This window comes from Macaca nemestrina, chromosome Y (genome assembly GCF_043159975.1).
Source record: "Macaca nemestrina isolate mMacNem1 chromosome Y, mMacNem.hap1, whole genome shotgun sequence".
Classification (NCBI taxonomy): Eukaryota; Metazoa; Chordata; class Mammalia; order Primates; family Cercopithecidae; genus Macaca; species Macaca nemestrina.
Window position 1 is genome coordinate 10,007,362 of NC_092146.1, and position 144,179 is coordinate 10,151,540.

The 144,179-nt window shown below is 36.6% G+C and overlaps 1 protein-coding gene and 1 pseudogene across 4 annotated transcripts; one reads left to right on the forward strand and one right to left on the reverse strand.

Annotated features, from left to right (window-relative positions):
- The window catches only part of LOC139360943 (KH domain-containing RNA-binding protein QKI-like), a 12,620-nt pseudogene extending 3,195 nt beyond the window's left edge, over positions 1 to 9,425 (forward strand).
- A 39,301-nt stretch (positions 9,426 to 48,726) lies between these two features.
- On the reverse strand, positions 48,727 to 111,678 carry LOC105490422 (deleted in azoospermia protein 1). 4 transcript variants are annotated; one of them, XM_071089406.1, is made up of 28 exons: positions 111,297 to 111,678; positions 104,846 to 104,992; positions 104,479 to 104,570; positions 103,413 to 103,464; positions 102,910 to 102,973; positions 102,683 to 102,822; positions 95,122 to 95,268; positions 94,762 to 94,853; positions 94,156 to 94,207; positions 93,653 to 93,716; positions 93,426 to 93,565; positions 84,195 to 84,341; positions 83,510 to 83,601; positions 82,904 to 82,955; positions 82,402 to 82,465; positions 82,175 to 82,314; positions 80,729 to 80,800; positions 78,246 to 78,317; positions 77,142 to 77,213; positions 74,732 to 74,803; positions 72,336 to 72,407; positions 69,919 to 69,990; positions 67,508 to 67,579; positions 62,435 to 62,506; positions 60,046 to 60,102; positions 59,260 to 59,294; positions 54,566 to 54,661; positions 48,727 to 50,591 (listed from the first exon to the last, which is right to left on the reverse strand). In XM_071089406.1, exons 1-27 carry the CDS (start codon positions 111,297 to 111,299, stop codon positions 54,598 to 54,600), a joined length of 2,220 nt encoding a protein of 739 aa, XP_070945507.1. In that variant the 5' UTR covers positions 111,300 to 111,678; the 3' UTR covers positions 48,727 to 50,591; positions 54,566 to 54,597. The 4 variants fall into 4 exon arrangements, with proteins under 4 accessions (XP_070945507.1, XP_070945506.1, XP_070945509.1 ...); XM_071089405.1 differs by having other exon boundaries at positions 60,031 to 60,102; XM_071089408.1 differs by lacking the exons at positions 48,727 to 50,591; positions 54,566 to 54,661 and adding an exon at positions 58,331 to 58,716.
- Positions 111,679 to 144,179: the final 32,501 nt, after the last annotated feature.

Genomic DNA, 144,179 nt, shown 5'->3' on the forward strand with positions numbered 1-144,179 from the left:
AAATAAAAGAGGACACAAACAAATAGAAGAACATACCATGCTCATGGATAGGAAGAATCAATATTGTGAAAATGGCCATACTGCTCATGGTAATTTATAGATTCTATGCCATCCCCATTAAGTTATCAATGACTTTCTTCACAGAATTGGAAAAAAAAAACTGCTTTAAAGTTCATATGGAACCAAAAAAGAGACCAGATTGCCAAGAGAATCCTAAGCCAAAAGAACAAAGCTGAAGGCATCACACTTTCGACTTCAAACTATACTACAAGGCTACAGTAACCAAAACATCATGGTACTGGTACCAAAACAGAGATATAGACCAATGAAACAGAACAGAGCCTTCAAGAATAACATCACATATCTACAGCCATCTGATCTTTGACAAACCTGACAAAAACAAGAAATTGAAAAAGGATTCCCTATTTAATTGTTGGTGCTGGGAAAACTGGCCAGCCATAAGTAGAAAACTAAAACTGGATCCTTTCCTTACTCCTTATATGAAAATTAATTCAAGATGGATTAGAGACATAAATGTTATACCTAAAACCATAAAAACCCTAGAAGAAAGCCTAGGGAATACCATTCAGGACATAGGCATGAGCAAGGACTTCATGTCTAAAACACCAAAAACAATGGCAACAAAAGCCAAAATTGACAAATGGGATCTCATTAAACTAAAGAGCTTCTGCACAGCAAAAGAAACTACCATCAGAATGAACAGGCAACCTACAGAAGGAGAGAAAATTTTTGCAATCTACTCATCTGACAAAGGGCTAATATCCATCATCTACAAAGAACCCTAACAAATTTACAAGAAAAAAACAAACATTCCCATCAAGAAGTGGAAAAAGGATATGAACAGACACTTCTCAAAAGAAGACATTCATACAGCCAACAGACACATGAAAAAATGCTCATCATCACTCGTCATCAGAGAAATGCAAATCAAAACCACAATGAGATACCATCTCACATCAATTAGAATGGCAATTATTAAAAAGTCATGAAACAACAGGTTCCGGGGAGGATGTGGAGAAATAGGAACACTTTTACACTGTTGGTGGGACTATAAACTAGTTCAACTATTGTGGAAAACAGTGTGGCGATTCCTCAAGGATATAGAACTAGAAATAGCATTTGACCCGGCCTCCTATTACTGGGTATATACCCAAAGGATTATAAATCATGCTGTTATAAAGACACATGCACTCATATGTTTATTGCGGCACTATTCACAATAGCAAAGACTTGGAATCAACCCAAATGTCCATCAGTGACAGAGTGGATTAAGAAAATGTGGCACATATACACCATGGAATACTATGCAGCCATAAAAAAGGATGAGTTTGTGTCTTTTGTAGGGACATGGATGCAGCTGGAAACCATCATTCTCAGCAAACTAACACAAGAACAGAAAACCAAACACTGCATGTTCTCACTCATAGGTGGGAATTGAACAATGAGATCACTTGGACACAGGAAGGGAATATCACACACCGGGGACTATTGTGGGGAAGGGGGACGGGGCAGGGATAGCATTAGGAGATATACCTAATGTAAATGACAAGTTAATGGGTGCAGCACACCAATGTGGCACACGTATACATATGTAACAAATCTGCTTGTTGTGCACACGTACCCTAGAATAATTAATAATAATAATAATAATAATAATAATAATAATAATAATAAAAGAAAACACTGTTAAGCACTTCACCTGGGAAGCCTAAATGAGAAGTCCTTCATTGTAATGTGTCCTTTCCTCAGCAGGGTCTTTACATGTTATCACAGAAATTACTTCAGAAATGTCATTAACAACAAAATGACACTGTAACTCCCAAACCAATGCTTTGACTAATTTATACCTACAAAAAGACCTTCAGTGATACATGAAATAATTCACAGAGTACACAAACTGCTATTCAGTAGGTGAACCTGCTGCAGTCAAAATACAGAACTCACTTGAGTGCTGATACGAGATGGGCACAGCACCTACAGCAGCACCCACATGAGGCATATCTCCAGAAGAGAACTAATTCGTTTAAAGACGCCTGGGCACATTTCCTGCATCTGCATGAAGCATAAATGGTTTTCCCATGAGTCTTTCCTTAACAATAATAGCAAGACCAAAAAGAGTGGTGCCGTGTGGGTGCAATGGGCTGGAGCATGGGAACTTCAGTCAAAATAACTAGGTGCACTTTTTCTCAAGAGAATGTTGTGAAATTCCAAACATAACCACTTGCCAATGTATTTGCCTGTCAGAGTGTTCTTATATTTAAAATAATTAACTTTGCTTACAAAATTGTATTTCCCAACAGGAAAATTAACTCAGTGACAGTGAAGAATTCAAATGGCTTGTTGATAATCATTTGAATTCTATTAAATTTCAATGATTTAACCCAAATATCTTAATAAATATTCACAAAATTTACTAAGCCCTTCATTTAACTTTTCAAAATACTATACTTCCTGATTTGAAGATGACTTTCATAAGACTAACCAATTGGTTACATACAAATATAAAGATTTCTTAAGCTGGAAAGAATTTTAGAGATGATAGGCTCTACATGCTTATTTTACACTTACAAAGTGACTACAAAGTGAGACAGTCTAAGGCAGGGCCATAGTCAGGGCACCAGTTTCTGGACTCTTAATATTCTTTTATCTCCACCCTTTCACTAAAAGTGAGGTTTTCTAAATTTGAGGAAATCAACAGAATCAGCAAATTTAAAGAAAAATAACATTCTTGTATGCCATATAAAGGAAGAAATACATTTTTAAATCACTTATTTTAAATCTGACAAGTTAATAATGTATTTACGAGCTTAGCTCAAACTCTGAAATTATTAGTCATGATGAAAATTTTAAAAAGTAAAAACACCCAATTATATAAAGCTTCATGATATGAAAATTAGGTGACATAGCTGTACCTGTAGTTTTGTCAAAGAATAAAAATGTTCCAATATGTAACTACTGTTTTTTTGCCTCTTTGGTTTGTTTATTTTTTATACCAATAGATATGTTTCACCAAAACTAAGCTTTCTAGATCCTTAACTTATAAAAACTGGTATTCACATTGGAACTTACATTTAAAAGATTACTTATTATCCTTAAAAGTTAGCTTGTCCACATCTGAAAATTCACTTTTGTCTTGAAGTTCAGTCTGTCTCTGGGAAAGACTACATTGGAAGAATAAAATTCATGAATAGGAAGTTTTAATAATGGAAAACCCAAGAGCATCAGCTGACAAAAAGCCTTGTTACTCAATAAAATGTTCTGAAAAATTCCTTTTCTCTTTGTGTTGTAAAGAATAGCTCTGCCTCACCATAACCACGAGGAATTGTTCGCGGCAAGTAGTACCTGCTTACTCAGTTACTCCTTGTAACTATGTTCTGCTGTGAAGTACGTACTGCAGTTGTTAAAAAAAAAATAATGTTGGAGTCCGAATGCTATTCCTAGGAGTTTAGTTTTTCAATAATGATAAAACATTTCCAAAAATAATTCCACATATTATCAGCATGAACCAGCTCAGGGGGCAATAGTACAAACTTGAGTGAGCAAAGTGCCCTACTCAGCATGTTTATGTGTTATCCTTCCTTTTGGCTTATCACAACTACAAAAAAAAAAAAAAAAAAGCTGGCCACGTGTGGTGGATCATGCCTGTAATCCTAGCACTTTAGGATGCTGACACTGGCAGATAATGAGGTCAGGAGCTTGAGACCATCCTCGCCAACACGGCGAAAACCTGTCTCTACTACAAATACAAAAATTAGCCTAGCATGGTGGTGCATGTGGTGCATATCTGTAGTTCCAGCTATTCAGGAGTCTAAGGCAGGAGAATTGCTTGAACCCAGGAGGCAGAGGCTGCAGTACGGTGAGACTACTCTCCAGCCTGGGCGACAGAGTGAGACTCTGTCTCAAAGAAAGAAAAAGCTTTGGGAACATAACTGGTGTTGTGGGAAATAGGGGACCATAGAGGCTGACATGGGGAAACAGGAGAATTTATTTAGATGCACCAGATCAGCAAACTTATATCCAGAAAGGCTGAGTATTGAAGAATGACTGAGCAGGGTTTTTGTAAGCAAACTTACAGAAGCAGAACTAAAGCAGCTAACTATACAATGAAAGCTTATGCAACTTACAGCATAATTGTTGACTTAGCATAACTTCTTGACTTGCATAGCTGGGTTTTGCAGCTGTGTTGAAAGAAAAACTGGAACCTACAAATTTTAATAAATACAATCATTGGTAAACATAGTCAAAATGAATGCTTCAGAGAAGGAGAGACAGTAAAGCAATTTGCTTTTCTTTCAACTTTCCTCCAGTCAGGGGTATCTGCAACCTCCTCCTTTGGCCTCAACTTTTTAGACAGTGTTGTTTTATAACTGTCCTTGGAGTGAGCTAGCTAAGCAGATAAAAGCTTGTTTTTCTTTCCTTTTTAACCCTTGTCTTGCCACATTTTTTCTCTTTTTTGATACCTTTAAAGGAGAAATTTAATAGAAGTCATTAGGATTATTTTATGCTTTATGGGAAAGCATGTTTCTTCTTTGGGCGAAGGTCGATATTTAGTTAGAGCTATTAACTGAGTAGCAGTGTGGCTGGTTATATTGTTTCAGACTATGTATTATGTGTAGAGGGTGGGCACCATTTTATGGGTGCTTTATTTTTATCATGGTTTAGTGGGGAAATAACAGTAAAGCAATGAATAGCATATTTATATTTAGCATGGTTATAAGAGATTCATACCAAGGGAAGGAGGTTGAGCATAGCGACAGAATAGCAATAAAATTATTAGTATTACAGTGCAAGTTATTAGACTTAAGATTTTTAACTATATTTACTTGCTTGGTGAATTTTAAAGTTTTTGATGTGCATAGACTAGCTATTTTCTGGAGTGTGACTAGAGTAGGGCTTGTCGTCTTCTTATTAATCTTTAGTCTTGCATAGACTGGTCAGTTTTTGGAGTGACAACAGCAGGGCCGTTGTTCTCAGTGACAACTCAGTCTTGTTCCATGATTAGCTGGGTTCATGGTTTGGGTCCTGCTGGCTCATTCACTTGTCTTGTACTGCCAGTTTCAACCCACCATAAAGAATCTAAAGCATGATTCCTGCAATTTTAACAGCAGTGGGTGTGGATAACATTACAGTATGGGGTCCACCGCACATGGGTTCTAGAGAAGTTGGGTTTCATTTTTTAACTCAAATAGAGTCTTTAGTTTTAAAGAAGCATGTCTATTCTCTCAGGCATAAAGGCATTTTTTAATGTACATTAAAAAATGTACATACTTTTTAATGTATATTCATACTCATACCTAAGTATGAATATTTTGTATGGCTATTTTTAAAGACTGCATTTGCTTTTTGATGGATAATTTCTTTAGTTTACAGAAATTACTTTTAATTTGACTTTTGATTGAGTGTGGCTGATTGAACAAAATTTTATAGGGTGAATACTTAGTTTATTTAGTGGGGGTGCACCTGACCTGGATGAGCACCATGGGCAGGATTTGATTCTATCATAATTGAGTTTTTTGATAAGTTTTCAATTAACTGCTTGAGTGTTTGGTTTATGTGTTTTATTTTCTTTTTTTAAAATTTGTGGTTTGTAGGCTGTGTGTAACTTTTATTTTGTTTTACACAACTTTGCTAGATTTTAAATTATTTCAACTATAATTGCTGAACTATTGTTTGACTTAAAGTTAGAGGCAGTTTAAACCTGAGGAGAATGTTTTTTAAACAGTATTTTAATTACTTGTGTTTGCTTTTTCTGTCCTGGTGGGAAAGCCTTAACTTGTTTTAAAAAGGTGTAAATAAGTGCTAGTATATAACAATAAACCCTGTCATGAGACAGTTTGGTGAAGTTTACAAGTAAGTTTTTACAAGGCATAGCTTTTATTTTTTGGATTCCTGGGGGCTGGATAGGACTTGCCTTGGGTTGTTTTAAGCATAAGTTATGCATTGTTCACAAACTATTTGAGTGACAGCAGTGAGTCCTGGTACTTAGAAGTAGCATTTCAGAAATTTTTAGTGCTGTTTTTCTTATATGAGTTTTTTTATAAATTAGCTTTACAAATTTAGGGGCTATGATTTCTGGAATGGCTAATTTTCTATTATAGAATTTTTACCATTTTTTCATAATGTATTTTCTAGTTTTTGGGTAAGCCAGGCCCTCTTATTTGGAGTGTAACTTAGGATCTTCTGGAGTGGAGGTTCTAGGATGAGAAGCATATTTAAGGTTTTTTAAAAACAAAATGCAGCAAAATTATTTTTTCCTGTTTTGCCTTCTTATTAGCTTTCCTGTTTCTTTTGGCTTTTGATGTCCCTGCCTTTTGGTACAACCAATAACGCATTATTGCTGCTTTTTCTGGAGTCTATAGAGCTGTTAACGGCTACAGATTTTTTCTTTGTACTTTATTTATTTGCCTCCAGCTGTTAAGAGATTTTCTTTTTATATACAGTTCTATGAACATGTAGTGTGGTAAAAGTGTATTTAGAGTCTGTATAAATATTGACCTTTTTGTCTTTTGGTAGCAAAAGGGCTCTTGTTAGGGCTATTAATTTTGCCTTTTGTGCTCACACTCCAGTAGGCAGAGATTGAGCTTCTACTAGAGATTTTAATGTTACCACTGCATTTCTGGCTTGTTGGATTCTTTCTAGCACAAAATACTTCCATTTATGAAGTATTTGATATCTGGGTTTTTGAGGGGTTGATTGGTAAGATCTCCCTGTTCAGAAAAATACCTCTCCCACTGTTTAGATACAGCTGTGGAGGGGAGCTTCAGGTGTGACTGGAAGCAGGGTGGTCGGATTTAAGGTGTTTACTGTTTTCTAAGTAATGTAATGGTTTTTGTATCCAAGCCCTTGGTACTGCATTATTCTCAAATTTGAGAAACAGTGGTTCTTTCTTTGGCTCATCAGAGTTTTGACTGAGTGTGGCACCTGGACACTTAACTGTCGTCTCAAAGTCAGTTTGTTAGGCTCTTCCATTAGCAAGGCAGTAGTGGCTAATGCCTTAAGGCAAGGAGGCCATCCTAGTGCCACAGAGTCTGTTTAGATACATATGCCACTGGACAATGCTGTAATTTTATAATTTAAGGACCCTATAGCCATTTCTTTTCATTTATGGATATATAGAAAGAAAGGCTTAGTTACATTTGGCAATTCGAACCCTAGGACTTGAGTGAAGGCTTTATTGATTTGTTTAAATGCTTTTTGCTGTTTAGGTTTCCAGAGGAGGGTTTAATTCTTACCCATTTTGTAATTTTATATAATGGCTTAGGCATCAGTTAAAAATTTGGATTTAGATATGGTGGAATTTTGTTGTTTCTAAGAATATTTCTTGTTTGACAACTAGTGGTTGTGGTTGGCAGTGTACAAACGGCTTGCTTCTGCTTATGGCCAAGCTGGCACTCTACATGACTTACTATGAAACCTACATATTTGAGCAGTTTATGAAAAAAAAAGGGTCATTTGTAACCTGCTTTTCACAGGAGATGAGGAGGTCTGGGTTTTTGATCAAACAGTCATCCTGGGTTGGGGCTGCTAAAGGAAGGTCATCCACGTACTGCATCAAGGCATATTTATGGTTTGGCAAGTTGTAGGGTTTTTTTGTTTTGTTTTGTTTTGTTTTTTTGAGACGGAGTCTGGCTCTGTCACCCAGGCTGGAGTGCAATGTCGGGATCTCGGCTCACTGCAAGCTCCGCCTCCAGGGTTCACGCTATTCTCCTGCCTCCGCCACCCGAGTGGCTGGGACTACAGGCGCCCGCCAACTCGCCTGGCTCGTTTTTTTTTTTTTTTTTTTTTTTTTTTTTTTTTTTTTTAGTAGAGACGGGGTTTCACCGTGTTAGCCAGGATGGTCTCGTTGTAGGTTTTAAGGTTAGTGCTTACCTAAAGATTGTGGGACAGGAGGCCAACTCCGCCTCCAAGTAAGGGAGGAGGGCGGGGGCAGGGGGAGGCAGTCAGAGCGCGGCTGCAGCAGCAGCTACAGAGGCGCCCTGGCAGCTACCAGCCCAGAGAGACCGTCCAGCCTGCGGCACAGGCGACGGCGGCGCTGAGCGGGCGCTACCAGCCGAGCGAGCCGGGGCCGCGGCTCCTCCTCGTCTGGCGCCAGCGGCCAGCGGCCAGCGGCCAGCGGCCGGCGCCCCGCGCACGCACTGGGCCAGCCGAGATCCGCCTTCCGCTCGCTAGCCTGCCTCTTGAGGGAAGCGCCGAGCCAGGCGGCCGAGTGCGGCCGCGGCTGGGAGTGCGTTGGCCCGGACGGAAAGCGCCTGCAGGGGGCGCGCGAGCGCGCGAGCGCGCGAGCTCTTGGTGCCAGCTGCCCGGGGGCCAGGTGCGGGAGCCAGAACGGGAGCCGGCGCGGAGGCGGCCTGCGGCCGGGGCTGGTCCCCGCCCCTCTCTCTTCTTCGGCGGGCGGAGTGAGCTGCGGAGAGGGGAATATGGTCGGAGAAGTGTAAACCAAGGAGAAGCGGAAGCCCTAGAAGGTCATGAGCAGCCTGCCTAACTTCGGGGACATATTCAACTACCTCGAGCGGTTGCTGGACGAAGAAATTAGCAGAGTACGGAAAGACATGTACAATGGCAAATTAAATGGCAGTACAGAGATAAGGAGTGCAGAATTGCCTGATGCTGTGGGACCTATTGTTCATTTACAAGACAAACTTTATGTGCCTGTAAAAGAATACCCAGATTTTTATTTTGTTGGGAGAATCCTTGGACCTAGAGGACTTACGGCCAAACAACTTGAAGCACAAACCGGATGTAAAATCATGGTCGGAGGCAAAGGCTCAATGAGGGATTAAAAAAAGGAGGAGCAAAATAGAGGCAAGCCCAATTGGGAGTATCTAAATGAAGATTTACATGTACTAATCACTGTGGAAGATGCTCAGAACAGAACAGAAATCAAATTGAAGACAGAGTTGAAGAAGTGAAGAAATTATTGGTACCTGCAGCAGAAGGAGAAGACAGCCTGAAGATGATGCAGCTGTGATGGACCTTGTGATTCTGAATGGCACCTACAGAGATGCCAACATTAAATCACGAGCCATTGCGTTTTCTCTTGCAGCAATAGCCCAGGCTGCTCCAAGGATCATTACTGAGCCTGAGTCGGTTCTCCCTCCAGCTGCCCTGCCTACTCCTACTCCAGCTAGCCCTACCATAATGCCTTTGATCAGACAAATACAGACTGCTGTCATGCCAAACGGAACTCCTCACCCAACTGCTGCGATAGTTCCTCCAGGGCCTGAAGCTGGTTTAATCTATACACCCTATGAGTACCCCTACACATTGGCACCAGCTACATCAATCCTTGAGTGTCCTGTTGAACCTAGTGGTGTATTAGGTGCGGTGGCTATCCAACGCGCAATATGCGTGTCCATCCTTACCACAGGATTGTGACCACAGACTGAGCTGCCACCGGCAACTAACTTATGACCTTCTAACCTCTGAACTCTTAGCCTAATGATGACCTGACCATGCCTGCCTGGGATCAGTTAACTGGTAATTGCCTTTGCTTGCCTGTCATCAGTGCAGCGAGCTGAGGCACTTGTTCATTCGTCTTACCATCTAACCAAACAAAAGACAAAGAAATTGTCCTCCAACTCAGCTTTTTTTTTTTTTTTTTTCCTGGTTGGATGAAAGTGATTCTAGAACCTGCACTGAATAGTAGTAAAGCAATAAGGCCCAATTTATCCCACAGCACTGATCATCTTTTAATATCCCATCCTAAGCGAACGGTAAGAAGGCCTCTCTTAAGAAGGGGAGACAGGTGGCCCTTAACTACTCAATGACAGAGGTAGTTACTGTAAGAGACTTCTAGGAATCTTTTTCTTCTCATAGTGAAGTCAAACCTCTCTGAATGTACTGTGTGATGCTGCATCATGCATGAACCTTCGGTCAGGGATATCATTGGTGAAGTGATTTCAAAAGTATTCAAAATTTGATGTGCTGTTTAGTCACTACAGTGCCCTCAGCAGAAGTTGCAGCCTTTTTTATATTGCCTGCCAAAATTTGAAATATTAGAAGAAAGTGTGCCATGAGAAAAAAACGTAAGGAGTTTTGAAAAGTAATGCAAATAACAAAACTGCAACACTGTTTTGAAAAAAGATAAATACCTGAGTTAAAATTACTGAATCTTCATTTTACACCTTCTAAAAAAGTGTGAGAACAAGGTACATGCATTATGTGTCACGTTGCTGGGCAAACTGTTCAAGTATTTTTTTTTAAACCTGCCTGTATGGAAAACAATCATAAAGGATTTAGAAACCATGCTTGCCTATTTGCTGTATATATGTAATGAAATTGTAGATACAGTGTAGTGCATTGAAACAAACGTACAAAAAGTAGATACGGTTACTATGCAAGGGTGCTGGTGCAGAAAAAATATATATATTTTTGGAAATGTAGCATTTTATACTTTCAAGTATTATTAAAAAAAGAACAAGGAAACCCTTTATTTCATTAAATGATTTTTTTTCTGGTGGCTGTCAAGAAACAAAAGACCAGAAGAGCCTTTTTGTCTTTTTATTATTATTATTTTTTAAGTATTGGAATAAGTCTAAAGAAAAGAAAGTGCCTTATTTTCCTTCATGGTCATTTAGTCAAGTGTCTCATAAAGATCAACTCCTCCCTCAGAATACAAGTTAATGCATGTTACTCAATCATCTAGTATGTGAAAAAAGATCTGAGGGAGACAAATGAGTTGATGGTTTGAATTATGTGATTTTTGCCACATTACCTTGATGCAAATTTGCCAAATCTGATACTGTGAAAAGATTTGATAACTTTTCTAATGCCTGACTAGTAAGTTTTAAAACATCATTCTTTAAAAAATAATTTAATACTTTTGGTTATTCCAATATTCAATGTTAAGCCAAAGGATTCTGAGATAAAAATGATGTGTCATCCGAGCTTCAGTTTACAGACAAAATTAGAACTGTGTTTTATTTGGATAAGGGGGATGCATTCATTTGGTTTTGATTTTTATTTTATTTTTAAATAATTTGAGATAATAGGATACCTAGCAAATGTTTTCAGAAAAGTGAATCTTTGTGATTTTCATTCTGGAAAACAATGTTTTAAATCACCCAGATTTAATCACATGTCTTTATATCATACCAGATAACTGGTGTAGTGTATCCTTTTACTGTTTCAGTAACTTCTGCCTCCCTCACCCGTTAACTTTAAAAGAATGTGAAAAACTAACATCATAGTGTATATAAATACTCAACCCCATTTCAGCTTAAACTTCTAATTTCTCAAGAAGCTGAAACAGCTAGTTATATAGTTGAAGCAATTTGTATACAAGGCCTACATCTAAACACTTGAGTGAATAATCATTAACTGCTCAGTACCAGATGTGGCAAATCTCAAGTGACAGTGGACTCCCCCCCAGCTTAGCAACTCATCCCCTCTTCCACACCTTCCCAGCATCACAGTCAGAGGTCAGCAGGAAGTTGAGTCATTACCTTCTTGGTGACCTCCCGTACCATCTTGTCTCACTTGGAAACCGTTGTCAGTTTATTTATATTTTGCAATAGACATTCATTGTTTTGTATCCAGCTAGCTTTGGTTTAATATGCCATTGCTTGTCTTTCTGTTGCAGACACAGTTTTGATTTATTTACAATATATGCTGTGCCATTTTGATTTTTATATTGTTTGGTTGCTTTAATAAGTTTGCAACACTCAAACACTTGAGGTGATAATTTTTAAAAACAATACCAGTATTTGATCCAGTTTCATCTCAAATATGTTATACCTGGACATTTTAGATGTTTATAAAAGGTCTTTTATGTGGAAGAAAGTAAATATATGAAATAATAAATGTGTGACATTTATGGATAATGTTGGCTCTGAACAACCTTTTGAAAACTTGGTTGACAAAATTTTGGATCAACTGAAAAAAGCATGACTTTTGAAATCTCTGAATGCCTTGGTTCTCAGTATTATTCTTTCTTGAATTTATTTCTTATTAAAATATGTAGTTTTTAAGGCTTTTTTTCTGACAGTACTATGTAATTTTTTAGCCTGGGTGGATGGGAGTGTCGCTTGTATGTTATCGTACAGCTGACATGTATTTTTGTCTATTCTTTATTATCTTAGTTTCATGCTATGTATGTACCATAACCAACCTATTGCCTGTGAGAAACATGTAAGATAATGTATTTACAGCCATTGTTACAAGTTTATAATATATTTTTCTATCTTGTTTTATATGTATGTTATATAACATTCAAAAAATTTTTTTCTTGATTTCGAAAAAGATACAAAATGCAAAATCCACAATTTCGATAACTGAAAATTGCCAGTTGTTTTGCATACTTTATTATATTGTACTATATATAGTACAGACTATATATAGTCTTTTGAGGGGCTTTTAGTTAGCTAATGAATGAATACATTAGACACTTTTGAGTTTTAGTTGGGGTTTTACATAGCTTGCATTTTAATTATTTGGTTCTTTGCTGTTTCTATTAACCCACAGCATTATTTTACTAAATGTTATAATACCAATCTAAAAAAAAAAAAAAAGATTGTGGGAGAGTCTTTGAACTTGTGGGAGCCTCGTCTAGGTGAGTTGCATAGCTTTTTTGTTTTGTTGAAATGCAAATATAAGTTGACTAACTTGGGCTAAGCAGATATAAAAGAAGACACTGTTTAAGTTACAACTGTAAATCAGGTAGCACTTGCTGGAATTAGATTTATTAAAGTATAAGCATTTTGTACCACTTGTATCGCTGGTGCCTCCCAGTACTTCCCAGGTGCTGATGCTGGCTTGCATTATCTGGGTCCCAGTTGGGTCCTGCTTCTGGGAACTGGCCCTGAGTATACACCTGAGCATTTTCTGTGTTTCCTGGTGAATTGGCTTCTCGACAGTGAAGAGCTCCCTGTGTTATCCTGTGGCACTCCTCTGTGTTAAACAACATTAGGAGAAGTTGCCTGTAATTTTGCCGGTTTGGACTGTGTGTTATAAAGATGGACTGCATTAGACCTATGAAAGCTTGGGGCTTTTCTGTGTAGGAGGGAGTGTGGTAGTTTAAATTTAGTAGCTTAGTGGTTTAAAAGAGCTGATAGATGAAGGTGTGTTGCCCCCTTCCCCACTTGGATGTGGCACTGGTCATTTTAATAGATGAGTCCTCACATTTCCCTGAAAGGCATTTGCATAGCTTGCGCATGACCAGATTTGAGATGGCCTGGTTGACTATCCTGACTCCCTGGTCTCTCAAGGCTCTGATTCTTCCCTCTGGGGTGAAACTTGGGGTGTGCTAGCAATGGAACCTGACTCTTGGGGGACTGTTGGCCTCAGCAAAGTGGGGTAGGCTATGACATATGGAGGAGAATTTTTTTTCCTTTTGCAGTTTTTGTAAAACTAGTTTTACTTGCTGTCCTTGGGACTTTCTCTTAACTCAGTGTTTGCTGGTGAAGTTGCTTTTATTTTCACTTTTGTCTCAGCCTGTGCTACAAGTGTTTTGCAGTAAGCTGCTAAACAGGGCTGGATTCATGCTGTTCTTGTTTGTATTATATTTAATTATGAGTTAATTTAAGAAAATTGGTCTGTGTGCCCTGACTCTCCTCAGACCCCTGTCATTACCTCAAACACATGACCAATTGTTTCCCTGTGTATAGTGTTTTTGGTCACCTATTTAACACCAAAAGAGGTCCAGTTTACTTTACAGAGAGGTTTTCACCTTTTAGGGGTTAGCTTAATTTTATAGTCCCCTGCAAAGTTTTTCTTAAAGTTTTGTTTAGCATATATTTGAATGGTGTATGCTTTGATGACTCTTTCCATTTCCTTCCAGTTATGATGCAGTCTTGCTGACATTTTACTTTTGTTTGGGACCAGCTATACCTTCTCCTATTGTGGGGGCTTTTAGATATTACTTAGCTTTGGAGAGTCTCTTAATCCCACCACAACTGCTGCAGTTGTGGGGTAGTTTCACTTGTCTTGTTTGGCTGCACACTTGGCTTGGAGCACAGTCTTTGCTAAGAGACTTGTGGTTCCTCACTTTGTTGCTGATTAACCTAGTTAGGCCTCTCCATTCATACACTTTCACACACCACCCCACTCCTAGTTCCCATGTTCCCAGTTGGGGAGGTGAGCCACTTTCACTACCTTCAGTTTTCTTCTGAGCTGACTTAGCCAGCCACTCTCACATGCTGTGTTGGTTGGGGTGTAAATTTCTTCTGAATTAGTGAGCCACTCTCACTGCCTGTACCCCCTCTGGGTTGGATTACCGGTTACACCCTAGGAGGTTATTTGGCTCCCCTTTGGTCCTTATGGAATCGGTCCTGCCTTCAATCCCAATATCTTACTGTGATTTCTGAAGCTGGCTGTTCTGGAGTCATCCTGTAACCCCTTATGTACCATTGCAACGCTGGGTAGGGGCGCCAGGTCACAAAAGGGCTGATCTCTCCTCCAGACTAAAGTTCTCTCAATGGTGCTTCTGGGCTCACAGGACTCCTGAGACCCAGGGCTTAAGACCCTAGAGGCAAAGGAGACAGTAAACTTGTCATCTCCACTCCTGGCTGTCTCACCAATAATGTTGCAGGAAGCAGAGGACCAGAGAGACTGATAGGGGGAAAGAGAAGGATTTATTTAGGTACCCTGGCTCAGCACACTTACATCCAAAAAGGTTGAGCATTGAACAAAGACTGAGTGGAGTATTTATAAGCAAAATTACAAAAGCAGAACTAAAGCAGCTAATTATACTATGACAGGTTACATAATTTATAGTGTAACTGTTGACTTAGCATAACTTGTAGCCTTGCATAACTTGTGACCTTGCTGCTGAATTGAAAGAAAAACAGAAACCTTCAAGTCTTACTAAATACAGGCATTGGGAAACATTGTCATAATTAATGGTTCAGAGAAGGAGAGAGTATAGGTATTCATTTTTCTTTTCAACTTTGCTCCAGTGTTGGATGTTTGGAAACCTATCCTTTGGCCTCGACTTTTCAGGCAGTGTTATCTTGTAACCGTCCTTGGAATGAGCTGGTTAAGCAGAGGAAAACATGTTTTTCTTTCCTGTTTAACCCTTGTCTTGCCACACTGGCACTTGTGGAAGAGAACTATATTAAACATGCAGACACTGAAGCTCCAGCCCAGAAATATGGAGTCAGTTTGGTCTACTTTGGGGACCAGGTATTGGTAGAAGTCTGCTAGTGACTCAAATCACAGCCTGTGTAACCCACTGGTGTGGTTACTTACAACACCCACTCATCACTGTTACAACAATCATGCTCCAGAGCCCACTGCCACATTTGAATTTGCTGCAATCATATGGACGTGAGACCCTTATCCACACAAATCACTGTGGCTTACAGCTGTAATCTCAGCATTTTGAGAGGCAGAGGTGGGCAGATTAACTGAGGTCTGGAGTTTGAGACCGCCTGGCCAACATAGTGAAGTCCATTTCTACTAAATATACAAAAAATTTGCCAGGTGTGGTGACCCATGGCTGTAGTCCAGGCTACTCGGGAGGCTGAGGGAGGAGAAACACTTGAACTTGGGAGGCAGAGGTTGCAGTGAGTGGAGATCATGCCACTACACTCCAGTCTGGGAGACAGAGTAAGACTGCCCTCACTCACCCAAACAAACAAAACAAAACAAAACAAAAAAAACCTGTTTGTATTTCAATACCAAAATATTTTAAAAGATGTGTATGATTGTTCCACCTTTATAAATCATCTCCATTTTTTTGCTTTAACAGATTTTTGTACATTTATTGTTTATCTTAATAAACTGAATCTATTCACAGAACTATAAAGATGCTTATTAATACCATATTGCATGGTCTATATGTCAAGTTTAGCAAATATGAATTATCCATTTATTTGCTAAAAGCCATCCTTTTTTCTCCTCATAATTTAGATGATTCTCAAAGATGACACATTATTTTGCAATCTGATTCTAACTTCTATACTCCCACATGGTCTGCAACATTTATCTTAAAAAGTTTCTAGAGTAAGCCTTTGCAAAGTTGAAACTGCAAAGACTGGCAGAGTAAGTAATATGATTCAGCTGAAGCCAGTCAATCAGAAAGTTGTACTTACCACAGCTTCTGCTGTGGAGGAATGGAGAGTCTGTGCTTTGTCTCAGTGGGTAACTGATGGGGCATTCTGTCAGAACAAGGACTGGGAGAAGCACCATGTGATCTGCCAAGGCCTAAGGTTCAGAAGGAACCAAGGCAAGAATATTACCAATTGCATGAAGATACCAAGAGGTTTCTAAAGAGCTTTGTCAGTTTGAAAATAAATTGTTATCATTGAAAATAGCAAATTGTGATGCATAAGATCCACAAAACTAATGATTCAACCACTTAAGTTAATTGTAGTGGCAATAATAAAATGCATGAAAGCAACAGGCAGCAAAGGAAAGGGAACTGTTAGTATCTAAACATATCTGTGTGTTGAGGAAACATTAGGCCTTGCCAGTCTTTCCTGCTGACGCTCCCAGGAACCCTGTATCATTGGTAGGGGCAGGATAGGGTAGCTACCAAACTGCAGAGCAGCACACAATGCTTTTTCCAGATAGCTAACCTTCCAGATACATTTCACTTTTAAGGCTTCTTTTTTTGCTTTTGGAAAGGGTGTGGAGAAGTGTTGTCTGGAGGAACTGTCCCTGTGTAGCTTCAAGGCTGCACTGCCTGTGAGTGCTTCCAAGACGTCATTTCTTTGTTTTTCAAATGTTTTCACCTGAGGCTTCTCAGAGACAACTGTGTCTTCTGCAAATATATATCTTCCTGGAGAACTGGAAGTAATGTTTTTGAAAGCTTTCAGCAAGTGCAGAGATGGTGAACTCTTTGCTGGTAGTGAGCTTTTGGCAGTGATGTTAATGACTATCAGATGGCAATTTCTGAAAGCCTTATCCAGGTGTCTGGCATCTTGCTTAAGCTCTTTGACCCTTGCTTAGTATTAACTACAAACTCAAGGTCAGAAATGGAAGGACTACCCTCCACACCTCCATTTGATAATTTGGGATCTTTGGTGTAACCATATGTGCTAGAATTCTTTTGTGCTTAAAAGGATTATTTAAGAAATCCTGATGTATAGCACCATTGCAGAGCACCATATTGCCACTTATTAATCCACAGACAGAAGATTGATCAAAGACTGTTTGGATTGCAGTACACTTTATTCTCTAGGGCTGCAGAGTATAAAAAGCCAATTTCAGAAGTGAATGAACAAGGAAAAGAAGAAAATTCATACACTTGAGAGTATTATTTTTTGAAAATTGAAGAGAACAATAATAAGGACAAACTTGCACCTTAAACAGTTTCTGAAGCCATGGTAGTAACAATCAAAAACATTCATTGAAAGTTTATTGTACCAGCAACAGCTTCATATGTATTTTGTAACACGGTATAATTTCAGAATCCATCATGAACAATTTTCATACCCCAAAAGCTCTGAAAACCAAAAATGTATTCATAATTTAGTTTCAAAGCCTAGCCAGACTTGAACTCATTTGGTTAAAAAGTTTGACCTGAAAAGTTGTGAACCCATTTATTATCTGTATTTATACCAGGATGACTATTCATACAGTTGACTGCAAAATAATTAATGCATTTCACTGCAGCAGGTGCCTCAGAACTCGCATGCTGTGGATTGTGTGTGCTATGAAATCCACAATATACGGCCTGAGTTTCAGGCAAGGAAGTAAGAACCTGCATTCACAACATATCTGTGGTCAAGGAACTCTCACAGCTCCCATTTTATAGATGGGGAACTAAAGCTTACTGAGCCTGGGTCACACAATTAGCAGGTCCAAGAGCTACTGTTCTTTCTTAAGGCAAAGCCAGGGCATGTGTCCCACTCTCCAGCAATGCCTTCCTATGATGCGATGAGAAAGAAGCTTGCCCTCAGCAATGCATGCATGTGCAAAAAGTTCTGTCCCGTTCAACTATTTGTATTAACATGAGACTATGGTTTCAGCCATGAGAAGTTTCACAAACATAACTGAAAAAAAAAGAAGAACAGAAATAAGTAGAAATGAGTAAAGAGATAACAATAAATCATTGCTGGTAGAAGAGAGCAACAAACTGATGAAGAAAGAGTGCAAATGGGAAGAAGCAGGGCTCAGAACAAGTGTGAAAAAGCAGTTGAACTGGTAACACATACACACTTTCTTTGAGCTTGAAAAAAACTGAAAAATACACATCTCAGCTTCAATATCCTTCTTATGAAGTAGGAAGGGGCAAAGATGTATCCACAGTGAAGACACTGTAATAAAATCATACCAATCACCATTTACTGAGTGTTTTTTATGTCCCAGGCACTGGACTGAAACCCACCTCATTTCATCTTTTTCATCATGGCTCAATAGGTGTTATTTTCCCCATTACAAATGAGGAAACTGAGGTCCACGGAAATTAAGGTAACTTGTCCAAGATCAAACAACTAACTTCAAAACTGGGGTCAAAAAGAAGAACAGTTCTCTGATTCTGAGGGCAACGTTCTCTTTACTAAATCACCCTGCTCCTCCTGCGCATGCATAAGGAATCTGTGAAACTACTGAACTGGTGTTAACATTGGGATAACAAATAGAAAAGAAAATCCCAAGATCAACATGGAGACTTCTATGTCACCATCACATTTAGTCCATTTACATTTAAGGTTAATATTGTTATGTGTGAACTTGATCCTGCCATTATGATATTAACTGGTTATTTTCTCATTAGTTGATGCAGTTTCTTCCTAGCCTCGATGGTCTTTACATTTTGGCATGTTTTTGCAATGGCTGGTACCGGTTGTTCCTTTCCATGTTTAGTGCTTCCTTCAGGGTCTCTTGTAAGGCAGGCCTGGTGGTGACAAAATCTCTAAGCATTTGCTTATCTGTAAAGGATTTTATTTCTCCTTCACTTATGAAACTTAGTTTGGCTGGATATGAAATTCTGGGTTTAAAATTCTTTTAAGAATGTTGAATATTGGCCCCCACTCTCTTCTGGTTTGTAGAGTTTCTGCTGAGAGATCTACTGTTAGTCTGATGGGCTTCCCTTTGTGTGAAACCCTACCTTTCTCTCTGGCTGCCCTTAACAGTTTTTCCTTCATTTGAACTTTGGTAAACCTGACAATTAAGTGTCTTGGAGTTGCTCTTCTCAAGAAGTATCTTTGTGGTGTTCTCTGTATTTCCTGAATTTGAATGTTGGCCTGCCTTACTAGCTTGGGGAAGTTCTCCTGGATGATATCCTGAAGAGTGTTTTCCAACTTGGTTCCATTTCCCCCCTCACTTTCAGGCACCCCAATCATATGTAGATTTGGTCTTTTCACATAATCCCATACTTCTTAAAGGCTTTGTTCATTTCTTTTTCCTCTTTTTTCTTTAGACTTCTCTTCTTGCTTCATTTCATTCATTTGATCCTCAATCACTGATACTCTTTCTTCCAGTTGATCGAGTTGGTTACTGACGCTTGTGCATTTGTCACGTATTTCTCGTGTCATAGTTTTTATCTCTGTCAGTTCGTTTATGGCCTTCTCTGCATTGATTATTCTAGTTATTCATTCTTCCATTCTTTTTTCAAGACTTTTAGTTTCTTTGTGCTGGGTATGTAATTCCTCCTTTAGCTCTGAGAAGTTTGAGGGACTGAAGCCTTCTCTCAACTCGTCAAAGTCATTCTCCGTCCAGCTTTGATCCATTGCTGGTGATGAGCTGTGTTCCTTTGGAGGGGGAGAGGTGCTCTTATTTTTTAAATTTCCAGCTTTTCTGCCCTGCTTTCCCCCCATCTTTGTGGTTCTATCTGCCTCTGGTCTTTGATGATGGTGACATACTGATGGGGTTTTGGTGTGGGTGTCCTTCCTGTTTGTTAGTTTCCCTTCTAACAGTCAGGACCCTCAGCTGTAGGTCTGTTGAAGATTGCTTGAGGTCCACTCCAGATGCTCTTTGCCTGGGTATCAGCAGCAGAGGCTGCAGAAGATAGAATATTGCTGAACAGCGAGTGTACCTGTCTGATTCTTGCTTTGGAATCTTCGTCTCAGAGGTGTACCCTGTGATGTGAGGTGTGGGGTGTCGGCCTGCATCTAGTGGGGATGTCTCCTAGTTAGGCTACTCAGGAGTCAGGGACCCCCTTGAGCAGGCAGTCTGTCCATTCTCAGATCTCAACCTCCATCTTGGGAGTTCCACTGCTCTGTTCAAAGCTGTCAGACAAGGTCGTTTGCGTCTGCAGAGGTTTCTGCTGCCTTTTTTTTTTTTTTTTTTTTTTTTCAGTTTTGCCCTATCCCCAGAGGTAGAGTCTACAGAGTTAGGCAGGCCTCCTTGAGCTGCTGTGAGCTGCACCCAGTTCAAGCTTCCCAGTGGCTTTGTTTATCTACTTAAGCCTCAGCAATGGCGGGTGCCCCTTCCCCAGCCTGGCTGCTGCCTTGCAGTTAGATCACAGACTGCTGTGCTAGCAATGAGGGAGGCTCCGTGGGCGTGGGGCCCTCCTGGCCAGGTGTGGGATATAATTTCCTCACGTGCCATTTGCTAACACCCTTGGTAAAGCACAATATTGGGGTGGGAGTTACTCGATTTTCCAGCTGTTGTGTGCCTCAATTTCCTTCAGCTAAGAAAAGGAATTCCCTTCCCCCTTGCAGTTCCCAGGTGAGGCAATGCTTCGCCCTGCTTCAGCTCTCACTGGTTGGGCTGCAACAGCTGACCAGCACAGATTATCCGGCACTCCCTAGTGAGATGAACGTGGTACCTCTGTTGAAAATGCAGAAATCAACCCTCTTCTGTATCGCTGGCACTGGGAGTTGGAGACTGGAGCTGATCCTATTTGGCCGTCTTGCTCTGCCCCCTCTGAGTAGTTAACTTTTTTATGGAACCTGCATAATCTAGTATCTGGGCCTTCAGCCATGCGGAATGCTCAATCTGAAATGATTCAAAATAGGAAAAGAAATTATTGTAAAACAAATCACAGCCTGCTTCCAAAGGAAAAGTTTTTTGTTTTTGTTTTTTTAATCCTGTTTGTACTCTTTTAGTTGAGAAGATTTATGCCAGTAAATGACAGGGTCCTTAGTTTAAAAATTACAAACAGAAGACAAACAAGTTATATTTCACAGATTTCACCATCTTTTTCATTCATATCAAAAAATTCTGGGGCATGTGGGCAGAAGACACAGTGATTGATTGTAATCCTCAAGATAAGAATCAAAAGGTAAGAGTGGATAAAACCAGATACTCCAAAACTTTTACATTTAGGTGTGTTTGTTTTCTTCTCCATGTTATTACTATTATGAATATAATATCATATTATTACTAGAGAATTTTTTCAAATTACAAAGAATACCTTTATTGTATTTGGGGGTATAATGTTGGATGTTGAAATCAATCTGATTTACACAGATGTGACTTGGGTCAAGTTTACATATTAACGAAGTGTACTGGTATGGAAGTGTAACTGGCAAGAAGCAATACTCACTTCATCTTGCAGTTGTTTTGCAGAGCTGGCCTGTGATTTTCAAACTCCTCACACTCAGCTACCATAGCATTTCCTGCTTTCTGCAGTTCTTTCTGAAATACCACAATTTCACAAGCCAGCTAAACTAGACCTAAGAAGATCAAAAGAAATCCTAGTTATTATCAAGCTTAAGTTTTCTTATTCTTTTAACAAAAACATTTAAAGTGGTTTTACATTGTTTCTTTTCGTGGTACTCATGCAATAAATATAATGTTAAATCTAACAAGCTCAGAGTAATTCTGACACTCAAATTTCAGGACATAGTAATTTAGTGCATTTTAGTGCAAACGTTATTACTCTTGGAGTCATATGTCAAGTAAAAGAACTCTTTCAAATCCTCAAATTAACCTAAAAGGCGGTTTCCCTCCTCTACCACTCAAGAAGGAGCTTTCTATCTGGTCTACCTGTTAATGATGTCCCCAAGATCCAAAATAATCTGTACATCTGTCAACAGCAATTGGGATCCAGGTAGAAAGCAGATGGCTCCCACAGCCAAAGTCATCTAGGAGTTCTTTAATAAAGGGTGACTTATGCAGCATGCCCACAAATGATTGTGAAATTCCATGAGGTAGTAACAGGGCCACTCTATTAGCTCTCCTTGTGCCTGGAGAATCAGAGAAGGGAGAAATTCTCAGCACTGGAGAGGGAGAGGCATCACAGAGCACTGGCAAGAGGTCATCAAAGGCACTATGACCTCTCTTGGCTGTGAAGTACAATGGTCAGTCTTGGGCCAGTATATGTGGTGACTGGTATTGTCACTAGTCAAACCCAATCAGCAAGCAGAGGTTAAGGGATGCCTTGATAACACCTAGAGGTATCAACCATCAATTTTTATAAATCTTTGAAATACAAAGCATAGTTATATATTACTGCCTTGATATAAATTACTAAAACATGCAAATCAGGAAAAAAGATATATGGTTTAGGAGATGCAAGTTTTCATTTCTACTCTCTTCCAGTTGTCATGTAAGTAATTTATTTTGTGTCAGAATCTCCAGTTTCTCTTCTTTAAGTAGTGAATAATCACTCATCTCTTTACTCTTTTCATTCAACATAAAGTTTCATTTTGTTATTGGAAAGACTGGGCTTTGACACACTCTAACTCAAACTGAAATTTAAAAAGACATATTTACAATTGAATAATGACCTTACAGTGCTGCAAAACTAAAATCTGGTACCCTCCTTTAGGCATAGTGTCACAATTTAATTAAGGTCACTAAAGAGATGTCTGAATCTCTGCAATAGGTCCCTAGCTAGACTAACAAAAATTATCTTCTGCCCTGGACTTGAGGCAGAGAAAGCTTATAAGCCATATCCCATGAAGCAAGTCTTTCTATGATTGTCACCACATTTTCCAGAGACAACCAAGAACCCAATAAGAATCACACATTATAGCAATATATATATTTTAAATATGAAAAGGTAAGGTAAAAATAGCCAGGCATGGTAGCCAACACCTGTAATCCCAGTGATTTCAGGGTCTGACATGGGAGAATTGGCTGAGCTCAGGAGTTCGAGATAAGCCTGGACAACATGGCACAGTCCCATCTCTACTAAAAAGGTAGCTGGGCATGGTCTCTCATGCCTGTAATTCCTGCTTTTAGGGAGGCTGAGGCAGGCGGATCACTTGAGGTCAGAAATTCAAGAGCATCCTGAACAACATGATGAAATACTATCTGTACTAAAAATACAAAAATTGGTTAGGCATGGTCCTTGGCATCTGTGATCTCAGCTACTTGGGAGGCTGAATCAGGAGAATCACTTAAAACCAAAAGGCAGAGTTTGCAGTGAGCTGAGAGCATATCATTACACTCCAGCCTGGGTGACAAAATGAGACTTCATCTCCGAGGGGTGGGACAGGGGGATACAAAAATTACCCGGTGTGGTGACACAGGATTGTAATCCAAGCTACTTGAGAGAATGAGACACAAGAATTGCTTGAACCCAGGATGTGGAGATTGCATTGAGCTGAGATCACACCAACCTGGGTGAAAGAATAACACTCTACCATGTAAGAGAGAAAAAAAATAAAATCTGAACACGGGAGGTGCCTCCATTTTTCCAATATACTGTATCTCATATTTGAGTTTGAAAGCCTACAAAGTTCTCACACAAGTCAAAGTTCCCAAAATAAGTTTTATATACAATATATGTTGTAAGTACCTAAAGTTCTAGCTTGCAATGAATGAAGAGCACACAACTGAAAAGAAGCAATGGCATGTGAAAAAATGTCCCTCATTGTTTTAATCAGTAAGACAAAAATGTGACAACAGAATTTTTACCTGCTGCTGATGGAAAGAGTGAACAACCTGATGTAGCAAATAATAGTGTTGGCCACCTGCTATGAACTAGGCATGTCAGTTACCTCACTGAATTCCCTCAACAACCCTATAACGTGGAAAACCTAGAATTTTCAGCCCAGGAATATGCAGTTACAGAATCTGCCCAAGGCGCACAAGCAATTAGACACACAGATAGGTTTGAAGCAGGACTTCAGGACCCAGAGCACTGTCTTCATTTTTCTATGTGACATTGATTGAAAATAAATATTACTAAATTAACTTCAGCCGTCATCATCTTAGTCATACAAGCAGAAATCCAAACGTCTCTAGGGGATGACTTAGGATAAATTATTTATCACTAAAATTTCATATATTGCTTAAAATCTATTTTGAAAAACAATAATTATTCTTTCACTTTCAATTAGTCGATTAGTACTAATGATGTAGTCATCCTTCAGTTCAAGTTGTCACCTAAGAATCAGGATGAGTTTCTCAGTTATCTTTCTAGAAAGCCCAGTATCAATGCAGGAGCTTATGTATGGCACAGGTGTACCTGAGGGCACTTAACCCAACATTGTGTAAACTTCAAAGTCCCTCAGTATTACAGCCATGGATAAAAAGTCCAGTAAAAACCTCCCACAATCCTATAAAGCTGAATTACACAAAATGAAGGTTCGTGTTGTCACAAGGTTACTGAACTAATCCAACATTCATTTTTATAGCTGGAGCAAGTCCAATTCCCAAGAATGCTACAAAAAATTGTAGAGGGTGTGCCCTTAGCATTAAACAACTAAATCTCACTGAGAAGCCCGAAGCTAGACATGATGCTAGGGCGAAGCCTTGCCACTTTTAACATCTGGCAGCAGCAGTGCTTGATGGAGGCCAAAAATACTGCTGTAAATCCAGTGTGATCTAAGACATATCCTTAGAAACAGATATGGTATCTTAAAAAAATAGTCCAGTTACTGTGTAACTATTTCCTGCAGCTATTAGTAGGTTGGCTCAAGATCCAGGACTGAGATGATACAAGTGAGGTAACAAGGCCCCAGAAGAACAATAGAAACTGGGGTCAACTGTACAAAGGAAAAGAAGGGTGGGCCTTGAAATGTACAGTTGACCCCAGTTTCTATTGTTCTTCTGGGGCCTTGTTACCTCACTTGTATCATCTCAGTCCTGGATCTTGAGCCAACCTACTAATAGCTGCAGGAAATAGTTACACAGTAAAATATTTGTACATACCACCTCTTGGTGCTTTGTTCTTTTGAATTCTCTCAAGGGTACTCTGTTTTTCAAAAGATTATGGCTTCAGACTCTGAATGACAAGCCTTCTCAAAAATTGTTCCAGAACACAGCTGATTTCTTCTCATATTTTATTTTTGCATTCATTTCATTTTTTTTCTATCTCAGCATCTTTACAAAACTTCAACTGCAAATTGATCACAAAAGTTTAAAAATGTTAAGTATTATTCTATAAGAAGAGCAACAAATACTCTCTCCACATCTAGGTTCAACATTAATGTTCTGTTCAAATATATTATTTTATTTCATCTTTAGTTTTATCTCACTCACTATATTTGTAGGACTCACTCAAAAGGCATAAGCAAATGTCAACAGAAATAAAAATAATGTGCACAATGGTACAGTATTCCATTCTTTATGAAAAGTTCTAGATTTTTTTGATATACCTAAGATTAAGACTATAGAAGACAAACAAAAATGTTACTCTTGTTAACAGTAACAAGGTAAAGCTTACCTTTTGATACATTTCTGCCTGAACTTGCTCTTTTATTTCTCTCTCATATTCATTTAGCTTTATTTCTAAAGACTCCTCAGCTATTAAAAAACATAACATGTCAAATGAGGACACAGAAGCATGGTCAGCTGTGTTAGAGTCCAGGCCTCTTTTTAAAAAGTAAAGAGTATACGTAAGGGAAAGTACGGGTGTCTGCACTTTCCTTTGAAACACACACAAAAAAGTAAGATGGATGTGTGGATAAACGTATAAAAGCAATGAAGCATATATAATGCAACTGCAATAGTGGAATCTAGGTGGAAGGTTTATAAGTGTTAGAATTGATTCAACTTTTCTATATGTTTCAAAAGGTTCATCATAAAATATTGAGGGAATAGAAATCCAAGAGTACAGTTTAAGTCAGAAAATACTGGTGTCTCTTACTACTCTCTAAGTGCTAAGGAAGAGAGCTCTTTATAGGACTTTCGTTAAAGCTGACTTCAGATTCAAAATAATAACTTTAAAACAATAAAAGATCATGTACTTCAATGTCCCCACTTTGCAGATAAAGAACAAATACCAATATAGCTGAATAAGTGACTACATAACAGCATACCTAGGACTAAAATGAGCCCTACTGCCTCTTTCTTCCATTAGTCAAGTGGGCCTCACACCAACTATGGATCAAAAGGGACCACACAGCAGAGTGCAAATCTGATCCCAGGGTACAATCTTGACCACGTGTAATAGCCACCAAAAAAGTACACCCAAAGGGAAAAAGGCTGGTAGAAGTAGACCATAACATTGATAGTGTTTGTCCCTGGTAGGCATGACTTTAGACACGTTCTTCCATCTACTTTTCTGTATTTTTCAAATGCTATCCAATACAGGACTCTCCAGCCCATGGGGGTATTGACACTGGAAATGTGACCACTGTGAACTGAGATGTGCCTTAAATGTAAAAAACACATGTTATTTCAAAACTTAGTGCAAAAGAAGTGAAATATCTCATTCATATTTTTATATTGAACATGTGTGGAAATAATATTTTGGATATATTGGATTAAATATATTATTAAAGCTAATTTTACCTATTTCTTTATACTGTTTCCAATGTGGCTACTAGAAAACTGAATGTTATGTATGTGGCTCCTCTATTGGACAGCATGTCTTGATAATTATCAAGTAATGTTTCTAATGGAATTAAACCCACACTTAATTAAAGATATATAATACAAATTATGAATTTATCTAACATGTTACTGTTACAACTTAAGAATAAGGGAGGCCAAGACATCCATTAAGCACATCATTTTAAACAGTTGACTCCCATCTCTACTCAGCACAAAACTGAAGGGCAGGATGGTATTGTCTACCAGCTGTATAGCACAAAAATCTCTAGATCATGGATGGGAGAATTTGGACTTCACTAACTGCTCTGAGGCAAACTGAATATTTTCACTTTGCTCTCCTGAAGATCTCGATTTCTTCAACTATAAAATGAGGTGACAGTCAATGACTTCTCTAGTTCTTTGCAAAACAAATAGTCTATAATCTTCTACTTTGGTGGCTGTAAAGTTAAGGCAAGACACAAAGAAGGACCTCCTATTAAGAGAGGTAAAACTCAACAAAGAGGGAAGATTATGGGCTTTTGAATCCCTGCATGCTTTGGCCATTGTAGCCTTGGCATGCAGAGGTCAGAAAATGACACTGAAGAGCACTAACTGGGTAGAATAACCACCTAGAAAATCTCTGATAAATGTCAAAATTCTCTGCGTTTTCATGTTAAAGCTCTTTTTAACTTGATGATATTCTGTCATATCTTTTAATAAATGTATATGAAAACCTAAAAAATACAATGAATACAGTTTTTTTTTTCAGAGCTTTCAGCCACTGCTCACTGCTTACACAATCTTAGTTTTATGACAATATCATTTTATACATCATGTATTTTTCTTTTTTGTGGAGACAGAGACTTCTTCAGTCACAGATGCTGGAATGCAGCAGTGTTATTATGGCTCACTAATGCCTTGACCTCCTGGGCTTACACAATCCTCTCACTTCAGCCTCCCAAGTAGCTGGGATTAGAGGTACCTACCACCACCCACAACGTGAAGATAATTTTAATTTTTGTAGAGACAGGGTCTTCCTATGTTGTAAGGCTGGTCCCAAACTCATGACGTCAAGTGATCCTACTTCCAGGGCCTAACAAACTGCTGAGATCACAAACATAAGCCATTATGCCCAGTCACAACTTCTAAGAATAAATCTGAGGAAAGGACTTCCCAAGCATGCTAAAAACTTGACAAGAATAAAGATACTTGTTTATCAAATTAGCTACATAAAAATAGAAAATTTACATATGATATAAAATAAAAAATAATAGACTGCAATAATATGGAGTCATAAGTGTTATGGGAGTTATTAAGAAATTACTTTGGGGCAGAGCCAAGATGGCCGAATAGAAAAAATTCCAGCCTCCAGCTCTAAGCATGAGTGACACAGAAAATGAGTGATTTCTGCATTTTAAACTAAGGTACTGGGTTCATCTCACTGGAGCATGTCAGACAGTTGGCACTGATCTGCACGTGCAGCTCGACCAGCGAGAGCTGAAGCAGGATGAGGCATCACCTCACCTGGGAACTGCAAAGGTGAAGGGAATTCCTTTTCTTAGCTGAAGGAAATTGAGGCACACAACAGCTGGAAAATCGAGTAATTCCCACCCCAATATTGTGCTTTACCAAGGGTGTTAGCAAATGGCACATGAGGAAATTATATCTCACACCTGGCCGGGAGGGTCCCACACCCACGGAGCCTCCCTCATTGCTAGCACAGCAGTCTGTGATCTAACTGCAAGGCAGCAGCCAGGCTGGGGAAGGGGCACCCGCCATTGCTGAGGCTTAAGTAGGTAAACAAAGCCGCTGGGAAGCTTGAACTAGGTGGAGCTCACAGCAGCTCAAGGAGGCCTGTCTGCCTCTGTAGACTCCACCTCTGGGGACAGGGCATAGCTAAACAAAAAGCAGCAGAAACCTCAGTATAGGTAAATGTCCCTGTCTGACAGCTTTGAAGAGGGCAGTGGATCTTCCAGCATGGAGGTTGAGCTCTGAGAATGGACAGACTGCCTGTTCAAGTGGGTCCCTGAACCCTGAGTAGCCTAACTGGGACACATACCCCACTAGGTGCAGAACAACACCTCACATCTCACAAGGCTGGGTACTCCACTGAGACGAAGCTTCCAAAGCAAGAATCAGACAGCCACACTCGCTGTTCAGCAACATTCTATCTTCTGCAGTCTCCACTGCTGATAACCAGGCAAACAGGGTCTGGAGTGGAACTCAAGGAAACTCCAACAGACCTGCAGCTGAGGGTCCTGACTGTTAGAAGGAAAAGTGACAAACAGAAATGACAACCACACCAAGACCTCATCAGTACGTCACCATCATCAAAGACCAAAGGCAGATGTAACCTCAAAGATGGGGAAAAAGTAGTGCAAAAAAATTGGAAATTCAAAAAATCAGAGCACATCTCCCACTTCAAAGGAACACAGCTCATCACCAGCAATGGAACAAAGCTGGATGGAGAATGACTTTAATGAGTTGAGAGAAGACCACTTCAGTCGATCAAACTTCTCAGAGATAAAGGAGGAACTACATAACCAGCGCAAGAAACTGAAAACCTTGAAAAATATTTGATGAATGGCTAACTAGAATAACCAACATAGAGAAGTCCTTAAAAGGACTGATAGAGATGAAAACCATAACATGAGAACTAAGTGAAAAATGAACAAACTTCAGTAACTGACTGGATCAACTGGAAGAAAGAGTATCAGTGATCGAAGATTAATGAATGAAATGACGTGAGAGTGTAGAGAAAAAAGAGCAAAAAGACAAGAACAAAGCCTCCAAGAAATATGGGATTATGTGAAAAGACCAAATACACATATGATTGGTGTGCCTGAAAGTAACGGGGAGAATAGAACCAAGTTGGAAAACACTCTGCAGGATATCATCCAGGAGAACATCCCCAAACTAGTAAGGCAGGCCAACATTCAAGTTCAGGAAATACAGAGAACACCACAAAGATACTCCTCGAGAAGAAGAACTCCAAGACACATAATTGTCAGATTCACCAAAGTTCAAATTGAGGAAAATATGTTAAAGGCAGCCAGACAGAAAGGTCGAGTTATACACAAAGGGACGTCCATCAGACTAACAGCAGATCTCTCTGCAGAAACTCTGGAAGCCAGAAGAGAGTGGGGCCAATATTCAACATTCTTGAAGAAAAGAATTTTCAACCCGGAATTTCATATCCAGCCAAACTAAGTTTCATAAGTGAAGGAGAAATAAAATCCTTTAAAGACAAGCAAATCCTTAGAGATTTTGTAACCACCAGGCCTGCTCTACAAGACATCCTGAAGGAAGCACTGAACATGAAAAGGAACAACCAGTACCAGCCATTGCATAAACATGCCAAAATGTAAAGTCCATTGATGCTAGGAAGAAACTGCATCAACTAACGAGCAAACTAACCAGCTAATATCATAATGATAGGATCAAGTTCACACATAACAATATTAACCTTAAATGTAAATTTACTAAATGGTCCAATTAAAAGATACAGACTGGCAAATTGGATAGGCTCAAGACCCAACAGTTTCCTGTATTCAGGAGACCACTCTCACATGCAAAGACACACATAGGCTCAAAATTAAAGGATGCAGAATGATCTACCAAGCAAATGGGGGAAAAAAGAAAAAGCAGCAGTTGCAATCCTAGTCTCTGATAAAACAGACTTTAAACCGTCAAAGATCAAAAGAGACAAAGAAGGCCAATACATAATAGTAAAGGGATCATTCATCAGGAAGAGCTAACGATCCTAACTATATATGCACCCAATACAAGAGCACCCAGATTCATAAAACATGTCCTTAGAGACTTACAAAGAGACTTAAACTCCAACACAATAATAGTGGGAGACTTTAACACCCACTGTGAACATTAGACAGATCAATCAGATAGAAAGTTAACAAGGATATCCAGGAATTGAAGTCAACTCGCACCAAGTGGACCTAATACACATCTACAGAACTCTCCACCACAAATCAACAGAATTTACACACTTCTCAGCAACACATGGCACTTATTCCAAAATCGACCATATAGTTGGAAGTCAAGCACTCCTCAGCAAATGTATAAGAACAGAAATTATAACAAACTGTCTCCCAGACCACAGTGCAATCAAACTAGAACTCAGGACTAAGAAACTCAATCAAAACTGATCAACTACATGGAAACTGAACAACCTGCTCCTGAATGACTACTGGGTACATAATGAAATGAAGGCAGAAATAAAGATGTTCTTTGAAACCAATGACAACAAAGATACACCATATCAGAATCTCTGGGACACATTTAAAGCAGTATGTAGAGGGAAATTTATAGCACTAAATGCCCACAAGAGAAAGCTGGAAAGATCTAAAATTGACACTCTAACATCACAATTAAAAGAACTAGACAAGCAAGAGCAAACACATTCGAAAGCTAGCAGAAGGCAAGAAATAGCTAAGATCAGAGCAGAACTGAAGGAGATAGAGACACAAAAAACCCTCCAAAAAGTCAATGAGTCCAGGAGCTGGGTTTTTGAAAAGATCAACAATATTGATAGACCGCTAGCAAAATCAATAAAGAAAAAAAGAAAGAAGAATCAAATAGATGCAATAAAAAATGATAAAGGGGATATCACCACCAACCCCACAGAAATACAAACTACCATCAGAGAATACTATAAATGCCTCTATGCAAACAAACTAGAAAACCTAGAAGAAATGGATAATTTCCTGGACACTTACACTCTCCTAAGACTAAACCAGGAAGAAGTTGAATCCCTGAATAGACCAATAGCAGGCTCTGAAACTGAGGCAATAATTAATAACCTACCAACCAAAAAAGTCCAGGAACAGATATATTCACAGCCGAATTCTACCAGAAGTACAAGGAGGAGTTGGTACCATTCCTTCTGAAACTATTCCTATCAATAGAAAAAGAGGAATCCTCCCTAACTCATTTTACAAGGCCAACGTCATCCTAATAACAAAGTCTGACAGAGGCACACACACACAAAAAAGAGAATTTTACACCAATATCCCTGATGACCATTGATGCAAAAATCCTCAATAAAATACTGGCAAACCAAATCTAGCAGCACATCAAAAACCTTATCCACATTGATCAAGTTGGCTTCATCCCTGGGATGCAAGTCTGGTTCAACATATGAAAATCAATAAACGCAATCTCGCATATAAACAGAATCAAAGACAAAAACCACATGATTATCTCAATACATGCAGAAAAGGCCTTGGACAAAATTCAAAAGCTCTTCATGAGAAAAACTCTCAATAAATTCAGTATTGATAGAACATATCTCAAAATAATAAGAGCTATTTATGACAAACCTACAGCCAATATCACACTGAATGGGCAAAAACTGGAAGCATTCCCTCTGAAAATGGACACAAGACAAGGATAGCCTCTCTCACCACTCCTATTCAATATAGTGTTGGAAATTTTGGCTACAGCAATCAGGCTAGGGAAAGAAATCAAGCATATTCAGTTATGAAAAGAAGAAGTCAAACTGTCCCTGTTTGCAGATGATATGATTTTATATTTAGAAAACCCCATCGTCTCACTCCAAAATCTCCTTAAGCTGATAAGCAACTTCAGCAAAGTCTCAGGATACAAAATAAATGTGCAAAAATCACAAGCATTCTTGTACACCAGTAACAGATAAACAGAGAGCAAAATCATGAATGAACTCCCATTCACAATTGCTTCAAAGAGAATAAAATACGTAAGAATCCAACTTACAAGGTATGTAAAGGAGCTCTTCAAGGAGAACTATAAACCACTGCTCAGTGAAATAAAAGAGGACACAAACAAATGGAAGAACATACCATGCTCATGGATAGGAAGAATCAATATTGTGAAAATGACCTATTGCTCAAGGTAATTTATAGATTCAATGCCATCCCCATTAAGCTACCAATGACTTTCTTCATAGAACTGGGAAAAATTGCTTTACAGTTCATATGGAACCAAAAAACAGTCTGCATTGCCAAGAGAATTCTAAGCCAAAAGAACAAAGTTGGAGGCATCACGCTACCTGACTTGAATCGATACTACGGCTACAGTAACCAAAACAGCACAGTACTGGTACCAAAACAGAGATATAGGCCAATAGAACAGAACAGAGCCCTCAGAAATAAGACCACACATCTACAGCCATCTGATCTTTGACAAACCTCAGAAAAACAAGAAATGGGGAAAGGATTCCCTATTTAATAATTGGTGCTGGAAAAATTGGCTAGCCATAAGTAGAAAGCTGAAACTGGATCCTTTCTTTACTCCTTATATGAAAATTAATTCAAGATTGATTAAAGACCTAAATGTTAGACCTAAATGTTAGACCAAAGTAACCCTAGAAGAAAACCTAGGTAATACCATTCAGGACATAGGCATGGGCAAGGACTTCATGTCTAAAACACCAAAAACAATGGCAACGAAAGCTAAAATTGATAAATGGGCTCTAATTAAACTAAAGAGCTTCTGCACAGCAAAAGAAACTACCATCAGAGAAAACAGGCAACCTATAGAATGGGAGAAAATTTTTGCAATCTACTCATCTGACAAAGTGCTAATATCTGGATCCTATAAAGAACTCAAACAAATTTACAAGAAAAAAAAACAAAACAAAACTACCGCATCAAAAAGTAGGTAAAGGATGTGAACAGACACTTCTCAGAAGAAGACATTCATACAGCCAACAGACACATGAAAAAATGCTCATCATCACTCGTCATCAGAAAAATGCAAATCAAAACCACAATGAGATACTACCTCACACCAGTTAGAGTGGCAATCATTAAAAAATCAGGAAACAACAGGTGCTGGAGAGGATGTGGAGAAATAGGAACAATTTTACACTGTTGGTGGGACCCTAAACTAGTTCAACCACTGTGGAAAACAATGTAGCGATTCCTCAAGGATCTAGAACTAGAAGTACCATTTGACCCAGCCATCCCATTACTGGGTATATACCCAAAGGATTATAAGCCATGCTGCTATAAAGACACATACACACGTATGTTTATTGCAGCACTATTTACAATAGCAAAGACTTAGAATCAACCCAAATGTCCATCAGTGGCAGACTGGATTAAGAAAATGTGGCACATATACACCATGGAATACTATGCAGCCATAAAAAAGATGAGTTTGTGTCCTTTGTAGGGACATGGATGCAGCTGGAAACCATCATTCTCAGCAAACTATCGCAAGAACAGAAAACCAAATACAGCATGTTCTCACTCATAGGTGGGAACTGAACATTGAGATCACTTGGACACAGGAAGGGGAACAGCACACACTAGGTCTTATTGTGGGGACAGGGTACAGGGGAGGGATAGCATTAGGAGATATACCTAATATAAATGACGAGTTAATGGGTGCAGCACACCAACATGGCACATGTATACAAACTGTAACAAACCTGCACGTTGTGCATATGTGCCCTAGAACTTAAAGTATAATAATAATAAAGAAAAGAAATGATTTTAAGCAGATAGAGAAAAACCGGGGTCCTTGGAACGTTTTTGTGTCATTTAAAGCAGTTCCAAAAATGTTTCTTGTGTAGCAAGAAAGCCCTGGCTCTTAAAGTCTGGGAGGCAAACCTTGATATGAAAATTCCTGCCATTAGAAACTGGGTTCACCCAAACATGGCTTCCTGTCCTCTTCTCCTTGACCTTGCCCCTACATGTGCCTGGCCCCATGACCACCCCGACATATCCCCACATGTGCAGAACATCATGGCACCCTGCATCTGCATTAAAAGTCTAGGGTAGTAGGGACAGTTATTTAGGGGCTACATGAGTGACATGCCTTGTCAAACCAATCCCCTGAGCCTAAGTGAATCTGGCACCATCTCCTCCAGCCTCCTCATGTAACTGGCTGATTTCCACCTCAGGGGTTTCCTCTTTTGGTTTTGGAACTTTGCCCCACCCCACCCCCCACCCCTGGCCCCATATTTCCCTCTCTTTTTGTAGAGAAAAGCTTCTTCCTTCTTCTTTCTTTCTTGCCTGTTAAACTCTCTGCTCCTTAAAACCACTCCACATGTGTCTGTGTTATTCCACCCAATTAGCAGGATACAGAAGACCTAGTGTTTTTCCACTCATCAGAGCTGAATATTTTGGTCCATTGACCAGGAATCCAAGGTACAGTCTTCATCAGAAGCTAGCAAGCTTAAAACGTGTTCTATCATTCCGAGTTTCTCTTTGCCTCTATATTAAAATAAATCCAATAAATCACTGGGAATCCATCAGTTTAGTACAGACAATTAGCATTGGCTGCTGTAATAAAAACTTGGGTGTGAGGCTTGCTGGGGAGAACATGGAGAATGCCACATTACACAAGGGTTTGAGGTTTTGGCCAGGGCACACCCTGGCATCATTCAGAGGCCTATGGTCTGCCTCCAGCAGCCCATTCAGGGTGTTTGCAGAAAATCCTGGACTTTCTTCTGCAAAACTCTTCTTCTCCATGTCCAGCATCTTACTCTTTCTCTGCATGAAATGTGCAGGGATTGTCACAGTCTAGGAACAGAGTTTTCCCCTTTCCCTCTGTGGTGAGTTTACTTCTACCATGTCTCTGGTGAGCACATAGCATTTCTAAGCTAAGACCGCCACTACTGGAAATAGAAATCCTCTATGAGGCACACTTTGTTGCTCTTCAGTAAACTCCAAATGTTTCTTTTACACTGTAAGAAATCAGGCTGTAGGCCTCGTCTGTGATGGACAGTTTCTGCCTTTAGCAATTTGGAGTAAGATGTTTTCTGTAAGAAAAATTTTAGTCTCTATAGTGTCCTACTGGCAGGAAACTAATCTGCCATTTGGTTCCTACGTTCCTTTAAAGCATCTATTCTCTCTCCTATTAAGACAGTTCATAATTAATAAGAGGATTTTAAGTCTAGAAGTTAATGGGAACCATTTCACTATGGGTAAATGCTTTAGCAATCTAGCAGACACTTCCCTTAACGGGGTCTTGCCTAATTGCATGATTTTTCCTGAAATCCATTTTGTAAGAAAGGCATACAGGAAACACAAGTCTAATAAATAAAAAGGAAACTAAAGACAGAGGAATAAGACTGCTTGTTGAAGGCATAACTAAGTCTCAAAAGTTTAGTTTCTCTGGTCCCGTGGCTTAAAGTGTCATGATTGTAGTGATGGGTTTCACAATTAATTGGGTGCAGAAATTCAGGAGCAAAGAAAAAAATACAGTTACAGAACAACTCCTTCTGTGCTAGTCTCCATTCGCAGAATGGAGATCACATACTGAAAGAAAGGAGGCTCAAAAGATGCTTTTGCTTTTATTTTTACCTTTTTTTTCTATACATATATTTAGTGTGTGTGAGAGAGATATGGAGTCTTACTCTGTCGCCCAGGCTGGAGTACATTGGTAAGATCTCGGCTCACTGGAAACTCCACCTCTTGTGGTCAAGTGATTCTTGTGCCTCAGCCTCATGAGAAGATAGAACTACTGGAACATGCCATCACACCTGGCTAGCTTTAGTATTTTTAGTAGCGATGGGGTTTCACCACATTGGTCAGTCTAGACTCAAACTCCTGACCTCAATCTGCATGCCACAGCCTCCCAAAGTGCTGGGATTATAGAAGTGAACCTCAGCACCCGGCTGAGCGTATTTTAAAGCACTTGGACTCCTTCAACCCTGAAACTTTGATGAAAAAGTTTCTTTTTTACTTTTGCACAATGGCATGGCCTTCTTACTACACCTTTGTAAGTGTTGCAAAATAACCCAGCCCATTTAGCAATCATAAATGGCAGACTGGAAGAAAAAAATTCCCCAAAATTAGAGAAGCAAGTTTCAGGGAACCATCTGAGGATGACCTTGTTTGGGATCTCTTCAAGTTCTCATCTCACTGGAGAAACTTTGAAAAGTAAAGTGAGGCTTATATCAAGTTTCCGATTATCCTGATAGGCATATAGAAGCTTTCCAAAATTTAACTTAGGTATTTTAGCTTTTACAAAGGAATGCTTTTCTGCTCCTAAGCCAAACCCTAACTTCAGCTGAAACAAGCAGCTCTGCAAGCAAAAGAAAATTGTAGAGATGAGCAATATGTCTTCTATAGTACGCTAAAAGGGAAAAGAGAAAATAGGGTAGGCAAAGAAATAGGGGAAATACCATTCCCAGTAGGAAAGGGGGCAATACCTATTGAAAGCCCTAACTGGAACTCCTTTCATAGTGTTTTTCCTTTTTTCATGATTTAAAATGACTTCTATCATTTTTATAACATTCGTCAAACCTGGGAAACGTCAATTTTCCAAAACTTAAAATGGTTGGCTTAGAGTTGAGCTAGAAGAAAGGAAATTTAGAAGCCTGATATGCTGGAAAAAGGGTAAAAATTTCTTATCAGTTGGGCTCTTGGCTTCTGTCTCCTTGTGCAAACCGGTAGAAAAGAAAATAAGGTATTGTTTATATTCAATGTACATTTATAAATAAGGAAAAAAGAATTTTGAGGTCTGTCTTAAGTTGTAATGTGTGTGCTTTGCATGCCCTTCTGTATGGTTCTGTCAACAAAAGGGTATCTTAAGTCAGGGTGAAGGCCCAGGACCCCATAAGCCTGCTGTTCAAGCCAGACCAACTAAATGGTCAGTAACAAACTGGGCTACAGTCCTACATCTTGTTCCAAGTCCTCAGGTACATATTCTGTAACCATGTGTCAATACTTTTGTTTTAGTCTCTGCCATTTTACAAATATGGCTGTCTTCTTCTGCTAAGTCGGTTCATGGGTGAGGGCCACAAAATCTGATAAACCAGTTTTGCAATCTGCGTGGTCCCAGCTGATCCATCAAAAGCAGGGTTTACAAAATATCTTAAGCACTGACTTTGAGAGCAGTTTAGGGAAGGTCAAAATCTTGTAGCCTCCAGCTACCTGACACCTAATTCGTGGTCCCTAACCTTGTGGCTAGCTTCTTGTTCTGGTTTCCAGGCAAGAGGAAAGTATATTGTGTGAAGCAGCTGTTATCCTCATTTTAGACTGTAGACTGTAAATCAGGCTCCTCCTAAAGTTGGTTCAGCCTAAGCCCAGCAATGGGCAAAGGGGTGGGAAATGAAATAGATTTGTTTAGGTCAATTCTCTTTCACTGTCTCTATCACATTTTTGCAATGAAATATTCAAAACCGGACTATCATTGTTCTGAAAATACCTTGGACACTCGTGGTTAAGTCATAAACTAGGTTGGTTTTCTCTGTGAGGTTACATTTTGTAAAGTTCAAAAGCCAAAAGTCTTAACTGCTTGGCATAGCTAAAGTCAAGTAATATGAAATTTTAAAATAATTTTCTTAAAATGTGTTCAGCCTAATTAAAAGTATATATTCAAGTTACTGATATATTTTTAAATGTCGCTCGGGAAAAAAAGGCTCTCTTCTTCTCAGTCGACTGAATTATTTTTGTCCATTTTTTGTCTTACCAATCTTAATGCATACCTGAGAGGTCCTAAGGTAACTTTGAATAGCATGGGACTCCTGGGGAAAAACAGAGTAGGTGCCAAAGTCCCTGTATGGGGAAGCATACACACATACACAAAACAAAACACCCGTGTTTTCCTTGTGAAAGCCCCCAACTTGAAAGCAAATAGTTCCCTTTCAAAGCTAAAGACTCTGTACTCTTATGTATTATATACCCTTGTGAGTCTTGGGGATATCAAGTTCCTTCACATTATAAGAGAGCTTTGATGTGTAATAACTAGGTAGAAAATTCACTGTATGAAATGGCTAATAGTAGATATAAATCAGAGAAGCATGCCCTTGTCTACCTAAAACATAGAGAAACATCCTCACCACTCCTGCCACTAGAAACAAGACTCCCCAGGGGGCTAATTGCTTTCAACTGTGTCTGCTTATTAGACCCTAAAAATGAATACTAATAACCTGTTCCTCCAAGGGCTACAACCTGAAGCCAGTAATCCAATTAAAAAGCTGGCAAATAAAAAAACTCTGAATCTTCTGTTTGAGTTGCTATATATGTGATGTGTGTAATATCTATAAAAACAAGCTCTAATTGTCTTAAAGAAAAGAAAGCATTTAAACATTTTTTAGTCCATGTGAGTTTAAGAAATGTAGACTTAAGGATTACTGGTAAAATGTAAGTGTCGTCAAAATGAAAATAGGTCGTCTACATCATACAACTTAAACACTAGGTTTGCTGAATGTTCCAAGGTTGTTTCCTGCCTTCTTTTCAGGTTGGTAAAACCTGGGATATATGACTATAGATGCTGAAAACTCACACTTTATCTGCACTTCTGTCTGGGCTCTAGAATCCACCCCTTGTATATAAGTAAAATCATGTATTAACTAGGGATTTCACCAAAAATGAAAGTTGCTAAACGTGAACATTAACTAAACTCAATGTTATTGTATGGTCTTTTTATAACTTAAGAATTGAAATAAAAGCACTCCAATGAGTTCTTAAGAAACTAATCTGCCCTGTAGTAAAAGAGTGTTAAAAGGTTTGTAAATATTTCACTCCATGGTCAAATTGGTTGAGATTAAGTGAAATGACCTACAAAGTTTCATTTAAACAAATTGGGGTTAACATTAACAAACTAATACAAGGGTTAAATGTGGCTTTGAAGAGATTGGCGTAGCCAAATGACATGTCATGTCATGTCATGTCATGTCATAATAAAAACTAATGAATGGTTTTTGCCTTTTGAGCCATCATTTTGGCAAAACAAGTAATTTATGGCAACCTGGATTTCTATTTCATAAAATCCAGCGTTCTAAACCTCTAACATTTAACAGCCATCCTAAAAGCATAACTCAAGTTTCAAAATTGTCCTTCCTAATGCCTGGCTTTCTGGGTGGTTTAGAGGGCTTCTGAAACATTCAGAAAAAACACATATACAGGACATATTTAGTAATAAGGGATAGGTAAAATGATGTCCAATTTTCTTTAAGTTATATTTTGGTGAATAATACTTATAGATGTTCCAAAATCGTAGAGGATTTCTAAAACTCTAATGTCTAAGTATATGCTATCAATCATAATTAAGGGTAAAGTTATTGTAAACCACAGAGAAAAATAAACTTACTTGTCAGTCATGTTTTTAGCTGTAACTATCCTGGAAATTTTGTCATTTGCAGACAATTGTCTTGCTTTTTTTCTTCTGAAAAGATGGTTTGTAATCATGCTATATTAAGGACTTTAATGGGTGTTCTCAAATGCAGGTTTTTTAAAGCTTTGACGATTGTAACGTTGGGATAAAGAATGTACTGAACTGATAAAGAACTGACATGTTCACAGATTTCAAGCAAAAGAATGTCTTGTGTTAATATTTGAATTTGTATACTCAAAACTATAACTCAAATTCTAAAATAATGTTGGAGTCCGAATGCTATTCCTAGGAGTTTAGTTTTTCAATAATGATAAAACATTTCCAAAAATAATTCCACATATCATCAGCATGAACCAGCTCAGGGGGCAATAGTACAAACTTTTCCCTCAGACCTTTTGCAATGGCCGTCCCCACTGTCTGCAATGCTCTTCCCCAAGGTATCAGTATGATTTCCTACTTGACCTCTTTTAAGTCTTTGCTTATTTATAACTTTCTGAGTAAGGCCTGCTGTGACCATTCTATTTAAAATGGAAATCCCACTCTGCTGAAGCCATCCGGATCTCCCTTGCCACCTTGCTCTAGTACTACTTCCTAACCTTCCATATGTGTCACTCCTTATTCTCCTTATCGTCTTTTTCCTTGACTAGAACACAAGCACTACAAGGGCAAACATTTTTGTATGCTTTGTTTCCTGATGCTTCTGTCTTAAACAATGTCTAGTGTAGTAGATGCCAAACAAATGCTTGTTGAATTAATTGGACAGAGTTGAACAGAGAATGGAAGGTGGGAAGACTCCCTCGTCACACAACTCTGGTGGCACCCTTCACATAGTAGTTCATGTGATGGCATCTCCTGGAATTGTGTAACTGCACAGGCTTCACAGCTGTGTGGCAACCCCAACAGCAACTATGGAAGTACTTTTTCAAAGAGTATGAATTATTAAACAAAAATATTTTTTTCTAGTAATGAAAAATATATTAAAAAAGGAAAACAATCATCTCAAATTCTCCAACCTAGTAATAATACCTTCATTAATATTTGCTGAACATCCTTTTAGACACTTCTGTACTGATATGTACACATACCAATCTTCATTTTTCATGTGACATCATACCATAAATGCCATATTAATATCTGCTTTTGTTTTTACCCAATAGTATATTACAATTGGCTCTCTGTGTCAGTAAATACAAATCTGTATCATCTCTGTATAACAGGGGTCTGCGAATTAAGGCTCATATGCTAAATTCACCTGGGTTTGTATTTTTTTGTAAATAAAAAATTTTGTAAACAATAAGATTTTTTTGTAAATAAAATTTTATTGGAAGACTACCATGCTGATTCCTTTATGTACTATGTATGGCCATTTCTGTGCTACAGTAGCAGAATTGATTATTTCTTACAGAAACCATATGGCCCACGAATCTACAATACTTACTATTCTTTTCCAGAAAAAGTCTGCCAGCCCTGCTTCATAGCTGAGTATTAAATGGTATCAAAATACTCTATTTGAATTATTCCTCTATTAGAAAATATTTAGCTTGTTCCAATTTTTGTAGATGAATGCGTGGTATACACATCTTTCTACTCATGTCCAGTATATCACCTTAAGATAACTTCCTAGGAGTGGATTGGCAGGGCCAGACATGAACTCTATAAAGATTATTGATGCACGTGATTAAAACGCCCACAACATGGAACCTTCATCTATCTCTGTGCTTTTGTATTTTCTTTGTGTATTTCAGTTTTGTTTAGTTGGCTCGAGTAAAATTACTTCCTTTTGGAAAAGTTCAGCTTGTATGAACTCAACTAAGGGTATCAGGAATTTCCACCCACAATCCAGCTAGGAGTTTGCTAGAGGCCAGGAGAGCTCCTGTCCAGGCAGCTCCAAAGAGGCCAGGGGTCTGGTGAGGAACGGAGAAGAGCAAGGTTGAAAACTTACAAGAGAGCAGCCAGGGACTGATGCAGGATCTTTTGACCCTGCCAAAATAACTGAACTCTGGCCCACTTCTGTCCTTTTGACCCCCATCAAGTTACTGAGAGTTTAGCCATCCATGCTCCACACAACTGTAGTTTTTCTTCTTCTGTGCACCTGCAGCTCTGTCTCATTAGATTGCTCTGAATTTTGTTATTTATTATCTAGGAAAGAAACACAACCAACTTTTTGCCTATTTCCCAATTGTTATGGCTGGTAGAAATAATCAGCATAAAATAAAACTGACAACAGATGCATACCACATATGGCAACATTGCTATTAATTAAAAATGGAAAGAAGGCTTGCATCCTTTTAATAAAATTTGTTCAAATTTTATTTTTTGTTTTTATTTTTTATTTCAATAGCTTTAGGGGTATACGTGGTTTTCTGTTATATGGATGAATTGTATAGTGGTGAAGTCTGAAGTTTTAGTGCACCCATCACCTGAGTGGTGTATATTGTGCACAATATGTAGATTTTTAGCTCTCATGCCTCATGCACCTTCTCCTCGTCTTGATTCTCTGATGTCCATTGTATAACTCTGAATGCCTTTGTGTTCTTATAGGTTAGCTCTCACTTATAACTGAGAACACATGGTTTTTGGATCTCCATTCTTAAGTTACTTCATTTAGAATAATGGCATCCAGTTCTATCCAAGTTGCTGCAAAAGACATTTTCTTGGCAACATTTAGACTTGCAAAATTTGATGTCAGGGAGTTTTGGATTTGGAAAACAAAAGTAAAAATTGCAGTGGCTGAAACTAAATAGAGAAAATTTAATGTGACACAAAAAACTGATCTATGAATATAATTTGTGTAAAAATAATGAAAATAAGGACAGAATGGCAGTGAAAAGAAATTTCAACGAAATAAAAATAATAATAGTAAACATGGAAACTGGCTTTGCTGCATGGCACAGAATACAATCAAGGGATTAAATCGGCTTGATACTGTGTTGGAAAATATTTTCTTGACGAAAAGTTACCTATGTTGGGGATGAAAGGTCTTTAAACCAAGAGCTAGACAAATAACTTTCTACTCATTATTGGACTTTTCTTATTAGTCAATTTTTCACAAGAATGTTGGGGTCTCTGAAATCACTAAAGCCCCAGTAGAAAGGAAAATGGAATCTCCTATCAGTTGCTGTATGCAGAACCTTTTTTGTAAGCAAGTGGTAGCCAATATTAACACTTCTCACACTGACCTTACCAGTTCTTAGGATATTAAAAAAATTCTGCACAGAAATTAAGTATTATGTACTTATTTCTAACAATTCCAAGGAGGTAAACATTATTGTACAATTTCAAAGTCTTTTTATAGTGTATGTTTAATAGCAAATAAGAGAATATTTTACAATTTGATTACATAATTTTACATACGAGTTTTGTTGGATTTGTAGGCAATATTACTTTTTACTCATCTACTATACTTCTTTAATAGGCTTCTGGTGAGGATTTTATAATGTTACACTGGTTTGTCTTATTTTTATTAGAATATGCTTTTTATTGAAGATTTCCTATATCAAAGAAACAAAGGAGAAAAATAAAATACAAAAATTAGAAATCAGCCTCAGCCTCTATCGAGTGCAGTCACCAATGTGCCAATTCCAGAGGCAAAGTTTTTTTATTTTTATTTTTATGACTCATGTGGTGACTTCATTTAAAGACACTGTTCCCAAAGCTGAATTATGTATGAAAGCAAATACAGGAGACAGGAAGCAGGGAAGGAAAAGAGTAAAATCAAGCAAGCAACATCTCAAATACCATGAATGATCCTGTTATTTTTTCCCCCTCATCAGGACTGACTCAAGGCCAGGGCTGCAAAATACAGAGAAAGACCAATTAAAAACTAAACTATCTGAAATGACTGTGGTCACACAGGTGAAACTTTGTTTTCTTAAGAGCAAAAAGAAACTTGTCAGCTTCTTGAGGGCAGAAATATTGTTATAGCATCTCTATATTGCCAACACTTATTCCCACTCATATATGGGAGCCAAAATAGTTGACCTCATGGAGGTAAAGTGTAGAACAGTAGTTAACAGAGGCTATAGAGAGTGAATGTTGGGGTTGGGGAATGGGAATTAAGGGAGGTTGTTTACTGGATACAAAAATATAGTTAGAAGGCATAAGTTCTAGTGTTTGACAGCACAGAAGGGTGACTATAGTTAACAATAATTTATTGTGTCATTCCAAATAGGTAGAAAATTAGGAATGCTCCTGCCACAAACAAATGGTAAGTGTTTGAGGTAATGGATGTCCCAATTACCCTGTTTTGATCACTACACATTGTATGGAAGTATCAAATTGTCACACATATCCCATAAATATGTATAATTATTATGTATTAGTAAAAATAATTCTGTATTTTGATTTGGAAAGTCTGCTATCTATGAGATAATATAAAAAGCAATAGCCCAGATGTAAAGTCTCAGTTTCTTATTTATCTGAATCCCAGGGTGTATAAATTTAACAAAACCACACCTAAAACCTAGACATGTCTAGCACTTCAAAGGAGTTGATGAAGACCAAATGAAATTATCTATGTGAAGTAGCTCTGAAAACCCTAAAATCCTATACAAATATTAGGGAGTATGCATGTGATGAGAAGAATGGGATGTGAAATCCTGCCTTGCCACTTCCAGCATTTTATGAACGAAAAACAGATATTGTGCTTAGGGAATGCTGGCCTATGTACAATTATTTCACTCATTTATTGTTCTACTCATTCAAAGTTCAAAAAAAGGGAACTATTCTAGAAAATATCCCAAAGAGCCTAGCATAATGGGCTGCTTCCTACTACCAAAGAAGGCATGTAAAAGACTGCATTTCAGGATGTAGTCATTCACCAAACCATGGCTGCTCTGTAAACAGACAACATATGAAGTTCTATTTACTGAAATGTAAAGGCTAGAGAAAACTTTGGTGGGTTTGAGTGGGAGGCAGGTGGGTAGATTGGTAGATGGGAAGCTAACTGTATTGACGTGATGCCCAATTTAATGTCATACTAACATTGTAAAGTAGATATTAGTATCATTGTTTTACAAAGGAGGAAACTGAGGCTCAGTGAGAAGCTCATCTAGGCTTACTCAGGAAGAATTTGGGGTTGGAATTTAAGGTTCACTCTTTTTTATGACATTCTAGTACCAAAGTGTTCGGAGGCATTTAAGAATGTTCATAGTAGCATAGTTTGTAACAGCAATTAACCAACCAACACAATTTAAACAATTAAAATTTAAAAAAAAATCCAATTGTCCCCCAGCAAGGGAAATAATAAACCACAAAATATTCAACTGATACAACTAAAAAGCAGTGAAAATAAACGCAATCTCCCAGTCAACACAGATGAGTCTAGCAATGTGCCAAAAAAAAAAAAGTTTCAGTGTCATGTTCTCTTAAAGTTCAAAATCATGTGAAAAGAAATCTTTTAAACAGCAGATAATTAAACCAAAATTCAATTTAGTGGTTTCTTCTTGGGGAGGAAGAGGTTGTGATCAGGGAGCGAACATTTTTTAATTAATGAAACGTCCTATTTCTCAAGCTAACTTGGGTATTTATTATTCTTTAAATAATTATTTTTATACTTTTGAGTGAATTAAATGTGAAATTTTAAAACGCAAACACACATACAAAAAAGAATATGGATATCAAATGCCTAAGGCTGTCTCTGTAACTTGATCTCAACATGTTTTTTGATATTGATTTGTTATTATCATTCTTGCTTAACGATGTAAGAGGTATTAGTTAATTCCACAGCAGGGAAAGGAACAATGACAGACCAAACTTTTCTAAAACCCAGGGATAATACTATTTGTAAAGTTTGTCAAGTGGGTCAAAGACATAGTTCTTCACTCCAGGAGGCAAGCACAACGTCTCTGTCTCCACCATATCCACTCTGCCCCTTCCCGCTCGAGCCTAGTCCCTCACCCTTGACTTCCCTGCTCTTGGCCCTGGAATCCAGCTTTGCCTCTGTAGTCACTCCCTCCTGTCACTGATTTCTGGCCACAAGTCTTGGTTTTCAAACCTTTTATGCAACCTATTTCAGCCCATTCATGAGTCACCCTTGCCCGTGGAAAGCTGACATTCCCAGGCACAGGCTTGACAGGGAAAGATGAATTTGGTGAATTAAGCCAATGAAATCCTTTATGAAAGTCGTAATGGACCTGACAGGGCTGTTTCTACCCTAAATCCAGGGGTATCTTGAGATGATATAATGAGAGCTCCCCAACTGAGGCCATATTTCTCAGAGTATGTGTTACAATCATCAGAATCACCTGGGGCACATGTTAAAAATACAGATTACTGGATCCATCCAGGGCATTAGAATAGGAGCATCTGCGAATGGGGCCTAGGATTTGGTCTCTCTGTAACACACTCCTGATGATAGTTCTGATGCTCTTTGATTTCCCTGTAAAATTGGTATCAGTGAAGTAACCTGCCCTATCAAGTATTGGGTTGATCTAATCATGGACACAACATTGGATGGTGAGCATATGGGTTTGTCAATGGAAGACACATCACCAACAAGAATGATGAGCAGCAACCCAGTCATGTTTGGGGGGGGGTTCAGGGGGTGGGAAGTGCAGGTCACGCTTTTCTTGTATAGCAGGTTTACTGCTTAAACACTGTTGAGATTTTACTCACACAGTGATGCTGTTCCAACAGTAGGTAGGGTATCAGCATAGAGAGACCAAAACAAAGAGAAAATGTCCTCTGTCTTTTAAATTACCTCTCTCTATTCTTATTGGCCCAGTCAGACTTATGGAGTGTGTGGAGGAGGTGGGAAGACTCATAACAAAATTTTTAAACAAATGTAGAAGGGCAGAGGGGACATGTCCACTTCAACATTGGGCCTGGCTGTATCAGTATCAACTACCTTTCTTCTATAGTAAAGTTTCATTTAAGATTGAGCCAGAATGAAGTGTCTCTATCCATTTTATTTTGGGCAAAGATAATAGATGTGATTAGAACCTTATTTTTGCTAGCTCTCTGTATAGAAAGCTAATTAAGGATTATAAAACCTCCAACTTTCCAAAGTGCTTAAAATGTTACTTTTGCTTCAAATTTATAAAGAGCATTCATGACCTCAATATCCCAGTCATGCAAGCATTTGTTCTATTGTTAAAGACCCAGTGAACTGGTATCTGGAAATTTTATGTGGATAAATGCACATTCCTGGCGTGCAGCATTAACAAAGGTGCACATAAGATAAAAAGCCTTGTCTTGGGAAAATGAACTGCAGACTTAACTAGAAAACTGTTTCAGACCAGTTAAAAATGTAAAATATAGCTACCGTAGAGTTTAATTGTACAGCGGTAGTTTCAATTTCTGTATTGAGACAATTTTTTTTTTTTTTTTTTTTTTTTTTTTTTTTTTTTTTTTTTGCATTTTCTTGGGATTGGACCACAGCTACAGCCATATTGGACAGATGTTTTTAACTATAAATGCAATGTTGAATTACCTATTATTTCTTTGCTATGCAGATTGGATATTTTGCATGAGCATTTAAAAACACCTGTTTATAGTTTCAACTACTTATGTCTATTGTTTTCTACTACAAAATGTACTGCCTACAGATGGAAAATTCTGTCTTTGATGACTGGTAAGGAACTGCTCACAACAATCAGTTACATACAGAGACATACTACACATATTGGGAAGGAACAGATTAGTTATCAAAACAAGTACAGGAACAATCCTCATCTAGGGATTCCAAATGATCATACTCAACAGCTGGCCCATTCGCAAGACTTGGTCAATGGAAAATACTGCTCCTTTTCTCTCCCGTATGTTTCCCCACATTCTGTATTGCCATCTTTGTGAAAGCAGAATGGTATGCTGCCTTATCGTTGCTGCTCCTTTTTAACCTCAACTGACAGCAATGAAAGCAGGCAAGGCGATTAAGCAATGTGGCAGCCCATTTTTATCAGTTTACTTTTAAAGCCAAGAACATTTTAGTGAAGGATTAGAGGTGCTTTATAACGAGAGGGAAGTGCTGTGGAGTATTTAAGAGTCAATTACTTCCTTACAAGACAGGTACTATCAATTTTGAAGTTGTTTCCAATTAAAGGTAATCTGATTTTAGAAAAACAAAAAAACAATATGCAGAATACACTTACGGAGGTGACCAACATTTTTAGAGTTCTTTGATTTTGCCATAACTTGAGCTTTTTACAAAAAAGTGCAGAACTGTATATTTCAATTCCAAAGATTTGATTTTGTGTTGATAATACAAAACTACAAACATGCTTGAAGTAACAAGCTGGTATACAAAGCAAGTATCTATATGTAGTTTAGTTTTGGGATCTGAAAATGCTATATGCAGCTTGATCAGCTAGAACCAAATATTCTGGATAATGGTTAGTATACATGTACCCACAGATATATGCATATGCAGACACACATATGTATACACATATTCACATAAAAGAATTACTAATTTTTAGCCTACTATTGGACACTAAACATCACAATTTAATCTTTGGTGATGCAGAAAGCACTGTTTGGTATCCTGTAGATCCTTGGAGTCAACTTTATAGTTATGAATCAGTAAGCTTACTAACTAATGAAATACAAGAGTGTCAGGAATTTCCTCTCCACTGGACTCAAGCTTATACAACTGAGTACTAGAGCTAGTACTAGAGCTGAGTACTAGAGCTAGAAGAGGTGGTATTGATTTTTTTGATTGTATCCACAGGAAGTACATGCAATATAAAAAATTTAAGCTCTATTAGGCAACTACAATACCCCAAAATAAATGATCTAGAGACTAGGCCCAAAGTGTACAATAGACAAAATGTTTCATAGCGTCCAAAATGTGAGGTACCTTAGCCGTGAGATAGCAGAGTCAGATGTGTTCACCAGCATTGACTCCACACTGCTGTTGATGCTCCTCTTAAATTTCTCTGTACCTACATTTTCTTGTATGGGTTAACTCTTGCCACATTAGTAAAATGAACTTTATACTTCTGCATTTTAAGAATCTAAACCTTGTTACACGAATCTAAACCCTGTTACACAGTTCCCACCCAACTCCCAACCATTTTAGATTACATCAGAAAGCCAAACACACTTTTGAAGAAAAAAAGTTTTTATTCATTTATGTAAAGATAATATCAGCAAAAGGTAGTAGAAACAGATTTCTAAGTTTAGAATTTTCCATTTTGAAAGGTTCAGGACTGTATCTCTTTTACGTTACTATTTTAAATACTTCAACAAAGACAAAAATTTATTCTCTTACTTCTTAAGGACATATCGGAATAATTAGAAATAGTTCTTTAGAATACAGGTATCATTTATAGAAATCTGGAGATTTAATCACAGAATGATGTGTCAGAATCTTAAAGCACTAAAATAACTACAGATAATTTTTTAACAGACAAATTCCTGGTGCTTTCAGTTTCTGAGGTGTAATAAAGCCCTCTTGGGAATTCTAAAGTTAAAAGACTTTTTCCTTCAGATTCAGAACAAAAATTCTGAGAAATCATAGACCCCAGTGGGCATTAGTAATGTCGCCCTTAGTAATTACATTAAGTTAAGAGTCTCCACATTTTAGGGAAGAAGCCACTGAAAGAAGGGCCAGAAAGCCACTTTCAATTCATGTTCATGGCAGATCAAATTATACTGATTCAAATGTTTTCCTTAGAAAGGCATTATATATAACATTGCTACCATTCCAGGGCTTGGCCCTTGAACTGCTCTTACACCTACTTCCATTCTTTACATCATCAATTCTAAGAGCAAACCTCCTGAAAGACTAGTAAAAGAGGCTAGGAAAGACTGTGCATATAGCAAAAGAACTCTGGTGCTCTAGTTGTGTGTCACAATGTACAATGAGGACACCAGCTAATCTAGAAACGACGTTAACTTTAACTCTAGCAGATTCTTAAGATAAACTTACTAAACAACTTTAGTGGATTAGAAATATCAGAACTACCTATTTTGACTCTTCTGGACGTGTTTTATTTTACAAAAGGAAATATAACCGGCTAAAAAACAAAAATAAAGATCTACTTATAGTAAGTTAACTAATACTTCAATGTTTTTATATAAACAATTCCTTTCAGACACTCTGATTAACCTTTGAGTGACATAAAAAACGCTGCAGCATTAATACCAGTATTTTGCACAATTTGACACACAGCCATTAAGTTTGGCATTTTAAGAAAAATGAATAGTATTACAAAAAAGAATGGTAACTCATTGAGAAGGTTATGTACCTAGTAAAGTTTAGTCTGTCTTCTATTCTTTAAAAAATTAGGCCCAGAATTTTAGTTACCCTAATTACCATCCCAATCAAATTTGATATGTATGTGTGGACTCTAGATAAAAGATAAAATATTTTGAATAAACGTATGACTCACTGATTGGACTGTTTGCTTAAAATCTGCTTTACTGGGTTTAGATAAGAAGACTGTAATAATGCTAACTATATATTGAGTTCCACTGATTAAAAATGTAGTTTTAAAAATTCTGCTTTTGTGGTAAATTTCTAGATAAATTATAAATGCAAAACTCAATATTGTAAACACTGTACTGTTCACAGGTACTTTTGGAGAAGTGAAATGTTTGTGTTCAGACTACCAAAATTCTTACCCTTCAAATTAGGTTTTAAAAACTTTTTTTGAAAATCAGTACTTGCTTTTAAAAACTCTTAAAATGCAAGTTTCAATTTTTAAAAAATACTTGCAGATACATCTTAATGTTCTTTCAATCTCAATTATTTTTTACTTTCAATCATATTAAACACAGAACCAGGTTCTGAATAAACATCCAATGAAGAATAGTTTCAATGTAAAATAAAACTAGAGAGTCTACAACTTATGCAGAAAGTTTCAGTGTGATTTACCAAAATTCCGAATTTCGGTAACTGTGGAAAACTTTTAGCTTAATATTCAAAACCAGCAACTTCGCATGAAACTAGATAGCTGGGAGGATCAAAAAGATTTAAATACTGCCCAACTTCTTCTGAAGTGATGCACTCTTTTATCCTGGAAAAGACGGAAATAGTCCTTTTATTTTACCGAAAATTTCTGATGACTACTATGGATCTGAAAGTTGTCAAAATTTAAACTACTTGTTTAAGATTTGTTTAGGATTTAAACGTTATAAATAATCAGAAAAAAAGATGATTCTTTTCAAGGGGCATATTTGAACACTAGGATAACAAATGTACCAAGATGGCTAGTTTTATTACATAGTTTAGTTGAAAAAGAAATCGATAATAAAAAAATAATCCCAGTAAACTCATAAATAACAGGACTTAAACTCAGTATCATTTCATGTATTTCTTAGTTAATAATTTTGCAGGAATGTCCCAAAGACAGCTGGTAGAAAATGTAATTGTAAAAAATACTGTTTACACTAACTGAACTGCACTTAATAGGAACCACAGCTTGTGAACAGCTCTCCAAACTGAAATGTCATGCTTTTAGGTTAAAATATGTAAGGTTTGGCATTTAAAGACATACCATTAACCTGTGAAGATATATCATTCTTGAGAAAGGAAGGTAAAAATGTAAAATACATGCAAAACTTTCTTTTCACTCTTATCTTGCCTACAGATGTGCAGAGAGAAGTGAGAGGCCTTAGAAGGAGGAATGGGAAAGAGTGAATGAGTAATAACATAATATTATTTCCTTTTCTACAAAGCTAACTATGCCCTTTTTTAAGAACTTCAGTTTCATTTTCATATAAATAAAAGTGGCTTCTGAAAGTTAACTCATCTGTCAAAAGAGTGATATCCTATTTAGGTTAAAATCTAGAAAACTGGTCACTGACATGTATCTTCACAGGTCATGTAGGAAACAAGATTGTGAAGGGGCTAGAGAATTAAGACAATGAAGAATGAAATTAGCTATGGAAACTGTAAATACATTCAAAAATACCTCAGGCATTCTAATTCAATGTAACAACATACAGTCAACCAGAATAGGTCTAGATGTCAGATAACTGCAGGATGCCAACTTTTGATTCCTCTCCCAAATGAGCAGAAAACTCTCTAAGTTTTAAAGGGAGTCTTTTGTCTAACACCAGGTTAGAACTCAAGTTTAAAAAAATATTTTCTGGGCTGCACACGGTGGCTCACGCCTGTAATCCTAGCACTTAGGGAGGTTGAGGCAGGGAGATCACTTGAGTCCAGGAGTTCAAGACAAGCCAGAATAATATAGTAAGATTCTTAAAAAAAAACAAAAATTCTTTTGACTGGGCACAGTGGCTCATGCCTGTAATCCCAGCACTTTGGGAGGCCAAGGAGGGCAGATCACAAGGTCAGAAGATCGAGACCATCTGGCTAACACGAAGAAATCCTGTCTTTACTAAAAATACAAAAAGTTAACCAAAAAGCATGGTGGCGGGTGCCTGTAGTCCCAGCTACTTGGGAGGATGAGGCAGAGGAATGGCATGAACCTGAGAAGTGGAGCTGGCACTAAGCGGAGATCACCTCACCACACTCCAGCCTGGGTGAGAGAGCAAGACTGTGTCTCAAAAAAAAAAAAAAAAAAAAAAAAAAAATCTTTTTAACTAGTCAAGTGTGGTAGTGCATGTCTGTAGTCCTAACTATTTGGGAGGCTGAGGTAGAAGGATCCCTTGAATGCAGGAGTTTTAGGCTGTAGTAAGCTGTGATTGTGACACTGCACTTCAGGCTAGATGACCAAATGAGGTCACCTCAAAAAAAAAAACAAAAAACAAAAAAACACACACACACGACTATCTTCTGCTTTGAAAATCATTTAAGTACTACTGCAGACACCAATGTAAACATCAGGACTTTGGGTAAGATAAGCTGATGTACAATTCCAGTTCTTTCTTTTCTAAATTACACTATGTAGAACGAATCAACAAGAGAACAAATGTCAATTTTAAATATGTTTACTCTCTGTTGCAAAGATGTTAAGAACTTAATTCTGCTATTTGGCTCTACTCTTCTATATTATACAGGAGATCCATAATATAACCCTGTAAAAAGGCTTAGGCTTCATCTTATATACATTCACAGATGAAAAAACAAAGCTAGTTCTAAGACACAGAGTGATGGTTAAACATTTCCTTTTGAATGTAAAGTGTGTAGCCAGTTTTTACAAATCTGGAAGTTCCACTAAAAGTTAAATATGACTTAGCAATTCCATTCCCAAGTATATGCACTAGAGAAATAAGAACATGTCCACACAATAACTTGTACATGAACGTTCACAGCATTATTTAAACAGCTAAAAAAAGGAAATAATCCAAATGTCTTTAGCAGATGAATGGATAAACAGAATGAGGTAATATCTATAAATAAAAAGAAATGAAGTTCTGATACGTGCTAGAAAATTGATGAACCTTAAAAGCATTATGCTGAGTGAAAAAATCCAGTCACTAAAGGCCACATTATATGATTCCATATACATGAAATGTCCAGGACAGGAAAATCCTTAGAAAAAGAAAGTAAATTACTGGTTGCCTAGGGATACACAAGTTCCAAGAAAACAGCAGGTGACTGCTAAGGTAGGGGAGTGATTTAAATATTCTAAAATTGTGGACATGGTTGCAAAACTGAATATATGAAAAGTTGCAAAACTGAATATATGAAAAAACAGTGAAGTGCACACTTTAAATACATAAATTGTATTACTAGTATTATTTCAATAAAACTATCATTTAAAAAACGCCTTCCCTTTATTAACCATACTATTTCTCTCCCATTGGACTGTTAGTTCTTTTTCATATTTATAGACAAGTTCTTTTTCATATTTATAGACTTAGAACTACAGGGACCCAGAAACCTTTAGTCCTGTACCTTCTCATTTTACACTTGTAAAAACTGAAGCCTTAAGATTTATCTATCCAACATGGATAGAAAGTGGGATAAGAAATCAGATCTTTCTGGAATTCAACTAATCACATTCTCTTCCACTTCACCAACTCTGAATCAACCTTTCTTTCTACTCAACTTTTTACTGCTTCACTTTACCCCTTTTCTCCCTTCACACTGTTCAGGTGTATCATCTGAATAAACCATTTCTTTTCTTCTCTTTAGTCCAATATGCATGTATTAAGTTCTACTTTTTTTTCTCTTTTTTTTCAGACAAGGTCTCCCACTGTTGCTCAGGCTGGCGTACAATAGCATGATCGTGGCTCAGAGCAGTCTAACTTCCCAGGCTCAAGTGATCCTCCTACTTTAGCCTCCTCTGGAGTAGCTGGGACTACAAACAGAAATGATCACAACTGGCTGATTTTTGTAGAGATATGGTTTTGCCACGTTACCCAGGGTGGTCTTGAACTCCTGAGCTGAAGCAATCCACCCACCTCAGCCCCCAAGTGTTGGAATTACAGGCATGAGCCACAGCACCTGGCCAAGATCTGCTTTCTGTATCTAAAATTTTCTTTTACTATTTGGTCAAGGTAGTCAACTAACACTCTTCTCTGGTAAACCCTTTCACAAATTTCTGCTGCAGGATCCTTCCCTAAATGTAACTACATTATATATCAAGGTTCGGCAGCAGAAAATATACTGCCAGGTAAAACCTATTCTGGTTTACTGGGTTACAATCATATGCCAACCATTCAATTAAATGCTCGAGACTGGGCGCAGTGGCTCACGCCTGTAATCCCAGCACTTTGGGAGGCAGAGGCGGGTGGATCACGAGGTCACGAGATCGAGACCATCCTGGCTAACACAGTGAAACCCCATCTCTACTAAAAATACAAAAAAATTAGCTGGGCATGGTGTCAGGCACCTGTAGTCCCAGCTACTCAGGTGGCTGAGGTAGGAGAATGGCATTAAGTAAACATAGGAGGTGGAGCTTGCAGTAAGCCTAGATGGCACCACTGCACTCCAGCCTGGGCAACAAGAGCGAGACTCTGGGTCTCAAAAAAATAAAAAATGCTCTAAGAAATCTCAAAATGCATATACCACAAGGAAAACACCTAACTTGAAAACTAAGAAATGTGCTTTTTAATTATGATAGTGTTCCTTTCATACCTTGTAGTCATGTTGAGTAACAACAGAATTTCTCAGTCTGTTTTCTGGGTTAAACAGACAAGATACCACTGTTTGCATGCTTCGGTCCACAGATTTCTGAAACATAGAAGTGTTCAGTAATGTAAAGAGAATTCTTTCACTCACTTTTAATATGGGTGTTTTTTTTTTTTTTTTATTGTTTAGTGAACATATTAGTTTACTTCTAAAGAAATGCAAAAGAGCCTGGGAGCGGTGGCTCACACCTGTAATCCCAGCACTTTGGGAGGCCGAGGTGGGCGGATCACCTGAGATCAGCAGTTCAAGACCATCTTGGCCAACATGATGAAATTCCTTCTCTGCTAAAAAATACAAAAATTAGCTGGGTGTGGTGGCGGGAGCCTGTAATCCCACCTACTCAGGAGGCTGAGGCAGGGAGAACTGCCTGAACCTAGGAGACGGAAGCTGTAGTGAGCCGAGATCACACCACTGCACTTCCAACCTAGGTGACACCGTTAAGACCCCGACTCAAAAAAAAAAAAAAAAAAAAAATCATAAAAATGCGATTCGTAATTCTTACCACGTATCACTCAGTAAGTTTTCTGACAAATCAAATTATTTTAGAACCTTAGTGACAGACTACTGGTTTAAAAAGCTGAATTTGTTAAATCTCTAAGTGAACTCCAATATTTCAAGAAAAAATACTCAGACAAAACCTGACAGTTATATTGTAAGATTATGTTTTAATATTTGCATTTTAAAATCGGGTATCAAATAAAGGAATTTACACTCCAATGAGACCTCTTTGGTATTATACATATTACCAGCACATCAACTACTTCCACACACCCACCTATTTAACAGAACATATGTGACATAAAAATGACAATATTATTATAGAAATTTGCATTAACGATAAAAAGAAACAACCCTATCTGTTTCAGTATCTGAATAATTACTACTGACTTCACCACTGTTGGGAACTTCTGCCACATACAATGTTATGGAGAAGGCCATAAACAATATTTTTCACTGCTTAAGACTGAAGCTATTGTAAAAGAAAAGAGACATATAATTCATACTAATTCTTCTTTTGAGGAGGATTCTAGAGGAAACCCTCCCCATAGCATTCTGCCAAATCATATTAATACAGTATTTATTAAAGAATGTTTTTTTAAAATTAGTGGAACAGAAATACAGAAAAGGATGGCTGAATTAGAAACTTTATGTATATATTGAAAATTGGTGGTATCTGAAATTTCAACAACGGTTACATTGAGTATCAGTTCATTATTTAAGCTCTGTGATTTATGGCTAACATTTAAATTTGGGCAAAAATATTTGCTTCTCAAAAAATCATTATTAAAACTAGAAAAAAATATGAAATACATATTAAGAAAAAAGGAAAAAAAACTAGATGTTTGCCTTTTGTGGGCAATTTCCAGAGGGTGGGGCAACTCCATGAACTGAGCATTCATTTGGCACATCACCTCCTGTATCAACTTCACTACAGTGGTAGTTAAGAGCTGAATAAGCCTATATTTAAAATAATGAAAGTGTAATTAAACAGATACACACATATGTTTAAAAGCCACTTATTTATTCCTCAAAAAAGGAGGTATTGAAAGTTTCAACATAGGTTGTACTGAAATTCAATTGTATTACTTCAGAAAGTTTGTTTTAAACGAAAAGTTGAAATACATTAAGGCAGTCTTTTGTTTTAAAATGTCTTCCAGGCATCAATATAACCAGAAGTAGAAGGACTTTAAGAAACGAACGTAGTAAGGGAGTGTTTGAGAATTTTAACACTTACATCTTTCAAAAATCCAGTGTGATGCAAGACAGCAGCTCTGGTGTATCAGACGCAATACTCTTGGTTTTATTCCTATTCTTATTTAAGAGTAACAGTAAAACATTTCTGTTTCTCTTCAATAAATGTTTTTATGGCTGGTAAAGCCAGAGGTATTCTAGGAAGATACATTCTAATTCTAAAATCACGTTAATACTACCCCATTCCTGGATTAGATCATTTATCAACAAGTAACTGAACACTTATCATTATGTGGACCAGCCACTGTTTCAGCACACAAAAACCTGAGAGACAAAAAGGCACTGCGGCTTCCATGGGAGTTTGTAACTGAGTTAAAAATAAAGTAACAAAATGTAAAACATTAATATAAAGACCATTTAAAAATATCTACAGACATATACGGCATAGAAAAAAGTCAAGAAAAATGAAAGTATATGTAAAGCTAATTCACTTTATCCCATAACCCCTTTTGCTCCCCAACAGGCCACTGTGGTGGCATCTTAAAAAAAAAAAAAAAAGAAAACCAAAACTATTAAAATATTCCCACACATTTTCAAAAACACATGAGATATACAATATTGAAGCACTTATCATGCTGGCTCCTTTGTTATTAAAATGAAAGCAGAAGAGTAGAAAAAAGAAGCACTTTACGTTTCTAACCCCTGACGTTCTTGTTACTTCTATATATAAAAACCTCATCGTTTTCCCAATTTTCTGGAGTTGGAATTGCGGAAATCTCAAAGATACTAGTGACGTTTTTGTTACTTCTATATATAAAACCTCACCATTTTCCCAATTTTCTAGAGTTGGCATTGTGGAAATCTCAAAGATAACAGTACTTACAATTTATTATTTATTATCAAAGATATGATTATGGGTTATAGATACAGTCATATTTATGAAAAGAGGCTGAGAAAACTACTATCATGAAGCAGCAAACTAAAATAAAAATATAATTGGAATTCTGTGTTCTAAGAATGGGATACTTTTATTTCACTCTATCTCCCTTAAAAAAAGATGAAAGTCAGTCTGGATGTTTCAGCTATTTGACAGCAAAGATGAAAAAAATACATGCTGAAATATAAAAGGGGACAACAAACCTCAGAAAATGGTTCTACAGAAAAGTTATTGCTAAGTATATTCCTGTCAAAATGTTAATCCATTACTTCTAAATAATACAGAGGGCTTCATTCTAGACCAACTGTGTTTTCTTAAATTTCAGGTACATTTCATTAGTTTAAAATGACTATTCAGGCTATTTGTATAAACAAGTTAAAGGCCTCAATAATATCTGAAAATAAATCATTTTACTCCCCCTTCAATTGCCTGGTAATTATATACAGGCAACTGATACCCAGTGGTGACCTGACCTGGTGAATTTGGATAAGTAGGATATGTCTGAAAGTAAGTTTACAGAAAGAATGAATGAATACGGTAAAACATTTTCTTAAATTAGAAAGAAACATTATTCCCAATATAAAAATATGAAAATCTTTAAAATATTTATTACTTTTCTATATACAATAAATGCAGAGTTCTAAATGAATGAAGGAAGGAAGAAAGAAATATTATCTGCCAAGTGCTAAGCCCCTTTGGGGAGGGCGGGGAAATAGACGAATGACAAAGTAGTGACTATTTCACCAAAGTTTCCCTTACTTAAACTGTGTACTTACTCCCACCCAGAAGTTATTTCTTACACTGCTGATAAAGCTCCATTAAGACTGATTTCAATGTAAGTTAATACATTTTCTATTTCTTTGTCGATATATTTCCAGACAGTTTTGTGTTTGAAAATAATAGGGCAATATGTAGTTCTTCTACAGATGTTAAGATTTTTTCTGTATTTTATTTCAATAAACTAAGGGCAGTATATAATCCAATACTGGAGGACAGTACATGTCTTGTATGTTTCAATAAATCCTTCTGTTTGAAACATATAGGAAGCAGAATACATGAATACACCCAGATTCAGTAACAGCTTACAGCAAATGTTAGAAACACGTAGGGCTTTTTTTCTAGCCATTGTCCAGAGGAGGAAAAATAAGAAGAGGTATACTCTACACATTTCAAGTACATGGAAAATGTCAATAAATGAGAGACACTGAAAAACGATTTCACTACTATTTTGTTACTTTATTTTCCATCGAATAAAATGTCTTTTAAACTAAGACATTAAATAAAATGGACTATCACCAGTAAGTGACACAGTATGTCAAATCCTGCTTTAAATACCAAAGTAACCAAGATCAGAGAAATTAGATGCCAGAAATTCATAGGATTTTTAGGTATAGTAAAACACATCAGAAAGCTACCCATTCCAGAAACAGAATATATCCAGAAGTCAGCAGTTTATATGAGGAGTCATCTGGAAATCATTGCAAGTAAAGAAGAGCAAGATTAATTGCTAACCTTAGAGAAGAAAAAACTAGGCAGAAACATAAGAACAGTTGTTTTCAAATATTTTCAGAACTAGTTGTAAGGGAGGGAAAGAAGCTCAGGTGTTTTAGAGGTAATACACCTTTTTATTCTTATTTTTATTTAAGAGTTATTAACAGCAATACATTTCTGTTTCTCTTCAAAAAAAATTTTGTGGCTGGTAAAGCCAGAGGCAGACTCTAGGCAGATACATGCTAATTCTAAATTAACATTAATACTACCTTTCTTAGATTACACAGTCTATCAACAAGGAACTGAACACTTATTATGTGGATCAGCCACTAAGAGAGAAAAAGGCACTGTTGTGCCCATGGGAGATTATAATTGGGTTAAAAATAAAGTAACAAAATGTAACACATTAATATAAAAAACCATTTAAAAATATTTACAGGCATATATGATATGGAAAATAACCCAGAAAGAACAGAGAAGACATGGTAGGTTAATTCACTTTACCCGAGGTACAACCTACCTCCTTTGCTCCCCAACAGGCCACTGCAGTGGCATCTTAAAAAAAAAAAAAAGAAAAAAAAAAGGAAACCAAAATTATTCAAATACTTCTAAACATTTTTAAAAACACATAAGATATATAATATTGAAGTACTTATGCTGACTCCTTTGTTATAATAATAAAACAATGGATAAAACTACTTCATAGTTCCAATCCCTGACATTCTTATGGTTACTTCCACAGATAAAACCTCACGTTTTCCCCAATTTTTTGGATTTGGCATTGTGGAAATCTCAAAGATGTTACTTCTTTGAATTTATTATGATAGATATGATTATTGGTCATAGATACAGTCATATCTATGAAGAGAGAACCAGAGAACAACTCCTGTGAAGCTGCTTGCTATAATGAAAATTTAAATTCTGTGCTCTAAGAATTGGGTAATTATTTTACTCACACTATATCCCTAAACAATTCATGAAAGTCACTCTGGATGTTTCATTTAGCTATTTGACAGCAAAGATGAAAACTACACCCTGAAATATAGAAGGGCCAAATCTCAGAAAACTGTTCTACAGAAAAGTTATTGCCAAGTATATTCCAATCAAATTATTATTCCATTACTTCTAAGTAATACAGACGTCTTCATTCTAGACTAATCCTAAGTGTTTTCTTAAATTGTAGGTAGAATTCACTAGTTTAAAATGACCAACTATTCACACAACTTGTACACAAAAGTTAAAGGCCTCGATAATATGTGAAAGCAAATCATTTTACTCCTTTTTACGTTACCAGATAATTACATACAGGCAACTGATAGCCAGTAGTGACCTGAACTGGTGAATTTGGATAAACAGGAAATGCCTGAAAATAAAGGATACAGAAAAAAAGAAAATGGTAAACCATTTTTTAAAATTAGAAAGAAATATCATTCCCAACTAACAAAAATATAAAAAACTTTTAAATACTGTTTTTCTATATAAAACAATGCAGAATTCTAAATGAATGACTGTTATGAAGAAAGAAATATTCTCTGTCAAGTGCTACATTTTGGGTGTGAGGGGGGAACAAATGACAAAATAATTGACTATTTCACCAAAGTTTACCTTCCTTATACTGTGTACTTATTCACACTCAGAAGTTATTTCTTACATAACTTTCTTACATAAGGTTCCATTAACACAGATTTCACTGTAAGTTAAATTAATACATTTGCTATCTCTCTGTGAAAATACTTCTAGACTGTTTTTTATTAGACAATATTATAGGGTAATATGTAGTTGTACAGATGTTATGGCTTCTTCTGTGATGTTATGGCTTTTTCTGTACTTCATTCTGAAAAACTAAGTGCAGTATATAATCCAATATTGGAGAAGAGAAAGTATAATGTCTTATATGTTTCAATAAATACCTACTGTCTCAAAACATACAGGTAGCAGCATACACGAATACCTCCAGATTCAGTAATGGCTCACATTACTAAATCAGTAAATGACTCACAGTAATGTCAGAAACAAGTGGGCTTTTTTTCCTAGCCATTGTACAGAGAAGGAAAAAGAAGAGGTATACCCTTCATGTTTCAAGTACATAGAAAACGTCAACAAATGAGACACACTGAAGAACTATATCATTACTATTTTGTTACTTTATTTTCCATCAAAGAAAATGTCTTTTAAACTGAGACATAAATAAAATGAACTAAGAAGAATATAGACGTTTTTTATCACCAATAAGTGATAGAGTATGTCAAATCCTAATTTAAATATCAATGTAACCCGGATCAGAGATGTTAGATGCAAGTTAAATGAGGAGGCATCTGGAAATCACTGCAAATAAAGAATAGCTAGATGAACTGCTAAACTTAGAGAATAATAAAGTAGACAGATACATAGAGCTGCTTTCATTCTCTTTAGCAAGTTGCTATATGGTGAGGGGGGCGGAAAGCAGCTTGGGTGTTTTAGAGGCAATACCCTTTCTTCTTCCTGTTCTTATTTAAGAGTAATTAACAGCAAAACATTTCTGTTTCTCTTCAACAAATTTTCTATTGCTGGTAAAGCCAGATGCAGATTCTAGGCAGATACATGCTAATTCTAAAGCCACACTAACTACCTTTCTTTAATTATATAGTCTATCATTATGTGGACCAGCCATTGCTTAAGCACACAAATACCTGAGAAAAAAAGGCACTGTTGCTCCCACTGGAGTTTATTATTGGGTTAACAAGAAAGTAAAAAAAAAAAAAAAAAAAAAAAAAAAAAAAAAAAAAAAAAAACTATATAAAGAACCATTTAAAAACATTTATAGGCATAATAACTTGGGGGAAAAAAAAAAACGAACAGGAAGTATATGTTAGGCTAATTTACTTAACCTCAAGTACGGCATAACCCCTTTGTTCCCCAATGGTCCACTATGGTGGCATCTTCAAAAAAAAAAAAACAAAAAAAAAAAAAAACAAAAAGAAAAAACGAAACCAAAACTATTAAAATATTCCTCCACATTTTCAAAAACACACAAGAAACACAATATTGAAGTACTTATCCTGCTGTGTCCTTTTTTACTATATTAAAAGTAACAGAATCGAAAACGTAACTACTTTATGTTTCTAGTCTCAGATGTTATCCTAACTTTTATAATATAAAACTTCACCTTTTTTCACATTTTCTGGATTTGGCATTGTGCAAATCTCAAAGTTACTATCTCTTTCAGTTTATTACCATAGATATAATTATGGGTCACAGATGTCACATATATGAAAAGGGATCCAGAGAACTACTATCATGAAACAGCCAGCTAAAATAAAAATATAATTGGAATTCTGTGCTCTAAAAAGTGGGTAATAATTTGATTTCACTCTACCTCCCTAAAAAAATTATGAAAATCAGTGTGGATGTTTCTTTCAGCTATTTGACAGCAAAGATAAAAACTACATCCTGAAATACAGAAGGGAATACTAAATCTCAGAAAACTGTTCTACAGAAATGTTATTGCCAAGTATATTGCTGTCAAAATATTACTCCATTACTTCTAAGTAATACAGAGGTCTTCATTCTAGACTAATTCTAAATGTTTTCCTAAATTTTAGGTACACTTCACTAGTTTAAAATGATCAACTATTCGGGCAATTTGTATAAACACGTTAAAGGTCTCGATAATATGTGAAAGCAAAAGTAAATCATTTTACTCCTTCTTACATTACCTGATAATTACATACAGGCAACTGATATCCAGTAGAGACCCGAACTGGTGAATTTGGATAAACAGGAAATGCCTGAAAATAAAGCATACAGAGAAAAAGAAAATGGTAAACCATTTTTTTTAAATTAGAAAGAAATATCATTCCCAATATAACAAAAATGTAAAAACCTTTTAAATATTGTTTTTCTATATAAAATAATGCAGAATTCTAAATGAATGACTTTAAGAAGAAAGAAATATTCTCTGTCAAGTGCTACATTTTGGGTGTGAATGGGGAACAAATGACAAAATAATTGACTATTTCACCAGGAAAAGCTTACCTTACTTTCACTGCGTACTTACTCACACCCAAAAGTTATTTCCTACACTGCTGATAAGGCTCCATTAACACAGATTTCACTGTAAGTTAAATTAACACATTTGCTATTTCTTCGTAAAAATCCTTCTAGACCGTTTTGTATTAGACAATATTATAGGGTAATATGTAGTTGTACAGATGTTATGGCTTCTTCTGTACTTCATTCTGAAAATCTAAGTGCAGTATATAATCCAATACTGGAGAAGAGAAAATACAATGTCTTATATGTTTCAATAACTACTTATTGTTTGAAAACATATAGGTAGCAGCATTCATGAATACACTCAGATTCAGTAATGGCTCACAGTAATTGTTAGAACCAAGTAGGACTTTTTTCTAGCCATTGTTCAGAAAGGAAAAAGAAGAGGTATACCTACACGTTTCAAGTACATGGAAAAATGTCAACAAAGGAGAGCCACTGAAGAAATATTTCATCACTATTTTGTTACTTTATTTTCCATCAAAGAAAATATCTTTTAAACTAAGACATAAATTGAACTAAGAAGAATATAGACGTTATTTATCACCAATAAGTGATAGAGTGTGTCAAATCCTACTTTAAATATCAAAGTAACCGGGATGAGACATTAGATGTCAGAAACTCACAGGATTTATATATATATAGTGAAACACACCAGAAATCTACCCATTCCAGAACCAGAATACATCCAGAAGTCAGCAAGTTATATGAGGAGGCATCTGGAAATCATTGCAAATAAAGAATAGCTAGATGAATTGCTAAACTTAGAGAAGAATAAAGTAGACAGACACATAAGGAGAGCTGCTTTCATTCTCTTTAGCAACTGGTTATATGAGGAAGGGGGTAGAAAGCAGCTTGGGTTTTTTACAGGCAATACTCTTTCTTCTTCCTATTCTTATTTAAGAGTAATTAACAGCAAAACATTTCTGTTTCTCTTCAACAAATTTTCTATTGCTGGTAAAGCCAGATGCAGATTGTAGGCAGATACACGCTAATTCTAAAGCCACACTAACACTATCTTTCTTTGATTATATAGTCTATCATTAGGTGGACCAGCCATTGCTTAACTACACAAAAAACTGAGAGAGAAAAAGGTACTACTGCTCCCATTGGAGTTTATAATTGGGTTAACAAGAAAGTAAAAAAAAAATTAAATAAAATATTAATATTAAGAACCATTTAAAAATATCTATAGGGATATATGACTTGGAAAAATATCAAGAATGAACAGGAAGTATATGTGTGGCTATTTCACTTAACCTGAAGGACAACATAATCCCTTTGTTCCCCAACAGGCCACTATGGTGGCATCTTCGGAAAAAAAAAAAAAAAAAAAAAAACACACGAATATTCCTACACATTTTCAAAAACACATAAGAAACACAAAATTAAAGTACTTACTCTGCTGTGTCCTTTTTTATTATAATAAAAATAACAGAATCAAAAATGTAACTATGTTTCTAGTCTCAGATGTTGTCGTAACTTTTATATACAAAACTTCATCTTTTACCAAATTTTCTGGAGTTGGCATTGTGCAAATCTCAAAGTTACTATCTCTTTCAGTTTATTACCATAGATATAACTATGGGTCACAGATATAGTCATATGTATGAAAAGGGATCCAGAGAACTACTATCGTGAAACAGCCAACTAAAATAAAAACATAATTGGAATTCTGTGCTCTAAAAAGTGGATAATAATTTGATTTCACTCTACCTCCCTAAATAAATTTATGAAAATCAGTGTGGATGTTTCTTTCAGCTATTTGACAGCAAAGATGAAAAGTACATTCTGAAATACAGAAGGTGACACCAAATCTCAGAAAACTGTTCTACAGAAATGTTATTGCCAAGTATATTGCTGTCAAAATATTACTCCATTACTTCTAATACAGAGGTCTTCATTCTAGACTGATTCTAAGTGTTTTCTTAAATTTTAGGTACACTTCACTAGTTTAAAATGACCAACTATTCGGGCAATTTGTATAAACAAGTTAAAGGTCTCCATAATATGTGAAAGCAAAGGCAAATTATTTCATTCATTCTTACTAGGGGTGTAAAGGACCTCTTCAAGGAGAACTACAAACCACTGCTCAGTGAATTAAAAGAGGACACAAACAAATAGAAGAACACACCATGCTCATGGATAGGAAGAATCAATATCGTGAAAATGGCCATACTGCCCAAGGTAATTTGTAGATTCAATGCCATCCCCATCAACCTACCAATGAATTTCTTCACAGAATTTGAAAAAAACTGCTTTAAAGTACTTATGGAACCAAAAAAGAGCCCGCATTGCCAAGACAATACTAAGTCAAAAGACAAAGCTGGAGGCATCGCACTACCTGACTTTAAACTATACTACAAGGCTACAGAAACCAAAACAGCATGGTACAGGTACCAAAACAGAGATACAGACCAACGGAACAGAACAGAGTCCTCAGAAATAATACCACACATCTACAGCCATCTGATCTTTGACAAATCTCAGAAAAACAAAAAATGGGGAAAGGATTCCCTATTTAATAAATGGTGCTGGGAAAATTGGCTAGCCATAAGTAGAAAGCTGAAACTGGATCCTTTCCTTATTCCTTATACGAAAATTAATTCAAGATGGATCAGAGACTTAAATGTTAGACCTAATACCATAAAAACCCTAGAAGAATATCTAGGTAATACCATTCAGAACATAGGCATGGGCAAGGACTTCATGTCTAAATCACCAAAAGCAACAGCAACAAAAGCCAAAATTGACAAATGGGATCTAATTAAACTAAAGAGCTTCTGCACAGCAAAAGAAACTACCATCAGAGTGAACAGGCAACCTACTGAATGGGAGAAAATTTTTGCAATCTACTCAACTGACAAAGGGCTAATATCCAGAACCTACAAAGAACTCAAACAAATTTACAAGGAAAAAACAAACAACCCCATCGAAAAGTGGGCAAATTGTATAAACAAGTTAAAGGTCTCTATAATATGTGAAAGCAAAGTCAAATTATTTCATTCCTTCTTACTAGGGATGTAAAGGACCTCTTCAAGGAGAACTACAAACCATTGCTCAGTGAATTAAAAGAGGACACAAACAAATGGAAGAACACGCCATGCTCATGAGAACACAGACAGTTCTCAAAAGAAGACATTCATACAGCCAACAGACACATGAAAAAATGTTCATCATCACTGGCCATCAGAGAAATGCAAATCAAAACCACAATGAGATACCATCTCACACCAGTTAGAATGGCGATCATTCAAAAGTCAGGAAACAACAGGTGCTGGAGAGGATGTGGAGAAATAGGAACACTTTTACACTGTTGGTGGGATTGTAAACTAGTTCAACCATTATGGAAAACAGTATGGCGATTCCTCAAGGATCTAGAACTAGATGTACCATATGACCCAGCCATCCCATTACTGGGGATATACCCAAAGGATTATAAATTATGCTGTTATAAAGACACATGCACACGTATGTTTATTGCAGCACTATTCACAATAGCAAAGACTTGGAATCAACCCAAATGTCCATCAGTGACAGATTGGATTAAGAAAATGTGGCACATATACACCATGGAATACTATGCAGCCATCAAAAAGGATGAGTTTGCGTCCTTTGTAGGGACATGGATGCAGCTGGAAACCATCATTCTTAGCAAACTATCACAAGAACAGAAAACCAAACACCTCATGTTCTCACTCATAGGTGGGAACTGAACAATAAGATCACTTGGACTCAGGAAGGGGAACATCACACACAGGGGCCTATCATGGGGAGGGGGGAGTGGGGAGGGATTGCATTGGGAGTTATACCTGATGTAAATGATGAGTTGATGGGTGCAGCACACCAACATGGCACAAGTATACATATGTAACAAACCTGCACGTTATGCACATGTACCCTACAACTTAAAGTATAATAATAATAAATAAATTAAAAAAAAAAAATGCTCATCATCACTGGCCATCAGAGAAATGCAAATCAAAACCACCATGAGATACTATCTCACACCAATTAGAATGGCAATCATTAAAAACTCAGGAAACAACAGGTGCTGGAGAGGATGTGGAGAAATAGGAACACTTTTACACTGTTGGTGGGATTGTAAACTAGTTCAACCATTATAGAAAACAGTATGGCGATTCCTCAAGGATCTAGAACTAGAAGTACCATTTGACCCAGCCATCCCATTACTGGGGATATACCCAAAGGATTATAAATCATGCTGCCATAAAGACACATGCACACGTATGTTTATTGCGGCACTATTCACAATAGCAAAGACTTGGAATCAACCCAAATGGCCATCAGTGACAGACTGGATTAAGAAAATGTGGCACATATATACCACGGAATACTATGCAGCCATAAAAAAGGATGAGTTTGTGTCCTTGGTAGGGACATGGATGCAGCTGGAAACCATCATTCTCAGCAAACTATCGCAAGAACAGAAAACCAAACACTACATGTTCTCACTCATAGGTGGGAACTGAAAAATGAGATCACTTGGACTCGGGAAGGGGAACATCATACACTGGGGCCTATTACGGGGAGCGGGAAGTGGGGAGGGATTGCATTGGGAGTTATAACTGATGTAAATGATGAGATGATGGGTGCAGCACGCCAACACGGCACAAGTATACATATGTAACAAACCTGCACGTTATCCACACGTACCTTAGAATTTAAAGTATAATAAATAAATAAATAAATAAATAAATAAATGAATACATTACCTGATAATTATATATCGGCAACTGATATCCAGTAGTGACCTGAACTGGTAAATTTGGATAAACAGGAAATGTCTGAAAATAAAGGGTACAGAAAAAAAGAAAATGTTAAACTATTTTTTAAAATTAGAAAGAAATATCATTCTCAATATAACAAAAATGTAAAAACCTTTTAAATATTGTTTTTCCATATAAAACAATGCAGAATTCTAAATGAATGACTGACTTTATGAAGAAAGAAATATTCTGTCAAGTGCTACATTTTGGGTGTGAAGGGGGAACAAATGACAAAAGAATTGACTATTTCACCAGGCAAAGCTTACCTTTCTTACACCGTGTGCTTATTCACACTCGGAAGTTATTTCCTAAGCTGCTGATTTCACTGTAAGTTAAATTAACACATTTGCTATTTCCTCGTAAAAATACTTCTAGACTGTTTTGTATTAGACAGTATTATAGTGTAATATGTAGTTGTACAGATGTTATGGCTTCTTCTATGATGTAATGGCTTTTTCTGTACTTCATTCTGAAAATCTAAGTGCAGTATATAATCCAATACTGGAGAAGAGAAAATACAATGTCCTATATGTTTCAATAACTACTTACTGTTTGAAAACATATAGGTAGCAGCATACATGAATACACCCAGATTCAGTAATGGCTCACAGTAAATGTTAGAACCAAGTAGGGCTTTTTTTCTAGCATTGTTCAGAGAAGGAAAAACAAGAAGAGGTATACCCTACACGACGTTTCAAGTACACGGAAATATGTCAACAAAGGAGAGCCACTAAAGAAATATTTCATTGCTATTTTGTTACTTTATTTTCCATCAAAGAAAGTATCTTTTAAACTAAGACCTCAATAAAATGAACTAAGAAGAATATAGACGTTATTCATCACCAATAAGTGATACAATATTCAAATCCTACTTTAAATTTCAATGTAAACGGGATGAGAGACATTAGATGTCAGAAACTCGTGGGATTTATATACATATAGTAAAACACATCAGGTATCCACCCATTCCAGAACCAGAATACTTCCAGAAGTCAGCAAGTTATATGGGGAGGAATCTGGAAATCATTGCAAATAAAGAATAGCTAGACGAAATGATAAACTTAGAAAAAAATAAAGTAGACAGACACATAAGGAGAGCTGCTTTCATTCTCTTTAGCAACTTGTTATATGAGGATGGGGGCGGAAAGCAGCTCGGGTGTTTCAGAGGCAATACTCTTTCTTCTTCCTGTTCTTATTTAAGAGAAATTAACAACAAAACATTTCTGTATCTCTTCAACAAATTTTCTATTGCTGGTAAATCCAGAAGCAGATTCTAGAAAGATATATGCTAATTCTAAAGCCACACTAACATTACCTTTCTTTGACTATATAGTCTATCATTATGTGGACCAGCCATTACTTAAGAACACAAAAAAATGAGAGAGAAAAAGGCACTGTTGTTCTCATTGGAGTTTACAATTGGGTTAACGAGAAAGTAAAAAAAAAAAAAAAAAAATTAATATAAAGAACCACTTAAAAATATTTATGGGCATATATGACTTGGAAAAAAAATCAAGAATGAACAGCAAGTATATGTGTGGCTATTTCACTTAACCTGAAGGACAACATAACCCCTTTGTTCCTCAACAGGACACTATGGTGGCATCTTAAAAAAAAGAAACAAGAAACCAAAACTATTCAAATATTCCTACACACTTTCAAAAACACATGAGAAACAAAATATTAAAGTACTTATCCTGCTATGTCCTTTTGTATTATAATAAAAGTAACAGAATGGAAAACGTAAGTACTTTATGTTTCTAGTCTCAGATGTTGTCATAATTTTTATGTATAAACCTTCGCCTTTTTCCAAATTTTCTGGAGTTGGCATCGTGGAAATCTCAAAGATACTATCTCTTTCAGTTTATTACCATAGATATAACTATAGGTCACAGATATAGTCATATATATGAAAAGGGATCCAGAGAACTACTATCGTGAAACAGCCAGCTAAAATAAAAATATAATTGGAATTCTGTGCTCTAAAAAGTGGATAATAATTTGATTTCACTCTACCTCCCTAAATAAATTTATGAAAATCAATGTGGATGTTTCTTTCAGCTATTTGACAGCAAAGATGAAAACTGCATTCTGAAATACAGAAGGGGACACCAAATCTCAGAAAACTGTTCTACAGAAATATTATTGCCAAGTATATTGCCGTCAAAATATTACTCCATTACTTCTAAATAATACAGAGGTCTTCATTCTAGACTGATTCTAAGTGTTTTCTTAAATTTTAGGTACACTTCACTAGTTTAAAATGATCAACTATTCGGGCAATTTGTATAAACAAGTTAAAGGTCTCGATAATATGTGAAAGCAAAGCCAAAGCATTTCATTCCTTCTTACATTACCTGATAATTACATACAGGCAACTGATATCCAGTAGTGACCTGAACTGGTGAATTTGGATAAACAGGAAATGCCTGAAAATAAAGGGTACAGAAAAAAAGAAAATGGTAAACCATTTTTTAAAATTAGAAACAAACATCATTCTCAATATAACAAAAATGTAAAAACCTTTTAAATACTGTTTTTCTATATAAAAAATGCAGAATTCTAATTGAATGACTGACTTTATGAAGAAAGAAATATTCTCTGTCAAACGCTACATTTTGGGTGTGAATGTGGGAACAAATGACAAAAGAATTGACTATTTCACCAGGCAAAGCTTACCTTACTTACACTGTGTGCTTATTCACACCCGGAAGTTATTTCCTACACTGCTGATAAGGCTCCATTAACACAGATTTCACTGTAAGTTAAATTAACACATTTGCTATTTCACTGTAAAAATCATTCTAGCCTGTTTTGTATTAGACAATATTATAGGGTAATATGTAGCTGTACAGATGTATGGCTTCTTCTGTGATGTTATGGCTTTTCCTTTACTTCCTTCTGAAAAACTAAGTGCAGTATATAATCCAATAGTGGAAAAGAGAAAATACAATGTCTTACATGTTTCAATAACTACTTATTGTTTGAAAACATAAACATATTCATGAATACACCCAGATTCAGAAACGGCTCACAATAAATGTTAGAACCAAGTAGGGCTTTTTTTTAAGCCATTGTTCAGAGAAAGTAAAAGAAGTAAAGGTATATCTACATGTTTCAAGTACATGGAAAAATGTAAACAAAGCAGAGCCACTGAAGAAACATTTCATGACTATTTTGTTACTTTATTTTCCATCAAAGAAAATATCTTTTAAACTAATATACAAATAAAATGAACTAAGAAGAATGCAGATGTTATTTATCACCAGTAAGTGACAGAGTGTGTCCAACCCTACTTTAAATATCAATGTAACCGAGATGAGAGACATTAGACGTCAGAAATTCACAGGATTTATATACATATAGTAAAATACATTAGAAATCTACCAATTCCAGAACCAGAATACATCCAGAAGTCACCATGTTATATGAGGAGGCATCTGGAAATCAATGCAAATAAAGAATAGCTAGATGAACTGCTAAACTTAGAGAAGAATAAAGTAGATAGACACATAAGGAAAGCTGCTTTCATTCTCTTTAGCAACTGGTTATATGGGGAGGGGGGCGGAAAGTAGCTTCGGTGTTTTACAGGCAATACTCTTTCTTCTTCCTATTCTTATTTAAGAGTAATTAACAGCAAAACATGTCTGTTACTCTTCAACAAATTTTCTGTTGCTGGTAAATCCAGATGCAGATTGTAGTCAGATACATGCTAATTCTAAAGCCACACTAACATTACCTTTCTTTGATTATATAGTCTATCATTATGTGAATCAGCCATTACTTAAGAACACAAAAAAATGAGAGAGAAAAAGGCACTGTTGCTCCCATTAGAGTTTACAACTGGGTTAACAACAAAGTAAAAAAAAAAGAAAAGAAAATACTAATATAGAACCATTTGAAAATATTTATGTGCATATATGACTGTGAAAAAAATTCAAGAATGAACAGCAAGTATATGTGTGGCTATTTCACTTAACCTGAAAGACAACATAACCCCTTTGTTCCCCAACAGGCCACTATGGTGGCATCTTAAAAAAAAAAACAGGAAACCAAAACTAATAAAATATTCCCACACATTTTCAAAAACACATGAGAAACACAATATTAAAGTACTTATCCTGCTATGTCCTTTTGTATTATAATAAAGGTAACAGAATAGAAAACGTACGTACTTTATGTTTCTAGTCTCAGACGTTGTCGTAACTTTTATGTATAAACCTTCACCTTTTTCCAAATTTTCTGGAGTTAGCATCGTGGAAATCTCAAAGATACTATCTCTTTCAGTTTATTACCATAGATTTAACTATGGGTCACAGATATAGTCATATGTATGAAAAGGGATCCAGAGAACTACTATCGTGAAACAGCCAGCTAAAATAAAAACATAATTGGAATTGTGTGCTCTAAAAAGTAGGTAATAATTTGATTTCACTCTACCTCCTTAAATAAATTTATGAAAATCAGTGTGGATGTTTCTTTCAGCTATTTGACAACAAAGATAAAAACTACATTCTGAAATACAGAAGGTGACACCAAATCTCAGAAAACCATTCTACAGAAATGTTATTGCCAAGTATATTGCTGTCAAAATATTACTCCATTACTTCTAAATAATAGAGGTCTTCATTCTAGACTAATTCTAAGTGTTTTCTTAAATTTTAGGTACACTTCACTGGTTTAAAATGACCAACTATTCGGGCAATTAATGTAAACAAGTTTAAAGGTCTCGATAATATGTGAAAGCAAATCATTTTACTCCTTCTTACATTACCTGATAATTATATACAGGCAACTGATATCCAGTAGTGACCTGAACTGGTGAATTTGGATAAACAGGAAATGCCTGAAAATAAAGAGCACAGAAAAAAAGAAAATGGTAAACCATTTTTTAAAATTAGAAAGAAATATCATTCCCAATATAACAAAAATATAAAAACATTTTAAATATTTTTTCTATATAAAGCAATGCAGAATTTTAAATGAATGGCTGACTTTATGAAGAAAGAAATAATCTCTGTCAAATGCTACATTTGGGGTGTGAAGGGGGAACAAAAGACAAAAGAATTGACTATTTCACCAGGCAAAGTTTACTTTACTTATACTGTGCACTTATTCACACCCGGAAGTTATTTCCTACACTGCTGATAAGGCTCCACTAACACAGATTTCACTCTAAGTTAAATGAATACATTTGCTATTTCCTCGTAAAAATCATTCTGGCCTGTTTTGTATTAGACAATATTATAGGATAATATGTAGCTGTACAGATGTTATGGCTTCCTCTGTGATGTTATGGCTTTTCCTGTACTTCCTTCTGAAAAACTAAGTGCAGTATATAATCAAATACTGGAGAAGAGAAAATACAATGTCTTATATGTTTCAATAACTACTTATTGTTTGAAAACATATAGATAGCAGCATATCTGAATACACCCAGATTCAGAAATGGCTCACAGTAAATGTCACCAAGTAGGGCTTTTTTTACAGCCATTGTTCAGAGAAGGAAAAAGAAGAAGAGGTATACCCTACACATTTCAAGTACAGGGAAATATGTCAACAAAGGAGAGCCACTGAAGAAATATTTCATCGCTATTTTGTTACTTTATTTTCCATCAAAGAAAGTATCTTTTAAACTAAGACATCAATAAAATGAACTAAGAAGAATATAGACGTTATTCATCACCAATAAGTGATACAGTATTCAAATCTTAAATTTCAATGTAACCATGATCAGAGAGGATAGATGTCAGAAACTCATGGGATTTATGTACATACAGTAAAACACCTCAGAAATCTACCTATTCCAGAACCAGAATACATCCAAAAGTCAGCATGTTATAAGAGAAGGCATGTGGAAATCACTGCAAATAAAGAATATCTAGATAAACTGCTAAACTGAAAGAATAAAGTAGACACATAAAGAGAGCTGCTTTCTTTCTCTTTAGCAATTGGTTATATGGGGAGGAGGGTGGAAAGCAGCTTGGGTGTGTTAGAGGCAACACTCTTTCTTCTTCCTATTCTTATTTAAGAGTAATTAACAGTAAAACATTTCTGTTTCTCTTCAACAAATTTTCTATTGCTGGTAAAGCCAGATGCAGATTGTAGTCAGATACACGCTAATTCTAAAGCCACACTAACATTACCTTTCTTTGATTATACAGTCTATCATTATGTGGACCAGCCATTATTTAAGAACACAAAAAAGCTGAGAGAGAAAAAGGCATTATTGCTCCCATTGCAGTTTATAATTGGGTTAACAAGAAAGTAAAAAAAGTAAATAAAATATTAATATAAAGAACCATTTAAAAATATTTAAAGGCATATATGACTTGGAAAAATATCAAGAATGAACAGGAAGTATATGTGTGGCTATTTCACTTAACCTGAAGGACAACATAGCCCTTTGTTCCCTAACAGGACACTATAGTGGCATCTTAAAAAAACAGGAAACCAAAACTAATAAAATATTCCTACACATTTTCAAAAACACACGAGAAACACAATATTAAAGTATATATCCTGCTGTGTCCTTTTGTATTATAATAAAATAGAATGGAAAACGTAAGTACTTTATGTTTCTAGTCTCAGATGTTGTTGTAAATTTTATGTATAAACCTTCACCTTTTTCCAAATTTTCTGGAGTTGGCATCGTGGAAATCTCAAAGATACTATCTCTTTCAGTTTATTACCATAGATATAACTATAGGTCACTGATATAGTCATATATATGAAAAGGGATCCAGAGAACTACTATCGTGAAACAGCCAGCTAAAATAAAAATATAATTGGAATTCTGTACTCTAAAATGTGGGTAATAATTTGATTTCACTCTACCTCCCTAATAAATTTATGAAAATCAATGTGGTGTTTCTTTGAGCTATTTGACAGCAAAGATGAAAACTACATCCTGAAATACAGAAGGTGACACCAAACCTCAGAAAACTGTTCTACAGAAATGTTACTGCCAAGTATATTGCTGTCAAAATATTACTCCATTACTTCTAAATAATACAGAGGTCTTCATTCTAGACTGATTCTAAGTGTTTTCTTAAATTTTAGGTACACTTCACTAGTTTAAAATGACCAACTATTCGGGCAATTAGTGTAAACAAGTTAAAGGCCTCGATAATATGTGAAAGCAAATCATTTTACGCCTTCTTACATTACCTGATAATTATATACAGGCAACTGATATCCAGTAGTGACCTGAACTGGTGAATTTGGATAAACAGGAAATGCCTGAAAATAAAGAGCACAGAAAAAAAGAAAATGGTAAACCATTTTTTTAAATTAGAAAGAAATATCATTCCCAATATAACAAAAATATAAAAACATTTTAAATATTATTTTTCTATATAAAACAATGCAGAATTCTAAATGAATGACTGACTTTATGAAGAGAGAAATATTCTCTGTCAAATGCTACATTTGAGGTGTGAAGGGGGAACAAATGACAAAAGAATTGACTATTTCACCAGGCAAAGTTTACCTTACTTATACTGTGCACTTATTCACACCCAGAAGTTATTTCCTACACTGCTGATAAGGCTCCACTAACACAGATTTCACTGTAAGTTAAATGAATACATTTGCTATTTCCTCGTAAAAATCCTTTAGACCGTTTTGTATTAGACAATATTATAGGGTAATATATAGTTGTACAGATGTTATGGCTTCTTCTTTGATGTTATGGCTTTTTCTGTACTTCATTCTGAAAAACTAAGTGCAGTATATAATCCAATACTAGAGAAGAGAAAGTATAATGTGTTATATGTTTCAATAAGTAGCTATTGTTTGAAAACGTATAGGTAGCAGCATACACGAATATACCCAGATTCAGTAATGGCCCACAGTAAATATTAGAACCAAGTAGGGCATTTTTTTCTAGCCATTGTTCAGAAAGGAAAAACAAGAAGAAGTATACCCTACAGATTTCAAGTACATGGAAATATGTCAATAAAGGAGAAATACTGAAGAACTATTTCACTACAATTTTGTTACTTTATTTTCCATCAAAGAAAATATCTTTTAAACTAAGACATCAATAAAATGAACTAAGAAGAATATAGATTTTTTATCACCAATAAGTTATAGAGTATGTCAAATCCTACTTTTAGTATCAATGTAACCCTTATCAGAGACGTTAGATGCCAGAAACTCAGGGGATAGTAAAACACATCAGAAATCTACTTATTCCAGAACCAGAATACATCCAGAAGTCAGCAAGTTACATGAGGATGCATCTGGAAATCATTGCAAATAAAGAATAGCTAGACGAACTGCTAAACTTAGAGAAGAATAAATAGACAGACACATAAGCAGAGCTTTCATTCTCTTTAGCAACTGGTAATAGGGGGGCGGGGTGAAGAAGCTTGGGTGTTTTAGAGGCAATACTCTTTCTTCTTCCTATTCTTATTTAAGGGTAATTAACAGCATAACATTTGTTTCTCTTCAACAAATTTTCTATTGCTGGTAAAGCCAGATGCAGATTGTAGTCAGATACACGCTAATTCTAAAGCCACACTAACACTACCTTTCTTTGATTATATAGTCTATCATTATGTGGACCGGCCATTGCTTAAGCACACAAATACCTGAGGAAAAAAAGGCACTGTTGCTCCCACTGGAGTTTATAATTGGGTTAACAAGAAAGTAAAAAAAAAAAAAAAGTAACAAAACATTAATATAAGAACCATTTAAAAATATTTAAAGGCATATATGAGTTCAAAAAAAATCAAGAATGAACAGGAAGCATATGTTTGCCTATTTCACTTAACCTGAATGACAACATAACACCATTGTTCCCCTACAGGTCACTATGGTGGCATCTCAAAAAAAAAAAAAAAAAAAAGGAAACCAAAACTATTAAAATATTCCTAGACATTTTCAAAAATACATGAGAAATACAATATTGAAGTACTTATCCTGTTGTGTCCTTTTTTATTATCATAAAAATAACAGAATGGAAAACGTAAGTACTTGATGTTTCCAGTCTCCGATGTTATCATTATTTTATATATAAAACTTCATCTTTTTCCAAATTTTCTAGAGTTGGCACTGTGGAAATCTCAAAGATACTAGCTCTTAGAATTTATTACCATACATATAATTATAGGTCATTGATACAGTCCTGTCTATGAAAAGATATCCAGAGAACTACTATCATGAAACAGTCAGCTAAAATAAAAATATAATTGGAATTCTGTACTCTAAAAACTGGGTAATAATTTGATTTCATTCTATCTCCCTAAAAAATTTATGAAAGTCAGTGTGGATGTTTCTTTCAGCTATTTGACAGCAAAGATGAAAACTACATCCTGAAATACAGAAGGTGACACCAAACCTCAGAAAACTGTTCTACAGAAATGTTACTGCCAAGTATATTGCTGTCAAAATATTACTCCGTTACTTCTAAATAATACAGAGGTCTTCATTTTAGACTGATTCTAAGTGTTTTCTTAAATTTTAGGTACACTTCACTGGTTTAAAATGACCAACTATTCGGGCAATTAGTGTAAACACATTAAAGGCCTTGATAATATGTGAAAGTAAATCATTTTACACCTTCTTACATTACCTGATAATTATATACAGGCAACTGATATCCAGTAGTGACCTGAACTGGTGAATTTGGATAAACAGGAAATGCCTGAAAATAAAGAGCACAGAAAAAAAGAAAATGGTAAACCATTTTTTTAAATTAGAAAGAAATATCATTCCCAATATAACAAAAATATAAAAACATTTTAAATATTATTTTTCTATATAAAACAATGCAGAATTCTAAATGAATGACTGACTTTATGAAGAGAGAAATATTCTCTGTCAAATGCTACATTTGAGGTGTGAAGGGGGAACAAAAGACAAAAGAATTGACTATTTCACCAGGCAAAGTTTACCTTACTTATACTGTGCACTTATTCACACCCAGAAGTTATTTCCTACACTGCTGATAAGGCTCCATTAACACAGATTTCACTGTAAGTTAAATGAATACATTTGCTATTTCCTCGTAAAAATCCTTTAGACCGTTTTGTATTAGACAATATTATAGGGTAATATGTAGTTGTACAGATGTTATGGCTTCTTCTGTGATGTTATGGCTTTTCCTGTACTTCCTTCTGAAAAGCTAAGTGCAGTATATAATCCAATACTAAAGAAGAGAAAGTATAATGTCTTATATGTTTCAGTAAGTAGCTATTGTTTGAAAACGTGTAGGTAGCAGCATACATGAATATACCCAGATTCAGAAATGGCCCACAGTAAATGTTAGAATCAAGTAGGATATTTTCTTCTAGCCATTGTTCAGAAAGGAAAAAGAAGAAGAGGTATATCCTACACATTTCAAGTACATGGGAATATGTCAATAAAGGAGAAATACTGAAGAACTATTTCACTACTATTTTGTTACTTTATTTTCCATCAAAGAAAATATCTTTTAAACTAAGACATCAATAAAATGAACTAAGAAGAATATAGACATTTTTTATCACCAATAAAAGTACTCCATTACTTCTAAATAATACAGAGATCTTCATTCTAGACTAATTCTAAGTGTTTTCTTAAATTTTAGGTACACTTCACTAGCTTGAAATGACCAACTATTCAGGCAATTTGTATAAACAGTTTAAAGGCCTCGATAATACGTGAAAGCAAATCATTTTAGTCATTCTTACATTACCTGATAATTATGTACAGGCAACTGATATCCAGTAGTGACCTGAACTGTTGAATTTGGATAAATAGGAAATGCCTGAAAATAAAGGGTACAGAAAAAAGGAAAATGATAATCCAATTTTTAATATTAGAAAGAAATATCATTCCCAATATAAAAAAAATAAAAACTTTTAAATATTGCTTTTCTATATAAAACTGCAGATTTCTAAATGAATGACTGACGTTATGAAGAAAGAATTATTCTCTGTCAAGTGCTACATTTTGGGTATGAAGGGGGAACAAACGACAAAAGAATTGACTATTTCACCAGGCAAATTTTACCTTACTTATATTGTGTACTTAGGCCCACCCAGATGTTATGTCTTACACTGGTGATAAGGCTGCATTAAGACAGATTTCAATGTAAGTTAAATTAATACATTTGCTATTTCCCTGTAGAAACACTTCTAGACTGATTTGTATTTGACAATAAGGTAATATGGTAGTTTTACAGATGTTATGGATTTTTCTGTACTTCACATTGGAATAACTAATACAGTATATAATGCACAACTGGAAAAGCGACAGTATAATGACTGTTATGTTTCAATAAATACTTATTCTTTGAAAACATATAGATAGCAGCACACATGAACACACCCAGATTGAAGTCATGGCTCACAGTAAATGCTAGTTAACAAGTCAGGATTTTTTCTAGCTATTCCCCAGAGAAGGAAAAAAAGAAGACAGGTATACCTTACATGTTTCAAGTACATGGAAAATGTCAACAAATGAGAGGCACTGAAGAACTATTTCACTACTATTTTGTTACTTTATTTTCCATTCAAGAAAAATGTGTCTTTTAAACACATAAATAGAACGAATGAAGAAGAAAATAAACATTATTTATCACCAATAAGTGAAGAGTATGTCAAATCCGACTTTAAATATCAAAGCAACCAGCATCAGAGAAATTACATGCCAGAAACTCACAAGATTTATAGGTAGAGTAAAACAGATCAGAAATCTACCCATTTCAGAACCAGAAAATATCCAGAAGTTAGCAATTTATACGAGGAGGTAACTGGAAATCATTTCAAATAAAGAATAGTTAGATAAATTGCTAAACTCACAGAAGAATAAAGTAGGCAGACACATAAGGAGAGCTCTTTTCACATATTTTAGGAACTAGTTAAATGGGGGAAAGCAGCTCAGGGGTTATAGTGGTAATACTCTTTTTAATCCTATTCTTATTTAAGAGCAATTAAGAGCAAAACATTTCTGTTTCTCTTTGTCAAATATTTTATGGCTGGTAAATCCAGATGCAGAGTCTAATCCGATACATGTTATTCTAAAGCAAAATTAATACTACCTTTCTTAGATAAAGCCACATTAGGATGATCTTTCTCAGATTAAATAGTCTATTAACAAGTAACTGAACACTTATCATTATGTGGATAAGCAATTGCTTAAGCATACAAAAACCTGAGAGACAATAAGGCACTGTTGCTCCCATGGGAGATTATAATTGGCTTAAAAAGAAAGTAACAAAATGTAACATAGTAATACAAAGAACCTTCTAAATTTTTTATAGGCTATATGACATGTCAAAATCAAGAAAGAAGAGGAAGTATATGTTTCCCTAATTCGCTTTACCAGTGGTACAACATAACTCCTTTGCTCCCCAAAAGGCCAGTGTAGTGGAATCTTTAAAAAAAAAAAAAAAAAAAAAAAAAAAAGGTAACCAAAATTACTCAAATATTCCAACGCATTTTCAAAAACAAGAGATGCGTAATACTGAAGTATTTATCATGATGGTTCCTTTGTTATAATAAAATAAACAGAATAAACAGAATAAAATAAAATAAACAGAATAAAATAAACAGAATAAATAAAATAAACAGAATAGAAAAAAGACGTACTTTAGACGTACTTCCCTGAAGTTCTTGTTGTTACTTCTATACATATAACCTCATTTTTTTCCAAATTTTCTGGAGATGGCATTGTGGAACTCTCAGTGTTCCTTGAATTTATTACCAAAGATATGATTATGAGTCACAGATACAGTCATATAGTTGAAAAAAGACCCAGAGAACTACTACTGTGAAGTAGGCAAATTAAATAAAATTATAATTGGAATTCTGTGCTACAAGAATTAGCTAATAATTTTATTTTACTCTATCTCCCTTAAAAACTGGAGAAAGTCACGATGAATATTTAAGCTCTTTAACAGCAAAGATAAAAAATACATGCTGAAACAAAGAAGGGAACACCAAATCTCAGAAAACTATTCAACAGGAAAGTTATTCCTAATTATATTGCTGTAAAAATATTATTTCATCACTTCTAAGTAATACAGAGGTCTTCATTACACTAATTTAAGTGTTTTCTTAAATTTTGGGTACATTTTACTAGTTTAAAATGAAAATTATTCAGGCAATTTGTATAAACAAGTTGAAGGCCTCAACAGTATCTGAAAGTAAATCATTTGACTTCCTAGTCAATTACCTGATAATTATATACAGCCAACTGATTCCCAGTGATGACTGCACCTGGTGGATTTGGACAAGTAGGATATGCCTGAAAATAAAGTTTACAGAAATAATGGATTAATATGGTAAAACATTTTTTAAATTAGAATTATCATTCCCAATATAACAAAAATATGAAAAACTTTAAAATATTATTTTTCTATACACAGCAATACAGAATTCTAAATGAAGAACTGACTTTATTAAGAAAGAAATATTCTCTGTCAAGTGCCACCATTTAGGTGGCAAGGGGGAACAGACAAATGACAAAAGAAGTGATTATTTCACCAGGCAAAGTTTACCTTATTTATACTGTGTACATATGCCCACCCAGAAATTATTTCTTATACTGCTGCTAAGGCTCTATTAAGATAGATTTCAACCTAAGTTAAATTAATACATTTACTATTTATTTGGCAAAATACTTTGACTGATTTGTAATTGCATAATATTATAGGGTAATATTGTAGTTCTTCTATAGATGTTATGGCTATCTCTGTACTTCATTTCCAAAAACTAAGGGCAGTATATAATCCACAATTGGAAAAGAGACAGTATAAAGTCTTCAATGTTTCAATAAATACTTACCAATTGAAAACATACAAGCAGCAGCATGCATGAATACACCCAGATTCAGTAATGGCTCACAATAAATGTCAGAAACAAGTAGACCTTTTTTTCCAGCCATTGTTCAGCGAAGGAAAAAGAAGAGGTATAACTCACACGTTTAAAATACATGGAAAATAAGAAACTGAAGAACTATTTCACTATTATTTGGTTACCTTATTTTCCATCAAAGAAAATGTCTTTTAACTAAGACATGAAAAAAAATGGACTAAGAAGAAAATAAACATTATTGATCACCAAAAAGTGACATAGTATGTCAAATCCTATGGTAAATATCAAAGCAACCAGCATCAGAGATATTACATGCCAGAAATTCACAAGATTTACAGATAGGCTAAAACAGATCAGAAATCTACCCCATTTCAGAACCAGAATATATCCAGAAGTCACCAATTTATATGAGAAGGCATCTGGAAATCACTGCAACTAAACAGTAGCTAGATTAACTGCTAAGCTTAGAGAAAAACAAACTAGGCAGACAAGGAAAGAGAGCTGTCTCCAAATACTTTAGGAAAAAGCTATATGGGGTGAAAACGGAAGACATAAAAAGAGATTTGTTCATATATCTACAGAGGTCATTTCTAAGAGAAAGACTTACAAAGTATATTAAAGATTTTTAGCTCATATAACGAACGCTAAGAATAAGAAATTTCTAACAAGAGTAGTAAATTTCCTATCACCCAGAGTACTCAAACAGGGATTCTATTGCCACTTACTAGGGAAAGTGTAGATACAATTCCACAGAGGGTACAATGACTACGATAAACAAGAGAACAGGAACGTAAGCAGTTCTCACCTGAACATACTGAGTTACAGGATTCAGCGTTATTGGGGGCTGCTGGTAATTTTCAGCGTTTGGATTACTCCAGACATTCTGAAACTGTGGTGGAGGAGGAGGATTAAATACCAAAGGACGTGGCTGCACATGACGAGCACCTTATAAAAAGCAAGAATAAAAAGCATAGTTTTAGTTATTTGAAAAGCTACATGTGTCAAAAAATAACAATTTCTTTTCCTACTCACTTAATTTTTGTTTCCTGATTGCAGGGCCCAGCTTCAGCTTTTTACCATGGAAATGTATCTGTGACTGAAAATAAAACAGTAACAAAATGAGAATCAATTTTCAAGTCTTATTTCCAAGACCTGGGTAAATACCTAAAGCCTTCTAAAGTTCCTATTAACAGAGAAGATCAGTGACAACTACACACCAAATTAAAGTTGGTCACCCTGAAGCTACCTTATTTACCCTTACTACTCTAATCAGTATCAAGAAGCACTAAGTGAAAGTCGATCAGAAACTTTTCATCACTCTATCTCCAACCCTTCCTGTCTGTAGTTCATGAACCTAGGTGACCAGTCAAAAATAAACAGGATCTAACAAGTTATGTGAGGTTACTCTAAGTTTCGGTTTTGAATAGAAAGTGTATCATATCATTCTCCAAATTTTACACAACACTGAGTATATCACTAAGTCTAAATGTTGTATCAATAAAATAAACAAGAGATTTTTTATTAGATTACTCACTTCTATAATCTTCTGGATGTCCACGTCATTAAAAAAGGAAACAAATCCATAGCTATAAAGGCAGAGAAAAGGTGAAGTATAAAATAACTAGCATACAGTATATGGTCCAGAACTTCTACTATTCTATATACAGAAGGAATTATGACAAAAGATGAGTAATACACCATGATAAGTATTTGTTAAGATGTACATGACAGATCCTCTAGAAATACTACCTTTTCTTAAGCGGAACTATGTTAAAGCGTGCTAAGATTAGGGCAGTGTGAAAACTCTACTGATTAACAAAAAATTCATTATCTGTGAACCTGAATTTCACTTACTATCTAAGATAAGGTGGTTAAAATTTAAGATATTGTGCAGCGTATGAAGAAAACAATTATTTGAGAAAAATGATTATTTGTACAAAATTAAAATTGGGGATATTTAAAAACAAACATTAGAAAAATGATGAAATAAAAGAGCTGGCAATAACATGTTATCTCCTACATGAAAGAAATCAACAACGTAAAAAATTTCATTTACACCAGTGTCAGAATATCAGTTTTGAAGTCGTCTCTGATACCTATAGGTGACTAGAGTTCAGATATTTTTGATAAAATTACTCACCCTTTGGACACACCAGTTCGATCTGTGATTATCTTCACTTCTTTCACTGAACCGTATCTACCAAAGTAGCTTCTAATCTCAGTTTCATCCATCTATGGAAAAGAATTGAACTTCAAGAGTAAGAAGAGCATTCAAAAATTTCTACTTCACCACAACTTTACTACCATAAGGTGAAAATTTCTCCCCACATTTATCCCCAAACGATGAGTGGTTCTTTGTCAAAGATATTTTTAGGGCCAGGCACAGTGGTTCAAGCCTGTAATCCCAGCACTTTGGGAGGCCAAGACGGGTGGATCACGAGGTCAGGAGATCGAGACCATCCTGGCTAACCCGGTGAAACCCCATCTCTATTTAAAAAAAAACAAAAAGCTAGTCGGGCAAGGTGGCGGGCACCTGTAGTCCCAACTACTCGGGAGGCTGCGGGAGAAGAATGGCATAAACCCGGGAGGCGGAGCTTGCAGTGAACTGAGATCCGGCCACTGCACTCCAGCCTAGGAGACAGAGCAAGACTGCATCTCAAAAAAAAAAAAAAAAGAAAAGATATTTTTAGTATCTATGGGTCAAATGTAAAACCAATTCTAAACCTCCATGAAATAAAAAAAAAAAAAAAATTACATCAGTAACAAGGCCCAAATCCCATTGTTCATAATGTATTTTAAGATAAAAATGAATATGAATACAATACCCTATCATCAATTCCACCAACAAAAACAGTGTTTGGCATGATTTTGCCTTCTGGTAAAACATGGCCGTGGCTAGCTGCAGCTGATGCAGACTGGGTGCTGGTCTCTCTGGAGATGGTTGAGTTTGGAGTCTCAGGATTTGCAGCAGACTGTAATGTGGAAAGTAGACATCATAATTACATACACAGGCAAAACCCAAACATGATGTGAAATACAATTTTTGTATTTTAAGTATAAAATATTTCATATAAATTACTTTCACTGTAAATTAGTCACCAGTGCCGTTTAGTTCAGGCTCCGGATTTAAACTAATCAGAGTACATCAGCATGGAATTTTAACCAAAGCACATAGCACTTTCTTAAACCCAGTGCCGCTCATCACCGAGTTTTGTACAATGCTGTGGAAGAATACTCATTTGGTATTTGTGAAAATACTATGTGAATTAGTTAAAATAACTAGAAAGTTCAGATTTTTAAAACTTAGTTACTAAAATCATCCTGTTCTGTAAACATAAACTACTTTCTACTTTACTGACTAGACTAAGGATAAATCTGAAAACAAAAAAGCCACACCGAAAAGAAAGTAAGCCTCAAAGTTTTACAACAATTTGTCTTGCTTTGCCTTTTTCACCAAAATTAACATGAGTTTTTATAATGTTAACACTCCGTGTATTCGTATGCCTGCTTTACTTTGGAAATGGATCACAGAAACATTACTTGCTCAGATGTCACAGCTCCTTCTAAAAAAAGGGTTATAATCCTCCTCCCTAACGCTAGGGTGTTCAAAGCACCTTTGAAATCACATTTTTCTTCCTAAGTAACACCAAATTGTCCCATGATAATTCTAATTTTCACAATGGACTGACGGATATAAATGATACCATCTTTATTTTCAGATTAAAAAACCACATACATATAACTCATTAATTTTCTAGGTTCTGATCAGAGCTGTCTTTATACTTTCCACAGCAGACTCTAAGGTCAATGAAAAATTTTCTGAAGTAGTATTCATAAGTACTATACATGTTGGAGAAACAATATGGCATAGTGAAACAAAAATTAACTTAGCCAGGAGATCTAAGTTTATGTCCCTTACAGGTAAGTGGTTATAAGCCGCTGACTTGCCAGCTGTGTATCTCTGGGAAAACTGCTTTGAGAATGAAACGAGGTAACTTCTGTAAATTCATTTTGTACATATAAAGTGGTAAAAGTGGTATGTCAGTGTAGGTTAGTGTCCTGTTATTTGAATTTATTTTCAGTAGATTATTTTTCAAGTTTCTTTTTAGGCTTTACTATTTTAGCTGACTTATTTTGAAGAAATTTTAAGTAAGAACTAATGGAAACATCAGGAAATTGTGACACATCATTAATTTAAAATCATTGGTGAAGTGCCTGTTGACTATAAAAAGTACAAAAGGCTGTAAAGAGTAAGTTATTACACATATACCTGTTTGAAAGAAAACAAAAGAAACTGTGTATCCTTTTAAAAAGCACAGTGATGTTACAGAAGTTAATAAGAAAGTAAGAGTTCCTGCTTTGTTAATTAGATGCTAGAAGTTACTGATTCTACGCAACTTTACTAGTGATGAAATCTAAGTTGTCAAATCAACGAAAGCCGAGTTTACTGCTTTTCTCTATTCTTTTGTGCTTGTACTTGCTATTTAGGGTTTGTAACTAATTCCTTATTCTTTCCTTTAATAGGGCCATTTCATGACAATGATGTGGAAGAAAAATTTAAAAAACGATTTCTAAAAATCTTCCTTTTCTAAAAACGTCTTACCTTATTGTTTTTCTAAACGGTATTAAGCTGCATTATCTTGGACTGCTGGGAACCTGATTAGATTTCCCTTCCCTACAATTTACCAATCTCTTCTCAGTTCATTCAGAAATCCCAAACAGAATAAAAAAAAAAAAAGAAATTCTGAAGTTCTTGTAGTTTCTTTTTCTCCTTTTCAATTCCCCCTTGATTTGTGGATGAACTTTGGATATGTTTGCCTTTGATAAACAAGCTATAGTACAGTATTGTCTCTGCACCATAGTGTCTGGATGTATTTTAATTGAGAAGTGTAATATCTGGCACAAAACTGTGTCAGATTATGAGAGGATATGGAAATGTACTGATTCTCAACTGGGGAAGATTTTTGAGTCCCAGGGGCAATTAGCGATGTTTAGAGATTGGCTGTCACAACTGAGATGTATTCCTGGAATCTGCTGGGCTGAAGGGCCAGGGATACTACTGCACATCCTATAACGTAAGGACAGCCTCCTACAATAAGGAATTATTTGGTCCAAAATTTGAAAAGGGTGTGGTTAAGAGACCTTGTGACAGTGCCACAGGAATTGTAGAGGAAAATTGTTGTTTGGGAAGGACCTGATTTCCACTGTTCAGTAAAGTAAATCTTTTCATGACCTAAGTTTCAGCTTCCTTGCTTGAAAATGAACGGTTGGGAAAAGATCTGGGGTCTCTTCTGATTCTCATACTCTACACAATTGTAAAATGGATACTGGAAACAACAGTGGTTTGGTAAAGAGGAAAAAGGGCATTTGATATTGTAAGAAATTTGACTTTAGCTTGGATCTTGCAAACTGGCTGCCTGCTTAACTGGAATCCTACACACAAAATTCACCGAATCACTTTAAAAGCACCATAACATTTTAAATCAAGGAAGTTACCATCATGTCCTAGTACTCAGCCAGCAGGCTGCACTCAAAGCTAGCAAAGTAAGCAATGTACTTTAATTTTTGCAATGTACTTCATTTTTACCATGGCTTGATTAGCATGAACTGTTCAATTCCTACTGTGCGTGTATTAATACATACTTACATAATATACAATAAAAAATCTAAAATCAATAGACTAGCTTTGGTTAGTTTTAAACTATGATCAAAAATATAAATGAATGCTTAGGAAAAGCAAAAGTTTCATTTTAAAGACAGTATTATCGCAACCGTCAATAGCATCCTGAAAACAAACTGCATTAAAGAAATAATTCTCTTAATCGTATCTTCAAGTGAGTTGGCAAATTTTGAAATGAGAAATGTTGGATTAGTAAACGGCGTGAGCTTCAAGACTATCATATACAGAACTCTCATTGCTCTTCGAGCAAATATATTCCTTGTTATATGTGGACAACAAAGTGACAAAACGGCTAAAAGCTGGAAAAAAATTATCATTTAAACTCCTAGGATGTCAGCTCCTTTGCCAGTATTACCTAATTCAATTACTATGTGAACATGGAAGCGAACTGATATTTAGACAAACTGACCAGGAAAAAGTCTGTCATTAGTAGTCATCAAAGTTACACTCACAGCAACAGGAAGAGGAGCAAATAAAGAGAATGCTAAAGTTAAGAAAACATGATGTGAAAATCAGAATCAAAACTTTCTGTAAATCCAAAAGCAGATTCTCGGGGAGCAGGGGTGTGGAGGATGAAATTCAAGCAATAAACAATCCTGGCAAAACTAAGCAAGAAAAAGTAAGAAAGCAAAAGTATATACGAGACCTGCAAAATGAGTTGTGGCCACAGATAACAAAAGAATACTATGCATGAACTCTATATTCAAAGAGGAAAAAAGTATTTCTCAACACATTTTACAAAGCTAAAAGCACATAAGTAACAAAGCCTCATCCAGATGATCCATCTCTGTCCTCAACACAAATGCAAATTTCCAGCAGCACATAAAGAGTTTAAGTTTATATTGGGAATGCAAGAATACTCCATTCGCAGGATACGTTACTTTATCACTGAGTATCATCTGATAAAATACAGCATTCATTTTTAAATTTTTTAAAAACCCAAGTGAAACAGAAATAGAGGAATCTTATTTTCTAGCAATCTAATTCTACCGTATCATGAAACTTGCAAGTGAAATAGTTGAGTCAACTCAACTGAAATTAGGAATAAGATAAGGGTACCAGGGTACCTCCTTATTACTATTACATATTTGTTCCACTATGTATGACAAAAGTCAATACTAATACAAAGCTTTTATCAATAAAAACAAAATTAAAAAGGTGATTTAAAAAGCTAACAATCAATGGTCAACTTCACTGATGATTTTAAAAAGTGCACATCAACATAATGTAATATTTTCCAGCCATTAGGCTGACAATTTAATAAATCCTAATAACTTTCACTGGAATGGGTGTGGAAAAGACAGCACTCTAAACACCATCAGTGAGAAAATACTACTACATGATTTACCAAGAGTTCCATGGAAAAGGTATATTATAATTTGATAGGCAGGGATACTCACCAGTATAATAATGAGCAGAATTTGTTATAAAGTTGTCATAAAAGGGCAAAGTGCTTTCACCGAGCAATTCCACTCATAGCAATTAATCTCAAGTAATTCATAGGACAAGGGTGCCAACATATTTACACAAAGATATTCATAGCATTTGTTATTTTTTTTTGAGACTGAGTCTCCCTTTGTTGCCTAGGCTGGAGTGCAGTGGCAGGATCTCAGCTCATGGCAATCTGCTTCCCAGGATCAAGTGATTCTGCTGCCTCAGCCCCGAGTAGCTGGAATTACAAGTGTCGCCACCACGCACCACCCCACTTGGCTAAGTACTGTAGCTTTCAGTAGACACAGAAAACACAAATCATTCAACTATTGCTTCACGTTTGAAAAAACACATGAGACACACAGTATTTCTGAAGTACATACGCTGGCTCCTTTCATTTGTTATTACAATAAAAGAAACAGAACAGGAAAAAGAAGTACTTTAGGTTTCCAATCCCTAACGTTCTTGTTACTTCTACATGCAAAACCTCACCTCTTACCCAATTTTCTGGGGTTGGTATCGTGGAATCTCCAAGATATTTGTTATTTGAATTTATTACCATAGATATGATTATGGGTCATATATACAGTCGTACCTATAAAAACAGACCCAGAGAACTACTATCATGAAGCAGCCGGCTAAAATAAAAATGTAATTCAAATTCTGTGCTCTAAAAATCAGGTAGTAATTTTATTTCACTCCGTCTCTCTAAAAAATTGATAAAAGTCAGTCTGGATGTTTTAGCTATTTGACAGCAAAGATGAAAATATACCATGCTACAATATAGAAGGGGACACCAAGTCTCAAAAAAACTATTCTATAGTAAAGTTATTGCTAAGTGCATTCCTGTCAAAATATTAGTCAATTACTTCTAAGTAATACAGAGGTCTTCATTCTAGACTAATTCTAAGTGTTTTCTTAAATTTTAGGTACCTTTCACTAGTTTAAAATAGCAAACTATTCAAGCAATTTGTATAAACAAAGGCCTCAATAATACCTGAAAGTAAATCATTTTACTCCCTCTTAAACTACCTGATAATTATATACAGGTAAATGATATCTACTGATGACCTGAACTGCTGAATGTGGATAAGGAGGATATGCCTAAAAATAAAAGTTTTCCAGTAAGAACAAATGAATACAGTAAAATATTTTGTTAATTAGAAATACCATTCCCAAAATAAAAAAATATGAAAAACTTTAAAACATTGTTTTCTATATACAGCATTGCAGAATTCTAAATGAGTGACTGATTTTATGAAGAAAGAAATATTCTGTGAATTGCTACCCTTTGGGTGGGGAGGGGGAACAGACAAATGACAAAAGAGACTATTTCACCAGACAAGTTGTCCTTATTTATCCTGTGTACTTTTATGCCCACCCAGAAGTTATTTCTTATGCTGGTGATGAGCCTCTATTTAAGACAAATTTCAATGTAAGTCAAATTAACACATTTGCTATCTCTTGGTTAAAATATTTGTAAGGAGTTTTGTATTTGACAATACTATAGGGTAATATGAAGTTCTCTTACAAATATTATTATTTTTTCTGTACTTCACTTCGAAAAACTAAGGGGAGAATATACCTCAAAACTGGAAAAGAGACAGTATAATGTCTTCTATCTTTCAATAAATACTTACTGATTGAAAACGTATAGGCAGCAGCACACATGAACACATCCAGATTAAGTAATGGCTCACAGTAAATGTTAGAAACAAGGAAGGCTTTTTTTCTAGCCATCGTTCAGAGAAAAAAAAGAAGCAGAGATATACCCTACATGTTAAAAGTACACGGAAAATGTCAACAAATGGGAGACACTGAAGAACTATTTCATTACTATTTTGTGACTTCATTTTCCATTGAAGAAAGTGTCTTTTAAACTAAGACATAAATAAAACAAGCTAAAAAGAAAATAAACATTACTTATCACTAATAAGTGACAAGAGTATGTCAAATCCTACTTTACATATCAAAGTGACCAGGATCAGAGAAATTAGAGGCCAGGAACTCACAGGATTTATAAATACAGTAAAACACATCAGAAATCTACCCATTCCACAACCAGAATATATCCAGAAGTCAGCAATCTATATGAGGAAGCATCTGGAAATCACTGCAAGAACAGAACAGCTGGATGTACTGCTAACCTTAGAGAAGAATAAACTAGACAGACACATGAAGACAGCTGCTTTCAAATATTTTCAGAACTAGTTCCTATGGGGGGAAAGCAGCTCAGGTGTTTTAGAAGTAATACATTTTTCTTCCTGTCCTTATTTAAGAGTAATTAACAGAAAAACATTTCTGTTTCTCTTCAACAATTTTTTTTTTTTTTTTTTTTTTTTTTTTTTTTTTTACGGATGGTAAACCCAGAGACAGATTCCAGGAAGATACATGCTCATTTTAAGGTCATATTAATACCACCTTTCATGGCTTATATAGTCTATCAAGTAACTGAACTCTTATCACTATGTGGAACAGCCATTGCTTAAGCATGCAAAATCCTAAGAGAGAAAAAGGCACTGTTGCTCCCACAGGAGTTTATCATTGGGTGAAAACGAAAGTAACAGAACATACCACACTAATATAAAGAACGATTAAAAAATATTTATAGGCATATGTGACATAGAAAAAAATCCAGAAAAAACAGGGAGTGTATGTTTGGCACATTCACTTTACTGGAGGTATAGCGTAACTCCTTTGCTCCCCAACAGGCCACTGTGGAAGCATCTTGAAAAAACAAAAAGGAAACCAAAATTATTCAGGTATTAGTTTTCAATATCTACACATTTTCAAAAACACATGAGATAGACAATATTGAAGTACTTCTCATGATGGCTCTTTGGTTAATAAAAAAAAAATATGTAAGAAAAAAGTGTACTTTAGGTTTCTCATCACTGAAATTCTTGTTGTTATTTCTACATATAAAACTTCATCTCTTCCCTGAGTTTCTGCAGATGGCATTGTGGAACTCGCAAAGATATTAATTCTTTAATTTGTTACCAGAGATATGATTGTGGGCCATAGATACAGTCGTATCATTGGAAAGAGACCCAGAGAACTACTATCATGAAGCAGCAAGCTAAAATAAAAATACGATCGGAATTGTGTGCTCCAAGAATTGGGTAATGGTTTTAGTTCACTCCCTGTCTCTACAAAATTCATGAAAGTCAGTCTGGATGTTTCAGCTCTTTGACAGCAAAGATAAAAAAAAAAAAAAAAATACATGCTGAAAGAAAGAGGGGAACACCAAATCTCAGAAAACTGTTCTAGAGAAAAGTTAATGCTAAGTATATTGTTGTAAAAATATTTATTTCATCACTTCTAAATAATACAGTGGACTTCATTACACTAATTCTAAGTGTTTTCTTAAATTTTAGGTACATTTCACTAGCTTAAAATGACGAATCATTCAAGCAATTTGTATAAGCAAGTTGAAGGCCTCAATAGTATCTGACAGTAAATCATTTTCCTCCCTCTTCAATTGCCCGATAATTTTACACAGGCAACTGATATCCAGTGATGACCGCACCTGGTGAATTTGGGTAAGTAGGCTATGCCTGAAAATAAAGTTGACAGAAAGAATGGGTTAATATGGTAAAACTTTTTAAAATTAGAAATAAATATCATTCCCAACATAACAAAAATATGAAAAGCTTTATCATTTTTCTAGGTAGAGCAATGCAGAATTCTAAATCAAGGACTGACTTTACGCAGGAAAAAATATTCTCGGTCAAATGCTACCCTTTGGGTCGGGAAGGAGAACAGACAAATGACAAAAGAAGTGACTATTTCACCAGGCAAAGTTTACCTTATTTATACTGTGTACTTATGCCCACACAGAAGTTATTTCTTACACTGGTGATTAGGTTCCATTAGGATAGATTTCAACTTAAGCTGAATTAATACATTTGCTATTTCTTTGGCAAAACATTTCTAGATCTTGTGTATTTGACAATAGTATAGGATAATATTGCAGTTCTTCTACAGATATTATGGCTTTCTCTGTACTTTATTACCAAACACTAATGGCAGCAGATAATCCACAACTGGAAAAGACACAGTATAATGTCTTCTATTTTTCAATAAACACTTACTAATTGAAAACATACAGATAACAGCACACATGATTACACCCAGATTCAATAATGGCTCATAGTACATGTTAGAAACAAGTAGAGCTTTTTTTCTAGTCACTGTTCAGAGAAGGAAAAAGAAGAAGTGGTATACCCTACACGTTTCAAGTACATGGAAAATTTTCAACAAATGAGAGACTCCGAAAAACTATTTCACTACTATTTTGTTACCTTATTTTCCATCAATGAAAATATCTTTTAAACTAACGCATAAACAGAATGAAAGAAGAAGAAAATAAACGTTACTGATCACCAATGAGTGATAGAGTATGTCAAATCCTACTTTACATATCAAAGCAACCAGCATCAGAAAAATTACATGCCAGAAACTCATGAGATTTACAGAGAGAGTAAAATAGGTCAGAAATCTAACCATTTCAAAACCAGAATATATCCAGAGTCACCAATTTATATGAGAAGGCATCTGGAAATCACTGTAAGTACAGACTAGCTAGATTAATTGCTAAACTTAGAGAACAATAAACTATGTAGACATATAAGGAGAGCTGCTTCCAAATTCTACTTTAGGTTTAGTTATATGGGGTGAAAAAGGAAGACATAAAAAGAGATTTGTTCATGTGTCTACAGAGGTCATTTCTAAGAGAACGACTTACATAGCATATTGAAGGTTTTTAGCTCATATAACAAACACTAAGAATAAGAAATTTCTAACAACAGTAGTAAATTTCCCATCACCCAGAGTACTCAAACAGGGATTCTATTGCCACTTACTAGGGAAAGTGTAGATACAATTCCACAGAGGGTACAATGACTACGATAAACAAGAGAACAGGAACGTAAGCAGTTCTCACCTGAACATACTGAGTTACAGGATTCAGCGTTATTGGGGGCTGCAGGTAATTTTCAGCGTTTGGATTACTCCAGACATTCTGAAACTGTGGTGGAGGAGGAGGATTAAATACCAAAGGACGTCGCTGCACATGACGAGCACCTTATAAAAAGCAAGAATAAAAAGCCTAGTTTCAGTTATTTGAAAAGCTACACGTGTCAAAAAATAACAATTTCTTTTCCTACTCACATAATTTTTGTTTCCTGATTGCAGGGCCCAGCTTCAGCTTTTTACCATGGAAATGTATCTGTGACTGAAAATAAAACAGTAACAAAATGAGAATCAATTTTCAAGTCTTGACTTCCGAGACTTGGGTAAATACCTAAAGCCTTCCAAAGTTCCTATTATCAAAGAAGATCAGTGACAATTACACACCAAATTAAAGTTGGTCACCCTGAAGCTACCTTACTTACCCTTACTACTCTAATCAGTATCAACACGCATCAAGTGAAAGTCGATCAGAAACTTTTCATCACCCTATCTCCAACCCTTCCTGTCTGTAGTTCATGAACCTAGGTGACCAGTCAAAAATAAACAGGATCTAACAAGTTATGTGAGGTTACTCTAAGTTTCGGTTTTGAACAGAGAGTGTATCATATTGTTCTCCAATTTTACACAACACTGAGTATATCACTAAGACTGAATGTCCTATCAGTAAAATAAAAAAGAGATTTTCCTATTAGATTACTTACTTCTACTATCTTCTGGACATCCACGTCATTAAAAAAGGAAACAAATCCATAGCTATAAAGGCAAAGAAAAGGTGAAGTATAAATACACCATCATACAGTACATGATCCAGAACTTCTACTATTCCATATACATAAGGGATCATAACAAAAGATGAGTAATATACCACGATAAGTATTTGTTAAGATGTACATGACAGATCCTCTATAAATATTACTTTTTCTTAATTGGAACTATGTCAAAGTGTGCTAAGATTAGGGCAGTGTGAAAACTTCATTGATTAACAAAAAATTTATCATCTTTGAACATGAATTTCACTATCTAAGACAACGTGGTTAAAATTTAAGATACTGTGTAGCGTATGATGAAAACAATTATTTGAAAAAACTTATTATACACTTGTATGAAATAAAAATTGGAGACATTTAAAAACAAAAAATAGAAAAATGACAAAATAAAAGAGCTGGTAATAACATTTTATCCCCTACATGAAAGAAATTAACGAGGCAAAAAATTTCACTTACACAAGTTTCAGAATATCAGTTTTGAAGTATTCTCTGATACCTGTAGGTGACTAGACTTCAGATATTTTTGATAAAATTACTCACCCTTTGGACACACCAGTTCGATCCGTGATTATCTTCACTTTTTTCACTGAACCGTATCTACCAAAGTAGCTTCTAATCTCAGTTTCATCCATCTATGGAAAAGAATTGAACTTTAAGAGTAAAAATAGAGCATTCAAAAATTTCACTTTCACCATAACTTCAATACCATAAGGCAAAAATTTCTCCGCACATTTATCCCCAAATGAGTGGCTCTTTTTCAAAGATATTTTTAGTACCTATGGCTCAAACATAAAACCAATTCTAAACCATGAAATACAAAAAACATTAAATCAATAACAGGGCTCAAATCCCATTGTTCATAATGTATTTTAAGATAAAAATGAAGTATGAATACAATACCCTCTCATCAATTCCACCAACAAAAACAGTGTTTGGCATGATTTTGCCTTCTGGTAAAACATGGCCGTGGCTAGCTGCAGCTGATGCAGACTGGGTGCTGGTCTCTCTGGAGATGGTTGAGTTTGGAGTCTCAGGATTTGCAGCAGACTGTAATGTGGAAAGTAGACATCATAATTACATACACAGGCAAAACCCAAACATGATGTGAAATACAATTTTTGTATTTTAAGTATAAAATATTTCATATAAATTACTTTCACTGTAAATTAGTCACCAGTGCCGTTTAGTTCAGGCTCCGGATTTAAACTAATCAGAGTACATCAGCATGGAATTTTAACCAAAGCACATAGCACTTTCTTAAACCCAGTGCCGCTCATCACCGAGTTTTGTACAATGCTGTGGAAGAATACTCATTTGGTATTTGTGAAAATACTATGTGAATTAGTTAAAATAACTAGAAAGTTCAGATTTTTAAAACTTAGTTACTAAAATCATCCTGTTCTGTAAACATAAACTACTTTCTACTTTACTGACTAGACTAAGGATAAATCTGAAAACAAAAAAGCCACACCGAAAAGAAAGTAAGCCTCAAAGTTTTACAACAATTTGTCTTGCTTTGCCTTTTTCACCAAAATTAACATGAGTTTTTATAATGTTAACACTCCGTGTATTCGTATGCCTGCTTTACTTTGGAAATGGATCACAGAAACATTACTTGCTCAGATGTCACAGCTCCTTCTAAAAAAAGGGTTATAATCCTCCTCCCTAACGCTAGGGTGTTCAAAGCACCTTTGAAATCACATTTTTCTTCCTAAGTAACACCAAATTGTCCCATGATAATTCTAATTTTCACAATGGACTGACGGATATAAATGATACCATCTTTATTTTCAGATTAAAAAACCACATACATATAACTCATTAATTTTCTAGGTTCTGATCAGAGCTGTCTTTATACTTTCCACAGCAGACTCTAAGGTCAATGAAAAATTTTCTGAAGTAGTATTCATAAGTACTATACATGTTGGAGAAACAATATGGCATAGTGAAACAAAAATTAACTTAGCCAGGAGATCTAAGTTTATGTCCCTTACAGGTAAGTGGTTATAAGCCGCTGACTTGCCAGCTGTGTATCTCTGGGAAAACTGCTTTGAGAATGAAACGAGGTAACTTCTGTAAATTCATTTTGTACATATAAAGTGGTAAAAGTGGTATGTCAGTGTAGGTTAGTGTCCTGTTATTTGAATTTATTTTCAGTAGATTATTTTTCAAGTTTCTTTTTAGGCTTTACTATTTTAGCTGACTTATTTTGAAGAAATTTTAAGTAAGAACTAATGGAAACATCAGGAAATTGTGACACATCATTAATTTAAAATCATTGGTGAAGTGCCTGTTGACTATAAAAAGTACAAAAGGCTGTAAAGAGTAAGTTATTACACATATACCTGTTTGAAAGAAAACAAAAGAAACCGTGTATCCTTTTAAAAAGCACAGTGATGTTACAGAAGTTAATAAGAAAGTAAGAGTTCCTGCTTTGTTAATTAGATGCTAGAAGTTACTGATTCTACGCAGCTTTACTAGTGATGAAATCTAAGTTGTCAAATCAACGAAAGCCGAGTTTACTGCTTTTCTCTATTCTTTTGTGCTTGTACTTGCTATTTAGGGTTTGTAACTAATTCCTTATTCTTTCCTTTAATAGGGCCATTTCATGACAATGATGTGGAAGAAAAATTTAAAAAACGATTTCTAAAAATCTTCCTTTTCTAAAAACGTCTTACCTTATTGTTTTTCTAAACGGTATTAAGCTGCATTATCTTGGACTGCTGGGAACCTGATTAGATTTCCCTTCCCTACAATTTACCAATCTCTTCTCAGTTCATTCAGAAATCCCAAACAGAATAAAAAAAAAAAAGAAATTCTGAAGTTCTTGTAGTTTCTTTTTCTCCTTTTCAATTCCCCCTTGATTTGTGGATGAACTTTGGATATGTTTGCCTTTGATAAACAAGCTATAGTACAGTATTGTCTCTGCACCATAGTGTCTGGATGTATTTTAATTGAGAAGTGTAATATCTGGCACAAAACTGTGTCAGATTATGAGAGGATATGGAAATGTACTGATTCTCAACTGGGGAAGATTTTTGAGTCCCAGGGGCAATTAGCGATGTTTAGAGATTGGCTGTCACAACTGAGATGTACTCCTGGAATCTGCTGGGCTGAAGGGCCATCACGTCCTAGTACTCAGCCAGCAGGCTGCACTCAAAGCTAGCAAAGTAAGCAATGTACTTTAATTTTTGCAATGTACTTCATTTTTACCATGGCTTGATTAGCATGAACTGTTCAATTCCCACTGTGCGTGTATTAATACATACTTACATAATATACAATAAAAAATCTACAATCAATAGACTAGCTTTGGTTAGTTTTAAACTACTGCACATCCTATAACATAAGGACAGCCTCCTACAATAAGGAATTATTTGGTCCAAAATTTGAAAAGGGTGTGGTTAAGAGACCTTGTGACCGGTCCACAGGAATTGAAGAGGAAAATTGTTGTTTGGGAAGGACCTGATTTCCACTGTTCAGTAAAGTAAATCTTTTCATGACCTAAGTTTCATTTTCATTTCTTGAAAATGAACGGTTGGGAAAAGATCTGGGGTCTCTTCTGATTCTCATACTCTACACAATTGTAAAATGGATACTGGAAACAACAGTGGTTTGGTAAAGAGGAAAAAGGGCATTTGATATTGTAAGAAATTTGACTTTAGCTTGGATCTTGCAAACTGGCTGCCTGCTTAACTGGAATCCTACACACAAAATTCACCGAATCACTTTAAAAGCACCATAACATTTTAAATCAAGGAAGTTACCATCATGTCCTAGTACTCAGCCAGCAGGCTGCACTCAAAGCTAGCAAAGTAAGCAATGTACTTTAATTTTTGCAATGTACTTCATTTTTACCATGGCTTGATTAGCATGAACTGTTCAATTCCTACTGTGCGTGTATTAATACATACTTACATAATATACAATAAAAAATCTAAAATCAATAGACTAGCTTTGGTTAGTTTTAAACTATGATCAAAAATATAAATGAATGCTTAGGAAAAGCAAAAGTTTCATTTTAAAGACAGTATTATCGCAACCGTCAATAGCATCCTGAAAACAAACTGCATTAAAGAAATAATTCTCTTAATCGTATCTTCAAGTGAGTTGGCAAATTTTGAAATGAGAAATGTTGGATTAGTAAACGGCGTGAGCTTCAAGACTATCATATACAGAACTCTCATTGCTCTTCGAGCAAATATATTCCTTGTTATATGTGGACAACAAAGTGACAAAACGGCTAAAAGCTGGAAAAAAATTATCATTTAAACTCCTAGGATGTCAGCTCCTTTGCCAGTATTACCTAATTCAATTACTATGTGAACATGGAAGCGAACTGATATTTAGACAAACTGACCAGGAAAAAGTCTGTCATTAGTAGTCATCAAAGTTACACTCACAGCAACAGGAAGAGGAGCAAATAAAGAGAATGCTAAAGTTAAGAAAACATGATGTGAAAATCAGAATCAAAACTTTCTGTAAATCCAAAAGCAGATTCTCGGGGAGCAGGGGTGTGGAGGATGAAATTCAAGCAATAAACAATCCTGGCAAAACTAAGCAAGAAAAAGTAAGAAAGCAAAAGTATATACGAGACCTGCAAAATGGGTTGTGGCCACAGATAACAAAAGAATACTATGCATGAACTCTATATTCAAAGAGGAAAAAAGTATTTCTCAACACATTTTACAAAGCTAAAAGCACATAAGTAACAAAGCCTCATCCAGATGATCCATCTCTGTCCTCAACACAAATGCAAATTTCCAGCAGCACATAAAGAGTTTAAGTTTATATTGGGAATGCAAGAATACTCCATTCGCAGGATACGTTACTTTATCACTGAGTATCATCTGATAAAATACAGCATTCATTTTTAAATTTTTTAAAAACCCAAGTGAAACAGAAATAGAGGAATCTTATTTTCTAGCAATCTAATTCTACCGTATCATGAAACTTGCAAGTGAAATAGTTGAGTCAACTCAACTGAAATTAGGAATAAGATAAAGGTACCAGGGTACCTCCTTATTACTACTATATATTTGTTCCACCATGTAGGACAAAAGTGAATACTAATACAAAGCTTTTATCAATCAATAAGAAAAATAAAATTTAAAAGGTAATTAAAAAAGCTAACAATCAATGGTCAACTTCACTGATGATTTTAAAAAGTGCACATCGGCCGGGCGCGGTGGCTCAAGCCTGTAATCCCAGCACTTTGGGAGGCCGAGATGGGCGGATCACGAGGTCAGGAGATCGAGACCATCCTGGCTAACACAATGAAACCCCGTCTCCACTAAAAATACAAAAAAAACTAGCCGGGCGTGGTGGCGGCGCCTGTAGTCCCAGCTACTCGGGAGGCTGAGGCAGGAGAATGGCGGGAACCCGGGAGGCGGAGCTTGCAGTGAGCCGAGATCGTGCCACTGCACTCCAGCCTGGGCGACAGAGCGAGACTCCGCCTCAAAAAAAAAAAAAAAAAAAGTGCACATCAACATAATGTAGTATTTTACAGCTATTAGGCTGAGAATTTAATAAATCCTAATAACTTTCACTGGAATGAGTGTGGAAAAGACAGCACTCTAAACACCATCAGTGAGAAAATACTACTACATGATTTACCAGTTCCATGGAAAAGGTGCATTATAATTCGACAGGCGGGGATACTCACCAGTAAAATAACGAGCAGAATTCGTTATAAAATTGTTATAAAAGGGGCAAAGTGTTTTCACCTAGCAATTCCACTCATAGCAATTAATCTCAAGTAATTCATAGGACAAGGGTGCCAACATATTTACACAAAGATATTCACAGCATTTGCTTTTTTTTTTTTGAGACTGAGTCTCCCTTTGTTGCCTAGGCTGGAGTGCAGTGGCAGGATCTCAGCTCATGGCAATCTGCTTCCGAGGATCAAGTGACTCTGCTGCCTCAGCCCCCCGAGTAGTTGGGATTACAAGTGTGCACCACCCCACGTGGCTAAGTATTATAGTTTTTAGTAGACACAGAAAACAAAAATCATTCAAATACTCCTTCACGTTTTAAAAAACACATGAGATACACAATATTTCTGAAGTACATATTCTGGTTCCTTTCATTTGTTATTATAACAAAAGAAACAGAACAGGAAAAAAAACTACTTTAGGTGTCCAATTCCTGACGTTCTTGTTACTTCGATATGAAAAACCACACCTCTTCTCCAGTTTTCTGGGGTTGGCATTGGGAAAATCTCAAAGATATTTGTTATTTGAATTTATTACCATAGATACGATTATGGGTCATATATACAGTCATACTTATGAAAACAGACACAGAGAACTACTATCATGAAGCAGCAAGCTAAAATAAAAATATATTTGGAACTGTGTGCTCCAAGAATTGGGTTAACGGTTTTATTTCACTCTGTCTCTACAAAATTCCTGAAAGTCAGTCTGGATGTTTCAGCTCTTTGACAGCAAAGATAAAAAAAAAAAATACATGCTGAAACAAAGAAGGGAACACCAAATCTCAGAAAACTGTTCTAGAGAAAAGTTAATGCTAGGTATATTGTTGTAAAAATGTAATTTCATCACTTCTAAACAATACAGAGGTCTTCATTACACTAATTCTAAGTGTTTTCTGAAATTTTAGGTACATTTCACTAGCTTAAAATGACGAATCATTCAAGCAATTTGTATAAGCAAGTTGAAGGCCTCAATAGTATCTGACAGTAAATCATTTTCCTCCCTTTTCAACTGCCCGATAATTATACACAGGCAACTGATATCCAGTGATGACCGCGCCTGGTGAAATTAGATAAGTAGGATATGCCTGAAAATAAAGTTGACAGAAAGAATGGGTTAATGTGGTAAAACATTTTTTTAAATTAGAAAGAAACCTCATTCCCAACAGAACAAAAATATGAAAAACTTTAAACTATTATTTTTCTATATACAGCAATGCAGAATTCTAAATGGACTGACGTCAGTATGAAGAAAGAAATATTCTCGGTCAAATGCTACCCTTTGAGTCATGAGGTAGAACAGACAAATGACAAAAGAAGTGATTATTTCACCAGGCAAAGTTTACCTTATTTATACCGTGTGCATATGCCCACCCAGAAGTTATTTCTTACACTGTCAATAAGGCTCCCTTAGGATAGATTTCAACTTAAGCTAAATTAATACATTTGCTATTTCTTTGGCAAAATACTTGTAGATGTTGTGTATTTGATAATAGTATAGGGTAACACTGCAGTTCTTCTACAGATATTATGGCTTTCTCTGTACTTCATTACCAAAAACTAATGGCAGTAGATAATCCACAACTGGAAAAGAGACAGTAAAATGTCTTCTATTTTTCAATAAACATTTACTAATTGAAAACATACAGGTAGCAGCAATAGTGAATACACCCAGATTCAGTGATGGCTCACAGTACATGTTAGAAACAAGTAGAGCTTTTTTTCTAGCCATTGTTCAGAGAAGGAAAAAGAAGTGGTATGCCCTACACATTTCAAGTACATGGAAAATTTTCAACAAATGAGAGACTCCGAAAAACTATTTCACTACTATTTTGTTACCATATTTTCCATCAATGAAAATGTAATCCCAGCACTTTGGGAGGCCGAGATGGGCTGATCACGAGGTCAAGAGATCGAGACCATGCTGGCTAACATTGTGAAACCCCGTCTCTACTAAAAAATACAAAAAAAAAAAAAAAATTAGCCGGGCGAGGTGGCGGGTGCCTGTAGTCCCAGTTACTCGGAGGCTGAGGCAGGAGAATGGCGTGAACCCAGGAGGCGGAGCTTGCAGCTCCAGCCTGGGCGACAGAGTGAGACTCCATCTCAAAAAAAAAAAAAAAAAGAAAAGAAAATGTCTTTTAAACTAACGCATAAATAGAATGAAGAAGAAAATAAACGTTACTGATCACCAATGAGTGATAGAGTATGTCAAATCCTACTTTACATATCAAAGCAACCAGCATCAGAAAAATTACATGCCAGAAACTCATGAGATTTACAGAGAGAGTAAAATAGGTCAGAAATCTAACCATTTCAAAACCAGAATATATCCAGAGTCACCAATTTATATGAGAAGGCATCTGGAAATCACTGTAAGTACAGACTAGCTAGATTAATTGCTAAACTTAGAGAACAATAAACTATGTAGACATATAAGGAGAGCTGCTTCCAAATTCTACTTTAGGTTTAGTTGTATGGGGTGAAAAAGGAAGACATAAAAAGAGATTTGTTCATGTGTCTACAGAGGTCATTTCTAAGAGAACGACTTACATAGCATATTGAAGGTTTTTAGCTCATATAACAAACACTAAGAATAAGAAATTTCTAACAACAGTAGTAAATTTCCCATCACCCAGAGTACTCAAACAGGGATTCTATTGCCACTTACTAGGGAAAGTGTAGATACAATTCCACAGAGGGTACAATGACTACGATAAACAAGAGAACAGGAACGTAAGCAGTTCTCACCTGAACATACTGAGTTACAGGATTCAGCGTTATTGGGGGCTGCAGGTAATTTTCAGCGTTTGGATTACTCCAGACATTCTGAAACTGTGGTGGAGGAGGAGGATTAAATACCAAAGGACGTCGCTGCACATGACGAGCACCTTATAAAAAGCAAGAATAAAAAGCCTAGTTTCAGTTATTTGAAAAGCTACACGTGTCAAAAAATAACAATTTCTTTTCCTACTCACATAATTTTTGTTTCCTGATTGCAGGGCCCAGCTTCAGCTTTTTACCATGGAAATGTATCTGTGACTGAAAATAAAACAGTAACAAAATGAGAATCAATTTTCAAGTCTTGACTTCCGAGACTTGGGTAAATACCTAAAGCCTTCCAAAGTTCCTATTATCAAAGAAGATCAGTGACAATTACACACCAAATTAAAGTTGGTCACCCTGAAGCTACCTTACTTACCCTTACTACTCTAATCAGTATCAACACGCATCAAGTGAAAGTCGATCAGAAACTTTTCATCACCCTATCTCCAACCCTTCCTGTCTGTAGTTCATGAACCTAGGTGACCAGTCAAAAATAAACAGGATCTAACAAGTTATGTGAGGTTACTCTAAGTTTCGGTTTTGAACAGAGAGTGTATCATATTGTTCTCCAATTTTACACAACACTGAGTATATCACTAAGACTGAATGTCCTATCAGTAAAATAAAAAAGAGATTTTCCTATTAGATTACTTACTTCTACTATCTTCTGGACATCCACGTCATTAAAAAAGGAAACAAATCCATAGCTATAAAGGCAGAAGACAGATGAAGTATAAAATCACCATCATACAGCACATAGTCCAGAACTTCTACTATTCTATATACAGAAGGGATCATGACAAAAGATGAGTAATATACCATGATAGTGTTTGTTAAGATGTACATGACAAATCCTCCACAAATGTTACTTTTCCTTAAGCGGAACTATGTCAAAGTGTGCTAAGATTAGGGCAGTGTGAAAACTTGATTAACAAAAAATTCATTATCTGTGAACCTGAATTTCACTTACTATCTAAGACAAGGTTGCTAAAATTTGAGATACTGTGCAGCGTATGAAGAAAACAATTATTTGGAAAACTGATTAACTCATTTATATGAAATAAAAATTGGAGACATTTAAAAACAAACATTAGAAAAATGATGAAATAAAAAGAGCTGGCAATAACATTTCATCCCCTATATGAATGAAATCAACAATGCAAAAAATTTCATTTCCACAAGTGTCAGAATATCAGTTAAAAGACATTTAAAAGCAAACATTAGAAAAATGATGAAATAGGCTGGGCACAGTGGCTCACACGTGTAATTCCAGCACTCTGGGAACTGCAGGCGGGCGGATCATGATGTCAGGAGATTGAGACCATTGTGGCTAACACGGTGATAACCCATGCCTACTAAAAATACAAAAATTTAGCAAAAGCATGGTGGCTGGTGTTTCTAGTCCCAGCTACTTGGGAGGCTAAGGCAGAAGAATGGGGTGAACCCATGAGGAGGAGCTTGAAGTAAGCCGAAATGGCGTCACTGCAGTCCAGCCTGGGCAACAGAGGGGGATTCTGTCTCAAAAAAAAAAAAAAAAAAAAAAAAAAATGGAAAAGAAAAATGATGAAAGAAAAGAGTTGGCAATATCCTTTTATCCCCTACATGAAAGAAATCAACAATGCAAAAAATTTCATTTATACGAATGTAGAATATCAGTTTTCAAGTCGTCTCTGATACCTATAGGTGACTAAAGTTCAGATATTTGTGATAAAATTACTCACCCTTTGGACACACCAGTTCTATCCATGATTATCTTCACTTCTTTCACTGAACCATATTTACCAAAGCAGCTTCGAACCTCAGTTTCATCCATCTATGGAAAAGAAATGAACTCCAAGAGTAAAAATGCAGCATTCAAAAATTTCATATTTACCACAACTTTACTACCATAAGGTGAAATTTCTCCCCCCACTCATCCCCAAATGACCAGTAGCTCTTCATCAAAGATATTTTTAGTACCTATGGGTCAAACATAAAACCAACTGTAAACCTCTGTGAAATACAAAAAAAATATTAAGTTTGTAACAGGGTCCAAATCCCTTTGTTTTTAATGTATTTTAAGGTAAAAATGAGGTATCAATACAATACCCTATCATTAATTCCACCAACAAAAACAGTGTTTGGCATGATTTTGCCTTCTGGTAAAACACAGCCTTGGCTAGCTGCAGCTGATGCAGACTCGGTGCTGGCCTCCCTGGAGATGGTTGAGTTTGGAGTCTCAGGATTTGCAGCAGACTGTAATTTGGAAAGCAGACATCATAATTACATATACAGGCAAAACCCATACATCAGGTGTAACATAATTTTTGCATTTTAAGTATAAAATATTTTATATAAATTACTTTCATTGTCAATTAGTCAACAGTGAGGCTAAGTTCAGGTTCAGGATTTAAACTAATCAGAGTACATCGGCATGGAATTTTAACCAAAGCATATAGTACTTTCTTAAACCCAGTGCCGCTCATCACCAAGCCTTGTACAAAGATGTGGAAGAATACTCATTTGGTATTTGTGAAAATACCATGTGAATTAGTTAAAAAAAAAAACAAACTAGGAAGTTCAGATTTTTAAAAATAAAATTTATTAAAATCATCCTGTTTTGTACTCATAAACAACCTTTAACTTTACAGAGTAGACTAAGGATAAATTTTTAAAAAAGAAAAAAAAAAAAAGCTGCACCAAAAAGAAAATAAACCTCAAAGTTTTAAAGCAATGTCTTGCTTTGCCTTTTTCACCAAAATTAACATGAGTTTTTTACAACGTTAACACTCCCTGTATTTGTATGCCTGTTTTACTTTGGAAATGGATCATGGATATCCTACTTGCTCACACGTCACAGCTCCTTCTAAAAAAAGGGTTATAATCCTTTTCCCTAACGCTAGTGTGTTCAAAGCATCTTTGAAATCACGTTTTTCTTCCTAATACCAAATCAGTCCAACTGATAATTCTAATTTTCACAATGGGCTGATAAATATAAATGATACCATCCTTATATTCAGATAAAAAAACCACATATATACAACTTATTAATTTTCTAGGTTCTGATCAGAACTGTCTTTATACTTTCCACAGTAGATTCTAGGGTTAACATAAAATTTTCTGAAGTAGTATTCACAAGTAATATATATATTGGAGAAACACAGCATAGTGAAACAAAAATTAATTTAGTCAGGAGATCTAAGTTTATGTCCCTTACAGGTAAGTGGTTATAACCCACTGACTTGCCAGCTGTGTATCTCTGGGGAAACTGCTTTGAGGATGAAATTAGATAACATCTGTGTTGTCATTCATTTTGTACATACGAAGTGGTAAAAGTGATATGCCAATGTAAGTTAGTGTTGTGTTATTTGAGTTTATTTTCAGTAGACTTTTTCAAGTTTCTTTTTAGGCTTTACTATTTTAGCTGACTTATTTTAAAGAAATTTTAATTAAGAAGTAATTGAAACATCAGGAAACTATGACACATCATTAATTTAAAAATCATTGGTGAAATGCCTGTTGATTATAAAAGGTAAGTACAAGAGGCTGAAAAAGAGAAAGCTATTACACCTGTTTGAAAGAAAACAAAAGACAAAAGAAATTGTGTATCTTTTTGAAAAACACAGTGATGTTACAGAAGTTAATAAGAAAATAGAGTTCCTGTTTTATTAATTAGATGCTAGAAGTTACTGATTCTACACAGCTTTTCTAGAGATGAAATTTAAATTGTCAAATCAATGAAAGCCGAGTTTACTGCTTTTCTCTATTCTTTTGTGCTTGTACTTGTTATTTTGGGGTTGTAACTAATTCCTAATTCTTTCCTTTAATAGGAAAGAATGACAATGATGTGTAAGAAACATTTTAAAAAACTATTTCTGAAGTTCTTCCTTTCTAAAAATGTCTTACCTTATTTTTTTCTAAATGACATTAAGCTGCATTATGTTGAACTGTTGGGAACCTGAGTGGATTTCCCTTCCCTACAGACAATTTACCAATCTCTTTTCAGTTCATTCAGAAATCCCAAACAGAATAATATTGGAAAATAAGCTGAAATTCTGAGGTTCTTGTAGTTTCTTTTTCTCCTTTTCAATTCCCCCTTGATTGGGGGATGAACTTTGGAAATGTTTGTCTTTGATAAACAAGCTATATTACAGTATTGTATTTGCACCATAGTGTTTGGTTGTATGTTAATTTAGAAGTGTAACATCTGGCAGAAAACTGTGTCAGATTATGAGAGGTTACAGAAATGCACTGATTCCGTATTTTAGGGATTTAGGGTTGTTTAGATGACTGTCACAACTGAGATGTATTCCTGGAACCTGATGGGCTGAAGACCAGGGATACTACTGCACATCCTACAATGTCAAGACAGGCTCCTACAATAAGGAATCACTTGGTCCAAAATTTGAAAAGCGTGTGGTTAAGAAACCTTGTAACCGTGCCACAAGAATTGAAGAGGAAAATTATTGTTTTGGAAGAACCTGATTTCCATTGCTCAGTAAAGTAAATCTTTTCATGACCTCACTTTCAGTTTCCTTGCTTGAATATGAATGATAGGAAAAGATCTCTGGGTCTCTTCCGATTCTCACACTCTATACAATTGTAAAATGGATACTGGAAACAACAGTAGTTGGGTAAAGAAGAAAAAGGGCATTTGATATTGTCAGAAGTTTGACTTTAGCTTGAATCTTGCCAATTGGCTGCCTGCTTAACTGGAATCCTACATACAAACTTCACCGAATCACTTTAATAGCGCCATAACGTTTTAAATTAAGGAAGTCATCATCATGTCCTAGTACTCAGCCAGCAGGTGGCGCTCAAAGCCAACAAAGCAGGCAATGTACTTCACTTTTTGCAATGTACTTCATTCTTACCATGGTTTGATTAGCTGGAATTGTTCAATTTCTACTGTGTGTGTATTTATACATACTTATGTAATGTACATATAAAAATCCACAATCAATAGACAACCTTGGGTTAGTTTCAAACTATGACCAAAAATATAAATGAGTGCTCAGGATAAGCAAAAGTTTAATTTTAAAGAAAGTACCATCATAACCATCAATAGCATTCTGCAAACAAACTGCATTAAAGAAGTAACTTTCTCAATCACACCTTCAAGTGAGTTGGTGAATTTTGAAATGAGAAATGAAGACCTTCATATACAAAACTCTCATTGCTACTTATAGCAAATATATTCTTTGTTATATGCAGACAACCAAGTGACAAATACAGCTAAAAGCTCGAAAAAATATTATTTAAACTCCTGGTATGTCAGCTCCTTTTCTAGTACTGTCTAATTCCATTACTATGTGAACATGTAAGCAAACTGATATTCAGAAAAACCGACCAGGAAAAAGCCAGTCATCTGCAGTCATCAAAGTTACATTCACAGTAGCAGGAAGAGGAACAAAAAAAGATAATGCTAAAATTAAGAAAACATGATGTGAAAATCAGAATCAAAACTTTAAGTAAATCCAAGAGCAGATTATCGGGGAGTGGTGGTTGTGGAGGATGAAATTCAAGCAATACATCATCCTGGCAAAACTAAGCAAGAAAAAGCGAAGAAAGAAAAAGTATTTATAAGACCTGAAAAATGGGTTGTGGCCAGAGGTCATAAAAAAATGTCATGCACAAACTCTACAGGAATAAATTTGGAAATCCAGTACATGGTAAACTTGTAGAGAAATTTTTATTTTTACTAAACAATCTTGAAAAAGAACACCGAACGATATCTGACTCAGTTTCCCTGGGATTTGTTTCAACTTGAAAAGAAACAGGTGACTTGAGTGTATGTGTTGTGTTACACAGAAGTGCACACACATACCAGAAACCTGAAATAAAGTTAGAATACGCAAAGGATTAAGATATTTAAACACTTTTCTTCAATTTTCAAAGAGGAAAAAAGTACTTTTCAATACATTTTACAAAGTTAAAAAGCATATAAGCAACAAAGCCTCAAGATCCCCTCAACACAAATGCAAAATTCCAGCAGTAAAGAATCTAGTTTATACTGGCAATGAAAGGATACTCCATTCGCAGGATATGCTACTTTAATTCACCACTGAAGAAGTGTTTAATAAAATACAGCATTCATTTTTAAATTTTTAAAAAATCTAAGTAAAATAGAAATAGAGGAACCTTATTTTCTATCCATCTAATGCTACCCTATCATTAAGCTTAAAGTGAAATACTAGAGTCATCTCCATTGAAAATAGGAATAAGGTAATGGCACTAGGGCACCTCATCATTACTACTATATATATTTTTCCTCTATTAATGTTCACAAATGTGAACACTAATACAGAGTTTTTACAAGCGAATAAGAAAAATAAAATTAAAAAGGAAATTTAAAAAGTTAATGATCAATGATCAACTTCACTGATGATTTTAAAAAGTGCACATCAACATAGTGTAACATTGTCCAGCTATTAATTTGACAATTTAAAAAATCCTACTACCTTTCATTAGAAAGGGTATGAAACAGAGATCACTCTACACACCATCAGTGGGAAAATACTGATACATGCTTTACCAAGAGTACCTTGGAAAAGGAGTATCATAATTTGATAGGTGAGGATACTCACCACCACACTAATGAGGAGAATTAGTTATAAAATTGCTATAAAAAGGCAAAGCGCTTTTACCCAGCAATACCACTTACGGCAATTTATCTCAAGGAATAGTACAAGCATGCTAAGATATTTACACAAGGATATTCACAGCACTTTTTCTTTTGAGACTGAGTCTCCCTTTGCTGCCTAGGCTGGAGTCCAGTGGCACCATCTCAGCTCACTGCAATCTGCTTCCCAGGTTCATGTGTTTCTCCTGCCTCAGCCTCCCAAGTAACTGGGATTACAAGTGCACACCACCATGCCTGGCTAATTTTTTGTATTTTTAGTAAAGATGAGGTTTCACCATGTTAACCATGCTGTTCTCAAACTCCTGACCTCAAGTAATCCGCCTGCCTCAGTCTCCCAAAGTGTTGGGATTTCAAGCATGAGCCACTGAGCCCAGCCGTGATAGTTTTAATACTGAAAAAGTATTCATAATAAAGGAATTTAGTAAAATAATAGTATAATTTTTAACATGATATACTGAAAACTAAAGTTATGTTCAGAATAATGCCCACATTAATTGAAAGCTGCAAGCTGTAAAATATTAAGTAGTACAATGTAACTTTTGTGAAAGTTGGCCTATCTATACGCAATTGCAACTGCATAAAAATAAGCTGGAAGGGCATTCATGTATCAAAATTTAACTGTGGTTATGTGTGTTGGTATTAAGATGGATCGCTTTTTACTGTGATTGTTTTCAAATGAGTAAATATACTACTTTTTTAATCAGAAAAAAACCTAATGAAACTATTAGCATTACTTCCCTTTACCTCTAAAAATGAAAAGTATTATTGCAAATAATTATTACTTACAACTCAAAGTGATTTTTATATTAGCATGGATAACTACATGTTATACACTTTACACATAATAGTTGCTCAATTATATATATTTTAATGTTTGTACATGGTCATATAAACTGTGTATAAATCTCCTTTTACTTCTAAAAATTTAAAGACTGAGAATTATCAATGCAGAAACACACATCATGTAACACGCATGTTTGTGACTCAGTGTTTGGTTGAGTATTCAGAGCCACATGTGTTGTTGCTCTCAATCAACGCTGGGCATTTACCAAACTCACAGAAACGCACACCCAACATTATCTACCAAAGAGACAGTTTGTCAAAGATTCCTGGTTTATCTAGAGGGGAAAAACGGTGCCTGGCGTTCAAAAATTCTAAAATTCTCCATGGCAACTACTGAAGCCGACCTCATGCCACAAAAATGGCGTCAGGCGAGCTTTTGGGCCTGTCGCCGCAGCATGAGGGAGCTGCCATCAGCTAGTTCCCAGCAGCTGGCAGGCGCGAAAAGGCCAGAGGCACTTCCTGCCCAGCCCCCTCAGCTAGCAGGCCATGCCTTCAGGGCTCCCCCACACACCACATTCAGGCCCCCACAAACCCCACCCGGTACATGGACCAGAAGGGAACCACTTCCGGAAGAAGTTCCGGCCCTCCCAGTCCTAGGAGACAAGTCCCTCAGCCGGCCTGCCGCCATCTTGCGGAGCCACCTAGAGAGCGTCAGAAGTGAAGTTGGCGGGGTGGGGATGCTTGGGCAAGGGGAAGGGGGAAACAAAAAAGGGTGCCTCGGACTAGGGGGTGTGTAGCGGGGAGTGGTGGAACCCGCACCCCAAACCGCTACCAGGAGAGAACCCAGGGCAGGAAATGGGTGCCGCAGCAAGGCTGTGGCCCTTGCAAGTGGCCTATGAGGCAGTGCTTCTCCGGGGCCCACCATCACGCCACGCTCGGTGTCCCGCCACTTCCGTGCCGGCCTCTCTGTAGGCCGCACCACTGCGAGGCTGCCTCTTCCCACCCTGCCGGCCACGACTCATAGTGCGTCTAGGCGGGTGTCCCCAAAATGGGAAATCTGTGAGGCGGGGCCTGGTTTCGCCCACCGGTGAAGACCCCACAGGCGTTGGCCCTCAGGCCTCTCCCTCAACTCACCATGATGGCGGCAGGCAGCAGTTCCTGACAGGCTCAAGGAGGAACAGACGCTTGCTTCACCCACCACTTCTGGGTCTGCTGGTGAAGTCCGCGGGAACTGGCTGCGGGGCTTCGAGCAGTCAAAGGAGCCAAAGGCGAAGGTGTAAGTTAAATCAAGGGCAGGCGACAAAGCTAAAGAGCCTCTAAAAGCCGACCCGCCAGGCTGAGGAGCGCAGGCGGACTGAGGCGTGGGCCGCGGGATTCTGGGAGGTGCCTCCAGTGCCGGGTATCGGGGCGCGTGGTATCGGCCTCAGCCAATGGGTGGCAGCGCCCCCGCCCCCTGCTGGCGTTAGGTGGGGGCCTGCGGGGGACGACGGCGTCCCACACGCTGTGGTTGTGTACGATACGCAGGGTACGCCGTGCCTGGGTGCAGGGCCAGTGCCTGGGGTCCCAGGGAGGCACCGCCCTCACATGGACCGAGAGACACACACATCACCTCCAAAACTTCCTTGAAATAAGTATGCATACTGAAATATGTGGTATAGTTTTGATAATCTAATGGGACTAGGCAGTAGTTTCAAAATGACTTCTGGAATGCACAGGGTTAGCACAATCACTGTTAGCTTCACACCCACCCCAAAATCTTTTTAAATGCCTACGGAAATAAATAGAAGCAAGTCTGGAAAATGGAAGGAGACAGACGGGCCAGAAGCTTGGACTACTTTCTGTCAAGTTTGAGATAGAAGGGGTTGGATGGAAGAATATGCCAGTTTTGACATTCAGGATGTTTATTCTTTTTTTTTTTTTTTTTTTTTTGAGACGGAGTCTCGCTCTGTCGCCCAGGCTGGAGTGCAGTGGCCGGATCTCAGCTCACTGCAAGCTCCGCCTCCCGGGTTCCCGCCATTCTCCTGCCTCAGCCTCCCGAGTAGCTGGGACTACAGGCGCCACCACCTCGCCCTGCTAGTTTTTTGTATTTTTTAGTAGAGACGGGGTGTCACTGGGTTAGCCAGGATGGTCTCTATCTCCTGACCTCCTGATCCGCCCGTCTCGGCCTCCCAAAGTGCTGGGATTACAGGCTTGAGCCACCGTGCCCGGCCAGGATGTTTATTCTTTCAAGAAACAGTTACTGAGTGCCTGTGATTACAAGGTACTGCAGATGCAGGCGTGAACAGAATAAAAGAATCTCTCTTTGCTCAGGTTTTTTACATTTTAAAATCTAGGCCTTACAGGAAGATGCTAGGCCTTCCTAGAGAATTCTGAAACATTCTCAAGGTTGGCGCGAGGGCCTAGAGCAGCATCAAGCTGTGGGGCAGTTGGTGGAGCCAATCACATAACTTTGGGGACCACTGCAGCACCTTGTTATACACACAGGGCTAAGTGGCTGTCACCTTTATCCTCAGACTTCACTTCTGTACTGACTGAAAGCATTAAAATGTTACTTTTTGAACTGGCAAAATGGTGGAGTTCTATAACGTGAGAAGTGTCTCATACTATCACCTACTAATGCGGGATAAAAAAAAGTTTTTATTCAATAGGCAGCTAAACCCATAAAAAAAGAAGGGAAATTCCAAGTACCAAAAATAAACTGAAAACAAGAACAATGACCTGTTCAACTGATTTTTCTTCCACCCTGGATATCGGGGCTGGGTTGTAGGGCAACCAGTCATGCTAGTTTGCCCAGAACTTACAGGTTTTAGCACTGAGAAATTACAACGTCCCTAAGGAAACCAGGAAGATTGGTCCCCCCAGATGTGGGCAAAATGTAGTTACTCTCTCTAACTTGAGGTGTGGATGTTTAGGAGCAGGAGGTAAGGGCTCGAGGTGGCAACTGGAAATGAGTACTCTGCAAAAAGCCATTGTCCCTAAAATCCTTAGGAAAAGGATGGAGTAGGAAAAATGCAAATCACCCATGAACGAGCATATGAGGAAGCTTGTCCCATCTCTGGATGAAGAAAATACGTATTTAACTCTGATTAAATTCTGAAACCCTAGACCTGCATGTCATCAAAGTTCATGGTTTAAATCTATAACAAATTATTGGGATCCGCAAGCCAAGAAATTGATCCTCCTACACCATCACCCTGTCTCCTGCCTGAAGAGATCCTAGACATGGGGCATCAAGAATTCCTGGCAGAAGAAAACATAAAACCAACTTGGATGAATGCTTCTACAACCTAGGCTGAAAGCGATTCTCACGAGAAAATGATTCTTTAAGGATACGCTCACAATAAGAAATTATACACACTACTTACCTTGAATAAGAATGGCATACAAAAAAATAAAGTTAAAACTTACAGAAGAAGCTTCTCAGTAGCAATAGAAACTAGAAGATAGTGGTAATATGCTCAGAATAAGACTTAGAGAAGAAGCTTCTTTTGGATTGTGTGTGTGTATGTTTTTTTTGTGTGTGTGTTATTTTTCCCACTATTTGGAGTAATGCACTCTAAGCGCATTTAAGTGTTTGTTTTAATATTTTAAAATGTAAACTTAAAATATAAAGCTCATAATACAAAGGCCTTTAGGATGTTTTAGCTCTACATACCCTCCCTTCTCTCAGTTTATAAGTTATTCACTACTTTAGCTCTATCCTGTTTTCATCATATAAAGTAGACATCGTTTTTTAAACCCACCCACAAATGTAATAATATTTTGCTTACCATTTCTCTGCATATCCTCAGATCTTCTTTCTGAATCATTTTCCTTGTTCCTGTAGCAAATTACTTATGATTTGTGTGACAGTGTGATGTGGTACTCTTGGTTTTTTTCCCACCTGAAATATTTTGATTTTGCCCTTTTGTTTCATGATAATTCTACTGAATATACAATTCTAGGTTTACAAGTATTTTCCCTGTCAGAATATTGAGCATTTTACTCTGTTATCTTCTAGTTCTCTATTGCTACTGAGAGTCAAAAGGACTGCTGTCAGTCTTTTTGCTGTTTAAGATCAATTTTTCTTTGGTGTTCTGAACTTTCCCAATTATGTCAATAGGTGTGGAGTTTTAAAAAATTTATCCTGCTTCGGAGTTTTAACACTTTCTGGATTTGTGCATTAGTTCTTAACAATTCTGAACAGTTTCACCCAGTTTCTTGTTAAAGATTAGCTGGTTAAGGGATCAAACATTTTTTGTATTTATATTTCATAAGTGATTCTTAGAATTTACTTTTCTTTAGATCATGAATTTTTCAAAGGTTGGTGCTATTGTCTCGAAATCTTGTGAAATTTCTTAATAAAAAAATATTGTGATCAAAACTAATTGTATCCATGTCAATGTGTTGAGTAAGATTAGTGGCATAATTCATATGAGCTCAGAAATAAATCTTTATATTGCTACCTATATGTTGGGGGAGAAGAAAAAACGCTGTTGTCTTTGAACACCTCTGCCAGTTCTTCTGTGCTTCTAAAGCCTATGGCTTTGGAAAGAAGGCTATGCTTTTATAGGCACCCTTGAATTTCAATCACTTGCAAATCATTTCAAGATTTTTGTTGTATCTGCCCTGAGCCTCTATTATTATTTACCTGTTTTTAAAATTAACTTCTTATCCTAAACAATAATATTTGCAAGATCAGATGTACCGTTTTAGCTACACTTTGAACAATGACATTAAAATAAATACAGAATGATTTAGAATTTAAAACAATATTTGTTTATGCATCACTTCATACCACATTCTGCCAGGGCAACAGGTAACATAGTTTTGGGAAACACTGGATCTGCAGAACTGTATGGAGCTTTAGATACCCAAAGTTTGGCCCATGGGACTAAAAAGTAGAGTTTCAAATTGTTCTGCCTAATAAATGAGAATAATCAAATTACAAGGGGAGAAACCAAACAAGGCAGGGAAAATAGAAGTTCTGGAAGCTGGAGGAAGGAAGTAACCTTGCAGGTTGGCTTGCTTGCTCACACTTGTAATTCTAACACTTTAGGAGGCTGAGGCCGATGGATGACCTGAATTCAGGAGTTTGAGACCAGTATGGGCAACATGGCAAAACCCTGTCTCTACCAAAAATACCAAAAATTAGCTGGGTGTGGTGATGTGCACCTGTGATCCCTGATCCTCAGGAGGCTGAGGTGATAGGATCATTTGAGCCTGGGAAGTGGCGGTTGCAGTGAGCCAAGATTGCCCCTACTGCATTCCAGCCTTAGTAACACAGTGAGACTGTGTCTCAGAAAAATGAAATTAAAATAACCTTGCAAAAAGACAAGAAGTTGGAGCATGCAGTAAAAGGTATCTGAGTACATTAGAATCATCTAGGGAACTGTGAAAAATTTATCTGTCCATGCCTCACCCCAAACCAATTAAATCGGCTGAGTGCAGGGTTCAAAAGTCAGTAAATTTTTTAAGGAAATGTTTCTCTAGTTACTCCAATATGCAGCCAAATTTGAAAATTGGTGCTATGGGGACTTGCTACTCAAAGTATGATCCTCAGATCAGCAGCTTCACATCACCTGGGTACTGGCAAATCTAAGGTTCCATGCCAAACCTACTGAATCAGAATCTGCATTTTAACAAGATCTCCAAATGGCTCATGTGCAAAATGAAGGTCAAGAAGCATTGCCATAGAGGGGCACTTGTCATAAACAATTTGACCCCCTACATTTGAGAATCCTTCACCTTAGAAATAAAAGAGTCTACTTTCTCAACCTTTCTTGCAGCTACAGCTTGGGCAGGTAACATACACAACGTCAATGAAGGAAGTAGAGCTACACAGAGGTTGTATAACTTCCCTGAGATCATAGTTGGTAGGTATCAGAGCTGTGATTTAAACACAGTCAGACTTTAAAGTCTGAGTTCTCAACCATTATGCTATATTAGCAAACTACGTGGAGGAAGAAAGGGGTAATATAGTGAAACAAAATTAAGTATTAAATCTCTTCTTCTCAAGAAAGTAACTAAACAAGCCAAACCACAAGTCTAAGCCCCAAACAACACTGTAGTCTGAATGTTTTGCCTTCTCAACCCCTCACCTATTCATATGTTGAAACTCTAGTCCCTGAGATGATGATATTAGGAAGTGGAAATTTTGGGATATGATTAGTTCATGAGGGCAGAGCTTTGGTGAATGGGATTGATGCCCTTAGAAAACAGGACTGAGAGAGGTTAGTTACTCCTTCTACCATGTAAGAATACAGCAAGAAGTTGGCAGTCTGCACCCCAGAAAAGTTCCTCACCAGAACCTCACCATGCTAACACCCTGATCTTGGACTTGCCAGTCTCCAGAACTGTGAGATACAAATGTATACTGTTTATAAGCCACTCAGGTTCAGATATTTTTATTATAAGAGCCTGAACAGGTTAAGAAAAGTGGTACTGGACCTTTCATGTCTTCTTTCCCCCAATCCAGGCACTCTCTCCACCAGATCGATAGGGGCACAGAAGACAAGAAAATAAAGGTGTTGTCTTTGAGTCTTTAACTGGTATATGTCAAAAATTACAGAAGTAGTTAAAGGCAGAACTCATGAGATGAAAAAGTGTATATGGGAAAGAACTGGGAGGAACCATTTGAAACGGGTGCAGCATACAAACGAGAGACTGTACGCTCCCGCTGAATCAGCACAATGTGGTACCAGTCCCCAAAGGCTTACAAAAGTTAAGTATGGGCCTTCTGTGCTTCTAGTATCAGTCCAGAGAGGGCTTCCAATAGACTCTTGTCAGCACAATTGTCATCAGTTATCCAGCACAAGTGACGAGTATCTCAACCATGAGTGAGGATGCTCAGCAGCCCCCCTGAAATGCAGAGTAGGGCATGCATACTTGGTGGTGGTGATTATGGCTTGAAGGGAAAGCTCCTGCCTGGACCAAATTGGATGAAAACAAAGCCATCTGGAAATCTCCCAGTTCTCCCTGTTCCCCAGGGAGTCAAACCACCCCTGATACAGAGGCAAGATGTTTAATCTGCACTTTGTTACACGGACAGCATTTATCCAACTCTATGCTAAGTGTTTTGCATTAAAACTTATTTTTCTGTCTTAAAATTTTACTTCAATTCCCCCAAGCTGAAAACATATTTTCACACAAATACTTGTATATATTTATAAATTCTCATAGCAGCATATTTCCTAACAGCCAAAAACGGAAACAACCCATATGACCATCAGCTAATGAATGGATAAAGAAAATATAGTATATCCTCCATACAATGGGATATTATTCAGCAATAAAAAGGAGTGAAGTACTGATTCATGCTATAGCTTGGAAGAAACTTGAAAACACCAAGTGAAGTGAAATAAACCGGGACTAAAGGACTCATCGTGTATAATTTCATTTATAAGAACTGTCCAGAAAAGGCAAATTCATAGAGACAGAAAAATTAGTGGTTGCCAAAAGTTGGAGAGAGAGGTAAATGGGGAGTGACTACTAATGGGAATGGGATTTCTTTTGGGGGTGATACAAATATTCTGAAACTAGTACTGATAGTTGCGTGACTTGTGATTATACTGAAAACCACACTAAAAGGTTGTGGTATATTATATTCCAGTAAATATCAACTAGTAATATTTAGTTTTCATTGAATGTAAAAATATTTGTAGTACCTGAACTTGACCCTTGTGGATCTGATACTGAAAATTTTAATTAAAAAGCAAAATCTTGATAGTGCACAAACTGTGTCTGCCTTAAACAAGAAAAAGTAATGAATGCTTCAAAATGAAAACAAAAAATCACAGATGTGTTTGCTTAAAAAAAAGAAAGTGAGCTATTTAGGATGAAACAATTGAATTTTGGAGAAGCCTGCTTCACTAGTCCCCAAAGTACATTGATCATATTGTTTTATAACTTGGGAGAAATATTCTTTTTTTCAGATTATAACACAGTAAAGATGAACTTTAGGAATAGACTAAATGCTGTCTTTGATAAATAGAATTATTTCTAATATTAGGCTCATAATTTCTAAAAAGTCACAAAACACTATTCTCATGAAAAATTTTGGTGAAGCATAATTTATTTTAAAAAGTAAAAATAACGTTCTTGACATAGTTTATTCTTAAGGTAAAATGACTTTTTTGCTTTGTGCTGTAAAAAATGAGACATGCAAATTGAATGTTGATCACTGGCTCAACAAACTGATCATTGTGACTATTTTTTCTGTCTTCATTAGTCTAATCTAAGTATGCATTATACCTCATGGGCTCTCATTAATGTCCTGTTAATAAATTCCACTTTCAAAGTATTCTATGGTCAAGCAAGTTTGGGAAATGCTGCTGTGGCATAGTTCTTTGCACATATTTACATCAGAAAGCTTTACCTGGCAGTGTGTTACTGTGGCTAAAGGAATTTACAATCCACAATTTCAATTGCTTATTTTTAAAAAGGAGCTCAGTTTGCGTATCTCAGGTGGGTCAGCACCTCAGCATGCTGTCAGCATGACAGCAGTTCTGTCTCCACATTCACTTCAGCCATTTCCTTGGAGGGCATTACAGTGTTGTGTGTGGGTAACTACAAACTACATACACTGCCCAGAAGCAGCATGCCTCTTCCACTTACATGTCATTAGCCAAAGCAAACTATGTGACCACACCTTATTTCAAAGTGGACAGGGACATGCAATCCTATGTGTCTGAAAGGAAGATAACCCCACTAGTGAATGGCCCTAATGTCTATCCTCTAGTCTAGCCATTGTCCAACAGAACTGTAAAAAGAGTCACAAAGTAACTTCCACCTTACTAGTATCACTATTAAAACTGTGAAAAAGAAGCAGGCCAGATTAATTTTAACAGTGCATTTTATTTAAGTGAATTGTGGAAAATATTTTAACATATAGTCATACCAAAATTATTTATATATTTTATTCTTTTTCTCTACTAAGTCTTTGAAATCTGGTGTGTATTTTATGCTTATAGCATACACACACACACACACACACACACACACACACACACACACACACCCATGGCATCCCACCCAAAAAATCCTGAGACATGTACTTAGCATTGCACAGCCACTCAGGAGAGCTGGATGTTCTGGGCCCCACCACTCACATGCAGTAGCGTCTTGTGTAAGTCACTTAGCCTCACTGGGCCATTATGGTACTCATTTTATAAACTATTTATTACAGACAATACTTGTTATAATATTAGGGTCTGAAGAAACCCTTGGAGGTCATGGGCATCAGAAGATTCCCTAATGGGAATCACATCATGCATGTGAAGGAAGATTTAACAGCACATCTCAGAACCATGCATAGGAGCACATAATCATCCAAGACGTGAGAGGAGAAGGAATCATCAGCTCTGAGAAGGGAAAATTCCAGAAGCCTTCTAGAGGTGACCTTTGAGCCATGTTAAAGATGGAGAAGGATCATACCTTTGGCAGAAGTAGCAGAGAGGAAGACATCAGCACTTGGAGACCTGGAGAGTGCAAAGACAAGAAGAGAATGCTGAGGTGCTATGCTGATGAGTGGTAAGGATCTTCTCCCACGGGTGGACAGGTTGAAGGGGGCCTTGATGATCCGACAGAAGTGGATGGGCTTGATAAATCAACAATGATGAAACAAAAAGTACCCAGGCAAGAGAAACACTGTAAATGTGGTGTTTAAGGTAGCTATTTAGAGAATATTTGTTTTTGGTCTTTGAACAAGTAACTAGGAAAAATATTTAACTTTTTATTTTGAAGTAAACTTAGAGGAAATTTGCAAACATAGTACAGAGATTTGCCATTTACCTTTCATGCAGCTTCCCCAATAATATATCACATACCATAATACTATTATCAAACCCAGCAAATCAGCATTGGTAAAATGTAATTAAATAATTTGCAGACATTTTTCAAATTCCTCCAGTTTCCCACTACTCTCTGTTGTTTTACTGGTCCACGATCCAATTGAGAATTCCACTTTGCATGTAGTGATTATGTCTCCTAAGTGTTCGCCACAGGGAGACATTTCCTCAGTTTTTCTTTGTCTTTCGTGACCTTGACACTTTTGGAGAGTCTAGGCTAGTTATTTTGTAGAATGTTCCTCAATTTGGGTTTGCCTGGTGTTTTCTTAGGATCAGATGGAGATTATGGACTTTTGGCAAGAATACCACTGAAGTGGTGAAGTCTTCTTGGCACATCTCATCAATGGATACATGGTGTCAACATGTCTTATTATTGGTAATACTAATTTTGATCACATGGCCAAAATAGGCCTACCAAGTTTCTGCAATGTGAAGTTATGATTAGGAAAAAAAAATGGTTTGAAATCACATTTCATAGGATCTTATTAGGTTCTCACAGATTGATCTGATTATTCATGTGTCTTTAAAATGAATTGCTCATTCAGTCATTCAGTTATTATCTTAATGAGGACTTACTCTGTGTCAGGCATTGTGCTGGAAATGGTCATGAACATGATAGATGGGGTCCCCACCCTTGTGGAATCTAGTGAGAGAAAACATTAAATTGAACATCACTAGGTTGGAGTAGAAAGAAGTAAAAATGGGCTTTAAGTAGTTTGAGAGGAGGGAAATGTGTGGTGGCTGAATGAAGGGAAGATGGTAAAGCTGAGATCTGAGGGGCAATGAGAATTATTCAGGGGAAGGGGGATTGACACTTAGGAGGGACCTCCTTTCTGACTATTTCTTAGCTTCCATTTTTAAATGGAGAAATTTATATTCATTATTAGAAATCAATGAAATTAAGACCAGTATTTTTTTAGTATCTAAGGTGATAATAAATTGAGATAATTTATTTGACAAGTTTTGTCTTGTAAACCCATTTGTTAAATAAAGGTATCCTGAATGGAGACAATAAAACAATACATGTGAAAAATGTTTGGGCAGAAAGACTTACATATTTGGATTAAAATATTAGACTTGAGACTGTCTTCCATTTAACAGAATTGACTGTGAATTTACCAGGTACCTCAGCACCAACAGAAAGAATACTTTCTCAATTAAGAATAGTGTAGTATACAGAAAAAAGTCACTGAGGGGGTCAACAATTTTTAAATTATTGACCATAACATAAACCTATGAAGAAGATTACAGGTTATTTTATGTAAAGGATAAGACCACATTAAAATGCATTGAGAAATATCACTGATGGTGTTAGAGACAGATACAGTTAAGAAACAGATTTAAATGCATGAACATGTATCCAAAATAATTATTTTACTTGGGTTATATTTTAATACTCAGATAATCAAAATAAAGCAGTTTTAAATATTGCTTTAATGTATACAGAATATGTTACTTTTATTTTTTGAAATTAATTTATTTTTGAAAATAGTTTTTGAACTATTTTAATGTTCTATATTTATGTTAGATATATAGTTTATATTAGATATATAGTATATATAGATTATATTATATGTATTATATATAGTATATATAGATTATATTAGATATATAGTACTACATTACTATCAATTTAATAAAATGGTCACTTAAAAATGTTTCACACAGTTATCTAATTTGAATTTTTCCCACTTTTACCCTCAAAAGGTATCAATTATATGTTCTCTCCACCTATGTTCTCACTAGCAAATCCAGGCCCCAACACTGGTGGTAAGCTAAAGGAAACAGGCTTTTCCCTTTTTAGAAGGCAGGAAAAAGGTGTGAATCCTCACTGTTGTCTTGTCACCTATTTTTTCCTTGCAACTGTCCTTTGCCTCATAATGCCACATAAATTGAGCACTGTGTGCTCAAAAGCTGTCCAAAGCACGTTGCATGAATCAACTCATTTAATCATTAAGGTAACCCTATGATAGATATTGTTATTATTCTCATATACAGATAAGGAAACAGAGGCTTTGTTCAAGTTAACTTACCAAAAAGTACATGATTTATAAATGTCAAATCTGAGATTAGGATCACAAACCTCTGTCATTAGCTATACTCTACATTTCCCTTTTAAAACATTCTGCTTCACCTGCCAAATTTCCAGATGTCTTGGAATGACTGTAGTCATTCAAGGATCTTCTTTCAGTATCTTTATTATTCTAAAGTGCCCACACTTCTTACTGGTGCCAGAAAATTATCACTACCACCTGAGCAAGTGAACTCTGAATGGAGGGACATGCTGTAGTACTTCTACCTATGGGCAATAGCTCTTGAGAAAACGTCTTAGGTTCATGTAGGGCTGTGTCATCAACTGAGCTTTCATTGCAGACATTTGTCAGTGTCTTGTTGAAGTCGACCAGAACTCCTTTTAAGAGCAGAGTGGAAATACTGCTGATTTGGAGTCAGAAGACCTAGTTTACAAATCGTGGCTTTCAGTTCCTCACTAACAAGATAAACACACTGTTTTGTATACTTAGCACAACTGTTTAGGTCTTCATATTAAATTGCTGAGAAGTATATTATAAACTGTAAGTGCTATTAAATACTAATTATTGTTCTACAAGTCGTCCTGGAACAAGACTTTACATTTGTTCTATTCTTTGCAGTACTATATTATATTGTTTCACTGAATTTCTCAGCACCCCTATAGCTTAGGTATCATTATAATTATCATTTTACAAACAGGGAACTGAAGCACAGAGAAGATTAATGCTTTCCTATTTCAGTGAGCTTAGACTGCCATACAAAATACGATAGACTGTGTGGTTTACACAAGATAAATTTATTTTTTCAGGGTTCTGAAGGCTGGAAGTCTGTGATCAGGATGTCAGCATGATAGGGTTCTGGTGAAGGCTGTCTTTCAGGTTGCAGATGGCTGCTTTCTTACTGTGTTCCTATATGTCAGAGAGAGAGAGAGAGAGTGCACAAGTTCTCTGATGTCTCTTCTTGCAAGTATACTAATCCTATCATGAGGATATCATCCTCATGACCTTGTGTGAATCTGAATATCTCTCAACGACCCACTTTCAAATACCATTACATTAGGCATTGAGGCTTCAACATAAGAATTTTGGGAACTCATAATTCTGTACATAGCACTCCTCCTTTGATATGGTTTGGCTGTGTCCCCATCCATATCTCATCTTGAATCATAATCCCCCTAATCCCTATGTGTTCAGGTAGGATATGATTGGGGTTCATGGAGGCAATTTCCCCCATGCTGTTCTCATGATGATGAGTGAGTTCTTATGAAATCTGATCATTTTATAAGGGTCTCTTGACCCTTCTCTACTTCCTCTTCTCTCTCTTGCCTGCTGCTGTGTAACACAGGCCTCTTCCTCTTCTACCATGATTGTAAGTTTCCAGAGGCCTACTTAGCCATGCAGAACTGTGGGTCAATTAAACTTCTTTTATTTATAAATTACCCAGTCTAAGGTATGTCTTTGTAGTGATGTAAAAATGGACTAACACATCCTTGCAGCAAAGCCAAATATTAAATTAAAGTTTTCCAACTCCAGATCTTGAACTCTTTCCCTAAAACCAGAGGCATCCCACATTATTTTGAAACTGACTTAATAGTCAAGGCTTTTCCCTCTTACACCTGGTACTTCTTATGACAGATGCCATCTTAATAGAGATTGCAGTGATTTTCTATGCACATCTCTAAATCAGATTTGAAAACATTCCTCCTTGGTAGTAATTTCTTTGTAAAAGGTACTAGCTGATAGGTCCTGAAATAAGCCCATCTAGAACCTCAGGAATGCCAAATGACCTTCTGGTTTCATGGTGCACAATAATTTCAGAAATTATTAATATTATAGAAACGTAAAGTTTTTAGAAATGGAAGTTTTGATCCTTTAACCCATGTAATATATATAATACGATTTTTTTCTTTAAACTCCTTTAGATAATGTTTTTTTCTTGGTGACCAATGAAGTTCTGAACAGTTTTAGTTTTTTCATTTATAAAAAGCAGGGAAGCGAGACATCTGAGGTCAGGAGTTCAAAACTCCGTCTTAAAACAAAAACAAACAAACAAAAATTAAAAAGCAGGGAAGCAATGATTTTTGTTTTCCTGGGAATGTTCATCTCTATAAGCTTCTCTTGCTCTAGTTGAACACAGTGATCTGTTGTGATTAGATTAAAAACAGGGGTTGTCTGCTGCTCTTTTTTTCCTCCTGTCAATTCTTATTTCAAATTTTAGAATTTACTCTTTTGCTGCTTAATCAGATGTTTTGAATGGGAAAAATCATTTTGAAGTGTCTGTTACACTTGAAGTACTTGCTCTTAATGTTTTTATTTCTGCTTTACTCTATTTTTACCAAGAGAAAGACCAATTTGTTTTTTTACTTTAACAAAGCATTCTAGCTGGAATATCCCAGGGGAGGTCTTTGAAATTGCTGGTATTAGCAAACTAGAAAAACAGGCTTCTCAGAAGCCTGAAAAACATAAATTCTAAAACAAATATTTTTTGTGTGGACCGAATTCATCTGAAATGAATTATTATTTACAGTTTAGCTTGGGGTTTTTCCATGTTAAAAGCCTGTGCTCATTTAGCTTGTATTAATTGGGTACTACTATGTGCCAAGCCCTTAGCTAGGAGCCAAAGATATAAAACTGAATAAAAGTGGGTCTGATAATAGTTGGATGAGGTGAAAGACAGTGTAAAAAAGTAAATAAATAGTATAACAGAGCACACTCAAGATTCTACAGAAGGTCTGAAGAGAGCGACCATTATTCCAGCTTCTTAAGGTTGCTGAAATACAGCCTAAGAAATGCTTTAAGCAACCTGTTATGGTTAATTTTATGTGTCAATTTGATCGTGCCCTAGTATCCCCAGATATTTGATGAAACATTTTTCTGGCGTGTCTGTAAGGAAATCTCTGGGTGAGGTTAACATTTGAGTAGGAAGATTGAATAAAGCAGGTTGCTCTCCCTAATGTGGATGTGTCTCATCCAATAGAACAAAAAGGCTGATTAAGAGAGAATTTCTTCTGCCTGCCGTCAAGCTGGGGCACTGGTCTCTTCCTGCCTTCATCTCATGGAAACATTGAATCTTTTTGGGTCTTGAGCCTGATGACTTTGGAATAAGCTTCAACAATTGCCTATGCTGGTTCTCAGACCTTCAGACTTGGAGAGAAACTACACCATCGGCTTTTCTGGGTTTCTAGCTTGCTGATTGCAGATCTTGGGACTTGATAGCCTTCATAATCATGTGAGGTAATTTCCTATAATACACCTCTCTCTCTGTCTCTCTCTCTCTCTCCAAACACACACACACACACACACACACACACACACACACACACACACACCCCTACACACACACACCTTATATTGCTTCTGTTTCTCTGGAGAGCTTCGACTAATATGTAACTCCTCTATGCATAACCTGTGGGTACCTTTATGAAGTGTCAACTTAGCAAGGCTAAACTTCATTTTCCACAAATTTCTTCCCTGTATGTTTAAGGTGAGCCACAAGAGATATTGGGCTTAGGATCTGGAAGCAGTGGCAATACTGCTTTTATGTGCAAGGGGCAGAGTTGGGGGTTGCAGAGGTGGTTGGCGGAGAGGCACAAGATGCTGGTTGTGGCTCACACATCTTGTCGCTATCTGTTGGCTCACCTTGGTGTGGAGCAGCAGCTGAGCTGGCAGCTTTTCCACCTGCCACTGGATCTTTCTTTGGCTTTTCTGGCTCCAGTGAAGTGCACAGTTAGCTCTTTGACAAAAGGCACCCCCATCTGCTGCAGAACACCTGTGTTGTTAAAGTTGGAAGCATTAGGAAGCATTGGTTCTAGTCCATCTTCTTGGGCACCAGCTTAAACTCATAGGTTCCAGTTTGTTCCTCACTTTACGTGAGAGTTTCTCAACCTCAGCATTATTGACATTTGGGTTGGATAATTCTTTACTGTAGGGGACTGGCCTATTCATTGTAGGATATTTAGCAGTTTCCCTGGCTTGTACTCAGTACATGTCATAGCCTACACCCAAATTGTGACAAGCCAGAATGTCTCCAAGCAGTACCAAATATATTCTGGGGGTCAAAATAGGCTCTGGTTAAAAACCCCTGCTTTATCACCATATTCCCTTCCCAGCTACTTGCTGAAAACTTCAGGCTCTAACACTAGAGACAGATCCTTACAAAGCCTTTATAACCAAATCTCATAATTATGAGAGATCAAATCCCTGAATAAATCCTTTATTATATATCTCTCTCCTAATGGTTAAATCCAGACTGATAGCTGCCTTAGAGATGGTTGAATCTTCCTGAGTCTCCTGGACAGCTTTATTCATTTTCATGATCCCTTTGTATCAACAGTCTCCAGCGCCATCCCTACTTTAGCCGGGCCCCGATCCTCAATACCCTAGTGAGGTAACTGCCTTTGGAAGAGTGACAATCAGATCCACAAAAAGCATGCTTGAACTAAAATCTCAGTGTAAACCTGCCATGTAGAAATGTAGAATGTGTCCTGCCAGTGCTTCCAGGAGCTATCAACTGAGGACAGTGCTGTAGAGACTCAGTGGGACTTAGAATCACAGTGGATTTTTTTTGTTGTTGTTGTTTTGCTTTTTTAAGGATCTAAGCCTTAGAGGAACAGTTACAGGCTTTGTTTTCAAAAACTTGCAACATACTTTTATTCTATTTTTTCAAAGTGATTTCTATAGAAATAAATGGTAAACTGATGAAAATCGTTTGCTGTTTAACTACTCTCTAGTTCCAGAGAACCTAAAAGTACATTATGTTTCATTTAGCCAAGTAAAAATCTATCATTAGCTTGGATCAAATGCTTCATTTTTTCATAAAGAGATAAGAATGTCCTTTCGAAAAATTAGCGAAAGTAAGAAGTATGGTAAAATCAGATATATTCAGTTGTAAATACGTGCTATGAGCTGGGCAATGTGTCTGGTGTGGGATATCTGGTGACCAACCAGACAGATAAGATTTTTGACCTTGTGGAACTTACAGTGAGTGGAGTAGGAGAAACATTCATTACACAAATACTCACATAAGGAGAATATGAAGTTATACATGAAGTTCTATGGAGGAACAGTATAGACTCTTTACAGAGAGAGATCAAATATAGATGGCAGCAGTAGTGAAGAGGGACATTCCTAAAGAAGTGACTAGGGCTCTGCAACCTAGAAGATTAGTTGGAGCTAGTGAGTGAGAAGTAGATGGAAAAGAGTTCCAAGCAGGGACAGCAAAGAACTTGGTACCTTCAAAAAGTTATTAAGAGTGCTGCAGTGGCTGGGTCTAGTAAACGGGGAGAAGATAGGAGGGAGATGAGCCTTCAGAGAAGAGGAGCAGTTAGATTGCTCCAGGACTTGCAGGCCAAGCTTGGGTTTTACTTTAGGGAAGAGACATGGAAAGGCTTAACGCCAATATTTCTTTGAGAAAATGATATTAATAAGGGAGCAAATCATAGAGCTATACATGATGAAGGGGTAGTCCAGAGAGGACCATCTCTATCCACTATCATATGGACATAATGATGATGGAGTAGTCCAGAGAGAGGGAATACCAAATTCAGAACTCTGAGTGGCATTCCTAGTGGGTTCAGAAAACTCCACAGAGGCCAGTGTAGCTAGAGTGGAGCAAGCAAGGGGAGAATATGGGAATAAGTAGGGCCAGAAACTCCAGGTTCTGGTGTGCCATTTGAGGACTCTGGCTTTTATCTGGAGGAAAATGGAGAACCACTGTGTACACAAGGGACATGATTTGACTTACATTTTACAAGGATCACTCTGACTGCTGTATTGTAAAAGATGGTGGGGTTGGGGCCAAGAGGGAAGTCTAACAAGAAGGTTATTGTAATAACTGAGGTCAGATAATGGTGTCTTGGAGCAGAATGACAGCCATAGAGCAGGTGAGAAGCTTCTAGATCTCACTGTGTTTTGGGATATTCACTTTTCTGCAATAAGTTTGCATACCTTTCTCCTGTTTACTTGTCTACTGTCAGTTTATTTCATAGACTCAATTATCTAACTCTCAGAGAGAAGAGGGAAAGTTTTTCCTTCCCTAAAGTTCTGGCAGTGAAGGTGGTGCCAAATATTGCTAACTGTGAAGCTGCAGCTGAGAAACCCTGGCATCTGATAAAGGTAAGACTCCTTACCATATCAGTCTTTTGGATATCTGCCTGTAGAGTCCAGTCGAGTGAGGGTGGTATATTAGTTAGGGCTCTCCAGAGGGGCAGAACTAATAGGATATATGTATATATGAAAGGGAGTTTGTTAAGGAGAGTAGACTCACACAATCACAAGGTGAAGTCCCATGACAGGCCACCTGAAAGCTGAGGAGCAAGAAAGCCAGTAGTGGCTCAGACTGAGTCCCCAAACCTCAAAAGTTGGGAACCTGACAGTGCAACCTTCAGTCTGTGGCTGAAGGCCTGAGAGCCCCTGGCAAACACTGGTGTACGTTACCAAGAGTCCAAAAGCTGAAGAAGTTGGAGTTCTATGTTTGAGGAAAGGAAGCATCAGCACAAGAGAAAGATGAACGTGAGAAGACTCAGCAAGTCAGCTCCTTCCACCTTCTTCTGCCTATTCACTCTGAAGATAGTTTCTTTTACTGTGCAGAAGCTCTTTAGTTTAATAAATCCTATTTGTCAATTTTTACTTCTCTTGCAATTGCTTTTGTTTTTGGCAATTTCATCATAAAATCTTTGACCACATCTGTGTCCTGAATGCTATTGCCTAGATTTTTTTCTAGGGTTTTCATAATTTTGGGCTTTACATTTAAGCCTTTAATCCATCTTGGGTTAATTTTTTTATAAGGTGTAAAAAATGGGTCCAGTTTCAATTTTCTGTATGTGGCTATCCAGTTATCACAGGACCGTTTGTTAAATAGAAAACCCTTTCCCCATTGCTTGTTTTTGTCAAGTTTGTTGAAGATCAGATGGTTGTAGAGGTGTGCTTTTATTTCTAAGTTCTCTGTTCTGTTCCGTTAGTCTATGCACCTGTCCAAAGCAAATTCTAAATTATGCTTTTTGACTTTGAATTAATGTCAAGATTTTCTAGCTGGCCCCCTGAAAATCTTTGAAGGATACATATTTCACTCTATAAAAGAGAGAAATTGAAATAGACTTAGTTGACATGTTAAATTATAAGGGAAACATTGCCAAATAGTAAATAATGCTAAACTTCTTTAAGTTATATTTATGTGTATGTTATTAACATAAGGATTCTAAAAATTGTATGAAATTCCTTGAAATCCAATATATTACCAGTCACAATTTTGGTTATGTTAAAACGTTGCATACTACAGAAATAACCAAATTTTCCTGTCAGTTATGCCATTATTACAATGAACTCTCATTATATACTGAACTATGGCCATTTAAAATATTTTGTAAACTATAAGGAGTTATGCTTTTACTTTGATTATTCTTAAAAGCATTTGCAGTCAGGCACAGTCCAAAATTACTTCCTCTTGAAGAAGATTTAAGGAAAGGACTCTGACAAGTGCTATCGAATACAGATTGCTGATGATTTTATTCGTATCAGGTAAGAATTTCTAAAATTCTAATGAAGAAACAGATAGCTTTATTAAGCAGAACAATAATTAATTCCATGGGGCTGGATGAACTGATGAGGATTTTTTTTGCTTGTTTCTTTTCTTCGAGATGGAGTCTCGCTCTGTCGCCAGGCTGGAGTTCAGTGGTGTGTGTACGATCTCGGCTCACTGCAAGCTCCATCGCCCGGGTTCAGGCAATTCTGCTGCCTCAGCCTGCTGAGTAGCTGGGACTACAGGTGCCTGCTACCATGCCCAGCTATTTTTTTTTTTTTTGAATTTTTAGTAGAGACAGGGTTTCACTGCATTAGCCAGGATGGTCTCCATCTCCTGACTTTGTGATCCACCCGCCTCAGCCTTCCAAAGTGCTGGGATTACAGGCATGAGCCACTGCACCTGGACAATAATGATTTTTATGATTTCAAATTTGTTGGTTTAAAAAAGATTTTATTTTCCAGATTTAAGAAAACTTTTTTGAAACTCCTAATTTATCTATAGCTTACAACAATTTGGTAAATTATACTTTTGTAAACAGCATTGAAACATTTACATTTTCTCCCTACCTGATCTTTCCAGAATTTGGAAATTTGGAAATAAAATGAGTATTCTCATCTTATGGCATAAGGTTATTTGCCTAAGTTCGTAAGAATCTGTTCTCTTTGTAAGAGGATACAATTGAGATCACTGCTTATAGTACCAAGGCCTTTAATAGTATGCCATATTTTTATACACGACCAGACAGTTTTAAGGAACTAAGGTTAACTTTATGAAGTCAATAAGGCCTCCCCCACTGTAAAAACTGTATTGGTCACTTGCATACATGGTTGTTTTACAGGGTTCCTAGCCTTATGATGAGTAAAGAATGTCAACTCCTGGTAGGTTTAGGAACTTAAAAATATTTGGGGAAGTTAAAGAAGAGAAAAATTAATCCAAGTCTAAAGGTATTATAGACCAAATCTTATAGTGAGTCATTGACTTGTCTTCCTAGCCTAGAGAAGCTTTTTAAAAGTCTAATATAAGATTTCCTTTAAGCAAAACAGATTTTAAAAGAGCCTGTAGGCCAATCATTATTTTTGTTGCAATTATATAAATAATCAGGCCAAATTCAGTGATACTAAACTTATTTGCAATCTTTCTGTGATTATCTTTGGTAAAAACAGGAGGGTCCTATGGAGAGAAAGAATTATGTTAGAGAAGAAAACGATAGTACATCTGTTATTAGATTCTAGCTTATTGTTTTTCAGGGTTTGTTATTTACATACAGACTGGACTGGATCCTGAATTCCTCTAGTTTCCTCCAATATCTGGCTTCAACTTTCCAAACTAATGTTTGCAATTTTTCTTCCACCCGTCTGACATGGAAATTGTGAAATTAAAACTGCCCTTTCCCTGAAGCTCTGCAAGCTAAAGTTGGATGACTTGATATAAACTTCAGAGAACTCACCACAACAACTTATATGTGGACAATATTTGTGCCTATTGAAGTATGGACTACTCCAAAGGTTCACTGGAACCGCTGATATAAACTGCAAACCAGGAAAAAGGTGCTTCAAGCCCAAAATCTAGAAATTTTCACAACTGGACACCCTCCAGACTCTGAAACTAGTTTACAAAGTGCTCCAAACAACCAGCTTTGTTTTTCTTTTGTTTCCATAGAAATGCATCGCATTAAATCCATGTTTGTGTGCACCATAAAGAGGCCTAATTTTGACAGGAACCCATCTGCAACACCACTTCCTGAAATGAGACACAGCTCTTTAATTGGATTGACTGATTCCCGTGTCCCTTCCACTCGGCTACTAACCTGACTTTTCTTTCTATACCAACTCATGTTTTAGTCTTTGAAACTCCTAGAGAAGTTTTAGACAGGGGAAATAAAGGAGTTCAGAATATGCCAAAATATGCCACTTTGGTATGCTGATTACTTCAGGAACTTCAAATACAGACAGAAGCTTTCTCTGAGCCCTCCTTATCTGCCTAAAGATGAATCCTTCAAAAGGAACTTGGTTGTCATGAATCCCCTCCCCCGGAATCTTATTAACCAGGGAAGATTGAACTGGATCATAGGAAAGAATGCTCCATGCATAGACATTTCTTCTGATGACCCATTTAAAATCATTTACTATTCCTATATCACCATTTTCATGTCTTCTATGAAGCGGGTATATAAGCTTCTAGATCTGACTCCATTTGGAAGGTATTCATTTTTCCTTCATATTATGTCTCCATGCATGTAGTAATTTTGTATACCTTTTCTCCTGTTAATTTGTCTACTGTCATTTTATTTTATAGACTCAATTATTGAACTCTCAGAGTGTAACGGGAAAGTTTTTCCTCCATTACATGAACAGCTGGATATGAGTATTGGGTTAGGGGAACTGTTAGCTTTGCATAAAGACATGTGAGTATCATCAACATGTAAATGTATGTAAAGTCACAAAAGATTGAAGATCTCACAAAGAACGGATGGTCTCACAAGCTCACAAGAACATAAGGACTGAGGATCAATATGGTTCTTCAGCCCAGGAGGAACCATCAAAGGCAGACTGAGAAGTCGCAAGTGAAGTAGGAACAGAAGCAAGAGGTCTTGAAAATCAAGTGAAGACAATATTTGAAGGATGAATGAGCAATCAATGTGTGAAGTAAGATTGGGACTAAACACTGATCATTGCACTTACCCACATAGCAGTTATTGGTGACCCTATAAGAGCAATCTGGGTTGCATGGTGGGATCAGAAGCCTGACTTCAAAAGATTAAGAAAGAATTGAACAAGAGCAGTAGAAGACAGCAAATATAGGTAACTCTTTTGAGGAGTTTTTTTACTCTGAAGGCTAGGAGAATAATGGAGTGTTAGCTGGAAAGGTCAGTGGAGTCAACAGAAGGATTTGCTTGTTTTCTTTTAGAAAAAGGGAGATAATGCATGTTTTAGTGCTAATGGGAATGATCCAGCAGAGAGGCTGGAATTCAGACAGAGAGGAGGAACTGGGCTTGGATAGAAATAGTTCATGGGGTATCAGAAGAAAAAGCAGTATACATGGGAACACACACTTATGAGTAGGTAAACGTGATGGAGATAATCTGTAGAAAGTTCTCTTCTGATTGCTTTTATTTTCTCAGTGAAATCAGTCATTGGCTGAAAGTGTGGATGGGTAGGTGGTGCTGGAAGTTTGAGGATAGAGAAGGTATGAAACTGTCAATGTAAGAGAATGGGAGAATGAATGAACTAGGGAAATGCCATGTACCAGGTGGGCAGCATTGCAGTCCTATGTAATGATGGGTTTGCTCTGGTAATTTTTCTATCCACATGGATGCAGGTTTGGAGTAAGCAGAGAGTCAGCTGTTTTGCCAAGTAAAAACAATGAAGCAAGAGTAGGGGCATAAAAGAGTTAAGGGTTTATGAAAGACATTATTGTAATAATTGACCATGGAATTCAGGCTGGATAAGGAGGGAAATGAAGATATGAAGAGGATGAGGGAGAGTTCAACTTGTGGGAACAATGAATTTTAGATCCTGAGGAAAGTATTACTGGAGTTGGGACATGTATGGAGAATAATGGCCCCTCAAAGATGTCCATGCACTAGTCCTCTGAATATGTAATTATGTTTGCTACCTTATACGGCAAAGGGGAATTAAGATTGCAGATGAAATTAAGAGACCTTAGAACAGGAAGATTATCAGAGTGGACTCAATGTAATCACAGGGTCTTTGAAAATGGAATGGTAGAAGAGAGTTGAAGGCAGATGTGACTATAGATAAAGGTCAGAGGGACATGATGTAAGAAGGACCTAATGTGCCATTGCTGGCTTTGAAGCTGGAAGAAAAGAGCTATGAAGCAAAGAATACAAGTGGCCTTTTGAGGCTGGAAAAGACAGGGGAATGGATCATTCCCAGACCCTACAGAAAGAAACATAGCTCTACCAACATCTTGATTTTAGCCCTGTGAGTCCCACATCAAACTTCTGATCTACAGACTGTAAGAAAAATTTGTGTTGTTTAAGCCACGAAATTTCTGGTGATTCGCTATAACAGCAAGAAAACGCTGTGGGTTGAGGATCCCTTTTCTGAAATGCTTGGGACCAGAAGTGTTTTGGATTTGGACTTATTTTGGATTGTGGAATATTAACTTATATGTAATAAGATATCTTGGGATTAGGATTCAAGTCTAAACACAAAAATTCACTAATGTTTTGTATTCACCTTACACACATAGTCAGAAGGTAATTTTTTACAACATTTTACATACTTTTTGTACTTGAAATAAAGTTTTACACATGACATGAGATCACATGTGATATTTTCCACTTGTGGCATCATGTTGTTGCTCAAAAGTTTTGGATTTTGTAGCATTTTCGGAGTTTGGTTTTTAGATTGGTGATGCTCACCCTTTAATATAATATAAAATATTAGAGGAAATAAGCTAGACATTCATATACCAAACCTAAAGGCTCTTCAAGGTTGTTATGAGTTTTGGTGGTAACAAGGTCAAGGACATGGCCATAGATGTAAGTCTGAAGGAAGGTGGTTAGCTACATTGTTGGAAGAGTATACCTCATAGAACTACACAGTTTAGAACTAAAATTTTATCATGATTTCTATATATTGGTCAAAATTAAATGGTCAGTTATAAACATATTGGGTTTTTTTGTTTGTTTTTGCACCAGTGGGCACACCCAGCAACAATGCCATCCCTTGCCTTCCTGCAGTTGATCTTTATTAGTGTTTACTGCTCACTGGTATAAACAGTATGATTCCGAATTGGACTGGGGGAGATCTGGTCTAAATTAAAGCTATGATAAATGTACACTGTTTACATTTCCTCACACCTTCCCTTCTCTACACACACACACACACACACACACACATACACACACACATCAAATTATTCTGGAAATAAAATGCAAAATAAAATGAGAAAGGGTTCTGTTCTTCATTAATGGGTAATTATAAAGTGCTGGGACTCCCCTGCTGGGTGGAAAAGTAAAGCCCATAGCAGGGGCAAGAGTGCTTAAGGGTGGGACATTCTTCATTGCTATTAACTGTGGGTGAATTATTATATTCACATTTTTACCAAGAAATGAATGAAAATGAAGACTTGGGTAAGATCTGTACCCCCTCATGGAATCATAATGAAGGGAGAAAAGCAAGAGGGCACAACTGTTCACGTTGTAAAACCAGAGCCCAGTGGTCTACTCTTTTTTGATTTCCTTGCTCTTACTTTTTTAAAAAGTAAGCTAAATTATAAGTGCCTTGTAAGTCAGCTTTAATTCCTCATTTTAAACCACCTACTCTTTTATAAAAATGCAGTAAAGGTGATAGAGATGCTCTCTATTTACTTTGATTTATTTTAAAGATAGTTAAAGTTAGATAGTTAAAGATAGAGTATCAGCCCTGGGAGGAGAGGGAGAGAAGTGACTCAGCACCCTACTTAGACCCTGGGATTGCATAAATTGTTAGTGTCTCAAGTCAGTTGTGTGGAGAAGCCATGCTCTCAGAACCTCAGTTTCTTCATCTGTATAATGCAGGTGAGAGTGGTTCAATGGGTCTCACAGTTATTGGAAGAATTTAATCAGACTATTGATAAAAAATCCTAGCATAGTGCCTGGCACAGTGCTCAACGGAATGATGTTATTATCATCTTTGTTCTTGGCAGTGAAGGAAGAAAGAAGAAGAAATCTGTGTCCTTTGTTGCCATTTCCCTTCTCCCAATACTGGCCACCTTGGGCTTAAAACTTTGTATTTGATCTAAAATTTGATTCTAAGTAATTTTTTTATACACTACTTTCCCAAATAAGTAAAGGGAATAACTAAGAGGGAGTATCAACTAGTTTTTTGTTAATCCATATAATGATTTGTGAAATGTTTGTAAGGACACGTTGGCAAAATGTCATGATTTTCTTTAAAGAGCTTATAAATGTTATTTAAGGATGGATCTGTACTTTCTAATAATAAGCCAGTCACCAGCCCCATGTGCCTACTTAACTGTAAACCAACTAAAATTAAATAAAATTAAAAATTCGACTTCTCAGTTTCACTAGGCACATTTTGAGTGCTCAATAGTCACATGTGGCTGGTGGCTACAATACTGGATGGTGAAGATAAAGCACATGTTCATCACTGTTCTGTTGCATTCATGATAACTGGACTAAATTGGAGTTGGAGATGCACAGAATAGAAAATAAAAGAGAGGGGGGCACGGTGTTGAAAGACCAAATGGGAAGGTAAAGAAGAGGAATTTTATCAATTGCATACATTTGTGTAGAACTAGTCCTGCATTTTGCCATAATGAAGTCACAAACACTGTACAAAATTTCCCATTAGTTATCTGTGGATTGTGTTGGAAGGAATGCTCAATAAATATTTTCAGCTATCAAAAATTTTGCTTCATTTTGTAAACTTGTCTACTTCATTTTGCAGAATGATATGTCATTCATTTGTTATATTTGAGTGTTTCCTGTGTACCATGTGCTAGGTGAGGGAGTGAGATATCTGGTGGAAGAGTGTTCCAGGGCTATGGGAAAGAAGTAGATCAAGAGAGGAACAAACAGGAATGTAGAGTGAGAAACAGATGGAGGAGAGAGGGTAGGATTAAATAAATTGATCAGAGAAGGCAGCCCTTAGCAAAGGGTCTTTGAGCAGGGTCTGAAGGAAGGGAGAGAGGGAGTGATGTGGTTACCTAGAAGAAGATTGTCCACATGGGCACAGGACCATAAGCGAGAGTGTGCCTGGCATAAGTAAGGAACAGCAAAGGGCCCATGTGGCTGAGCTGAGTGGGTGAGAGAATGAGTGTGGAAATGAGATCTGGGAGGTAATGGAGAAGAAAGGCTCATTATATTTAGTTTTACAGGACTTTGGTTTTTAGTCAGTGTAATATAGGGAGTTATCAGAGGTTTTTAAAGTAAGACAGGCTGGTTTAAATTACTGTATTAAAATAAGTCTTCTGTATCCAGAGTGGGCAGAGGATATCTTGGACCACGCTGGTAGCATGTGTAGAGGAAAATAAATAACTTTTTCTCATCCATCACTACATTCATGGCTAAGGTCCCTATAACAAAAGGCAGATTCACAAGATAAAAGCATACACATTTGTTTAATTAAAGTTCCACCTGACACAGGAAACTATATAAGAAAATGAATACCCCAAGAAACAGGTAAACTTCTGCATTTTTGTGCTTAGACTTGATGAAGCGTGGACAGTTGCTGTGAAATGTGACTGGAGGACAAGAATATGCCCTAAGTCACAATAAACTGGAGGGATTTTAGCAAAGCCTGTTTGGTCAGATTTGTCTCTGTATCTTTGTGTCTTCAGAGACACTATGGATTGGATGTTTGTGTCCCCTACAAGTTCATGTTGAAATTTAATCTCGAATGCTACCACATTAAGAGGTGGGACCTATGCGTGCAGTGGCTCCTGTCTGTAATTCCAGCACATTCAGATCCTGAGGCAGAAGTGCTTGAACCCAGGAGTTTGCTACCAGCCATGGCAACACAAACACAGTGAGACCTCATCTCTATAGAAAAAATACAAAAAATAACCCAGGCATGGTGGTGTATGCCTGTAGTCCCACCTATTTGAGAGGCTGAAATGGGAAGACTGCTGGAGTCTGGGAGGTTGAATATTTTGCTTACAACCATTTAACCAGTCTCTAAAATGTTCCAAACTTTCCCTCACCCTCTGTTTCTGAGCCCTACGAACTCTTCCAACCTCTGCTCATTAACCAGTTCCAAAGCGATTTCCACATTTTCTGATATATATACAGCAATATCCCACTCTCCGTACCAGTTTTCTGTGTTAGGCCATTCTTGCATTGCTATACAGAAATACTGGAGACTGGTTAATTTATGAAGAAAAGAGGTTTGGTCATGGTTCTGCAGGCTGTATAGGAAGCATGGTGCTGGGAGCTGGTCAGCTGGTAGGGAGGCCTTAGAAAGCATACAATCATGGCAGAATGTAAAAAGGGAACACGAATGAGAGAGAGAGAGAGCTGGCTGAGAGGTGCCATATGCTTTGAAATGATTGGATCTCATGAGAACTCACTCACTATCACAAAGACAGTGCCAAGCCGTGAGGGATCTGCCCCATGACTCAAACAGCTCTCACCAGGCTCTACCTTCAACACTGGAGGTTACAATTCAACCTGAGGTTTTGTGGGGACACACATCCAAGCCATATCAGCCAGAAAACAAATTGACCTTAGACAATATGGCAGAAGGGTTCCAATTGTTCAAGATTCCTTTCAACTTTTTTTATTACATGACCTTTCTATGGTATGGGCACTAAAACTAAAGCAAACAGTAGAAGTATTGGTACTCTATGGAAACATTTTTAGAGAAATGAAAAAGCAAAAAAGTTAGACAGAAATTACAATAAACTTCCGTGAAACTACACCGAGTATGCCTGCTTCTCCTGCTTCCCCTTCCACCACCTCCATCTCTTCACTTCTGCGACCACTGAGGCAGCAAGACCAACCCTCCCTCTTCCTTCTCTCCTTTGCCTACTCATTGTGAAGATTACCAGAAAAAAGATGGTTGACTTGCACTTAATGAAAAGTATGTAAATATATTTTTCTTAGGATTTTTTAGTTAACATTTTTATTTTCTCTCATTTATTATTAATATAAGGATACATTATATGATACATATAACATTAAAATGTGTTAATTACTGTGTTTGTTACCAATAAGGCTTCTAGTCAACAGTAGGCTCTTAGTAAGGTCTTTGAGGGAGAACAATGTGATAAACAAATTTTCAAGTGGGTGGGAGTTGGGCTCTCCTAACCCCTGTGTTGTTCAAGGGTCCATTGGAAAATGCTAAAGTATTGCTTCTTCAGCTTAAAAATTTCGAAAACAAATGGCTTTTCTTAGGAAGAAAGTCATTTGTCACATTTCTCCCCAGTGTCTTTTCAATTGTTAAAGAGACGATCCAGAAATTATTATTGGCATAAGCTATATCCTCCAGGGGGCTTCTCTCCTGCAGCAGCCATCTCTGAAACCTGTCCTAATAAAGAAGCTACATTACAAGGCTTTTGATTGGTTGTTTCCCCCCCGCCTCCCCCGCCCCCCCCCCCCCCCCCCCCCCCCCCCGCTACTTGATTGAAGGCAGTAATTATGTCCACATTGTCTGACTAAATGCTGCTGGTGTATGCTGTTAGAGCTGGTTTCAGACAACTTTTAGAGAGCAGTCTGCTGTCCTCCTGGAATAGATCATGAAGGTTGGGGCTGAACCCCACAGCTCTCCCATGTGACTTGACACCTTTACTAGCAAGATAAGAGGAAAAAATGGTTCTGAGAACCTTGGAAAGTAGGAGGACCCCTGCTGTTCTCTAAAAGGCATTCTAAGAAAATACTTCACAGAAAATCAATTGTTATCACTTTAGACCTTTCCTTTAACTCGCTATATTCCATTGTACACTTATGTTTTTCTTCCAGTGGGACAAAGCAATATGTAAAAAATTGTGCTATGTCCCTGTGGTGTCTTGAAAGGAAGCTTATAAATTCTTAATATGCATTACTGTAAGTCAAGAGTCTCAAAGGGAATAGGGTATCAATAAAAATTATCCACAGGGCAGATGATGTTTTTGAAGCAGGGAGAAAGGATAGTGTTGGGACTGAATGATATGGGTTCAGGAAAGATGACATGAATTTGAAGAAAGGAAAGTGTGAGGTGAGACACAAAGCTTCCCACCCCTACCCTGTGAAGTTCTTGAATAAGGCCTCCTGGACATTTCATACTTTTGCTTCCCTGTGGCTTGAGAATTTCAGTTTCCAGAGGAATTAAGGGAAGATTTCAGATGCAAAAACTAGGTCCTATTGGATTTCCTGTTGGATCCATGGATTTGCTCCTTTTGCTCTCTCTGCCCCCAGTACTCCTTATTTTTTAAATCAAAGATTTTACATATACAGCCACTTTAACTCCAACTGCTATGTGGTTAACAGCATGGATTCTAGAAGCAAACAAACCCTGTGATCTAACCCCAGGCCTGATACTTCCTAGGTCTATGAACTCAGGCAGATTGTGTAATCTCTCTGAGCCCTCTTTTTTCCCCCTATATATTGGAGCACCGGTCATCTCTGTCTTGTGGGATGACTGTGGTAGTGAATGTGGCCATACATATATGTTAGGTTGGGGGTCTGGCACATGAGAAGTGGTGAAAAATGTTAGCGACTATTATTATAGGATGAAAAGGTGTTATACCTTCGCTTACTGATCATAAGGGTTATGGCAGACATTCCTATAACAAAAGACAGGTTAACAAGAGAAAAGCATAACAGATGTATTTAATCAATGTTTTATGTGACATGAGAGTCTTCAGAAATGAAGACCCAAACACCGAGGAAAACTATTTTTATGGTTACATTTGATGAAGAATGGACAGCCATATAGAAATGTGATTGGACAAAGGCATAAACCAAAACAAAACCATACTAAGCTGCCCAGCTAACTGAGTAGACAGTTTGGCCAAAAACTGTCTAAAATGAACCTGAAAAACTAGTCCAGGCCATGATGGGAAAGGGGGCATAGACGTACCTCATTATACCCTCCTTCTTCCTCTAACTCCTTTTGAATTCAGGCACAGCTAACCAGCATTCATATTTAATACATGATTCCAACATGATTCTAGCACAGCATCACATGACAAAAAGCAGAGACTGAAATAAATCAAAGTATTTAACCCCAAAATATATTCCTTTGACATATTTTAAACAATGGCCCTGCAAAGCTGTCTCTTGTGGGGAAAAACTACATTCTGCAGAAAATCCCCCCTTCTCCAGGTCTTTTCTTGATCCCGGAAAGATTTAGCTAAGAATCTAGCATCTTTTAAGCCCTGCTAAGAGACATGTAACATCTATTCTACATAATCAGAGCACTGGTCTCCACAACCCCATATTTTAACCCATACAGACGTTCCTTTCCTCTGGGTATAGAAAGGGCACATCTTGAGTGTCTTGTGACCTGCTTCAGAGGAGAAGAGCAGGGGAAAAGTGAGAGTGCCTTTTCTGTTTTTGCTGTTTTTTAGAAGTCCAAGGTGCCATGTTTTGGAGTAGCATATCCTGAACCCTATCAAAGCCAAGTACTTTGTATAGGTTGTCCAGTGTCTTATTCTAAAATAAGACACATTAATTGATGTGATCTTCTAATATCTGTGAACTATAGATTGCTTATTTTACATAGAGTTTGTTCCCCAAAGTTATGCCTAATTTATAATAATAATGTTAGGGTTCAGAACACAATACCCAAAAGTATGGAACATTGGCATATTGAATATTTTGAACTAAAGGAGCTTTCGAGGCCTCAGAACCAAGATCTCTTTGACCTTCTCTTGCCCTCCTGTCTCTTGCTCCTTTTTCTCCACAAGGTAAGTCAAAGAAAGCCGAATTCCTCTTCCAGAATGCGAGTCATGGAAACAAGAATCTCTCTCCCGGCAAGCAAGCAGTAAAATCCTCTCCTTTCTTCTTCCTTGAAGACCCTCATTCTAGGGGGTCTTGCCCCGTAACCAGGAGGAAGAAATGCTACACCAAGAGAACAAGAAGAGTCTAAACAGACAGTCCTTGCTGAGTTTTCATCCTTGGTAATTATTGTTAGATCATACCTTTGTATCAGTGAAAAAGAGTCAAACTCGGTAGGGGGCGGTGGCACGCCTGTAATCCCCGCACTCTGGGAGGCCGAGTCGTGTGGATCACGAGGTCAGGAGATTGAAACCATCCTGGCTAACACAGTGAAACCCTGTCTTTACTAAAAATACAAATAATAATAATAATAATAATAATGATAATAATCGTGGTGGGTGTCTGTAGTCCCAGCTACTCCGGAGGCTGAGGCAGGAGAATCGCGTGAAACCAGGAGGCCGAGCTTGCAGTGAGCCGAGATCACGCCTCTCCAGCCTGGGTAACAAAGTGAGACTCTGTCTCAAAAAAAAAAAAAAAAAGAAAGAAAGAAAGAAAAGAGTCAAACTCTATAAAATATTTGGAGATAATAATTCTGAGTCAAGTGTGAGAACTATGACACATGACACCATCCTGGGAGGTCCTGAGAACATGTACCCAAGGTGGTTGGGTTACAGCTTGGTTTTATATGTTTTATGAATACATAAGACATCAATCACTACATGTAAGGTATGCACTAGTTCTGTCTGGAAAAGCAGGGCAACTGGAAGCAGGGGCTTACAGTTTATAGGTGAATTCAAAGATTTTCTGATTGACAATTGGTTGAAAGAGTTACGTTATTATCTAAACACCTGGAATCAATAGAAAAGAGTGTCTGGATTCAGAAAAAGAGATTGTGGAGATCAAGGTTCTTATGATCTAGAATAGATGGTAAATGTCTCTTATCAGGCTTTAAAAGGTGGCAGACTCTTAGTTAAATCTCTGTTGGATTAGGAAAGTACTTAGAGATTCCTCAAAAGCAATTGCAACAAAACCAAAATTGACAGGTGGAACCTAATTAAACTAAAAACTTTCTGTGCAGCAAAAGAAACTTATCAACAGAGTAAATAGACAAGCTATGGAATGGGAGACAATATCTGCAAACCATGTATCCAACAAAGGACTAGTATCTATAAATATAACAAACTTAAATCAACAAGAAAAAAAATAACCTAATTTAAGGTGGGCAAAGGACATGAACAGACACTTCTCAAAAGAAGATACATGAGTGACAAAAAACATGAAAAATTGCTCCACATCACTAATCATCAAAGTAACACAAATAAAAACCGTAATGAGACACCATCTCATACCAATCAGAATGGCTCTTTTGAAAAAGTCGAAAAATGCAGATATTGGTGAGGTTGCAGAGAAAAGGGAAAGGTTATACATTGTTGTTGGGAATATAAATTAATTCAGCCATTATGGAAAGCAGTTTGGAGATTCCTTAAAAAACTAAAAATAGAGCTACCATTTTAATCAGCAATCCCTTCACTGGGTATACACCCAGAGGAAAATAAATCATACCTAAAACACACATGCACTCATATGTTCATTGTAGCACTATCACAATAGCAAAGACATGGAATCAACCTAGGTATCCATAAATCGAGGACTGGATGAAGAAAATGTGGTACATATATACCATGGAATACTATACAGCCTTAAAATATTATATTATGTCCTTTGTAGCAACATGGATGCGGCTGGAGGCCATTAACGTAAGTGAATTAATGCAGAAATACAAAACCCAATTGATATGGTTTGATTGTGTTCCTACCCAAATCTCATCTTGAGTTGTAGTTGCTATAATCTCCATGTGTCATGGGAGGGACCCAGTGGAAACTAATTTAATCATGAGGCGGTTATCCTCATGCTGTTTTCATGATAGTGAGTGAGTTCTCACAAGATCTGATGATTTTCTAAGGGGTTTTACCCACTTTTGCTCAGCACTTCTCTTCCTGCCTCCTTGTGTAGAGGGACACATTTGCTTCCTTCTGCCATGATTGTAAGTTTCCTCAGGCCTCTCCAGCCATGCTGAAGTGTGAGTCAATTAAGCATCTTTCATTTATAAATTACCCAGTCTTGGGTATGTCTTTATTAGCAGCTTGAGAACAGGTTAATACACAAATACTGCATGTTCTCACTTATAACTGGGAGCTAAATCTTGGGTACACATATACATAAGATGGTAACAATAGACACTGGGGACTCCAAAAGGAGAGAGGAAGAGGGAAAAGGGCTGGAAAACTTCCTTTTGGATACTATGTTCCCTATCTGGAAATGGGGATCAACAGAAGCCCAAACCTCAGCATCACACAATATGCCCTTGTAACAAACCTGCACATGTACCCCCTGAATCTATAATAAAAATGGATGTTTTAAAAAAGAAATAAACAGAAATAGCAGAATATTAACATAATAAATCAGCAATTCCCAACATATGCATATAGCATACAATATAGCCAGATGCTGTCAGTTGGATCTAAAAAGCATGCCCTCTGCAGAGTGTGGGTGAGGGAGAATTGTATGTCCACCCATGTAGAATATGGACCTCTCTTCTTGCTCCTCTGTAAAAGTGCTTTCTAGGGCTGTTATGAGTATTCACGGGTTAATGCATAAAAGCCTTGGCTCAGTGTATGGCATGTGTTAGCCATTATTGTTAATATTCTTGCTATCGGACATTTTTGGCTGATTATAAATGGTTCTTTCAAGGGACATCAGCTGCACAGAGTCAAGAAACCACGGAATCAGCATATTTGGTATTAGGTCATAGTCTTGACCCAAAATCTCCCACAGGAATTTGGGTTTGAAGATTTCATAAAATCTGCATGTACCTCTAGACTCCCAGAATGTTGGCTCTTGGAGAAATCTGAGAACATTAACTGCTTATCCTCCTCTTTTGTAGAGAAGGAAACTCAGGCTCCCAGAGATAAAATTGTTTCGGATCCCACAGCCTAAGCACATCAAATTCAGTCCTAAACATGAAGAATTTGTTAAAATATGTCCATTAACATATTTGCTTGGACTTTCTAGGGATCTTCCTTGTTGCTGTTCAGTATTTGAGCAGAAAGTCTATAATATGGTGCCCATGAATGGTGACTCACAGTGTAACCCCAGCACTTTGGGAGGATGAGGCTGGCAGATCACTTGAGTTCACGAGTTGGAAACCAGCCTGGCCAATTTGATAAAACCCTGTTTCTACTAAAAATACAA

Coding starts and splice junctions, on each gene's coding strand:
- LOC105490422 (XM_071089405.1), bottom strand. Junction 103,465..104,478: donor AGAACTGGTGTGTCCAAAGG/GTGAGTAATTTT, acceptor CTGCCTTTATAG/CTATGGATTTGTTTCCTTTT. Junction 72,408..74,731: donor TGCCTGTATATAATTATCAG/GTAATGTAAGAA, acceptor CTTTATTTTCAG/GCATTTCCTGTTTATCCAAA.